The sequence below is a fragment of the Lissotriton vulgaris genome, unplaced genomic scaffold (assembly GCF_964263255.1).
Source record: "Lissotriton vulgaris unplaced genomic scaffold, aLisVul1.2 SCAFFOLD_3231, whole genome shotgun sequence".
NCBI classification, from domain to species: Eukaryota; Metazoa; Chordata; class Amphibia; order Caudata; family Salamandridae; genus Lissotriton; species Lissotriton vulgaris.
The window spans coordinates 96,586-240,764 of NW_028246287.1; the positions used below are offsets into that span (position 1 = coordinate 96,586).

The following is a 144,179-nucleotide window of genomic DNA, read 5'->3' on the forward strand; positions in this document are numbered from 1 at the left end:
TGCATACTTTTAAAAATAAAATGAGCGCGGTGTCCTAAAGTGGGCACATAAAATAAAAAAGTTGTCGGCTGTCGACATCTCTCTGGCCCACAGTATTTATATAGTACAGCTCATACCGGAGATGTTGGTGTGTTTCGAGGACGGGGCCAGCGCTGTGCATAATGATAATGTGAGGCCCTATGAAGTGGTGTGACGTGGCACTCTGACAGCGCTCCAGCGCTCCGAAGCAGCAGAAGCATTTGTGGTCTGCATTGGTGTGCCCTGGTCACCGGACCTGCATTTAACAAAGTAAATTTCACCCTGCAGCTGCGCGGTGGAAAATAAAAGAAAGGATGGGCCGCAATAATTTTTAAAAAGTGTGGCATCGGGAATGCCATGCTTGAAGTGCTCTGCACCAGTCTCTCTGTGAGCGCCTCCTGCCTGCAATAGCATTTGGCAAAGTGAAAGTCACCATGCGAGCCTGCCTTGGAGAGAGTTGTTTAACAATGGAAACTGTAGATTACAATGTCTTGGTGGGAAGACAGCCTCGCAGAGTGGGCAGGGCCTAAGGGAGACAGCAGGTCACAGCAACAAGCAGCCCTCTGAGAGCCCTTCCACTTGTCCAATAGTGAACTGAAGAGTGGGTCTAAAGGCCATATTTTATACCCCGGTGCTCTTCTTTCGGAAGGTAGGAGAAATTCTGGGAAAGGTTCACTGAAGTTTTTAGAATTTTATGACTCCCCTACCCTGGCTCCGAGCTGGCTGCAGTGACAATATAGGGTTGTTAGGCCTATTGTGAATAGATAGGGACACGGCCTCCTCAGGTGCAAGTGAGGCTGTGCTCAGCTCCGTTCTCAATCCTGCCAGTGATGGTCCATTAAGGCACAGCCAATACCTCTTTTGTGTGACTCTGGGAGGAATTCACCAATTCTAACTGTCAGCTACAACCAGTCATGTGACCCAAGACAGGCTGCAGGCAAAAAGAGATAAGGGAATGAAAATGACATCTTTCTAAAAGTGGTCTTTTCAAAATATTTACCATTAACAAGGGTCTATCATTACAATTACATAGGCACCAAGCATGATATATCCACCTGCTCTAAATCAGGAATTACAGCTTAATAAATGTAATAAGGAGTCCCTGATGCTTTCCTATGGGAGGGATAGGCCTCACTGTGGTGAAAAAGAAATGTAACCGTTTTCCGGTACCAAGACATGCAAAACTTATAAGCACATGTCCAACCTTTTAATTGAACACCACCCTGCCACTTTGACTACTTGGTGCTTACCGTAGGGATCGCTTATATGTTATAAAAGGGGATGTAAGGCTTGGCAAGGTGATTTAAATTCAAAGTCAACATGGCAGGCTGCAATGCCAGGTCTGGGACATATTTTAAGGTGCTACTTAAGTGGGTGGCACAATAAGTTCTTCAGGCGCACTGGTAGCATTTAATTTACAGGCCCCGGTTATATTGTATACCACTCTACAAGGGACTTACAAGTTGATTAAATATGCCAAATATGTATATGCCAATCAATCCATGTTTAGGGGAGCGAGCACAAGCACTTTAGCACTGGTCAGCAGCCGTAAAGTCCACAGAGTTCTAAGGCAAAAAAACGAATTGAGCAGAAATACGAGGAGCGAAAGCAAACATTTTTGGGCTTGAGCATACAGAGATGGCCAGGTCCAATACTTATCCTCACACTGGCAGTTTGAGCTGGGCTTCTGCATTGTTAGAAAGCTTCTGCATGAACAATCCAAAAGCCAGCATCTTCCAGTAGGCCTCCACAGCACAAAAATGGGAGCCATCATTACTGCATTGCTAGAGTTGATTTTAATTAATTAACATTTGCATTTGTTTTTTGAGTAGCGTCGCACACTATAGTAAGTAGTTTTTTAGCATCACTATACTAGTCCATAACTGAGCCTCAGCTCCATCTTGGATTTCAACATATGACTGTGGTTTATTTCTCCTTGTCCTCACACATTCGAAATCTATGCAAGTGAAACAGCTTTTTGTAACAAAATCTCATCTTTCTATTAAACTGCAACATTCAAGGACATTTCTGGTTCCTCAAAATGTGGCTATGTAAGCCTATTTATGATTGAGGTTTTCATTGTTTTGTGCATAGCTAAATTTCTACTGTCACATCTGTTGACCTGATGTCAAAAGTGCATTCAGTACTATAATATTTGGGGAGACAGTGCTGAGCAATGTTTAATTTTTTCTGCATTTTGATTGGCTAGTTCTGTAAAACTTGTTGCTTCTTTTGTGCTGACAATATGTTTTTGCTATGAATTTTCCTATAAAAGATGGTACATTTTGAAAGTGATCCAGCCGCTACTTTCCCTGACTCTAAAGATTGCACATCTGTTGGTTTCAATAACTTTGAGATTTTCCTTAGAGGCAGATCTCATGTCAGACCTCCTGCTGTACTTGACTGAGCTTTATGCTAATTCCCTATTATAATTTTGCCTTCAGTGAGGCTAACTATAATTTTGCCTTCTGTAATGTCTTCTTTGAATTTTAATAAACTGTCATGGTCTACAATTTGCTGCTGACCTCAGCGAGCTAATTATTTTAAAATGTTGATTATTTCTTATTAGTTTGGGTGCTATTGAGGGGGATATTGCCTCATGTACTATTGAGGCTAACACTGCCCCCGATGATGGTAGACACTTTGGCTCAGATTATTAAGGGTTTGGAATAAAGTTAAGTCACGTTTGTGGAACAGAACGGACACAAAATCCTTTTTTGTATTTACTAGGCCATGCAAAGCAACTTTGCATGGAATTGTGAAGTTTTGTATGTACTAAGTTAAGCAAGGCATCGCGTAGCGCTGCCTTGTGTTACTTTGCATAAGGAGGTGTTCCATGGGTGGAGCATGCGTTTTCCCATGCATTAAACTCATGGTTTTTGATGGACTTCCAGATTTACTAAGGTCAGTAAATTTGAGATTAGGCCAAAAAGCTACCCCTCGCTGGAGCAGGCATAACAAGGAAAAATATGATTATTTCTCCTTGTTAATATCTCTTTCTCAGCATACTGAATTCTGCAGCACACATAGAAAGAGGAATACTCCTCTAAGGATTGTTTTTGTGCAGGAAGTGTTTGTTCTAAATAAAAACAATATTTCCTGTCACGTTGTCATCCTTGCATCATAATGCAAAGGTACCTTCAATGGCGCTAGGCAGCAGACAGTGACCCAGTTGTAGGAGAAAGACAAAATTCACCATATCTTAGTATATATCTTCACTTTCATGCCATGCAGGGCAACAACTTTGCTTGCTTCCCTGCGTCAAGTGAAATATAAGAAAATATGCCCCTCTAACTCCTCTTTTATCTGAAATCAAAGACAGTGTCATTAGCCTTCTGCTCACACAGTGGACAAGAAGAAATCAAGACTCAGCACCACTCTCCTCCAGGCCTCATCCATCCTTCCTTCCTTCCTTCCTTCCTTCCTTCCTTCCTTCCTTCCTTCCTTCCTTCCTTCCTTCTTCCTTCCTTCCTTCCTTCCTTCCTTCCTTCCTTCCTTCCAGAATAGCAGACACCACCAACTACCTTAAGGCCAAATACACTCTCAAAGGGACCTCCAAGAGAAATGGTCAAGTGGGACCCCGCAACACTTCTCTCCCTTATATGATCATTAATATCCAGTTACTTTGGAATAGCTAAAGAAAAGAAACCCACATTTTCAAAAAAATAATAGGCCTTGAATCATGGAACAGAGCATTGCTGGCGAAAAGTAAATAAAACCTGAGTGAATTGTGAGTGGCTTCATATTTAATAGTTAATGTTTTCGATATAGAGGTCAAGAAAAAAAGTGGGAGAAGGTTCCTTGTTCTGAGTGTCTTCCCTGAGGTGGGGCCTCAATTTGCAAATAGTGAGGAATAGGACGAGGAATGTGACATAGGGCAAAGGACAGAGTTTGAACCTTGCAAAGTGTAGAGCAAATCGTCAGACTTTAGCTTTGATAAAAGGATGGATCTTTGACTTCAACATCAACAGTTCAATACATATCAATGCAAGTGAAGCACATTTTGCTCCCACACTATTGACAGAGTAGTGAATTTGCAAACCACAAAGGTTTTATTAGCTGATTAGTAAAGTTACAAACTCAAATCAATCAGTTTAGTAACAAATCAATATATATTTGATTTCAGCATAAACTATTATAATGTGACAAATGTGAAGTCAAGTTATGACAAAAGATTTGGATCCAGAGAAGGAAACTCCCTCATGCTAAACTAAAGTTTGGGGTAAATTCAGAGAAATTCATGCACAACAGTTGTCAGCAAATATAGCCTCAAAGACAGAACTAAGTGAAGGTTCCAATCAGGAAAAAAAGATATGTGCTTGCTTGATAAAGTAACTCTATGAGCAAACATAAAAGAAGAATAGGGTCTCAATAGTGTGAGTGGGATATTCAACTGAAAGGGTGGACAGAAGCAAGTAAACTAGAGTCACTGGTACACGCTTAAAACATGACATTAAAAGAATTAGATACTCAGCACAGTTTCAACAAATAATGAACCAATCAAAATTAAACATGAACAAAGCGCTCGGTGTTATTCATCCTCTCATGACATATTATTCCATTTCAGTCCCATGCCCTTCATAGATGACATACAAGGCAGGATTTTTTCTCCAAAGACTTCTCTCATGCGCAGGTGTTTTCAAGTATACAAAAGTGATGGAAGGAATGCTTGACTCAATCTCAGTCACCTGTGACGTTGGGTTACATCCCAATCCATTTTTATTTTGCACAACATAGGCTGTATTATAAGAAGTGCCCAGGGTACGCAACAGGCATTTGTGTCAGCTTTGTGTGCCCCCGGGGCACTCTGGTATTCCAGAAGGGGCCGCAGACACTTGTGCGTTGGCGCACATATAGCACCAGTCCTATCATCAGAGGGAGTTCCTCATTTGCATGGGGGATCTCTTTGCCTTTGCACCATATTATAGACATGGGCACAAAGGTGAAGAAGCTGTCAGGAGGCGTGCTGACAGTGTACCACCTAAAAGGTGGCACAATGTCAGTGCGCCCCTGATGGCAGTCCACTGGACGAGGTGACCTAGACATCCCCTTGCAGGTGGGTGCTATCACTCACTGCACCCGCCTGCAAAGGGATCTCTCACCACTCTTGAAAGTGATGGTGGGTAGCCGCCTGCACAGTGAAACATGGAGTGACTGCTTCAAAGCTGCTCTGTATTTCACTTGAATGCCCTGACCCCAGGGAAGCACAAGTTCAAGGCTGCCCTTGGAGCAGAGCAATCAGTCTAATACAGCGCACTCTCCTTCTTAGCCCCAAGTACACAGTTTGAAATGTGTGGCAAGCGCTCACAAGGAAAATGTACTGCATTGTATAACATGGCCTGTGTCACCTCAGTTTAGATCCAGCTCAATACAAATCATTCTTGACCCTGCTCCAATGGGAACAGTGCAGCCAAACTGCTAAAACAGGTCCTCCTTGACCCAAAAATTATCAAGCAACCCTGGTATGGTGTCGCCCTAGTTATGGGCTCATCAGCCAGGTACAGCTTGGTTCCAGTGACACAGTGTGCATGGGACCCACGTTTGCGAGATTTACTGTTCTGCTCATTAAAAAGATACTTAGGATGGCCTCCATGCAAAACTTAAAAATAACAATAAACTTTAACAAGTATGGGACTGAAACCTGGCTCCTGAAATGAGAGGATTGTGCGCAGCAAGCCAAACCACAGCATTTCATTTAATATCAAGCTTTTAAATTGAGGCCTACAATGACTACGGCTAACATAATGAGAACATGTTCTGGCTACGTGTAACTATTAATGTAAAAATCACTCATTATGGTCAATCCAAATATGAAATATATGTGAATACGTGTGAGCCATGATATTAACGCTAAAACAGAATAGTGACACTGCATCACCAAATGTTGACGAGGAAGGTGACTTGTTTTTGCCTTGATATACACTGCTTAGTGATGTTCTCGATTTGTGGAATCTGCCCACCAGTTGCATACAGTTACTGTTGCTTTTTGTGTATATGGTATGCCGTTTGTTATTTGGAAAAGGCAATTTTCACGTGGAGCACGATTCTGCCTGTTTAATTTACTCAATTGCATCCCCTATCGCCACCCTCCACCGCTGGGCACTCTGCTGAGTTGGGGTGGTGGGCAGTTTTGGGTCCGCGATGCAGGGAGGGGGTTGTGGGGTTGGGATTGTTTCAATGTTTTTATTTAAGTTTTCATTTTGTTCTATGCACGACGCTGGATTATGGAGTATTAGCACACACTGTAAAACACACGACTTAGATGCGAGATGCAGTCACACACATTGCAAGCCCTGTTGAACTTTGAAATGAACGGAAAAGCACAGCTGGAATCTGCCATGAGCTTGTTAACCCCGGTACCGTCCCTTTCCTTGCTTCCGTGGAATGTACGAGGCCTGGGGGATAAAATAAAGTGGGCTCTGGTCCTGCAATGTATTAAGATGGGCGCACCAGCGGTAGTGTTACTGCAAGAAACACACCTCACTGGCACCACGAGCAAGGTGATGGACAGATGGGGGTATACAATGGTGGCCCATTCAGAGTTCACTTCGGGTCCAGAGGGATTGGGATACTGATGCGCAAGCAATTCCTGTTAATAATACATACAGCCAAAACTGATGGGTCGGGGAGATTCGCAGCCATAATCACTCAATGGGAGGGGCCGTTTACATTCCCCCTGCATTACATACAGTGGCGCTTCCCGATCTCAGTAACTTCCTCCTTGCTCTACCGGAGGGAGACTGATCATTGGGGGGACCTTAATGCCATTATGGATGAAACAATAGACAGGCATCCACTGTGGGCAGGCAACTTATGGGTGTCACGCTTGAGGAGTTTCGTGGACGCATGGGGGCTCACGGATGTGTGGAGGCGACACCACCCAACGGAGCGCCAATTCACACTCCACTCAGGGGTACACAATAGCCTGACGAGAATAGATTATTTCCTGGGGTCGGCTGGCAGCCTCAAAAATATAGAAAGTATAGAGATCCGACCACAAGGCATCTCTGATCATTCCCCACTGTTTTTAAAATAAACACATTACCACCAGAAAAGACGCCGTGTCTACCCGATCCGTCTTGGCTATTTGCAAGTCCCCAAGATTAGGTGGGCACTCCAAAAAACAGCGAACCACTACTTTCAAGAAAATGAGGGATCGGTTGTCTCTCCTACCATCCTTTGGGAGGCGTTTAAGACAGTCCTCAGGGGCCAGGCTATTGCCTCCATTACGGCACATAAAAAGGACAGCTGGAGCTGCAGACTCTAGAGCTAGCATTACACGCCGCAGAGACCCAACATGCCAATGATCCGAACCCTGACACTTCCATGACTTACACCTCAAGCAACGTCAACATAAAGAACACCTTACAGAACTGACCAGGCAGCAGTTAGAGGTCACACGACACAAGATATACGACGTCGGTGATAAAGCCGGGAAGTTGCCGGCTTGGCTAGATAGAAGGGACAACGGTAGGAGATGGGTGGTGCGGCTTTGTTCGGAAGAGGGACAGGTAACGACCGACCCACGGGCGATATTGCGCACACTGGCGCGACACTTTCAGAAAGTCTACTCATCAGACTCTGAGATGTCAAAGGAGGAGGCGCTGACTTATGTGAAAGACCTTGCTATGCCCAAATTAACCCCAGAAGTGGCACAGGAACGAGAGGCAGATATCACGACAGATGAGCTGCAAATCGCAATCGGAGCGCTGCAGTCGGGTAAGACTGTGGGACCAAATGGCATACCTGTTGAACTCTACAAGAGGATTGCAGAGACCATCGCACCTCACTTACTAAATATGTTTACTGACAGTTTGAAGGCGGGCGAACTCCCATTGGACCAGCGCACGGCCACCATAGTGGCTATACTGAAGCCGGATAAACCAGCTGATAAATGCACTTCATATCGACCTATTTCTTTAATAAATGGAGAGGCCAAGATCCTCGCAAAACTACTGGCCAATAGGCTTACACCTCATTTATCGGCGCTCATACACCCAGACCAATCGGGTTTTATGCCAGGTAGAGGCACGGCTTTCAACCTGAGGAGGTTACATGGAGTGCTTGCTCGAGCGGCTTATCTCCAGGAACCGGCGGTGGTTCTGTCCTAAGATGCGCAAATGGCCTTTGACATGGTCAAATGGCCCTTTATGTTTGCAGTACTCCACCACTCGGGATGTGGGCCAAACTTCTGTGCATGGGTGCAACTTTTATATACTAAACCAATGGCCCATGTCACTGCTAATGGTCACATCTCTAACGACTTTCCCCTAGGGAGAGGCACGCGCCAAGGATGTCCCCTGTCGCCATGGCTTTTTGCGCTGGATACGATGGGAGCCTATGATACGGGGACTCAAATGGACAGACAGTTGGGAAGATCGTGTCTCCTTATATGCAGACGACATCCTACTCTATCTGACCTCTCCTAGACGCTCCATACTGAGCCTTCTAAAAATTTGCAAGACTTACGACAGGGCGTCTGGATACACCATAAACTGATCCAAATCCATATTATATGTGTTGCAGGGCCCCCCGCCACATCTTTCGGAGAACTGCTCACTCCAGATTGCGGAGAGTACATTTAAATATTTAGGCATCTACGTTACCGCTGACTCTGGGGAGTTTGCTATTGTTGTAAATCAACGGCGATTAGGTTAAGCATTAGCAGAAGACATGCTTTGTTTAACCATTATCGCAACAAATGTGCCGACTCCATCTTGAATTTGTAGCGGCCATTTTGTGTGCCATACATTGCCATGTGCTCGTCATGTGCTTGGTCCTACCTTCCTATTCATCGCGCCTGGAGTCTGCCCGGCAACAGGCTATTTTTAGTAGTCTCCGCTTCCAACATGTCCAGACATGAGCAGTAGGATCAGTGACCGTTACTTAATTGGTTCCAGACAGGAATGTGATTGAGACTGTTAACTCCGCCCACCTACCGATTGTGCCTTCCAAAATGTCCTTGTATGGTCATAAATCTGCTCTTGTCTTTCGTACCGCCTTTTCTTGAGCTTCAGTTCATTGTACTACTCAATACAATACTGAAGAGTGTTGTGTGGACTGTAGTACCACCTTTAAAGGTTTAATAAACTTTGCTCTTGTATTTTTCAGTGTCATTGCCAACTTCTTCCTTTGGTCCGAGGACTTTGTGCAGAGAAGGGCGAACCCTTGCACTAAGTAGGCCTAGCTGAGGTTTGCTTACAACAAATTGGCCCGACACGTGGGGCTCATCGGCGACTCGGATACCCGAAGGAGTGGTCGTGCGAAGGATTGGAATCTCGCTGCGGAAGCGTACGCATGCCAGACGAGACCCGAGTCTTGGCATCCAAGGCGTTTTTCCTCTCTTTCCGATCTGACCATCCAGGTGGTGCCGGTCCTCGACTGAGATCTCTTCTGTTGGCTTGCCGTGCAGTGGCCGTTTGGTCGAATTTAGAACTTGGCAGTGGGAATCTGGACACCCTTTGATTGGTAAGAATCCTTCTACAGTACTTACTGTGGGTTTTGGAAGCCTGGGATTGGCAAGGCAGTTTTAGGGCACGCTTGCTGTGGCAATTTTGGAATGACTAGTCAATGTGTATGTGTATGTGTAATATGTGTATTGCAATATATATAGGCAGGTAATGAGGAGATTTTTCTCTACAATGTGATTTTGATTTGAACGGCACAACGTATTACAGATACTTTAAGTGCTACTTTGATTATAATACTGCATATTTTGCACTATTTTTGGCATGCCTGCTCTTAGCGCACTTCGTAGGTTGTGTTGCTTTTGTGGAGATAACCAGGTAAGACTTGAGGAATCACAGCCGGCTCCACCAGAGGGGACGCCTCATAGAGAAATGTACTTGAAATATGGTCTTTCTTCTATAATCTACAGCACATTGTGGAGGAAATACACACGAAAGGATCCTGAGTTATGTTGGCCAAAGTATGGGTCGTTTGATATGCGAAAGATTGAGTATGTGGAACAGTGTATGTTTAAGCGAAAATCTAGGCAAGATATGTTTGAGAGTGTGCGAATATGGGTGAAAGAAGTACGTGAGCGCGAGAAACGTGAGCAAGCGTTGTTTGAAAAAGAACAACGAAAGAATGTGTATGAAAAAGCGCAAGAACTAAGAAAGAAAGAAGCGAAAGAGTTGGAAGAAAGACAGGAAAAGGAGCATAGATTACAGAAATCTGGCCAATATGCTGTTCGACAACCTCTTTATCCTGTCCTTAATAAACCGCAAGATGATTTTTCTTTGTTAGATCGCCCTCCGCCTCCGTATATCGTCCCGTCCGCCCCATCCGGCGACGATGTGGATTCTGATGTTGATCAAGCGAAACCGAGTACCCGCTCCATGATTTCGGTCGAACGGGCAGCTGAACTTAGGAACCTGGCTCGGAAGTCACTTAAGGATACGGTTACTGTTTTAGAGATTTTAGAGGGGTGGCATGATAAAGAGCAGTTGTATTTTACTGAGTATTTTGCAGATGAAGTCGTTGGACTGTTTCGAAAAGTGTCTAATGTTCTTGAACCTGATGATGTGGCAACTGATTTTAAGCAATTACGTAAAGGTTCTTTCCCTGCTTCCCAGGTGACTGATATCATCAGGTGACTTGTTAAACTCCGAAACAATGCGCTTCGGCGACGAGAGGAGCAACGGAAAGCTAAAGCAGACGAACGGATGGGATTGATCGACGGGAAACAATCATCTATTTTCGAAACAGATAAGAACGCGATAGTGCATGCAAAACCTATGCGAGAGGCCGTGCCTTTATACGTTCCTCCTAAAGGAGCGGGTACGAGTGACGATAAATATTCTGTAGATGCTAAAGGGTATTTCATTTACAATGTGATGGCACTCAAAACTGCATTGCCTGATCCGCGTAAAAATCCTGCCGCCTTCTACGAGGAAGTTGAGGGAGCTTTAAATTCTTGTACCATAACCTTAGCTGATATTGACTTATTTTTCGGGCTAATATTGCCGCCGGATATGTGGAGATCAGTGCGTAAAGTTGATGATCGCGCAGCGTATGGGGCGGTATAGGAAGACATAGAGAGGGAAGATGAGAATAGGGAGCCAGCGAAAAAGCCATGTCAGTTGATTTTAGATCTTCCCGGTGCGATATTAACAAAGCTAAAAACGATTATCCCCCCTAAAAAGATTGATTGGACTATTCTAGCATCTTGTAAGCAAAAACCAGATGAATCAGTTTCAGATTTTTTCACACGTTTTGAGGAAGCTTTTCATGATTTTAGTGGCCAGTCGCTAACGGACGATACGGGCCGACATTTGTTTGTAGATAAGTATGTTTCGAATTTATTACCAGGAGTGGCTAGTCGATTGAAAGCCAGCGAAAGCTCTTGGACTATGTCTTCTCCGGCATCCCTCCTGACCATGGCTCAATATTACGAGCGTCAGGAATTAGAAGCAAAGGGTAACGAGGATAAAAAGTCTAAAGAGTTAAAAATGAAGGTTATGTTATCTCAGATTTATGGTCCACCTCTTCGAGGTAACGATAAAGGTGGACAAGGATTTTATAGTTCCTCTTCTGATCGTTCTAATTTGGCTGTTGATCAATGTGCGTACTGTAGGAAATTTGGTCATTGGGTAGATGAGTGTCCATCGTTGCGCTCGCAGCGCTATGTTCATGGCCGTGGATCCGTGAGGAACCGCTCGGGGACCTCAGGACCCAGAGGTGCTATGAATGATTGTGCTAGGTCTGATTCTTATGTGGGGGTACGAAATGGGTTCAACACTTTTGATCGGCGTAACCAATACCAGATGTCTGATTATGTGCAACCTGAGTCGCACGATTCTGTTTATGCATAGGATTGCGTAGGATGGGGTAAGGAATCAGTTGAAGTTCCAGTAGATCAGAGGGGTCCTTATGTTACAGCACATGTTTTGGGTTCTACTGATCAGTTTCTGGTCGATACAGGAGCTACTCGTAGCGCTTTGTCTAAACAATTGGTTCCAAGGGCTCCCCTGTCTGGCTTAACGATTACATCGATAGGGTTCGATGGAACTCCTTCCCTTAGCCCATTGTCACAACCACTTGCGTTTCATGTTGATAGGTTTACTGCCCCATGCCCGTTTTTGCTTTCCCCAAATACCCCAGATAATATTGTGGGTCTTGACATGCTCAAGTATTTCAGAGCCACAATAAGATGTTCCCCTGAAGGAGTGCGTGTGATTTTGAATGACAATCCCCCAATAACAGACAGAGTTTGCATTGTTCAAGAGGATACTGCGTTAGCTTCCCTACCTAATACCCTGTGGGCCACTTCAGATACGGATGTGGGTCAGATGGTTATTCCACCAGTGCACATTAGTGTAAAGGAAGGAGCTGTGTTGCCACTCCTGCCTCAATATCGAATTTCACAGGAGGGTGAGGAAGCACTTACACGAATTGTACAAGATCTTATTCAAGTTGGGGTTGTTGAGGAAGTGCCATTTAACATTTGTAACAGTCTGATTATCCCAATTTTGAAGAAAGACACTGATACCAGGATCTATTGATTCATTATTGATTTACGGGAGGTAAATAAGATAGTGGTACTGCAATATCCTGTGGTTTCTGACATCACGACACTTCTTACCTTAGTTCCACCTACTGCAACTACGTTCTCTGTTATAGACTTGAAGAACGCTTTCTTTTCAATCCCTAATCATCCTGATAGCCGATACTTGTTCGGTTTCACTTTGAATAATAGATTGTATCGATTTTGTAGAGTTCCTCAAGGCTATACTGAGAGTCCTAGTATTTACAGCCAAGCTTTGAAAAGACAACTTGATTCTTTTGTTCTACCCGAGGGTGTGGCGCTCATTCAGTACGTTGATGATATTTTGTTAGCAGCCGATACCCCTGAACAATGTGCGAAATGCATGCTGTCTTTGCTTTCTTTCCTTGCTTCGCACCACCACAAAGCCTCCAGAAAGAAATTGCAATATTGTAGACCAAAGGTAACCTACTTAGGTCACCTTTTGTCTAAGGAGGGGCGTGCACTCACATCAGATCGCATTCAAGCAATTTTAGACACACCAGTACCTACTACACAGAAAGGGGTTTGAGAATTTTTGGGTCTTACTTCTTTTTGTAGGCAATGGATATTAGGATTTTGACATATCGCTAAACCTTTGCTAGCACTATTGACAAAAGATACTCCAGTACCCCTCCCCTGGACAGATGAATGTGAGGATGCTTTCCGACAGTTACGACAAGCCCTTTGTTCAGCGCCAGTGTTAGGTACTCCAGATCACACGAAGCTTTTTACATTGTATGTACACGAAAGGGAAGGATGTGCATTGTCAGTTTTAGTACAGACGCACGGCGATAAGCAACGTCCTTGTGCATATTTTTCAGCAGTACTTGACCCTGTTGCTCGAGCATTGCCTGGATGTTTTCGCTCAGTTGCAGCAACAGCTGTGTCAATACGCCAGAGTGAAGGGATAGTCATATCACATAAACTTTTGGTGTTGGTACCCCATGCTGTTGATGCCCTTCTGAATCAGACAAAGACGCAGCATTTAACTTGTGCTCGTTTGACAGGATATGAGCTGACGCTGTTAGCTCCTCACATTACACTGAGGAGATGTGCAACACTAAACCCAGCCACGTTGTTGCCATTTCCAACGACTCAGCCTGAGGCGCAAGAAACACATGATTGTATTTTTCTGACTGAGGAACAGACAAAGGGTCGTATTGATTTGCAGGATACGCCCCTTCCAGATGTGGATGGAGAATTGTGGGTTGATGGATCTTGTCTGAAGTTACCGGATGATACAACTTCAGCTGCATATGCAATCACTACGCTTCACACGATAGTGGAGACAGCTCGCATACCACAGAAGTCAGCTCAAGCAGCAGAACTGATAGCTTCGACACAAGCGTGTGAGCTTAGTAAAGGATTGTGTGTGAACATTTAAACAGATAGCCGCTATGCTTTTGGAGTGGCACATGATTTTGGCCTGCTCTGGAAGGAAAGAGGCTTTCTGACATCACACGGGATGCAGATAATGCACGGTGAACTAGTGCATAATCTTTTGACTGCATTAACATACCCAAAGAAGATAGCTATAGTGAAGTGTAGTGCGCATAAGAAAGTGACTGACAAGGTGGGACAGGGAAATGCTTTTGTAGATCGAGTGGCACGTGAAACTGCGATGCAGCCTGACACTACTTCCATGTATGTAGTGAAGTCACAAGCTGAGCGGTGGCATGATGCTAGGAAAGAAGTACTAGAGATGCAGAGGACCGCTTCTGACAAAGAACGAGAGCAATGGTCCATAGATGGAGAGTTGAATGATGATGGTTGTTGGAGAAACAAGCAGATGGACAGATGGAAGTTGCCTATAGTTTTTGTGCAACCTATGGTTCAGATGGCACATGGGCTAGCACATGTTGGAGCTTCAGCAATAGTGAAATTGCTTACGCAAGTTTGGGAGCATCCAGAGATTGCTAGCACAGCTAAGAGAGTAGTACAGTCCTGTATGATTTGCTTACGATTTAATCCTGGAAAAGGGACACGAACTCCAGCAGGAGGGTTTGTTACGCCGACTGCACCGTTTGAAGTTTTGCAGATGGATTATATTCAGCTTGAACGCTGCAATAATTTGAAGTATGTCTTGGTGGTGGTATGTGCCTTCAGTAAATGGATTTTGAGGCGTACCCCACAAAAGACAACACTGCAATTACTACAGCAAAGGTGCTTTTGAAGGAATTTTTCCCACGATATGGAGTTTGTAGATTTTTGTGGAGTGATAACGGACCTCATTTTGTAGGGGACGTTATAAAGTATGTCCTGAAAGGATTGGGGATTAAACAAAAGTTTCATGCAGTATTCCACCCACAATCAGCAGGTCTGGTGGAAAGATACAAAGCAACACTGAAACTGAAATTAGCTAAAATACAGGCTTCTACTTCTCTGACTTGGCCAGATGCGTTGCCACTGGCATTGTTGTCAATCAGATCCGTACCTCATTCTCGGACGGGCCTTACACCTTATGAGGTTCTTTTTGGCCGTCCCATGAATATATGGGGAATTCCTAAACCAAGTTCTGTGTATGATGTACCTTGTGTCTTAATGAATGACTATTTGGCACAATTAACCTATAACTTGGTCTATTCATCAACAGGTTCGAGAAGCACTTCCCGACAGATCCACAGGAGAAGGCCACAACCTCCGACCTGGTGATTTTGTTCTCCTGAAATCCTTTGAGAGGTCGAGCAGTTTGGAACCGAGGTGGCGTGGGCCGGAGCAGGTACTACTTGCTACAAGAACTGCGGTTCGAGTCACAAATCGGAAGAACTGGGTTCATGGGACCCATTGTCGCCGAGTACTCCCGACTTTGGTGGAGCCTGCTGTATTGACCGACCACCAAGAGGTTCTGACTGCGGAAAGAGGTCGTGCTGTGACGCCTGACGGATCTGAGGAGTTCTTCCCGGACCAGACAGTCCCTGGAGCAACCAGATATAATTTGAGGCAGAGAGAGAAATCTGCAGCATTGTGAAAGTTGTCGGAGCATTCCCTGGGTCAGTGAAACGGAGAGCCGATGTGGCAAGGGGGGGATCAGCCCTGCATTAGAGTAGTGACACCGGTCTTTGCCCGTGGTGAAGAAATCAACGGCTACCCAGGGGTAAGAGCTCTGACAACTACTTTAGTTTCAGGAAGATTTGTTTTGTACCGTGACTGAGAATGGAGAAGAAGAAGAAGATTTTTTGTGTTATAGGGTTTGTTGTTACCTTGATGATTGTGGCAGCAATAACATGGTCTGTTGAGGAAACGACTCCTGCTCGTGAGTTGTTCGTTGTTACTACGCCTGCACCAGAGGAGCATTATTTCTTTATGCTCCCATATCAAGAATTGAAGCATCGACAATCTTATTTGAATAATACTTTTGTTCAAATGTTGCATCACACCCACATCGCTACTAATGCGACAAACTGTTGGATTTGTGGGATGGTGCATGCACACCAAAAGAAAGGTGGTACACCGTTTATACCTCTCCCTTTTTCGCATAATGGCTCTTGTCGAGCCTGGTACACTTTGCTCTTTGCGACCAGGAAGCCTACAGTGGGCAGACTGCTTTTCCGGTTGAACAAAGAGTGCCATCAGGACAAAGATGGGTATCCTCAAGCGAATGGAACTATATGGGAGTGGGAAGAATATCGACCGGACAATGTTTCAACACCATATATCTTCACCAACATGAGAGACTCATTTGAGGCTGAACGTTTTGTTATTTCTGTTACCCAAACACAAGCAGAACTTTGTGTACAGAGCATTGGGCATATCCCTGTGGGGATAAGTGAATGTATTACTGTGTTAAATATAGATGGCTTAAATAATAGTACTTTTCTAGCTTCGCACAATATGTATTTTGTATGTGGAAATCGAGGATATTATCAATTGCCAGCCGGTTGGACTGGTATTTGTTATGTCTCTTTTCTGTTGCCCCCTGTGTTCTTAGCTCCTCCAATGTACCACTGAAATCTTAAATTGTTCAATAATATTACTGTAAACAGATATAAAATGACATTGACTACAGATGATGTTGATCAGACTGACACTAGCCTACAACAGTATGTAGATTTCAATTTAGGATTGTTCTTTTTTGTAGGTGCTGCATTAAATAGCAGGAAAATACGACGATTGACTAGAGTAGTGGAAGCTGTTACTGTTCAAACAGCTGCAGCCTTAGGAAACATTACTGAAGAGCTACAAATTGCTAGAACAGGATGGTGCTAGACGTAATGTTAGCAGATGGTGGTGCATGCCGTGTTATTGGTAGTAGCTGCTGCATGTTTATTCCTGACCATACCCCATCAGTGTATAAAGCGATTAATAAACTTCATAAAATCGCTGCAGACATCCACACAGAAAATGGTACATGGACTTTTACAGGATGGCTTTGGACTTTGATCTCTGCTTGGGGCTGCAAAGTATTAACAGTCCTATGTATAATTATTGTGATAACCTTTTCCTGTCGTGTCTGTATTCAATGTAGCCCAATGATTTGTTCTATGTGTGTCAATGCTTGTATACCAACGAAAAGTAATATTACGGAAGTCAAAATGCAGAATGATCTGAAAAAGGAAATAGCTAGTATGATGGCCATTGATATAAGAGATGAATATCTGGCCTTTCCTAGGAAATCTAATGTCTTCAGCTAATGCTGAAAGGGTCGTCTGTTGTAAATCAACAGCGATTAGGTTAAGCATTAGCAGAAGACATGCTTTGTTTAACCATTATCGCAACAAATGTGCCGACTCCATCTTGAATTTGTAGCGGCCATTTTGTGTGCCGTACATTGCCATGTGCTCGTCATGTGCTTGGTCCTACCTTCCTGTTCATCGCGCCTGGAGTCTGCCCGGCAACAGGCTATTTTTAGTAGTCTCCGCTTCCAACATGTCCAGACATGCGCAGTAGGATCAGTGACCGTTACTTAATTGGTTCCAGACAGGAATCTGATCGGAGACTGTTAACTCCGCCCACCTACCGATTGTGCCTTCCAAAATGTCCTTGTATGGTCATAAATGTGCTCTTGTCTTTCGTACCGCCTTTTCTTGAGCCCCCTCATTGTGTATAAAAGGGGCCATGTGCTTCAGTTCATTGTACTACTCAATACAATACTGAAGAGTGTTGTGTGGACTGTAGTACCACCTTTAAAGGTTTAATAAACTTTGCTCTTGTATTTTCCAGTGTCATTGCCAACTTCTTCCTATGGTCCGAGGACTCTGTGCAGAGAAGGGCGAAATCTTGCACTAAGTAGGCCTAGCTGAGGTTTGCTTACAACACTATCAGGGATTTGCAACCACCACTGGATCGTCTCAAAAGAAATGTACGTCATTGGGAGACACTGCCGCTGACCCTGTTGGGGAAAGCGGCGCTATTCAAAAATGATGGCCCTGTTCCTTTCTTATATATATTAGAGAACACGCCATGCCCGGTGTCTCCAACTTACTTTCAGGCTATCAAAACGCTGGTCTCCACCCTTCTGTAAGGTAACAAACCAGATCGCATTGCGCAATCCAAGCTGGTGCGCGGTTGGTGTGACAGGGGGATAGCGCTCCCAAATATACAACTTTATTATTGGGTGGCACAACTGAAGGTAATTAATCAATTGCTGCATGCCCCACAGTCGGCCCAGCATTTCAGGCAGACAGAGCAATATTGGGAACAAGAGGTATGCTCTCTCCCCTCTACGACACAACACTGACCTCAGCAATGATCGGCCCACTCTGACACACCATTGCCCTATGGCAAGCGGCTCAGGCCAAATTGGGATGGCGTGGGGTTCTGACCAAACTTACCCCACTGTGGGACACGAAGCGCCTAGGCAGACTTAGAAACAGTAAGGGCTTTGATAACTGGGACGACATTGGCATCTCAACGATAGGAGACTTGTGGCATGGTGGCGACATCGTTCCTTTTGAGAGGCTACAACAACAATATGACTTGGCGTCCTCCGAACTGTTTCGTAACACGCAGATCTGACACGCATTAATGACGGTGCTGCCGCCTGGTACCGAGGTCCCGGAGGCCTCACCATTGGAGGATAGGTTGTTGACTGAACACATGCCGAAGAAGGCCACCTCCCTCACATATCGAAAATTAGTCAATAATCTCCCCGACCTGTTGGTCCCCTTGCGAGATAAGTGGTACTGTGATGTGGGCGACTTTGATGAAACGGAATGGCGGGAGGCGATGGCTTCTCCAAGGGAGGTGGGCATACCTTCTCGCCTCAGGCTGTTACAGCTCCGCATCCTACACCGTTCTTACCACACCAGACACACCCTACACAAGATGGGAAAAATAGAGAACCCCTTCTGTCTGCGTGGATGTGGGGAGGTGGGCACCTTTTCCATACCATGTGGGACTGTCCTAAAATAATGGAGTATTGGGCGCAAGTGATGAGAACATTGTCACAGTCAGAGGAAACATCACTAATGCCGGAGCCTAGACGGTGTTTACTGAATATCTGGGAACCAAATGACCTCACTAGACCGGCTCAAAGCTGGCCCACACTAGGGATCATGATCGCAAAAAGGAACATTGCCCAGAAATGGGGAGGGGCGGAGATACCGTGGCTTGCTGCATGGGGAAGGGACATGGACGCGGCCATGATAGCCGGAAGAATAGTGTTCAGTACCCGGGGATGCCCCAAAAAGTGGAGTCGAATTTTGGGGGCCTGGAACAAATATAGGGGGGACATATGTGATCCACCACCTGACCGAAATGATGAAGATTCCGACTCTGCTGGGCAATGAAACTCAGAGGGTGTGTGGGAAAAGTCCAGCCTCTAATGATGCTAGAATGCAAAATTGTGACTTTGTAATGTTTTGTGTGCTCGACTGCAATGAAGTGTTGTGCGACATTGTGTCTCTCTTTATGAAGATGTTACACTGCATTGAAGGTATGAAAAATAAAAATCTTTATGAAAAAAATATATATTTACCATTAACAAGGGTTTATCATTACAATTCCATAGGTACCAAGAATGACATATCCACCTCCTCTAAATCAGGAATTACAGCTTATTAAATGTAATAAGGAGTCCCTGAACCTTTCCTATGGGAGGGATAGGCTTTACTGTGGTGAAAAAGAAATGTAGCCGTTTTCCGGTACCAAGGCATGCAAAACTTATAAGCACATGTCCAACCTTTTAATTGCACACCACTCTGCCACTTTGACTACTTGGTGCCTACCGTAGGGATGGCTTATATGTAATAAAAGGGGATGTAAGGCTTGGCAAGGGGATTTAAATGCAAAGTCAACATGGCAGGGTGACTCTGCATTCAGACTGCAATGCCAGGTCTGGGACCTGTTTTAAGGTGCTACTTAAGTGGCTGGCACAATAAGTGCTTCAGGCGCACTGGTAGCATTTAATTTACAGGCCCTGGTTATATGGTATACCACTCTACAAGGGACTTACAAGTAGATTAAATATGCCAAATATGTATATGCCAATCAATCCATGTTTAGGGGAGCGAGCACAAGCACTTTAGCACTGGTCAGCAGCCGTAAAGTCCACAGAGTTCTAAGGCAAAAAAACGAATTGAGCAGAAATACGAGGAGCGAAAGCAAACATTTTTGGGCTTGAGCATACAGAGATGGCCAGGTCCAATACTTATCCTCACACTGGCAGTTTGAGCTGGGCTTCTGCATTGTTAGAAAGCTTCTGCATGAACAATCCAAAAGCCAGCATCTTCCAGTAGGCCTCCACAGCACAAAAATGGGAGCCATCATTACTGCATTGCTAGAGTTGATTTTAATTAATTAACATTTGCATTTGTTTTTTGAGTAGCGTCGCACACTATAGTAAGTAGTTTTTTAGCATCACTATACTAGTCCATAACTGAGCCTCAGCTCCATCTTGGATTTCAACATATGACTGTGGTTTATTTCTCCTTGTCCTCACACATTCGAAATCTATGCAAGTGAAACAGCTTTTTGTAACAAAATCTCATCTTTCTATTAAACTGCAACATTCAAGGACATTTCTGGTTCCTCAAAATGTGGCTATGTAAGCCTATTTATGATTGAGGTTTTCATTGTTTTGTGCATAGCTAAATTTCTACTGTCACATCTGTTGACCTGATGTCAAAAGTGCATTCAGTGCTATATTATTTGGGGAGACAGTGCTGAGCAATGTTTAATTTTTTCTGCATTTTGATTGGCTAGTTCTGTAAAACTTGTTGCTTCTTTTGTGCTGACAATATGTTTTTGCTATGAATTTTCCTATAAAAGATGGTACATTTTGAAAGTGATCCAGCCGCTACTTTCCCTGACTCTAAAGATTGCACATCTGTTGGTTTCAATAACTTTGAGATTTTCCTTAGAGGCAGATCTCATGTCAGACCTCCTGCTGTACTTGACTGAGCTTTATGCTAATTCCCTATTATAATTTTGCCTTCAGTGAGGCTAACTATAATTTTGCCTTCTGTAATGTCTTCTTTGAATTTTAATAAACTGTCATGGTCTACAATTTGCTGCTGACCTCAGCGAGCTAATTATTTTAAAATGTTGATTATTTCTTATTAGTTTGGGTGCTATTGAGGGGGATATTGCCTCATGTACTATTGAGGCTAACACTGCCCCCGATGATGGTAGACACTTTGGCTCAGATTATTAAGGGTTTGGAATAAAGTTAAGTCACGTTTGTGGAACAGAACGGACACAAAATCCTTTTTTGTATTTACTAGGCCATGCAAAGCAACTTTGCATGGAATTGTGAAGTTTTGTATGTACTAAGTTAAGCAAGGCATCGCGTAGCGCTGCCTTGTGTTACTTTGCATAAGGAGGTGTTCCATGGGTGGAGCATGCGTTTTCCCATGCATTAAACTCATGGTTTTTGATGGACTTCCAGATTTACTAAGGTCAGTAAATTTGAGATTAGGCCAAAAAGCTACCCCTCGCTGGAGCAGGCATAACAAGGAAAAATATGATTATTTCTCCTTGTTAATATCTCTTTCTCAGCATACTGAATTCTGCAGCACACATAGAAAGAGGAATACTCCTCTAAGGATTGTTTTTGTGCAGGAAGTGTTTGTTCTAAATAAAAACAATATTTCCTGTCACGTTGTCATCCTTGCATCATAATGCAAAGGTACCTTCAATGGCGCTAGGCAGCAGACAGTGACCCAGTTGTAGGAGAAAGACAAAATTCACCATATCTTAGTATATATCTTCACTTTCATGCCATGCAGGGCAACAACTTTGCTTGCTTCCCTGCGTCAAGTGAAATATAAGAAAATATGCCCCTCTAACTCCTCTTTTATCTGAAATCAAAGACAGTGTCATTAGCCTTCTGCTCACACAGTGGACAAGAAGAAATCAAGACTCAGCACCACTCTCCTCCAGGCCTCATCCATCCTTCCTTCCTTCCTTCCTTCCTTCCTTCCTTCCTTCCTTCCTTCCTTCCTTCCTTCCTTCCTTCTTCCTTCCTTCCTTCCTTCCTTCCTTCCTTCCTTCCTTCCAGAATAGCAGACACCACCAACTACCTTAAGGCCAAATACACTCTCAAAGGGACCTCCAAGAGAAATGGTCAAGTGGGACCCCGCAACACTTCTCTCCCTTATATGATCATTAATATCCAGTTACTTTGGAATAGCTAAAGAAAAGAAACCCACATTTTCAAAAAAATAATAGGCCTTGAATCATGGAACAGAGCATTGCTGGCGAAAAGTAAATAAAACCTGAGTGAATTGTGAGTGGCTTCATATTTAATAGTTAATGTTTTCGATATAGAGGTCAAGAAAAAAAGTGGGAGAAGGTTCCTTGTTCTGAGTGTCTTCCCTGAGGTGGGGCCTCAATTTGCAAATAGTGAGGAATAGGACGAGGAATGTGACATAGGGCAAAGGACAGAGTTTGAACCTTGCAAAGTATAGAGCAAATCGTCAGACTTTAGCTTTGATAAAAGGATGGATCTTTGACTTCAACATCAACAGTTCAATACATATCAATGCAAGTGAAGCACATTTTGCTCCCACACTATTGACAGAGTAGTGAATTTGCAAACCACAAAGGTTTTATTAGCTGATTAGTAAAGTTACAAACTCAAATCAATCAGTTTAGTAACAAATCAATATATATTTGATTTCAGCATAAACTATTATAATGTGACAAATGTGAAGTCAAGTTATGACAAAAGATTTGGATCCAGAGAAGGAAACTCCCTCATGCTAAACTAAAGTTTGGGGTAAATTCAGAGAAATTCATGCACAACAGTTGTCAGCAAATATAGCCTCAAAGACAGAACTAAGTGAAGGTTCCAATCAGGAAAAAAAGATATGTGCTTGCTTGATAAAGTAACTCTATGAGCAAACATAAAAGAAGAATAGGGTCTCAATAGTGTGAGTGGGATATTCAACTGAAAGGGTGGACAGAAGCAAGTAAACTAGAGTCACTGGTACACGCTTAAAACATGACATTAAAAGAATTAGATACTCAGCACAGTTTCAACAAATAATGAACCAATCAAAATTAAACATGAACAAAGCGCTCGGTGTTATTCATCCTCTCATGACATATTATTCCATTTCAGTCCCATGCCCTTCATAGATGACATACAAGGCAGGATTTTTTCTCCAAAGACTTCTCTCATGCGCAGGTGTTTTCAAGTATACAAAAGTGATGGAAGGAATGCTTGACTCAATCTCAGTCACCTGTGACGTTGGGTTACATCCCAATCCATTTTTATTTTGCACAACATAGGCTGTATTATAAGAAGTGCCCAGGGTACGCAACAGGCATTTGTGTCAGCTTTGTGTGCCCCCGGGGCACTCTGGTATTCCAGAAGGGGCCGCAGACACTTGTGCGTTGGCGCACATATAGCACCAGTCCTATCATCAGAGGGAGTTCCTCATTTGCATGGGGGATCTCTTTGCCTTTGCACCATATTATAGACATGGGCACAAAGGTGAAGAAGCTGTCAGGAGGCGTGCTGACAGTGTACCACCTAAAAGGTGGCACAATGTCAGTGCGCCCCTGATGGCAGTCCACTGGACGAGGTGACCTAGACATCCCCTTGCAGGTGGGTGCTATCACTCACTGCACCCGCCTGCAAAGGGATCTCTCACCAATCTTGAAAGTGATGGTGGGTAGCCGCCTGCACAGTGAAACATGGAGTGACTGCTTCAAAGCTGCTCTGTATTTCACTTGAATGCCCTGACCCCAGGGAAGCACAAGTTCAAGGCTGCCCTTGGAGCAGAGCAATCAGTCTAATACAGCGCACTCTCCTTCTTAGCCCCAAGTACACAGTTTGAAATGTGTGGCAAGCGCTCACAAGGAAAATGTACTGCATTGTATAACATGGCCTGTGTCACCTCAGTTTAGATCCAGCTCAATACAAATCATTCTTGACCCTGCTCCAATGGGAACAGTGCAGCCAAACTGCTAAAACAGGTCCTCCTTGACCCAAAAATTATCAAGCAACCCTGGTATGGTGTCGCCCTAGTTATGGGCTCATCAGCCAGGTACAGCTTGGTTCCAGTGACACAGTGTGCATGGGACCCACGTTTGCGAGATTTACTGTTCTGCTCATTAAAAAGATACTTAGGATGGCCTCCATGCAAAACTTAAAAATAACAATAAACTTTAACAAGTATGGGACTGAAACCTGGCTCCTGAAATGAGAGGATTGTGCGCAGCAAGCCAAACCACAGCATTTCATTTAATATCAAGCTTTTAAATTGAGGCCTACAATGACTACGGCTAACATAATGAGAACATGTTCTGGCTACGTGTAACTATTAATGTAAAAATCACTCATTATGGTCAATCCAAATATGAAATATATGTGAATACGTGTGAGCCATGATATTAACGCTAAAACAGAATAGTGACACTGCATCACCAAATGTTGACGAGGAAGGTGACTTGTTTTTGCCTTGATATACACTGCTTAGTGATGTTCTCGATTTGTGGAATCTGCCCACCAGTTGCATACAGTTACTGTTGCTTTTTGTGTATATGGTATGCCGTTTGTTATTTGGAAAAGGCAATTTTCACGTGGAGCACGATTCTGCCTGTTTAATTTACTCAATTGCATCCCCTATCGCCACCCTCCACCGCTGGGCACTCTGCTGAGTTGGGGTGGTGGGCAGTTTTGGGTCCGCGATGCAGGGAGGGGGTTGTGGGGTTGGGATTGTTTCAATGTTTTTATTTAAGTTTTCATTTTGTTCTATGCACGACGCTGGATTATGGAGTATTAGCACACACTGTAAAACACACGACTTAGATGCGAGATGCAGTCACACACATTGCAAGCCCTGTTGAACTTTGAAATGAACGGAAAAGCACAGCTGGAATCTGCCATGAGCTTGTTAACCCCGGTACCGTCCCTTTCCTTGCTTCCGTGGAATGTACGAGGCCTGGGGGATAAAATAAAGTGGGCTCTGGTCCTGCAATGTATTAAGATGGGCGCACCAGCGGTAGTGTTACTGCAAGAAACACACCTCACTGGCACCACGAGCAAGGTGATGGACAGATGGGGGTATACAATGGTGGCCCATTCAGAGTTCACTTCGGGTCCAGAGGGATTGGGATACTGATGCGCAAGCAATTCCTGTTAATAATACATACAGCCAAAACTGATGGGTCGGGGAGATTCGCAGCCATAATCACTCAATGGGAGGGGCCGTTTACATTCCCCCTGCATTACATACAGTGGCGCTTCCCGATCTCAGTAACTTCCTCCTTGCTCTACCGGAGGGAGACTGATCATTGGGGGGACCTTAATGCCATTATGGATGAAACAATAGACAGGCATCCACTGTGGGCAGGCAACTTATGGGTGTCACGCTTGAGGAGTTTCGTGGACGCATGGGGGCTCACGGATGTGTGGAGGCGACACCACCCAACGGAGCGCCAATTCACACTCCACTCAGGGGTACACAATAGCCTGACGAGAATAGATTATTTCCTGGGGTCGGCTGGCAGCCTCAAAAATATAGAAAGTATAGAGATCCGACCACAAGGCATCTCTGATCATTCCCCACTGTTTTTAAAATAAACACATTACCACCAGAAAAGACGCCGTGTCTACCCGATCCGTCTTGGCTATTTGCAAGTCCCCAAGATTAGGTGGGCACTCCAAAAAACAGCGAACCACTACTTTCAAGAAAATGAGGGATCGGTTGTCTCTCCTACCATCCTTTGGGAGGCGTTTAAGACAGTCCTCAGGGGCCAGGCTATTGCCTCCATTACGGCACATAAAAAGGACAGCTGGAGCTGCAGACTCTAGAGCTAGCATTACACGCCGCAGAGACCCAACATGCCAATGATCCGAACCCTGACACTTCCATGACTTACACCTCAAGCAACGTCAACATAAAGAACACCTTACAGAACTGACCAGGCAGCAGTTAGAGGTCACACGACACAAGATATACGACGTCGGTGATAAAGCCGGGAAGTTGCCGGCTTGGCTAGATAGAAGGGACAACGGTAGGAGATGGGTGGTGCGGCTTTGTTCGGAAGAGGGACAGGTAACGACCGACCCACGGGCGATATTGCGCACACTGGCGCGACACTTTCAGAAAGTCTACTCATCAGACTCTGAGATGTCAAAGGAGGAGGCGCTGACTTATGTGAAAGACCTTGCTATGCCCAAATTAACCCCAGAAGTGGCACAGGAACGAGAGGCAGATATCACGACAGATGAGCTGCAAATCGCAATCGGAGCGCTGCAGTCGGGTAAGACTGTGGGACCAAATGGCATACCTGTTGAACTCTACAAGAGGATTGCAGAGACCATCGCACCTCACTTACTAAATATGTTTACTGACAGTTTGAAGGCGGGCGAACTCCCATTGGACCAGCGCACGGCCACCATAGTGGCTATACTGAAGCCGGATAAACCAGCTGATAAATGCACTTCATATCGACCTATTTCTTTAATAAATGGAGAGGCCAAGATCCTCGCAAAACTACTGGCCAATAGGCTTACACCTCATTTATCGGCGCTCATACACCCAGACCAATCGGGTTTTATGCCAGGTAGAGGCACGGCTTTCAACCTGAGGAGGTTACATGGAGTGCTTGCTCGAGCGGCTTATCTCCAGGAACCGGCGGTGGTTCTGTCCTAAGATGCGCAAATGGCCTTTGACATGGTCAAATGGCCCTTTATGTTTGCAGTACTCCACCACTCGGGATGTGGGCCAAACTTCTGTGCATGGGTGCAACTTTTATATACTAAACCAATGGCCCATGTCACTGCTAATGGTCACATCTCTAACGACTTTCCCCTAGGGAGAGGCACGCGCCAAGGATGTCCCCTGTCGCCATGGCTTTTTGCGCTGGATACGATGGGAGCCTATGATACGGGGACTCAAATGGACAGACAGTTGGGAAGATCGTGTCTCCTTATATGCAGACGACATCCTACTCTATCTGACCTCTCCTAGACGCTCCATACTGAGCCTTCTAAAAATTTGCAAGACTTACGACAGGGCGTCTGGATACACCATAAACTGATCCAAATCCATATTATATGTGTTGCAGGGCCCCCCGCCACATCTTTCGGAGAACTGCTCACTCCAGATTGCGGAGAGTACATTTAAATATTTAGGCATCTACGTTACCGCTGACTCTGGGGAGTTTGCTATTGTTGTAAATCAACGGCGATTAGGTTAAGCATTAGCAGAAGACATGCTTTGTTTAACCATTATCGCAACAAATGTGCCGACTCCATCTTGAATTTGTAGCGGCCATTTTGTGTGCCATACATTGCCATGTGCTCGTCATGTGCTTGGTCCTACCTTCCTATTCATCGCGCCTGGAGTCTGCCCGGCAACAGGCTATTTTTAGTAGTCTCCGCTTCCAACATGTCCAGACATGAGCAGTAGGATCAGTGACCGTTACTTAATTGGTTCCAGACAGGAATGTGATTGAGACTGTTAACTCCGCCCACCTACCGATTGTGCCTTCCAAAATGTCCTTGTATGGTCATAAATCTGCTCTTGTCTTTCGTACCGCCTTTTCTTGAGCTTCAGTTCATTGTACTACTCAATACAATACTGAAGAGTGTTGTGTGGACTGTAGTACCACCTTTAAAGGTTTAATAAACTTTGCTCTTGTATTTTTCAGTGTCATTGCCAACTTCTTCCTTTGGTCCGAGGACTTTGTGCAGAGAAGGGCGAACCCTTGCACTAAGTAGGCCTAGCTGAGGTTTGCTTACAACAAATTGGCCCGACACGTGGGGCTCATCGGCGACTCGGATACCCGAAGGAGTGGTCGTGCGAAGGATTGGAATCTCGCTGCGGAAGCGTACGCATGCCAGACGAGACCCGAGTCTTGGCATCCAAGGCGTTTTTCCTCTCTTTCCGATCTGACCATCCAGGTGGTGCCGGTCCTCGACTGAGATCTCTTCTGTTGGCTTGCCGTGCAGTGGCCGTTTGGTCGAATTTAGAACTTGGCAGTGGGAATCTGGACACCCTTTGATTGGTAAGAATCCTTCTACAGTACTTACTGTGGGTTTTGGAAGCCTGGGATTGGCAAGGCAGTTTTAGGGCACGCTTGCTGTGGCAATTTTGGAATGACTAGTCAATGTGTATGTGTATGTGTAATATGTGTATTGCAATATATATAGGCAGGTAATGAGGAGATTTTTCTCTACAATGTGATTTTGATTTGAACGGCACAACGTATTACAGATACTTTAAGTGCTACTTTGATTATAATACTGCATATTTTGCACTATTTTTGGCATGCCTGCTCTTAGCGCACTTCGTAGGTTGTGTTGCTTTTGTGGAGATAACCAGGTAAGACTTGAGGAATCACAGCCGGCTCCACCAGAGGGGACGCCTCATAGAGAAATGTACTTGAAATATGGTCTTTCTTCTATAATCTACAGCACATTGTGGAGGAAATACACACGAAAGGATCCTGAGTTATGTTGGCCAAAGTATGGGTCGTTTGATATGCGAAAGATTGAGTATGTGGAACAGTGTATGTTTAAGCGAAAATCTAGGCAAGATATGTTTGAGAGTGTGCGAATATGGGTGAAAGAAGTACGTGAGCGCGAGAAACGTGAGCAAGCGTTGTTTGAAAAAGAACAACGAAAGAATGTGTATGAAAAAGCGCAAGAACTAAGAAAGAAAGAAGCGAAAGAGTTGGAAGAAAGACAGGAAAAGGAGCATAGATTACAGAAATCTGGCCAATATGCTGTTCGACAACCTCTTTATCCTGTCCTTAATAAACCGCAAGATGATTTTTCTTTGTTAGATCGCCCTCCGCCTCCGTATATCGTCCCGTCCGCCCCATCCGGCGACGATGTGGATTCTGATGTTGATCAAGCGAAACCGAGTACCCGCTCCATGATTTCGGTCGAACGGGCAGCTGAACTTAGGAACCTGGCTCGGAAGTCACTTAAGGATACGGTTACTGTTTTAGAGATTTTAGAGGGGTGGCATGATAAAGAGCAGTTGTATTTTACTGAGTATTTTGCAGATGAAGTCGTTGGACTGTTTCGAAAAGTGTCTAATGTTCTTGAACCTGATGATGTGGCAACTGATTTTAAGCAATTACGTAAAGGTTCTTTCCCTGCTTCCCAGGTGACTGATATCATCAGGTGACTTGTTAAACTCCGAAACAATGCGCTTCGGCGACGAGAGGAGCAACGGAAAGCTAAAGCAGACGAACGGATGGGATTGATCGACGGGAAACAATCATCTATTTTCGAAACAGATAAGAACGCGATAGTGCATGCAAAACCTATGCGAGAGGCCGTGCCTTTATACGTTCCTCCTAAAGGAGCGGGTACGAGTGACGATAAATATTCTGTAGATGCTAAAGGGTATTTCATTTACAATGTGATGGCACTCAAAACTGCATTGCCTGATCCGCGTAAAAATCCTGCCGCCTTCTACGAGGAAGTTGAGGGAGCTTTAAATTCTTGTACCATAACCTTAGCTGATATTGACTTATTTTTCGGGCTAATATTGCCGCCGGATATGTGGAGATCAGTGCGTAAAGTTGATGATCGCGCAGCGTATGGGGCGGTATAGGAAGACATAGAGAGGGAAGATGAGAATAGGGAGCCAGCGAAAAAGCCATGTCAGTTGATTTTAGATCTTCCCGGTGCGATATTAACAAAGCTAAAAACGATTATCCCCCCTAAAAAGATTGATTGGACTATTCTAGCATCTTGTAAGCAAAAACCAGATGAATCAGTTTCAGATTTTTTCACACGTTTTGAGGAAGCTTTTCATGATTTTAGTGGCCAGTCGCTAACGGACGATACGGGCCGACATTTGTTTGTAGATAAGTATGTTTCGAATTTATTACCAGGAGTGGCTAGTCGATTGAAAGCCAGCGAAAGCTCTTGGACTATGTCTTCTCCGGCATCCCTCCTGACCATGGCTCAATATTACGAGCGTCAGGAATTAGAAGCAAAGGGTAACGAGGATAAAAAGTCTAAAGAGTTAAAAATGAAGGTTATGTTATCTCAGATTTATGGTCCACCTCTTCGAGGTAACGATAAAGGTGGACAAGGATTTTATAGTTCCTCTTCTGATCGTTCTAATTTGGCTGTTGATCAATGTGCGTACTGTAGGAAATTTGGTCATTGGGTAGATGAGTGTCCATCGTTGCGCTCGCAGCGCTATGTTCATGGCCGTGGATCCGTGAGGAACCGCTCGGGGACCTCAGGACCCAGAGGTGCTATGAATGATTGTGCTAGGTCTGATTCTTATGTGGGGGTACGAAATGGGTTCAACACTTTTGATCGGCGTAACCAATACCAGATGTCTGATTATGTGCAACCTGAGTCGCACGATTCTGTTTATGCATAGGATTGCGTAGGATGGGGTAAGGAATCAGTTGAAGTTCCAGTAGATCAGAGGGGTCCTTATGTTACAGCACATGTTTTGGGTTCTACTGATCAGTTTCTGGTCGATACAGGAGCTACTCGTAGCGCTTTGTCTAAACAATTGGTTCCAAGGGCTCCCCTGTCTGGCTTAACGATTACATCGATAGGGTTCGATGGAACTCCTTCCCTTAGCCCATTGTCACAACCACTTGCGTTTCATGTTGATAGGTTTACTGCCCCATGCCCGTTTTTGCTTTCCCCAAATACCCCAGATAATATTGTGGGTCTTGACATGCTCAAGTATTTCAGAGCCACAATAAGATGTTCCCCTGAAGGAGTGCGTGTGATTTTGAATGACAATCCCCCAATAACAGACAGAGTTTGCATTGTTCAAGAGGATACTGCGTTAGCTTCCCTACCTAATACCCTGTGGGCCACTTCAGATACGGATGTGGGTCAGATGGTTATTCCACCAGTGCACATTAGTGTAAAGGAAGGAGCTGTGTTGCCACTCCTGCCTCAATATCGAATTTCACAGGAGGGTGAGGAAGCACTTACACGAATTGTACAAGATCTTATTCAAGTTGGGGTTGTTGAGGAAGTGCCATTTAACATTTGTAACAGTCTGATTATCCCAATTTTGAAGAAAGACACTGATACCAGGATCTATTGATTCATTATTGATTTACGGGAGGTAAATAAGATAGTGGTACTGCAATATCCTGTGGTTTCTGACATCACGACACTTCTTACCTTAGTTCCACCTACTGCAACTACGTTCTCTGTTATAGACTTGAAGAACGCTTTCTTTTCAATCCCTAATCATCCTGATAGCCGATACTTGTTCGGTTTCACTTTGAATAATAGATTGTATCGATTTTGTAGAGTTCCTCAAGGCTATACTGAGAGTCCTAGTATTTACAGCCAAGCTTTGAAAAGACAACTTGATTCTTTTGTTCTACCCGAGGGTGTGGCGCTCATTCAGTACGTTGATGATATTTTGTTAGCAGCCGATACCCCTGAACAATGTGCGAAATGCATGCTGTCTTTGCTTTCTTTCCTTGCTTCGCACCACCACAAAGCCTCCAGAAAGAAATTGCAATATTGTAGACCAAAGGTAACCTACTTAGGTCACCTTTTGTCTAAGGAGGGGCGTGCACTCACATCAGATCGCATTCAAGCAATTTTAGACACACCAGTACCTACTACACAGAAAGGGGTTTGAGAATTTTTGGGTCTTACTTCTTTTTGTAGGCAATGGATATTAGGATTTTGACATATCGCTAAACCTTTGCTAGCACTATTGACAAAAGATACTCCAGTACCCCTCCCCTGGACAGATGAATGTGAGGATGCTTTCCGACAGTTACGACAAGCCCTTTGTTCAGCGCCAGTGTTAGGTACTCCAGATCACACGAAGCTTTTTACATTGTATGTACACGAAAGGGAAGGATGTGCATTGTCAGTTTTAGTACAGACGCACGGCGATAAGCAACGTCCTTGTGCATATTTTTCAGCAGTACTTGACCCTGTTGCTCGAGCATTGCCTGGATGTTTTCGCTCAGTTGCAGCAACAGCTGTGTCAATACGCCAGAGTGAAGGGATAGTCATATCACATAAACTTTTGGTGTTGGTACCCCATGCTGTTGATGCCCTTCTGAATCAGACAAAGACGCAGCATTTAACTTGTGCTCGTTTGACAGGATATGAGCTGACGCTGTTAGCTCCTCACATTACACTGAGGAGATGTGCAACACTAAACCCAGCCACGTTGTTGCCATTTCCAACGACTCAGCCTGAGGCGCAAGAAACACATGATTGTATTTTTCTGACTGAGGAACAGACAAAGGGTCGTATTGATTTGCAGGATACGCCCCTTCCAGATGTGGATGGAGAATTGTGGGTTGATGGATCTTGTCTGAAGTTACCGGATGATACAACTTCAGCTGCATATGCAATCACTACGCTTCACACGATAGTGGAGACAGCTCGCATACCACAGAAGTCAGCTCAAGCAGCAGAACTGATAGCTTCGACACAAGCGTGTGAGCTTAGTAAAGGATTGTGTGTGAACATTTAAACAGATAGCCGCTATGCTTTTGGAGTGGCACATGATTTTGGCCTGCTCTGGAAGGAAAGAGGCTTTCTGACATCACACGGGATGCAGATAATGCACGGTGAACTAGTGCATAATCTTTTGACTGCATTAACATACCCAAAGAAGATAGCTATAGTGAAGTGTAGTGCGCATAAGAAAGTGACTGACAAGGTGGGACAGGGAAATGCTTTTGTAGATCGAGTGGCACGTGAAACTGCGATGCAGCCTGACACTACTTCCATGTATGTAGTGAAGTCACAAGCTGAGCGGTGGCATGATGCTAGGAAAGAAGTACTAGAGATGCAGAGGACCGCTTCTGACAAAGAACGAGAGCAATGGTCCATAGATGGAGAGTTGAATGATGATGGTTGTTGGAGAAACAAGCAGATGGACAGATGGAAGTTGCCTATAGTTTTTGTGCAACCTATGGTTCAGATGGCACATGGGCTAGCACATGTTGGAGCTTCAGCAATAGTGAAATTGCTTACGCAAGTTTGGGAGCATCCAGAGATTGCTAGCACAGCTAAGAGAGTAGTACAGTCCTGTATGATTTGCTTACGATTTAATCCTGGAAAAGGGACACGAACTCCAGCAGGAGGGTTTGTTACGCCGACTGCACCGTTTGAAGTTTTGCAGATGGATTATATTCAGCTTGAACGCTGCAATAATTTGAAGTATGTCTTGGTGGTGGTATGTGCCTTCAGTAAATGGATTTTGAGGCGTACCCCACAAAAGACAACACTGCAATTACTACAGCAAAGGTGCTTTTGAAGGAATTTTTCCCACGATATGGAGTTTGTAGATTTTTGTGGAGTGATAACGGACCTCATTTTGTAGGGGACGTTATAAAGTATGTCCTGAAAGGATTGGGGATTAAACAAAAGTTTCATGCAGTATTCCACCCACAATCAGCAGGTCTGGTGGAAAGATACAAAGCAACACTGAAACTGAAATTAGCTAAAATACAGGCTTCTACTTCTCTGACTTGGCCAGATGCGTTGCCACTGGCATTGTTGTCAATCAGATCCGTACCTCATTCTCGGACGGGCCTTACACCTTATGAGGTTCTTTTTGGCCGTCCCATGAATATCTGGGGAATTCCTAAACCAAGTTCTGTGTATGATGTACCTTGTGTCTTAATGAATGACTATTTGGCACAATTAACCTATAACTTGGTCTATTCATCAACAGGTTCGAGAAGCACTTCCCGACAGATCCACAGGAGAAGGCCACAACCTCCGACCTGGTGATTTTGTTCTCCTGAAATCCTTTGAGAGGTCGAGCAGTTTGGAACCGAGGTGGCGTGGGCCGGAGCAGGTACTACTTGCTACAAGAACTGCGGTTCGAGTCACAAATCGGAAGAACTGGGTTCATGGGACCCATTGTCGCCGAGTACTCCCGACTTTGGTGGAGCCTGCTGTATTGACCGACCACCAAGAGGTTCTGACTGCGGAAAGAGGTCGTGCTGTGACGCCTGACGGATCTGAGGAGTTCTTCCCGGACCAGACAGTCCCTGGAGCAACCAGATATAATTTGAGGCAGAGAGAGAAATCTGCAGCATTGTGAAAGTTGTCGGAGCATTCCCTGGGTCAGTGAAACGGAGAGCCGATGTGGCAAGGGGGGGATCAGCCCTGCATTAGAGTAGTGACACCGGTCTTTGCCCGTGGTGAAGAAATCAACGGCTACCCAGGGGTAAGAGCTCTGACAACTACTTTAGTTTCAGGAAGATTTGTTTTGTACCGTGACTGAGAATGGAGAAGAAGAAGAAGATTTTTTGTGTTATAGGGTTTGTTGTTACCTTGATGATTGTGGCAGCAATAACATGGTCTGTTGAGGAAACGACTCCTGCTCGTGAGTTGTTCGTTGTTACTACGCCTGCACCAGAGGAGCATTATTTCTTTATGCTCCCATATCAAGAATTGAAGCATCGACAATCTTATTTGAATAATACTTTTGTTCAAATGTTGCATCACACCCACATCGCTACTAATGCGACAAACTGTTGGATTTGTGGGATGGTGCATGCACACCAAAAGAAAGGTGGTACACCGTTTATACCTCTCCCTTTTTCGCATAATGGCTCTTGTCGAGCCTGGTACACTTTGCTCTTTGCGACCAGGAAGCCTACAGTGGGCAGACTGCTTTTCCGGTTGAACAAAGAGTGCCATCAGGACAAAGATGGGTATCCTCAAGCGAATGGAACTATATGGGAGTGGGAAGAATATCGACCGGACAATGTTTCAACACCATATATCTTCACCAACATGAGAGACTCATTTGAGGCTGAACGTTTTGTTATTTCTGTTACCCAAACACAAGCAGAACTTTGTGTACAGAGCATTGGGCATATCCCTGTGGGGATAAGTGAATGTATTACTGTGTTAAATATAGATGGCTTAAATAATAGTACTTTTCTAGCTTCGCACAATATGTATTTTGTATGTGGAAATCGAGGATATTATCAATTGCCAGCCGGTTGGACTGGTATTTGTTATGTCTCTTTTCTGTTGCCCCCTGTGTTCTTAGCTCCTCCAATGTACCACTGAAATCTTAAATTGTTCAATAATATTACTGTAAACAGATATAAAATGACATTGACTACAGATGATGTTGATCAGACTGACACTAGCCTACAACAGTATGTAGATTTCAATTTAGGATTGTTCTTTTTTGTAGGTGCTGCATTAAATAGCAGGAAAATACGACGATTGACTAGAGTAGTGGAAGCTGTTACTGTTCAAACAGCTGCAGCCTTAGGAAACATTACTGAAGAGCTACAAATTGCTAGAACAGGATGGTGCTAGACGTAATGTTAGCAGATGGTGGTGCATGCCGTGTTATTGGTAGTAGCTGCTGCATGTTTATTCCTGACCATACCCCATCAGTGTATAAAGCGATTAATAAACTTCATAAAATCGCTGCAGACATCCACACAGAAAATGGTACATGGACTTTTACAGGATGGCTTTGGACTTTGATCTCTGCTTGGGGCTGCAAAGTATTAACAGTCCTATGTATAATTATTGTGATAACCTTTTCCTGTCGTGTCTGTATTCAATGTAGCCCAATGATTTGTTCTATGTGTGTCAATGCTTGTATACCAACGAAAAGTAATATTACGGAAGTCAAAATGCAGAATGATCTGAAAAAGGAAATAGCTAGTATGATGGCCATTGATATAAGAGATGAATATCTGGCCTTTCCTAGGAAATCTAATGTCTTCAGCTAATGCTGAAAGGGTCGTCTGTTGTAAATCAACAGCGATTAGGTTAAGCATTAGCAGAAGACATGCTTTGTTTAACCATTATCGCAACAAATGTGCCGACTCCATCTTGAATTTGTAGCGGCCATTTTGTGTGCCGTACATTGCCATGTGCTCGTCATGTGCTTGGTCCTACCTTCCTGTTCATCGCGCCTGGAGTCTGCCCGGCAACAGGCTATTTTTAGTAGTCTCCGCTTCCAACATGTCCAGACATGCGCAGTAGGATCAGTGACCGTTACTTAATTGGTTCCAGACAGGAATCTGATCGGAGACTGTTAACTCCGCCCACCTACCGATTGTGCCTTCCAAAATGTCCTTGTATGGTCATAAATGTGCTCTTGTCTTTCGTACCGCCTTTTCTTGAGCCCCCTCATTGTGTATAAAAGGGGCCATGTGCTTCAGTTCATTGTACTACTCAATACAATACTGAAGAGTGTTGTGTGGACTGTAGTACCACCTTTAAAGGTTTAATAAACTTTGCTCTTGTATTTTCCAGTGTCATTGCCAACTTCTTCCTATGGTCCGAGGACTCTGTGCAGAGAAGGGCGAAATCTTGCACTAAGTAGGCCTAGCTGAGGTTTGCTTACAACACTATCAGGGATTTGCAACCACCACTGGATCGTCTCAAAAGAAATGTACGTCATTGGGAGACACTGCCGCTGACCCTGTTGGGGAAAGCGGCGCTATTCAAAAATGATGGCCCTGTTCCTTTCTTATATATATTAGAGAACACGCCATGCCCGGTGTCTCCAACTTACTTTCAGGCTATCAAAACGCTGGTCTCCACCCTTCTGTAAGGTAACAAACCAGATCGCATTGCGCAATCCAAGCTGGTGCGCGGTTGGTGTGACAGGGGGATAGCGCTCCCAAATATACAACTTTATTATTGGGTGGCACAACTGAAGGTAATTAATCAATTGCTGCATGCCCCACAGTCGGCCCAGCATTTCAGGCAGACAGAGCAATATTGGGAACAAGAGGTATGCTCTCTCCCCTCTACGACACAACACTGACCTCAGCAATGATCGGCCCACTCTGACACACCATTGCCCTATGGCAAGCGGCTCAGGCCAAATTGGGATGGCGTGGGGTTCTGACCAAACTTACCCCACTGTGGGACACGAAGCGCCTAGGCAGACTTAGAAACAGTAAGGGCTTTGATAACTGGGACGACATTGGCATCTCAACGATAGGAGACTTGTGGCATGGTGGCGACATCGTTCCTTTTGAGAGGCTACAACAACAATATGACTTGGCGTCCTCCGAACTGTTTCGTAACACGCAGATCTGACACGCATTAATGACGGTGCTGCCGCCTGGTACCGAGGTCCCGGAGGCCTCACCATTGGAGGATAGGTTGTTGACTGAACACATGCCGAAGAAGGCCACCTCCCTCACATATCGAAAATTAGTCAATAATCTCCCCGACCTGTTGGTCCCCTTGCGAGATAAGTGGTACTGTGATGTGGGCGACTTTGATGAAACGGAATGGCGGGAGGCGATGGCTTCTCCAAGGGAGGTGGGCATACCTTCTCGCCTCAGGCTGTTACAGCTCCGCATCCTACACCGTTCTTACCACACCAGACACACCCTACACAAGATGGGAAAAATAGAGAACCCCTTCTGTCTGCGTGGATGTGGGGAGGTGGGCACCTTTTCCATACCATGTGGGACTGTCCTAAAATAATGGAGTATTGGGCGCAAGTGATGAGAACATTGTCACAGTCAGAGGAAACATCACTAATGCCGGAGCCTAGACGGTGTTTACTGAATATCTGGGAACCAAATGACCTCACTAGACCGGCTCAAAGCTGGCCCACACTAGGGATCATGATCGCAAAAAGGAACATTGCCCAGAAATGGGGAGGGGCGGAGATACCGTGGCTTGCTGCATGGGGAAGGGACATGGACGCGGCCATGATAGCCGGAAGAATAGTGTTCAGTACCCGGGGATGCCCCAAAAAGTGGAGTCGAATTTTGGGGGCCTGGAACAAATATAGGGGGGACATATGTGATCCACCACCTGACCGAAATGATGAAGATTCCGACTCTGCTGGGCAATGAAACTCAGAGGGTGTGTGGGAAAAGTCCAGCCTCTAATGATGCTAGAATGCAAAATTGTGACTTTGTAATGTTTTGTGTGCTCGACTGCAATGAAGTGTTGTGCGACATTGTGTCTCTCTTTATGAAGATGTTACACTGCATTGAAGGTATGAAAAATAAAAATCTTTATGAAAAAAATATATATTTACCATTAACAAGGGTTTATCATTACAATTCCATAGGTACCAAGAATGACATATCCACCTCCTCTAAATCAGGAATTACAGCTTATTAAATGTAATAAGGAGTCCCTGAACCTTTCCTATGGGAGGGATAGGCTTTACTGTGGTGAAAAAGAAATGTAGCCGTTTTCCGGTACCAAGGCATGCAAAACTTATAAGCACATGTCCAACCTTTTAATTGCACACCACTCTGCCACTTTGACTACTTGGTGCCTACCGTAGGGATGGCTTATATGTAATAAAAGGGGATGTAAGGCTTGGCAAGGGGATTTAAATGCAAAGTCAACATGGCAGGGTGACTCTGCATTCAGACTGCAATGCCAGGTCTGGGACCTGTTTTAAGGTGCTACTTAAGTGGCTGGCACAATAAGTGCTTCAGGCGCACTGGTAGCATTTAATTTACAGGCCCTGGTTATATGGTATACCACTCTACAAGGGACTTACAAGTAGATTAAATATGCCAATTATGTATATGCCAATCAATCCATGTTTAGGGGAGTGAGCACAAGCACTTTAGCACTGGTCAGCAGCCGTAAAGTCCACAGAGTTCCAAGGCAAAAAACCGAATTGAGCAGAAATACGAGGAGCGAAGGCAAACATTTTTGGGCATGAGCATACAGAGATGGCCAGGTCCAATACTTACCCTCACACTGGCAGTTTGAGCTGGGCTTCTGAATTGTTAGAAGGCTTCTGCATGAACAATCCAAAAGCCAGCATCTTCCAGTAAGGCCTCCACAGTACCAAAATGGGAGCCATCATTACTGCATTGCTAGAGTTGATTTGAATTCATTAACATTTGCATATGTTTTAGAGTAGTGTTGCACACTATAGCAAGTAGTTTTTTAGCTTCACTATACTAGTCCATAACTGAGCCTCAGTTCCTTCTTGGATTTCAACATATGACTCTGGTTTGTTTCTCCTTGTCCTCACACATTCGAAATCTATGCAAGTTAAACTGCTTTTTGTAACAAAATCTCATCTTTCTATTAAACTGTAACATTCAAGAACGTTTCTGGTTCCTCAAAATGTGGCTATGTAAACCTATTCATGATTGAGGTTTTCATTGTTTTGTGCATAGCCAAATGTGTACTGTCACATCTGTTGGCCTGATGTCAAATGTGCCTTCAGTACTATAATATTTGGGGAGACAGTGCTGAGCAATGTTTAATTTTTTCTGCATTTTGATTGGCTAGTTCTGTAAAGCTTGTTGCTTCTTTTGTGCTCACAATATGTTTTTGCTATGAATTTTCCTATAAAAGATGGTACATTTTGAAAGTTATCCAGCAGCTACTTTCCCTGACTCTAAAGGTTTCACATCTGTTAGTTTCAATAATTTTGAGATTTTCCTTAGAGGCAGATCTCATGTCAGACCTCTTGCTGTACTTGACTGAGCTTTATGCTAATTCCCTATTATAATTTTGCCTTCAGTGAGGCTAACTATAATTTTGCCTTCTGTAATGTCTTCTTTGAATTTTAATAAACTGTCATGGTCTGCAATTTGCTGATGACCTCAGCGAGCTAATTATTTTAAAATGTTGATTATTTCTTATTAGTTTGGGTGCTATTGAGGGGGATATTACCGCATGTACTATTGAGGCTAACACTGCCCCCAATGATGGTAGACACTTTGGCCCAGATTATTAAGGGGTTGGAATGGAGTTAAGTCACATTTGTTGAACAGCATGGACACAAAATCCTTTTTTGCATTTACTAAGCCATGCAAAGCAACTTTGCATGGAATTGTAAAGTTTTGTATGTACTAAGTTGAGCAAGGCATTGCGTAGCGCTGCCTTGTGTTACTTTGCATAAGGAGGTGTTCCATGGGTGGAGCATGCGTTTTCCCAGGCATTAAACCCATGGTTTTTGATAGAGTTCCAGATTTACTAAGGTCAGTAAATTTGAGATTAGGCTAAAAAGCTACCCCTCGCTGGAGCAGGCGTAACAAGGAAAAATATGATTATTTCTCCTTGTTAATACCTCTTTCTCAGCATTTTGAATTCTGCAGCACACATAGAAAGAGGAATACGCCTCTAAGGATAGTTTTTGAGTAGGAAGTGTTTGTTCTAAACAAAAACAATATTTCCTGTCACGTTGTCATCCTTGTATCATAATGCAAAGGTACCTTCATTGGCGCTTGGCAGCAGACAGTGACCCAGTTCTAGGAGAAAGCAGAAATTCACCATATCTTAGTATATATCTTCTTTGCAGTATCCCTCTCATGCCATGCAGGGCAACAACTTTGCTTGCTGCCCTACGTCAAGTGAAAAATTTGAAAATATGCCCCTCTAACTCCTCTTTTATTTGATATCAAAGACAGTGTCATTAGCCTTCTGCTCACACAGTGCACAAAGAGAAATCAAGACTCAGCACCATTCTCCTCCAGGCCTCATTCTTCCTTCCTTCCTTCCAGAATAGCAGACACCACCAACTACCTTAAGGCCAAATACACTCTCAAAGGAACCTCCAAGAGAAATGGTCAAGTGGGACCCCGCAACACTTCTCTCCCTTATATGATCATTAATATCCAGTTACTTTGGAATAGCTAAAGAAAAGAAACCCACATTTTCAAAAAAACAGTAGGCTTGCATCATGGAGCAGAGCATTGCTGGCAAAAAGTAAATAAAACCTGAGTGAATTGTGAGTAGCTTCATATTTAATAGTTAATGTTTTCGATATAGAGGTCAAGAAAAAAAGAGGGAGAGGGTTCCTTGTTCTGAGTGTCTTCCCTGAGGTGGGGCCTCAATGTGCAAATAGTGAGGAATAGGGCGAGGAATGTGACAGAGGGCAAAGGACAGAGTTTGAACCTTGCAAAGTATAGAGCAAATTGTCAGGCTTTAGCTTTGATAAGAGGATGGATCTTTGACTTGAACATCAACAGTTCAATAACATATCAAAGCAAGTGAAGCACATTTTGCTCCCACACTATTGACAGAGTAGTGAATTTGCAAACCACAAAGGTTTCATTAGCCAATGGGTAAAGTTACAAACTCAAATCAATCAGTTTAGTAACAAATCAATATATATTTCAAGTCAAGTCAAGTCAAGTCAAATAGGCTTTATTTCGACATAAAAAGTATCTTAAAAAGCATACATACATAGTAAATTCAATTTTTAAACATTGCTAGATAAAAAGCATAAAAACCCCTTACGTACTAGGAATCAGCGTTTTTTTTTTTTTCCTGCCATTTCTGATGGGGGAATTATATAAATTACCTAAAAGAGATAGGCCAATAACGGACCATAAATTTAAAATCATGATTAAACAATTTGCCTAAGTCTTTTTGACCGAATCCGCCATGCCCACCCAAGATATTTCGAGGTGGCGCATGCAAAAAATGTACGAGTGTCTGTAAGTAGTATTCTTAGTGCCACATTGCAATGTCTGGTGCCCAAGGTGAGACACATAGGTTTCATCCATTTCATACGAGGAACCTTGTAGGCAGGGCACTCGAATAACAAATGGGGGACAGATTCACGACGCTGAGGGCAAAAGGGGCACCATGGTGCAGTCTGATAAGGAACTTTCCAGTGGCATGTGAGCTCCATTACAGGGAGAAGACCTAATCTGAATTTAAAGTACAGTGATCTTTCCCATGGGGCGGAGATAATGTCCAAATACAATTCTCTGATAGGGACATCTTTGATCTCCAAAAAGTTTCTAGTCGATTTGCAGGTCGTTGCCGAAGAATTTCTTTTGTTTACCACCCACTGCCAATAAAGTTTTTTTAACGTCGATTTGGGCGGGGCTGACTGTTGATGCCACGCTTCTTCCAGCCCCAGGTTGGCAAGTAGGGCCTTGATGTCCCTTAGCCATTTTATTTTTGCCCAACCTGGGGATTTGATTATCTCCCGAAGGCCATCCGCATAACTTGAGAGCTCTGGTACTCTCCAGATGCGGGCCCACAGTAACAGGGGGCGTAACTTTGCTTGGTCTTCAATCGCCCGACAGCCCATATCCAGTTGCAGTGGTAGGATGGGGACAGATGGGCCGAGAGACATTAGACTTCTCAGGAAGGTATTCTCGGCTCGAATTAGCTCTTTCATATTTGACATCCCCCAGAGCTCTGCCCCGTAAAGTGCTGCACTTACTCCTCTAGCCGAATAAATGTCCATTACTGCCGCTATTGGTTTTGTGGAAGCTGCTCTCTGCTCTTTCAACAGGACCCCAGTCACTCTTTTCAGGCTCAATAACATTTTGGTCAAGTGACAGTCCCATTTCATGGAGTCCACCAACCGGATGCCCAGGTAGTCGAACATCTTGGTCCTTTCCAATGCAACGGACCCCAGTGTAGGAGGGGGGCCGAGTTTTTGCGGGGGGTTCAAAATGAGATACTTTGTTTTATCTGTATTGATACAGAGACCTCTTTGCTTGCAAAAATCGTCAAAACCAGAAAGAAGCTGCTGGAGGCCCATTGGGGATTTTGACAGTAGTAAAGTATCGTCAGCAAAGAGCAAGGTAGGGATTAGACGGCCTGCCAGACGGGGGGCATCTGCTGGTAACTTGGTTAGAAAGTCCACCACCCCATTCACATAGAGGGAGAATAGGGTCGGGGCCAGTACGCAGCCTTGCCGCACACCTCTATTCACCTCTATTCTTGGGGTCTTTTGACCATTTGGCCCCCAGCGTATTTGAGCATAGTTCTTTTCATGAAACCTCATGATCAAATGAAGCAGGTAGGGTGGCATGCCAAGGTCACTCAGTACCTTCCAAAGGTTGTTTCTGGGTACCAAATCAAAAGCCGTCCGGAGATCGATGAAGGCCAGGTATAAGGTACCCTTCCCAATCGTGACGGTCTTCCAGTGGATCATGAGAAGCCTTAGCGATTGTTCTATTGTTCCTGTGCCAGCTCTGAATCCAGCCTGGAAGTCCGAGAGTATCATATTTTCATCTGCCCATTGCTGAACTCTGGATAAGAGGACCTTGCCCGCTACTTTTTGAGAACAATCTATCAGGCTGATCGGCCTGTAATTAGCTGGATCGTCTCTTGAGCCTTTTTTGTGCAGGGGTACCACCTCGGCGGCCTTCCATGAAGCAGGGAGGGGGGCCCCTGCCATGGCAGCGTTTAGTGCAGATGTGATTAGTATACCCCAATCATCTGAGTCTGCGCGAAGAAGGTCGCCAGGAAGGCCATCAGGACCAGCTGCTTTACGAGGAACCAAAGATTTTATAGCAATTTCAGCTTCTTTCCTGGTGAACAGACTTTCCTCGTAACTCCCATCACCTCGAAGGATCTGTGGTAACGGGAAGTCCATTGCTTCTACTGCAGATGCTGTGTACAGTTTTGAAAAATGTGAAAGCCACTGATCTTCGGTTATATTGCATGTGATGACAGTATCTAGGGGTCTGTTTTTCTTTCGCAATAAGTCCCAGAAGCCTTTAGCATTTTTTTCTACACTGGCGACACGGAGTTCCTGCCAGAAGGCATCTTCCCAGTCTCTCCTTGCTGCCCTTAGCGCAGATTTGTAGCTCTTGCGTCTGTTAGCTATTAATGTTGGATCACCGCTCTTTACTGCCAGTATTAGGGCTCTCTTTCCAGCACGGCACTCCGACGAATACCAGCCTGATTTGCCCTGTCGCTTGTCAAGGTTTTTGTTCCCCTTTTTTGACTTGACCATGAACAAATCCCCGATCGACGTCGAAACCTCGCTGAACAAGGCTGCAATCTTGTGCGGACTGGGAGGCTGACTTTCCAGAAGTTACAAGGCTGCAGCAGTAACGGCTTTGATGCAGGATAATTTTTCTTCGTCGATAGCCACTTTGTCCCATTTTAGGCGTCTGAGGCAATTTGAGGGGACCACCCCCCCGATGACCTTTGCTCAGAAACGTCACGGTCTCCACAAAATGAGCCACTGTCCCTCCACCAGTATGATAGGGATAATGAGAGCGCATTATGATCACTATCCAGGGAAGGTAAAACTGTCATGTCCTTCGTGTGGGCCCACAAAGGGAAGTTTAAAAGAATGTAATCTATCCTGGATGAGTGACCCACCCTATTATACGTATGTGCCCCCGCTAGGTCTGAGCGTGTTCTCCCGTTGGCTGCTCTCAAGCCATACTCAAGTGTGAGGGAGTTTAATTGAACAATTCTAGGGGTCCATCTTTTGACGATAGGTAAATCAAGGGACGGGACGCCTCTCCTTGAATCTTCGTCGTACAGGTCCAAGGATTCATCGGTCAACAGGGGCTCAAATGTACAGTTGAAATCCCCCATAACCAGAATTAGGGAGTCTCTGTGGCACTCCCCTAAGGCTGCCTCCAAAGCCATGAGGGTTGGTGACGAAGCCCTCCCTGAAACCCCGCGTGTGTAGATGTTAAAAATCTCCAGCTTTACGGCTTTCCTTGGGCATTTTACAGTGAGCCGCATCAGGTCTGGAGATTTTTGGGGATGATGGTGTACCCTCCAACCTAAAGATATATCTACCCAGACTAGAAGGCCTCCAAATGGGCGCCCTCTTCCCGATGCTGGAATACCTGCCGGGACAGAGAAGGTAGCATAACCTACTCTATGCCTTGGTTCCACACACCACGTTTCTTGGAAAGCACAGACTGCGTGGGGCTCAGTGAGCGCCACCCAGTCCGGGGCATCCAACTTATTGTTTAAGCCTGCCACATTCCAACTAATGGTTTTCAGGGTAGGGCAATTTGGAGACTCAGCACGTCCAGCTTCCCCACCCTGTACACCCAAAGTTTGTACTCCATCCACGGACTCAGTGGACTCAGTCCAATAGCCTGGGGAAGAAGGGATAGGGGGGTTGGGCGTGGGTTGGGGCACAGAGATGTTGGCTGGTGACGGGGGGCCCTCCCGGCTATGCATGGTGTAATAACCCTTGGTGGGGGGGCGTTTATTACCACTTTGTCACCAAGTCACCAGCCCCAACCCTGCGGTGGGGCTGCTTGAGTCGGTGTCCATGCCCTTGCTCTAACGTCCAAAGTTGGGTAGTGCGGGAACCATGCGCCTCTGCCCTCATCCGGCAAGAGCTTCTTATGCCCCGATGAAGGGGGGGGGGGGGCGGTAAAAGTACCCCAAATCCTTAGTTTGAATGTCGCAAAAGTTATAATGCGACTGCTGGCTGCATATCATGCCTGCTGCTCTGGGATCGTTAAAATTGATCAGTACGCAGTCCCCAGTTAGGTCCTTACGTCTATTGCCGATCCACCCCACACGGCGAACATAGGCTATTCTGCCGTCAATGTGCCCTGGGAGGGGTCTATTTACTTTGAGCCAGGAGAGTGTCTTGTGTTTAAGATCAGAATATAGCTCACAAGAACCCTCTTCGAGCTCCGGAACACCCGTTAAAATTACCACATACGGTTTACAACCAGGGGGGAGGCTAGCATTGGGTGTGTGCCTTTTTACCCTATCTATTAGTGTTTTGGCCGGAGATTTAGCTAAGGGTTTGGCTAGGGGTTTAGGCGTAGCCTGATTGCCAGGAGTGGGAAAGGATGGAGTTATGTTTCCATTCGACGTGGCCGGCAAATTTCCTGCTGCTTTAGAGTTGGGGGCTATAGGCTTGGGATTGGGAGCAAAGTTAACCTTGGGGACCTTGGGCGCTTGGATACTGGGTTTTTTCTTTTGGCGGCCCAAGCTGGACTCAAGAGTGAGAGTTTGTGGGGCAGGGCTGGTTCCAGTATTGGGTTGATGTGACTGAGAGATCTCCCCCGGTGCAGGCGTTTTTTGGCGAGGCATTGACTCAGAGGGAACTAGGGTGACAGCACCACTCCTTGACCCACCATTTTCTTCACCCTGCACCTTAGCATGGAATTTGACCAGTGATTTCACAGCGTGAAAGTTATCCAGCATTGACTGCTCAAGGGCAGCTAATTTACGTGTGAGACTATCAATCTTATCTACAAGGGGCATCACCACAGACCTGATTAAGTTCTCGACATCTAAGTCGGTGTGCACAGCCTGGGGGAGTATGGTGGTACCTAGAGAAGCCAACGGGCCTGGTATGCCCTCAGGTACAATATCTCTAGTGTGGGAGGTAGAAGTATTTGGGTATGGGACATGATTTGTAGTAGAACCCCCTTTGGACGCATTTTGCCTACTTACTTTACTGTACGGCTTATGAGAGCCCCCCCTGCGAGGACTGGCAGGACGCTTTCTCTTTTTTTGTGCAACTTGTCCTAGAGCTAGTTTCCCAGTAGGGATAGTTTCTTGAGCCACTGCTGAGGAAGTGCTAGCTTCGATGGATACAACTGTGGGGGGAGGTTGTGGGGCTTCGTTAGGCAACGCTGAGGGGCTAAGGGCATTGTTGATCTCAGAATCAAGATCATAATTTTGGGCCCCCTGCGAAGGGTCAGTTTGATCAAGTGGATTTGGGTGTGTTGGGTCATGAGCAATGACTGGTGCAGTGGTAGTTACCCTTTCTAGGCTTGCCCTAATCCGACTTACTCTCTCATCAATGTCCGGAGAGTCAGTTACCACCAATGGTGTAGTAGGCACGTTTACGGGGCTGGGGGCTAGGGCAAGGGCGCCCAAGGATGAGCGCTTGTGAGATAGGCCCCTGGAGTCCCGGGATAATCTTCGTTCAGCAAGGATTATCTCCTTTTCTACAATGGAAACAGCCCGAGTAATAATTTGGTCCATTGTGCCTATAACAACGTCTCCCGCAGCTTTCCTTGATTTACTTGCTCTAGTGCCTGTGGCCATGTTCTTACAAATCGTCCTCCCTCTTAGCAAAGCCAAGAGATGTGGCCCGGCCGGGCCTCTTCTGGCCCCTGATGGCCACAGATGGTCCCGCCCTTGTCCCGGGCTTCTCCCGCGATACTCCCGCGTGCTCCCGCACAGCGGGATGAAGGCGTTCCTTTGTGGGGGCGTGAAGCGAGGGGTGGGAGGGGCAAGAGGTCTGCAGGTGTGCCGGGACGCAGGGACTCCTGGTTCTTTGAGTCCCTGCAGCGGCAGCGCTGGTGGGTAGAGCGTGACCCTGCTCCCTCGAGTGCTTGTTAAGGGCTGTGAGCAAACGTGCTCCCAACAGCCTCACGGACCAAAGCTGCGACGCGGCACCCGCGGAGCGTGTGCGGCTAGTTGTAGCGAAGGGCAGCAACAGCTACAGCGGTGTCCACAGCTATCATAGGGTAACGCCGGTAAGCCCTCGGCGTGCAAGTGTCCCGCTGGAATGGAGCGTTCTGCTTCTTTTTCACCCTCTGAGCGAGGGGTGGGAGGGGCAAGAGGTCTGCAGGTGTGCCGGGACGCAGGGACTCCTGGTTCTTTGAGTCCCTGCAGCGGCAGCGCTGGTGGGTAGAGCGTGACCCTGCTCCCTCGAGTGCTTGTTAAGGGCTGTGAGCAAACGTGCTCCCAACAGCCTCACGGACCAAAGCTGCGACGCGGCACCCGCGGAGCGGGTGCGGCTAGTTGTAGCGAAGGGCAGCAACAGCTACAGCGGTGTCCACAGCTATCATAGGGTAACGCCGGTAAGCCCTCGGCGTGCAAGTGTCCCAAATCAATATATATTTGATTTCAGCATAAACTATTATAACGTGACAAATGTGAAGTCAGGTTATGACAAAAGATTTGTTTCCAGTGAAGGAAACTCCCTCAGGCTAAACTAAAGTTTTGGGTAAATTCAGAGAAATGTATGCGCAGCAGTTGTCAGCAAATATAGCCTCAAAGACAGAAGTAAGTGAAGGTTCCAATCAGGAAAAAAAGATATGTGCTTGATGATAAACTAACTCTATGAGCAGACATAAAAGATTAGGGTCTCAATAGTGTGAGTGGGATGTTCAACTGCAAGGGTGGACAGAAGCAAGTAAACTAGAGTCACTGGTACACGCTTAAAACATGACATTAAAAAAAATAGATACTCAGCACATTTTCAACAAAGAATGAACCAATCAAAGTTAAACATTAACAAAGCGCTTGGTGTTTGCCCTCCTCTCATGACTCACATAATATTCCATTTCAGTCCCATGCCCTTCATAGATGTCATACAAGGCAGGATTTTTTCTCCACAGACTTCTCTCATGCGCAGGTGTTTTCAAGTATACAAAAGTGATGAAAGGAATGCTTGAAACAATCTCAGCCACTGGTAAAGCTGGGCTACATCCTAATCCATTTTTATTTTGCACAACATGGGCTGTATTATAAGAAGTGCCCCGGGGACGCAACAGGCATTTGTGTCAGCTTTGTGTGACAACGGGGCACTCTGTTATTACAGAAGGTTCAAGTTCAAGTTTATTTATTTGCATAGTTTGTTAAAACCATTGCAACACAGAAATATTTCATTACAGTCCATTTTATGTATATAAAAGCTCCTTAGTTATAAAGGGATAAAAAGTTTCTGTTAGATAACTGTACAATAAAATTCAAATATTAAAAATCACTTATTCAGGCACATTATAACCAGGAGTACATGTCCCGTTGTTTCCGCCACAATAATTCATGGGTATAGTACTTCGTTTGTAATTGCACAGATAAATTTAAAAGTTTAAAAGTTAGATTACAGCCAGTGATTTGTTATTACAGAAGGGGCCGCAGACGCTTGTGCGTTGGTGCACATATAGCACCAGTGCGCTCATCAGAGGGAGTTCCTCATTTGCATGGGGGATCTCTTTGCCTTTGCACCATATTATAGGCATTGGCACAAAGGTGAAGAAGCTGTCAGGAGGCGTGCTGACAGTGTACCACCTAAAAGGTAGCACGATGTCAGTGCGCCCCCTGATGGCAGCCGACTGGAGGAGGTGACCTAGACATCCCCTTGCAGGTGGGTGCAATCACTCACTGCACCCGCCTGCAAAGGGATCTCTCACCACTCTTGAAAGTGAAGGTTGTTTGCCGCCTGCACAGTGAAACATGGAGTGACTGCTTCAAAGCTGCTCTGTATTTCACTTGAATGCCCTGACCTAAGGGAAGCACACGTTCAAGGCTGCCCTTGGAGCAGCGCAATCAATCTAATACAGCGCACTCTCCTTCTTAGCACCAAAGTGCACCGTTTGAAAGGTGTGGCCAGTGCTAACAAGGAAAGTGTTGCATCGTATAACATTGCCTGTGTCACCTCAGTTTAGATCCAGCTCAATACAAATCATTCTTGACCCTGCTCCAATGGGAACAGTGCAGCCAAACTGCTAAAACAGGTCCTCCTTGACCCAAAAATCATCAAGCAACCCTGGTATGGTTTCGCCCTAGTTATGGGCTCATCAGCCAGGTACATCTTGGTTCCAGTGACACAGTGTGCAGGGGACCCACGTCTGGGAGATTTACTGTTCTGCTCATTAAAAAGATACTTAGGATGGCCTTCATGCAAAACTTAAAAACAACAATAAACTTTAATAAGTATGGGACTGAAACCTGGCTCCTGAAATGAGAGGATTGTGCACAGCAAGCCAAACCACAGCATTTCATTTAATATCAAACTTTTAAATTGAGACCTACGATGACTATGGCTAACACGATGAGAACATGTTCTGGGTATGTGTAACTATTAATGTAAAAATCACTCATTATGGTCAATCCAAATATGAAATATAAGTGAATACGTGTGAGCCATGATATTAACGATAACACAGAATAGTGACACTGCATCACCAAATGTTGACTGACGAGAAAGGTGACTTGTTTGTGCCTTGATATACATTGCTTTATGCTGTTCTCGATTCGTGGAATCTGCCCACCAGTTGCATACAGTTACTGTTGATTTTTGTGTATATGCTATGCTAGTTTGGTATATGGAAAAAAGGCAATTTAAACGTGGAGCACAATTCTGCTAGTTTAATTGCATCCCCTAGGTCCAGCCTCCACCGCTGGGCAGCTGCTGACATGGGAGTCGAATGCCCTCCACTCCCCCCCTCACACTCCTCCCCCCACCCACCTTCTAAACACATCCACCTCAGGAGATACTCCAACCACTGTGCTTTTTTAGAGCCTCCCAAAGGGGACAATTAGTCTAACTTCTGAACCTCCCCACTGGCCTGCAGCCTCCAGGCAGGAGGCCTATAAAGCAGCAGCTCTCTGAGCACCAGTGACCGACGTCAAACTTTGGTCCATGTGATAGTGTCACTAGCGTGGAAGAGGAGGCAGCTGGTTCTGAATCTTCAGGGCTCTGTTTGATGTGAGTGAAGAAAGCAAACGGTGTGATCTTTGCACTTTAGTGCAACTCCTTCCATCCAAAGATCTGACGTCGATTCTGAGCTTCTCAAAGTGTCTCCTTCTCCACTTGGACCTTTGACAGACCCTCTGACGCCTTGCTGTCTGGAGCCTTGTCAACCAGATGCTGCTGCGATGCGGTCTTACTCTCTGCTACCTGGCAGTGTGCGCTGCGCTCTCCGCGCCGCCGCCGCCGCGCGGCTGCCACCTTCATGCTCCTAAGGCGGCAGGATACTCAAGGTCTGGGGATCTCCTGATCGGAGCCACCTTCCCTGTCCATGTGCAGAAGGTGTATCCTGAAACCACCTTCCGGGAGCGCCCTGCGGCCATCGCCTGCCACACGTGAGAATAACTTTATTCAGAATACCTCAGTGTCCGACCCTGGATCTTGCAAACAAACTGCTGTTTTCAAGCAACTCTAGTAAATTAGTTTGTCATAACTTCTAAATTTCTCTCTCTTCTTCTTTCAATTTTATGTAAGTGATTAAAATGTAATATAAATAAAACTTTTATCATCCCCCGAAACAAAGATATATTTCAGGAGGTATGAGTCAGGGACATTATAATATGGCAATAGGTTTTCACTGGGAGTATTATGTGAAACCAAGTACGCCTTGCTGATTGGAGATGTGTTGACCAATCGCAGTACGGCTAATGCTGGGGAGATCTTGAGGCATTAGGAGCAGGAGCAACACAACTCAACATATGCATCCGGCTAAGAGCACAGTAGACTATGGCGGAGTGTGCAAAGATGCACACGTTGTGACATTCACAAACATTTACAAATGAAATGGCTTAAAACAAACCAAGCAAAACAAAAAAAAAACTGTTTTGTTTTGTAATGGAAGTACCTGGAAAACAAAGATCTGCTACACATTACGTCACCAAAATGTATTTACACGATTTTTTTGTCCGTATATGTATTTTTATGAGGGCATTTAAATGGGCAGGTTTGCGATCTTGTGTAGTTTGTCAGCTCCGCAAAATTTGATAAAGAAAACATAATTTTGCACAAGTCAACTTTATAAGCAATCCGAGCAAAAGTGTGGGCATGAACATATCTCTTCTATTTTGGCCTCCAAGCTACCTGTGTATGTCTTTTATTTGTGTTATTACTTGTGTGTAGCTTGTGTGTTTCTTACATGGGTATGTATTTGCACGTGTATTTATGTGCCTTTGTGCTTTGTACGACTGGATGTAAGTGCCTTTGCTACAAAGCAGGATATTACACAGTGACTGAGGACAGACACAAGGCAAGTCACTGGTGTTCACTGCACGTGATTAGACAGTGCGTGTGGACAGTGGATGACAATACACTAACAACCAAGCCTGTTGTGATGTGGTCGACGGAGGTACTTCAGCATTATTGGTTGTGTTCCGTTCTCTTGTTCAATACGGGTGCTCTAATCACTAATGGTGACACTGGTGAAACGATTGTGCACAGAAGAAGGGCTTGGTTACCAGTGGCCACTCTCAGCCTGCATAGCATACTTTCTCTAATTTGGCTGTACTAACACCCTGCTCTTGGGGCCCGTGACCACTGAATGAATTGAATATTTATTGCTTGATTAACAAAAATCATTGCAATCACAACTTTAAAAAACTAATCAGTATATGAAAGGCACTAACCCATTTCTTTTAAACAGTAAACTCCTATACAAAAGAACATGTCCATGATTGGATGCCATTTCGAAATTTGAAGCCTCTTGAAAACTTCTGATTCATACAGTAGCAATAATATAGCCTTATAGCCCGCCGTAGAGGGCTATACCAGCTATTAAAGGCCCTCTCCAGCGTTAAAGGCCCCGAGCCGAAGGCAAGGGCCTTTAACAAGGGAGAGGGACTTTAATAGCGGTATAGCCCATCTACGAAGGGCTATAAGGCTATTAGAACATTCTGTCACTAGAGGACAGAATGTTCTAACAAAAAAAAACAAAGCCTTTTGGAATCTTGAGAGGATTGGAATCCCCTCAGGTTCCCTGAAGCCCTTGTTCACAGCCAGAGCTGTGAACAAAGAAACATTGAAATGTTGGAGCTCCAGGCTTATACCAGCCATTATAAGCCCAGAGCACTCCATTGTTTTCAATGGAGCTCCCAACATTCCAATGTTCTAATAGTCAGTCAGTCAGTCAATCTTTATTCGGGTACCACAGTACCCATAAAAGAAAAATATAAAATACATTACATACATTCATGTTAAAATGTGGACAGTCAAATAGTCTAAATACATTCATTATACAGATCATAAATGACATAGTGCAAACTTTAAGGGTCATCACAGTACAAAGCTGTTTTCATTACTCTCAGTCCTCAACCATGGATCTGCGTGCCCTTACTGCCGTCTTTAAAAAAGTGCAAGTGCGGAAAATATGATCCTCATCATCTAGAGTTAACATGGAATCAAATGCTGCCTCTAAGCTAATTGGTCTTCTCCTAATAAAATATGAGCATACAAACAGTTTAAAATATTTGATATAAAATTTGCAGGAGAATATAAAGTGTTTTATAGTTTGCTCACTCCTCCCATCACACGGGCACGCGATCAAGTTTAGATTAGGACTATAACCAAGTGGGAAGGAGAATGCAGAACGGATTGTGCCAGCCCGTAAACGGAACAGTAGACTTGTCTCCCAGCGGGTCATCGGTAGTAACAAATAAATGTGGAGTGGATACCTATAATTTTCAATGGCCATATAGTTTAGCACAGTAGTGTTACTGACCTCTGCTGCCTCACGCTCGGTCTTATATCAGGAATACAGAGCATTCTGCATATCCTTTTTTGCGACTAAAGCAGCAAGTGAAGGGTCCCAAAAAATGCTTTCCATATTTATACTGTGCAAACTGCTCAGCACTCCACCCAACCACGAGATATCTAGAACCGTAGCACAACCTAAGCAATCCTTAATGACTGGGTCAGGGTAGCTGCTTCATTCTTCCGTACAGCAATCCACATAAGTGCTGGGCGAGCCCTAATAAAATCTTTGATAAAATTAATATTGAGCTCTTTGTGAGATATGTAATGAGAGGTTGAAATAGGGACGTTTAGTATTTTTCTACAGAATCTATTCTCCTCCTGCTGTATTCCAGAGCAGCTGATCGTCCCCCATATCTCAGCTCATAGGTCGCTACCGGGGTACACTGAAGTTTATAAATCCTTTGAACAGCTAATACTGCACACATCGTCTTGGGGTGAGGGATGCTTAGAATTGAGTTATTGGCCTTTGAGAACTTGCTCCTGGCGTGAGCTAAGTGCTCACTCTAGGAGCTGATTGCAGCAAAGGCCAAACCCAAATATACGAAGGATTTTACCACCATCATCTTATGGCCATCTATTGCAATCAGATGTATAGCCCGTTTGCCTGGACCACTGCTCATTAAAAAATACTTTTTTAAATTGACTTGTAAATCTAAATTGTTCATAAAAATATTAAAATCTTCGACAAGGAGGCGTAATGAATTTGATGTGCGCCCTATTAAAACTGCGTCATCGGCATAGAGCAACGCAGGGATAGGTACTTTGTTAATATATGGGACATCTTGGGTAGCCAGTTTCAGGGAGGCATTCAGGTCATTAATGTATATATTAAAAAGCAGGGGAGCCAAAACACAACCTTGTCTGACCCCCCTGCCAATATTAATGAGTCCTGAGACCTCGCCTCCTGCCCCCATTCTTACTTGGGCCTTAAGATCTCTGTGCAGATAAGCCAGAACATTGACCAGGGTTTTATCCAGACCCTTGGATAAAAGAATTGCCCACAGCTTGGACCTATTAACTAGGTCAAAAGCTGTGGACAGATCCATGAAGGCCATATAGACCGGGGTTTTCTTGGCAATGACATATTTACTAATAATTAAATTCAGGCATTGCTCCCTTGTTCCCACCTTACTCCTGAACCCCAGCTGACAAGGGTCCAAGAAGTTAGTTTCCTCTGCCCAATCTATAATTTTGTTATAAAGAACTCTACCTAAGATTTTAAGGGTGTTGTCTATTAGGGAGATAGGTCGATAGTTACACGGTAGTGATCTATCGCCTTTTTTGAAAATCGGTACTATTACACTTCTGGCCCATGTTTCTGGAATCTTTGCCAGGGTCAAATTGTTAAAAATATTCAGAAGTAAGGGGGCCCAAAACGCCGGGTTCCATTTAATTAGGTCTATTGGCAACCCATCAGGGCCAGGCGCTTTATTGCCTAGACTTTGGTTAATAGCTTCAATTACTTATAAAATTCCAATGTCTATAGGTATAGGATTACCAAAAATCGGGGTTGGTTCAGATGAAAGTGGGGCACAGTAAATAGTTGCAAAATGGTCCACCCAGGCCTCACTAGTTATATTGCAACTAATAGGCGTTAGTGACTGCCCCATGGAACGCACTTCCCTCACTGCCGCCCAAAAGATGTTAGCATTGTTCAAGTTGGCGGCGTCGGACAGCTTGTCCCAGCGCTCCTTTAAGACTTAATTTCTCCTATTTTTGGTTACTACCTTGTAATTGTTTCTGGCCTGCCTAACCATTCTAGGGCATCTCGGGATAGTAGTTAAGGCCCTACGAAGGTTTCTGTTTGCTTTACAGCAATCTTGATTAAACCAGCTAGGGACAGGTGCTACCTTTTTGGGTGGTTTGGATATGAGGCTTTTAACAGTCAGACATATTTTACTGAAGTCCTTAATTATCTGCTCAGGTGCTGAGACAAGAGAGAGGCAGGACTCGATCTGTGGCATGTTGTTTTTTGCCACTGCCTTAAAGACTTCTGCATTATCTGCCCCTTTCCAACATAATCTTCGATTATCTGTTGAGACTGAAAAATTTGCCGCTGCACAGTGGCTATGAGCGATAGTCCATCTGGTTGCATTTATTGTTACCTTAATGGGGTTATGATCCCCGAAATCAGATGGTGTGACCGCAGCAAAAGTCACCAGTTTTTCAATTAGGGGGCATACAAAGACATAGTCTAATGTAGAGCCGTTCCCCTTTCCTCTATATGTCGGAAGATTAATCATATGAGAACTTACAACTAAGTCCATAACATTAGATAGGTTGTGCGAGTTAATGAGACTTTTAAGTTCTCGACCTCTGGTATAGGAGGTTTGTGTGCAAAAAGCTATTTGTATATCAGTGCCATGGCTTTGAAATTTGGCATTAAAATCGCCACCTAGTAAGATGCCTAAAGTGTCTCCTTTTGCAGACTGGTTATCCAGCTCAGAGATAAAATCAAATAACTTTAAAAAACTTTTGTTAGGGACTGACTGAAAATCATTATAAAAATGTAATAGATATAATTGGATACCCCTTTTAAACAATACAGCTTGGAGATACAGGCTGTGCGTTGGGATTATTTCAAAGGTGCCTCCGACTGTCACCTTTAATCCTATGAACAAACCCCCTGATGGCCTTCCCTTCCTTGGTATTTGTGAAAGGACACTATAGCAATGAAAACCTTCAATGTATAAGTTTTCGGTAGCCCAAGTTTCTTGAACCATCAAGATATTCCCAAATTTAGCCATTCAATATTATTAATTTTTGATGGAAGACCTGCCACGTTCCAACTGAGTATACTCAGACTTGTCCCCTCATTCCGTGTTGCTGGGACTTTCTTCCCTTGGGGTGATGCCGTCAGTACTACTCTGGCGGGTGAAATACTAACAGCCTCAAAATTTGGGGGTATTGGTGGTCAGTCTTGTTGATCCAAACTTTGAAAAGCATGAAAGTTATTACACAGGGGTATAGGTGTTCCAGTGCAACTATTGAGGGCAGTACGGGGTTTGTAAAAATAGCCCAGAGGAAGGGCACTAATATCAGTATGAGGATTAAAGGTTGCATCATTAATAGACAAAAGATGGCGAACCTGCTGGGGCCTTCTAAAATTTAAGAGCACACAGTCCCCCTGGATATGTTTATGGGAGGTGCCTATCCACCCAACTCGTCTAGCCATAATTATATCGTTCCTTCTGTTAGGATTAAAACATTTTTGCTTACAAAGCCAGTCCACTGACTTTCTTTGCAGGTCGGGCCAAGACTCCCTCTGTCTCCTTTTTTAATTGGGGAACTCCACTTAGGACCAGTACATATGGTGCAGAGTCCGGTGGGATATGCAAGACATCCTGGTTATGACTAACACTTGACTCTCTAGTTACTTGGGTTACAACTTTACTGCCATTATTTGGCTCTAAGGGGGGCTTAGGGGGTATGCAGTTAGCTGCATTATCTTTACGTGGGCCCCCTCTCTCCCCACAATTATCACCCTGAGTTAATGGAGATGGTATCGTAACATCGGGTACTCTATGGGGATTGGGGGCCTTATCCCAATTTAATATGCCAATCAACGTGGGTTCCAGGGCAATTATGCCCTCTCCCACCCTTTTTGTAATTGCTGCAACATCATTAATTTTGTGCATTTCTTTCCACAGACCATCAAGTTCCATAGCAAACACCCCCATTAAATCGTCCAACCTAGTTTCAAAACCTTCCATCAAGGTGTCCAGAATTTCAATGCCCAAACCTGTTGTCTGGGAACTGCTGACGGGAGGAAAATCAGTTTGGGTGGAGATAGAGTTAGATGATCTAACATCGGGTAATTCAGTGTCTGCCCCGCCTTTGTTGTTCTTCATAATATCCATAGCTGGGTCTAATGATTTTCTTCTGTGTTCCTTCTGATTAGGATTTTTGCTGCCCGATACTGAAGCAGTCAATATCTGCCGTTTGATTGCCTCGCCTCGTGTATTACTGGCTGGTGCTTGTAAATCCTGAACAGACTGTGCCATAATCAAAGGGGTGTTTATTATCTGTATGTTCGGGCTTAATTGGACAGGTTTTGCTCCTAATTGAGAAGCAGGGAGCAACACGTTTACCCCCCAGTGGGCGGGCGAGATTGGGACGCTGCAATATGTAAAGATAGCCGTCTCTCCGTGGCTTGGATTTGATGGATGTGTACTGACTCAGCCCTTACAATAAAATCATCCAAGGTGCCAGCAGCGCCCTTTCGTTTGCTCAGTAGGGACATGGTAACCGGCTGCAATACTTGGGCTAAATATTACCTTGCTACAGTGTGTCTTTACTCTTTACTCGAGATGCCAAGGGGGGTTGCCCAGCCTGGCCTCTTCTGGCCCCTGAAGGCCACAGATGGCCCGCCCTTTGCCCGGGCTTCGCCCGGCTCGTCCAGCGACACAGAGGGCCTGTCAGGGCTATATGCGCCTCCTGCCTCCTGGCGCTGCTGCACTCGTCCTCAGAGCGCACCGCACCGCTGAGGCTGCTGGGAATTGTAGTCCTGGGGCGGCGACGGCGCTGTGGGTGGCGTCCGTAACTCTCAGCGGTGGCGGCAGGCAAGAGGTGAGTCCCCTCACTGCTGTTCTACTGTTCAGGTGTTAAATGGACTCTTGGCGGTGTCGGCGGGGGTAGCAGGCTCCCTCCTGCTCCAGACACAGGCCCATATCCGTAATAAATGACAGTTATATTCCGAAACATGCATTAAAACCAGCTACCTTAAACAACATTGTGCAATTAGACTGTGGAATACATATAAACATAAGCTAGATAATTACATTTCAGACTACAAATGTGTGGTAAGGTATCTCAATATATTTGTAAAACCTATTATCTAGGGCTGAATCATAATTCATAAAATTGACACGTAATGAATTCCATTGTACAGACATGCTATGAAAGTGCATCAGTGTTATCATAGTTTCTATTTCTATTAAATTACCATAGCAGCATAGTCAATAAACCTTTCATAATGACCGTAGTGTGTAAATAAGCTGTGTGTAAAAATCTGTATTTTCATAATTCTTCTCAGGACACATTGACATTGCAGCGTACGCATGAAATTGTGTAAATGTCAGCTACCGTAGCACAACCGTGTTGAATCATGATTCTTTAAAGTAACCATTAATTAGCCTTTATCAAGAGTTTTTCCGCTATAGCTAGAAACATTGTCAGCTGACATAGCAGTGGAATCGACTTGCCTGCTTAACATAGGATAAGAGCCTGACGAGTCGAACTTACCTGAGCATTAAGAAATAAGTGTTTCAACAGTATGCAGCATATTTTAAGCAGTTTAGGACACACACATACTATAGCCTTATAGCCCGCCGTAGAGAACTATACCGGCTATTAAAGGCCCTCTCTGTTGGCTCCCTCCACATTGCCCTCCCAGACATCACCCAAAAACTATGTCCATTGGTACAGCTTCAAAATCTATGACGACCCCTCCGTCTCGAAAATTCTTTCCTCCCTTAACCCGAACAATCACTTCAATGACCCTCTCCCCTCTAACTGCTTAGCTGCCGCCTCTCAGGCTATCATCGCTTCCTGGACTGCAATAATCAATGCCTCCCTCCTACAGGCAAAGGGCAGGCCATCTGTGGCCGTCAGGGGCCAGAAGAGGCCGGGCTGGGCAACACCCCTTGGCATCTCGAGTAAGGAGTAACGACACACCCTAGCAAGGTAATATTTAGCCCAAGTATTGCAGCCGGTTACCATGTCCCTACTAAGCAAACGAAAGGGGGCTTCTGGCACCTTGGATGATTTTATTGTAAGGGCTGAGTCAGTACACATCCATCAAATCCAAGCCACGGAGAGACTGCTATCTTTACATATTGCAGCGTCCCTGCTGGAGTTTAGGCTCACTTCCTCCTATATTCGATTCAGGTCCCTCCTGAAGACTCCCCTGTTCCGTAAGAGTTGTACCTAGGGTCCCCTTTGGTTTTCATTACTTTTTCCTCCCCGCTGCCCCTCTATCCATTTATCTTTTCTGCTCCTTATTTGCCGATTAGCGCCAAGAAACCGTTGGGTGTATGTGTGCTCTATAAGTCCTTTTACATAACATAACATAACATCAATACCGGACTCTCTCAAAGCTGGCCAAGTCACCCCTATTTTAAAAAAACCTACACTGGATCCCTCCTTCCTTGAAAACTATAGATCTATTTCCAACATCCCACTCCTAGCCAAAGTTCTTGAAAAATGTGTGCAACAGCAACTGAGCCTTCACATCACTAACTTCCACTTACTGGATGTCTACCAATCCGGATTCAGACCTGGACACAGCACCGAACCCACCCTCCTCCACATTGTGGATGATGCCCTTCAAGCCCTGGACCAAGGCAGTTCCTGTCTCCTTATCCTCCTAGATCTATCCTCTGCCTTCGATACGGTCAACCACGAAACACTCCTTGAACGCCTCAAACTCAGGATGGGTCTGGATGGCACCGTTCTTGAATGGTTTAGGTCCTTCCTCCAGAATCGCTCTCAGAGAATCCTAATTAATGGCAACCTGTCTGCCCCCTCCCCGATCACGGTGGGAGTCCCTCAAGGCTCAACCCTGTCCCCTACCCTTTTCAATCTTTACCTGAAACTTCTCGCAGAGGTGCTACGCACCGCCAATATTGCCTACCACATGTATCTTCTCCTAAGGACATTCTTGCCCTGTATGAGGCCTTGAAACTGACTGTCCACTGACTCACCTCTAACCAGCTCAAACTCAATGCAAAAAAAACGAGTTTCTTCTCATCTCCCCACCCAAAACCAATCCTGACATCCAAGAATGCATCAAGGCCATCACAGTGCTAAACTGCTCTCCTACCATTGTGGATTCTCCATAATCCCTGGGAATAACTCTAGATGGCAGTTTGAATGTGCGTTTCCACATCAATTTGATGGCTAAAGCTGCCAGATTTAATCTGAGTTACCTAAGAAACTTGAAACCCTTCCTCGACCCTCCCAACCTAAAGATGGCAACCCAGGCACTAGTCATCTCTAGACTTGAATACGGTTGCTCTACTCTTTCAGGTCGGCCTAAAAACTCTCTGGCCCCACTGAAAGCCTACCTCAACACTGCCATCAGACTCCTAACTGTTTCAAGGAAATTTGACCACATCTCTCCACACCTGAAAGCCCTAAATTGGCTCCCTCTCGAGGCCAGAATCCAACTTAAGATGGCCTGCATTACTTTCAAGGCTCTATACTCTAACGACCATGCCTTCCTTGCCCAGAAACACGTACTATCCGGTGGAGCCAGAAACTCCCGGTCTGGCAGAGACCTCCTGCTCCAACCAGCTCGTTTCCGGAAAAAGAAAACCTACAACCTGGGCTTCTCTGGGGCAGCTCCAAGAATATGCAACTCTCTACCGTCTACCATAAGAAGACTGTCTTCTTTTGCACGCTTCAAAAAGGAGACCAACATTTTCCTCATGAGAAAATTCCTTGCCTAACGACCACATTACAATCTCCTCTATGACCTTGTACCGCCCGCCATGATGGCTTTATCCTTGACTGTCCTGGATGATGCCTCCCTGCCTTCTGGGCTTCCCAACCGGGAGATGGGACCTCTTGTATATTAAATCTACCTGTTTTTTCCTACATAATGTACATAACCCTTGTATTGTATGTATGTATTGGCATTTATATAGCGCACTACTTACCCGTAGGGTCCCAAGGCGCTTCGACCGCTGCGAAACCCTTCCTGGCTTCCCTGAGAGATGGTCCCTTAATGGGTATCTCCAGGGTGAGACCAGGCATCCCCGGCGGTCTGGTGGGGCCGTTAGTGAAGATGAGGCAAGCTAATGCCCAGAGTTGCCGAGTGTGATCGCTGATCAGAGTGGGCACCGAGGCGAGAGAATTATCGAGTCCGCTGACCCTGGTCCAGAAACCTGCCGCGCCGGGAATCGAACCCTGGTCCCGGGCCGTCCTCTGCTATCGGGTCTGCCGCCTCTAACCAGTGAGCCACACTACTTCACCCTAACCAGTGAGCCACACCAGTGAGCCACACTACTTCTTGTTTCCCTTGATATCCTCCCTTCCTATGCCCTTTGTATTTCACCCCCCCAATCATGTAAAGCGCTTTGATACCCTCACAGGTCTGGTTTGCGCTATATAAAACCATAAAATAAAATAAAATAAAATAAAAATAAAATAAATAAATATTTGTATACCTGGAATGCTTAAAGTTACATATATATATATATATATATATATATAGAGAGAGAGAGGAAATTTGCACTGTTTAAGGAAACCCAGGACCCTGCAGAGCGTTGTTGACAAATATGTAGTGGGATCATACCGTCACTTGAACTTCAAAGGAAGACACAGTGCACACCTGGATTCCAAGAACAGCAGGCGCTTTATTTAAAAGGTTTCAAAAAAAGTAGCGGCTGATTATCTGATGCGTTTCAGTTTTCATCTGCCTTGATCACCGGTGAGCAGTCTTTCTGTATGATGTGAGATGCAATATTACACTGTTCAAATGTGTTCGCTGGAAGTGGCATGGTATGCAAAGGTATGCACAAGTACCGTAACGAGTCACAGCAGTGCTTTTGAACATGGACTGTGATTTGGTATTGCCCTGCAGTCCAACATAATCCTGTGCCTGTTTTCCAATGTGCAACATGAGCAGGTGATAAAGACAAGCCCAGGAGTTAACAATTTGCCCTGCAAAAGCATGTGATTCTTACGCCATACAGAGACATCTCACCTGTGATCAAGGTGGATGATAGTGATCCGCATCTTTTTTGTTACCTTTTAAACAGACCGCCAGATTATTGCAGCATAGATTTGCAAATCTTGCCGCACAAAAATGGAAATTTAGCGGCATTATTGCAGCACTTTATTTTACCCACAATCATTCTTTTTCAGCCATAAATCAATGGAGACTGTTTTAGTTGAGTATTCCACCATGAAACAGGCATGTTTAAAGTGCCTGCAACTCTATGGAAGTACAGCTCTACTACTAACCTCGTGAAAGGGGGCCGTATTTCTCCCTGGAATGTTTTAACACCCACGTACGCACCCCTTCCAGGGCACCTCTGCCTCCTGGACCCATGAGGCATGACACCTCTTCATCAGGTGCCATAGGGTGCAGGATGGTAGTTGGTGGAGGTGCACTTCCAAGGATTGGTTGGGCTCAGCAATGCCAGGAAGATGGCAGCTGTCCTTGGGGCTGTTTACTAACAATGTTTCCTAGGTTCTCATTATGAGTTTTTCAAATCATGCCTATTACTTTTCAGAAAAACCCAATTATTCAAAACTGAATAAAGTACTGAGTATATAAAACAATGCCAAAATGCCCACTTTGTCTTACTTAAATGTTATACCAAGTCTCTAGTACCACCATCATGAAGTACAACTTAGAATAAAAGAACAATTAAAAAAAAAATCTGGATTGAGGTACCATTTCACGTTACAATTTTTTAACCTTATGCAACTTGCGCTTTCAGCTTCAGATATGTTTAGCTACAAATATTTATCACGGTATTTAGTTCAAAGGTCAAAAGTCATTTGGACTTGATGATAACTTAAGATTGAACAGTTATCATCATTCTAATATATTATAAATTGCAATATAACCTATAAATAAAAAAAGTAAAAATCCCTCCTCCTCCTCCTCCCAAGGCGTAATGCCCATTCAGAGCCAGCAGGACCCCTCTCCTTCGCCTGCAGAGATGAGACAAGTGTAAAAAACATCAGAAAAGTAGTCTAAGCAAAAAATTGAAAAAAACACAGCAACAATGAACCGGACAGAAAGTAATAAAAGGACAGAAGACAGGAAAATGGGGAAAGCTAAAGTAAAATGGAAGTGATGGTAGTCAGCAGGCAGGACCAAACATGACTGGTGCCTGGCCATTGCCCTAAAATGACTGATTACATGCTGATCTCAAGAAACTTTATGAGTGGGAATTGTGTCCCTTCTTCTACAACTTTTTGCATAGTTACACGCATTCTTGTGTAGTAATCATCATATATGTATAGCAAAAACCACTGATTGGACAAACTGTTGATTATTGTGTGAGTTTAGGAAAACAGTAAAAAATAAATAGTGCACAGAATATTAAATGAGCTGGACATAAACCAAAAGAAGTTTTGTTGCTGTCGCGAAAATGTTAAATGCTTCACCTCTCTTACACCTGTCACTTGAACTTTGCCTTATGATGATGACAGCAGACTTAGTCCCGCCCTTAACAAAAAGGACTGAAACTAAGATTTTGAAATTGATGAAAAAAAAAACTTAAAGTCTTTAAGACAGCAATATTTCAATAGATGCATGTTCATGTCGCAGTCGTATGGTTGTTTTTTTAAAAAGGGTTTTTCCTGATTTTGCTGGTGAAAACCATACACCATTCAGATGGAGAAATTCCAAGATGCCGGCTTAAATAGTGCAGTGACAATATTTCCAGTTTGTTGCGATACAACATGTGTGGATGTTTTTTATCAGTCTCTAAACTAAACATAGTGTTACACTATGAGCAGAGTCCATGCTAAAGTCAGGTAGATTGCTCGTAGGGGTATCAGTTCCATGGGATCAATAACTCAGAAGAAAAGAAGACGATTTGCCTGGCTTCAACATGGCCATCGCTCAGGACATAGTCCCGGGTTTGGTGGTTAAAGCATGCACAGTCTAGTAGTTTAAGTGATTTGGAAAGCAGAAACATTTACTGTAGTATTGAAGGGATCAGACAATTATGTCTTCAAGCAAGAAAAAGATTAAAGCACTGGTTGCAGTTGCTGAGACCGCGTGGAGCCAGGCAGTGTAATTCTCCCTGTTTTATTTTCACTTTGTCAGCCAAATTGATCATATTTTACAAATTTCGCGGGTAGTTTTGTAAAAATCGCAGCATTTTTGCAAAACTGCAGAGTTCACAATTTTTTTGCAAATCGCTAAATCCTGGAGGGTCTGTTCAAATAAAGTGCATGATGTTCTTGGAATCCTGGTGACCGACGATTCTTCCTTCCTTTTCCTTTTCAATCTATCTATCTGGATCAGAATCGAGGTGTATTGACAAAGCCATCAGTGAGTCTCATTGCTCAAATTAAACATGTAGATCAGCATAAGTAAGCTGCATTGCAAAGCTGTGATCATAGGTCATAGGATCATAGGTCCCAGCACAGGCAGTGCTCTTGTTCAATATTCTAGTGCATTTAAAAAGCTGAAGCTGGGTCTCAGTAGAGGCATCCCAAGTACTTAGTTATACTTTAAAGATACTTTTAGAATCCTAGTATCTTGCACAGGACCCATCTGCCCTCTCCTCTGACGTGTATGGTATTTTTATTGCCTAGGTTTGGGTTGCTGGATTATCAGTGGCTCCAGGGCTTCACTTTTGCCATCAAGGAGATCAACGTCGACCCCTCCCTCCTGCCCAATACCACCCTAGGCTTCTGGATTTATGACTCCTGCAGGGCGCAGCAGAGGGCACTTCAAGGCACACTGTGGATGCTGACAGGGCAAGAAGAGACCATAGCAAATTACAGGTGCCAGGAGAATCCGCCACTGGTGGGTGTTGTGGGTGACTCTGGGTCCACAAACTCAATACTAATGGCTCGAGTTTTGGGGCTGTACCGGATACCACTGGTGAGTATCTGATTGCACAGTGATAAAGAGACCTTCGGTAATGAGATGAATCTCTTTCCAAGGACATGGCTGCACATGTACCTCAGAAAAGATATCACCCCATACTTCTGAAGAATCTCATGGTCTGCAGTTGAAGTTCATGTTGTTTTTGTTGTTTTCACTATGAATTATTTGCATCTGATGCCTATCCATGGAGCGTGAGGATGCCTATGTGGGGAAGGGCTGGTGGACAAAGGAGTCAAAAGAGAACAAAAATGAGTAATGAGAAGTGAGACTGTGCAATGTAAATTGAATTGAGTAAGAAATGTACTTATGGAGTGGTTCTACTTTTAACATTTTCCCACATTCCCTTTTGAGCAGGAATGCCAATGCTGTAGTCCCACTTTTGAAATTACAGATACCCCAGATGATGCAGGAAAACCATGATCTTTCATATTGTCCCCTGGGGGAACTACCATGTGACTCAGGATCAATTTCTACATATTCCCAAGGGTAATGTCCCATATTCAGCTTCTTTTCCAACAAGAGATGTTACCAGGATTTGCAGGATTACATGTCCTGCCAGGGGGCAGGGTATGGGGATGCCCTACTTTTTGGCTAGGTTTGTGCTATAGAAATACCATATACATATATATTATATTGGGAATGCTGGGATTCGAATTTTCATTTTATTTCCAAGCTGCAATGACTAGCATTCGAACACTGGCCAAGAGATCTATTACAGGGACATACTTCACTTGCAGATACAGCATACTATGATGTTTCCCATGATCTGGCTACAAAGACACAAGGAATGAGTAGTTGGAGCATTGAAGATGATATTGATATATTGCTACTCTCAAACCTTGGATGTCATGATTGTGAATAAAGGAGGGTGCTATCTAGGTTGAGCTCTTGAGCTTGATTGGAACACTTGTTCTTATTAACAAAACATGTACTGAATATTCTATATCCATTTTCATGTGCGTTGAATCGGTAGAGTCCGCAATGAGGAGTGATAATGAATTACGGATGTTGATCTGCTTCAGTCGTAAACACTGGTGGAAATTCAGGGAATGTAATGCGGAAAACATTGAAATAAGGAACAATTAGGATTTGCTACTTAATGATCAGACAATTTGGTATCCAGTTGCTCCAACTGTTTATCCATGTTTTGGATAATTAGAAATCTCTTGACATGTAACATTTATTTTCTTACACAGATCAGCTATTTCTCCACAAATCCTCTCCTAAGTGATCGGAACCAGTTCCCATCCTTTTTCCGTACTATCCCTAGTGATGACGTGCAATCTCAAGGGCTGGCCCAGCTGGTAATGTACTTTGGGTGGACTTGGGTGGGTCTACTGGCTGAAGACACTGCTTATGGTCAACAAGGGATCCAAATAGTGAAGCAAGAGATACTGAGAGCTGGTGCATGTGTTGACTTTTCTGAGAACATAATTTTGAGCAAAACTGACAGGAATGCCTTTCACATCACCCAGGTGATTAAAGGCTCCAGCGCTAATGCTATAGTGGTCTTTTGCCTTGATGCAGACTTTGCACCTGTTCTGGATGAGATGGTGAGGCAAAATGTAACTGGGAAGGTTTTGATCGCCAGTGAGGCCTGGTCGACATCTACCCTCCTGTCAGTACAGAAGTACTCAGACATCCTGGCCGGCACAATTGGATTTGCCATTCATAGTGGAGAAATGCCAGGATTTGAAGAGTATCTCAGCAGTGTCAACCCTTCAAAATATCCAGAGCACATGTTCACTCGAGAGTTCTGGGAAGAAGCTTTTGACTGTGCATGGCCAAACCCGCAGAATCAATTTAACATGACCATTGAACCATGCCTAGGAACTGAGAAAATAAAAAACCTGCCCAATTTCTACGACGACAGTAACCTGAGAGTCACCTTCAACACTTACATGGCGGTATACGCCATTGCCATGGCCTTACAAGATCTGATTTCCTGTGAACAGGGTAAAGGGCCTTTCATTCATGAGACCTGTGCAGATTTAGTGGATTTCAAATCTTGGCAAGTAAGAAAATGTACCAAAACAAAATAAAAAAAAGGCTACTAGATCTTAGTACACAATTTTAAGTTTAACGTTATGGTCCAGTTTCAAGAGTTGCATTGCTATTCCAAACTCAAGGGTGGGCATTGAACAAACTAAAGTAAGTCTGTACCCAAAGTAGGCAACCCCTTTGCTTGCCATCATATCAACATTTTCTTAGTACTTTGATGTGTTGAACATACAGGTCATTTTTAAGCATTAAAGAAGTGGCCTCTCAATATTTGGATATACTTATAAAAATGGGAGCTAGAATGTTCATTCTATTTAGACATGTAACTAACAGGGGCTCAGCTTAGTCAGTAAGACTCTGGTTGTAAATCTCAAATTTCACAACTAAAAAAGCAGTGGGCCTCAGAGTGAATGGGTGAGATGACCAAGGTTTGGGGTGCACGGTTCCCATGTGAGCATGGGCAATACAGATGTGCAGGAAGGCCTCGGTCTAGAATGCTACAGTGGCCACAAAATAATGGGTTGGCATGTTATTTCAAGAGATTGTCAGAGGTTAGAGTGCAAGGATTTGTCCCATCCACTTTTGGGAGTTTGATTGTCAGTAATATGCCTATAAACCCTACTACTGCCAATGTTAATGAGTTCCAAAAATAAGTAAATCTGCATCCATTCAAGGAGTACATATACGGGTGAAGATTTACTATTTTTAGGTGAAATGTTCACTAAATATATTTTAGTTCCCATTCCCATATATATTAAGAAGTTGAAACCTTTTAGTGAATTGAAGACAATGAAAAAAAACAACAAGAACATAGCGGGCCCGACTCAGGCCTCTCAGACCCAACAACCCAGCTAAGTATGCATTTATTTGGGGTATGTCTCACCACAGCCACCTCCCTGTAGCAATGCCCATTTTCCAATTACACAACATAGTTGAAGTCTGCCTGAGGAGTAGTCCTGCTTTACAGATTTTCTAAGCACTAATCTCTTTTTTGTGTCTCTCTCGGAAATGGACATTTGCACTGCTTAGTTTGTTTGTATGCAGAACCAATAGTTGGGGCACATTTATCTTGTGTGTGAGACGTATAGGTTGTAGTCATGATCCATATTGTAAGCATCAAAACTGAAGGGTGATAGAAATAGTAGGGGTGCAGGAGGGGCTATTGTTATACAGCTAAATAGGTGCAGCCAACTTCCTTATCAACAACTGTCCACAAAAAGAAGAAAAATGCTTTGTTCTGCTCCCAACAGAAATCCTGTTATGGCAAAATGACCTGAGAGAGTTTGCAGCCGCCACTTACAAGCAGTGTCTCCTGCTCAATTCTGTGCAGATACGCTGACGGTTCTACATATTTAGTGTGTTATGGTGGTACATTGTGATTTCAATTCATCCCACTAATGGTTGCTTAAATATGCAGAGAAAAACGCAAATAACAGCAATTTCAAGTGATTATTTCAGTATGCATGTTTTACTTCATATTAGCAAATTGGTGAAACAGAGTGTTACACCTGTCAGCCTTGGGGTGGTGTTCCCCCAAACATTTTACCTGTTTACCCCTTCTTTTTGCTGATTCTTTTTGCTTGCCTTAGGGCTTTGAGCATTGTACCACTGCTGACCAGTGCTAAAGTGTATGTCCTTCTCCCCTTAACAATTGAACTATTTTATTTACATATAAGTCCCTTGTAAAGTGGTATACTGTATACCCAGGGCCTGTAAATTAAATGCTACTATTGGGCCTACAGCCCTGATTCTGTCACCCACACAAGTGCCTTTTGAATCCTGTTTCACACCTGCCACTGCAGTGCCTGTCATTGCAGTTTACTGCTACCTAACCTTGACATTTAAAACCCTTTGTCAAGCCGTAAATTCCCCTTTTATTACACATGTCATCTCCATGGTTGGTCCTAGGTAGCCCATTGGCTGGTATGCTGCATGAGAAAAAGGTAGGACTAGTACTTTTTGGTTTAGCATGTCCTGGTAGTTACAAATGACCAAATTCATTTTTTTCTACTGTGAGGCCTGTTCTAGGCCTGGGTGGTAATTTACGTTCCTCTCACGGAATTTACGGAATTTGGGTAATTTTGTGTACCGCAGAGAACGCTGATTTGCCAAAATTCCGCTATATGCAGCTTCATGGAATTTGTTGCTTGTTTGCACTTTCAAAAAGAGCTTTTGCGAGATTTTTCTCCCCTTGCACACAAACCGTGTTCGCAAACAGGAAAAAAGCATCACGAACGGGCGGAACAAGCAATTCTGCGTGTTCGCAGAACTTTTGCGTGCTCGCAGACATTTTTTACCGTTTCGCAGAGCTTTGCGTAGCATGACTATGCAAATTCCGCCCACCCCTAGCCTGTTCTTCTCATAGGTTAACACCGGGATCTCCTTAATACACTTAAGTGACTTTCTCATGTTTTATGTCTTTGGAATGGTAACAACAAATCTTCTTTACTGGTAGAATTGGATTTAACATTACTACTTGAGAAGTGCCACTTTGTGGACATTTCTCAGCTTTTACTACTTGGTGTGCCTGCAGTCTGACTCCAATACAAGTCTGAGGTGGGTGACAGCTTCACTTTGTGCATTCCCTCTAGACAGCCACAAACACTGGAAGATTATGTGTGCATGAGCACTCGTCTCCATTCTGATATCTATTCCTGGGCAGGAAGTAAGGGAGGAGCTGACCCTTGTTCCTGACCATACAAAGTACTCATTACCCCCTATTGATAGTCTGTAGCCAGAGCAAGGAAGAAAGGGCATTTGTGCACTTCAAAGACCCTTCTTTGAAGTCACCCCCACTTCAAAGGCACTGCTGGGTATGAGTTCTGCTGCTCTGACCCCACCAAATCAGACACTTCTGGACCTACAATTGGACTCTGTCAGAAGAACTGCTTTGCTACAGCGAGGTCTGAAACTCTGTTGAATTTCTGACATGGAAAGCCTGCTTTTCTCTTGTGCTGCCCTTCTGGTGCTACTCTCTGACCCTGCTTAGAAGAGCTTGTACCATAGTCAACTCCAAGGGCTCGTTGACTTCCCGCCTTTTGCTTGAGACTAAGGGCTATCAACATCTCTGCACAGGCTCCTGTGCCTGGTTCACTGTAAGTAGACCCCGATATTTGCACCACAGAAACAGATGTAGATCCAGTCTCTGTTTAGCAGAACCACGCATCAACCCTGTTGGGAGAGTAGAATTGGTGCATTGCACTTAGAACTGCAGCATCGCATCTGAAACCTCTGCTTCGTAACCAATGCATTTCTGCAACTGCGTTAAGAAGATTGATGCATCACCCCTCCAGCATGGGTTAACCCAGTGCATAGTGTTTGGCACCACTGCACTCGGAATCAGCACTTAACTCAACAGATCACTCATCTGCACCCCGCATCTCACTTTTGTTTCCAGGATCAAGATACTCTGCTCAATGGGCCTGCATGGCTCATGTTTCCAGCAAGCGTTGCATCGTGGTCAGCTTAAACTGTTGACTTTGCCCCGGTCCAGCCCCCAGAAAACCCCATATGTTCTTTTTGCTTCTAGCACTAGAACTCTCTTAATTCTTTAGAAATTCATAACTCAACTTCTTCTTATGGAATTTTTGCCAATTTGGTCTTGATTTAATTATAAAATCAATGTCTATTTTCTAAACGATTATGTAGTCTTTTGTGGTGTTTTAATTGTGTTCCTGCATGTGTGTGTTGCGCAAATGCTTTACACATTGCCTGTTTAAATAAACCTAACTGCTCTGTGCTAACCTACCAGAGGGTGAGTGCAGGTTATCTTTCAATGTGTATCTAGGGAATTCTTCGCCCTTGCCTGCCACGTCTGGATTGCGAGTTACTCTACTCTTCCAGGCAACTCCTCGCGGAACCCGCTGCGCGGGTCCCGCTTCGTGTGGGGCGGCTACTGAGAACCCTGTTGGAAGACCACGTTCTTTTGTTTGTGACTTTGTAGGGTTGCTGCTGAAGTCAGGGCTGCAGGGCTGCGAGCGAGGGTGGGCGCAGGACTACAAGTCCCAGGAGCGCCCGCCCGTCTCCATTGACAGCACCTGGACGCTCTCCTTGCAGGCTCCTCCCCTTTTTCGCGTCACATGAAAAGTGCTTCAAACTCCTTCATCGGTGGAATTCTTCGCCCTTGCCTGCCACGTCTGGATTGCGAGTTACTCTACTCTTCCAGGCAACTCCTCGCGGAACCCGCTGCGCGGGTCCCGCTTCGTGTGGGGCGGCTGCTGAGAACCCTGTTGGAAGACCACGTTTGTTTGTTTGTGACTTTGTAGGGTTGCTGCTGAAGTCAGGGCTGCAGGGCTGAGAGCGAGGGTGGGCGCAGGACTACAAGTCCCAGGAGCGCGCGCCCGTCTCCATTGACAGCACCTGGACGCTCTCCCTGCAGGCTCCTCCCCTTTTTCGCGTCACATGAAAAGTGCTTCAAACTCCTTCATCAGTGGAATTCTTCGCCCTTGCCTGCCACGTCTGGATTGCGAGTTACTCTGCTCTTCCAGGCAACTCCTCGCGGAACCCGCTGCGCGGGTCCCGCTTCGTGTGGGGCGGCTGCTGAGAACCCTGTTGGAAGACCACGTTCGTTTGCTTGTGACTTTGTAGGGTTGCTGCTGAAGTCAGGGCTGCAGGGCTGCAGGGCTGCGAGCGTGGGTGGGCGCAGGACTACAAGTCCCAGGAGCGCCCGCCCGTCTCCATTGACAGCACCTGGGCGCTCTCCCTGCAGGCTCCTCCCCTTTTTCGTGTCACATGAAAAGTGCTTCAAACTCCTTCATCGGTGGAATTCTTCGCCCTTGCCTGCCACATCTGGATTGCGAGTTACTCTACTCTTCCAGGCAACTCCTCGCGGAACCCGCTGCGCGGGTCCCGCTTCATGTGGGGCGGCTGCTGAGAACCCTGTTGGAAGACCACGTTCGTTTGTTTGTGACTTTGTAGGGTTGCTGCTGAAGTCAGGGCTGCAGGGCTGCAAGCGAGGGTGGGCGCAGGACTACAAGTCCCAGGAGCGCCCGCCCATCTCCATTGACAGCACCTGGACGCTCTCCCTGCAGGCTCCTCCCCTTTTTCGTGTCACATGAAAAGTGCCTCAAACTCCTTCATCAGCGAAATTTTTCGCCCTTGCCTGCCACGTCTGGATTGCGAGTTACTCTACTCTTCCAGGCAACTCCTCGCGGAACCCGCTGCGCGGGTCCCGCTTCGTGTCGGGCGGCTGCTGAGAACCCTGTTGGAAGACCACGTTCGTTTGTTTGTGACTTTGTAGGGTTGCTGCTGAAGTCAGGGCTGCAGGGCTGCGAGCTAGGGTGGGCGCAGGACTACAAGTCCCAGGAGCGCCCGCCCGTCTCCATTGACAGCACCTGGACGCTCTCCCTGCAGGCTCCTCCCCTTTTTCGTGTCACATGAAAAGTGCTTCAAACTCCTTCATCGGTGGAATTCTTCGCCCTTGCCTGCCACGTCTGGATTGCGAGTTACTCTACTCTTCCAGGCAACTCCTCGCAGAACCCGCTGCACGGGTCCCGCTTCGTGTGGGGCGGCTGCTGAGAACCCTGTTCGAAGACCACGTTTGTTTGTTTGTGACTTTGTAGGGTTGCTGCTGAAGTCAGGGCTGCAGGGCTGCGAGCGAGGGTGGGCGCAGGACTACAAGTCCCAGGAGCGCCCGCCCGTCTCCATTGACAGCACCTGGACGCTCTCCCTGCAGGCTCCTCCCCTTTTTCGTGTCACATGAAAAGTGCTTCAAACTCCTTCATCGGTGGAATTCTTCGCCCTTGCCTGCCACGTCTGGATTGCGAGTTACTCTACTCTTCCAGGCAACTCCTCGCGGAACCCGCTGCGCGGGTCCCGCTTCGTGTGGGGCGGCTGCTGAGAACCCTTTTGGAAGATCACGTTCGTTTGTTTGTGACTTTGTAGGGTTGCTGCTGAAGTCAGGGCTGCAGGGCTGCGAGCGAGGGTGGGCGCAGGACTACAAGTACCAGGAGCGCCCGCCCATCTCCATTGACAGCACCTGGACGCTCTCCCTGCAGGCTCCTCCCCTCATCCAGAACAGATAAATGCAACAGCCTGGCGCGCGGGAGAAGCCCGGGACAAGGGCGGGACCGTCTGTGGCCGTCAGGGGCAGTAAGAGGCTGGGCTGGGCCACCCCCCTGATATTTGGAAAGCGGGACTGTGGTACTGTTACTATACTTTGACTTAGATTTTAGCTCCATACCTTTTTTCTTTTTTTTTACTTTACTTGTAGTATTGATTGTCATGTCCTACATGATCCACTGTGTTTAACCGGGTTTTTTATTAACTGCATCCTTAGGTTTCTCATACATAGCTCCTTTGAACTTTACTTTTATGTCCAATATGTCTTCACTAGTAGCGAATCCCTTATCTGGCACGGCAGGGGTTCCTATTTTAGGTCCATTGGACAAATTCTTTTCTAAAGTGAAGAGCGAAGTCGATAGAGAGATTACGCTCGCAGAGAAGCGAGCTGGGCGTCGTCTATCTATTGAGCTCCTAAAACAAAGACCATTACTTCCTACCCAGAGGGTGGATACATGTACTGCATCAGATTCAATTATCCATAAAGAATCTGATGCCGAGCTATTTAGTACAGACGATATTCCGCTCATATTTCAGAATAATCATCTTGCCCAAGACGATACTATAGTCATTCCTGACCATAATTTTTCTGAGCCAAATCAAAGTCAGCCAATCGATTTAAGTACTCCTTTACCAAATGATGTAGCACCTCTTCACGATATAAATGTACCTTCCCCTGTATTTACACCCTTAGGATTTGATGATCACCCGACTATTGTATCTGACAAAAAATTTTAAAAACCTCCTACTAAGGAATTTAACAGTGTTTCTCGTTCACCACAGAGAAAAAGAAAAAGGAAGGGCGGAATCAAAAAGGGGAATAGACTATCCACTAGTAATATGTACTCCCCGCACAAGCTAACTAAGGAAGAAGGGAATGTGGAATCCATAGGGCATTTGACTGCCAACTCGATACTTGCCCCAAGCTATGAAGGGCTAATAAAGGATATTGATTGCCTTATTAAGGCTTTGATCCTCCCACTTACCGAAAGGGTCAAAAGGTTAGGAGAGAAAATGGATTAGATCTTGCAAGAGCAAAAGATAGTAGATTGTCATAAACCTAGTGACCAAAGTAAAACACACCCGGTAGTTAAACAGCCTCTTAGCAATCTACCCAAGCAACAAACTGCTACCCCTATATTAAACAAAAAGCCTGCCGTCGTAAAATCTAATGTGCTGACGGGTACTAAACCTCTTGCAGCTATTGAGAATACAAATAAGGAAAAACCACAAAAAGGCACACCAAGAGGCCATACCACAAATGAACCCCCAAGCAAGCTTATTCAAACAAATAGAACAAAAACTAGAAATGTTGCTGATCTGCCCCCGGAATCCTCAAATCATGTCATCGTTCTTACAGGAGTCCCGGTCATGCCAGCTGGAAGTATAGAACATAACTCCAGTCTTAAAAATAAAGTCAGTTATTGGCTGCGTAAAAATAGACCACTCCCCATGCACCTAAATGGAGACATAGTTTCAGTTAGGCGATGTAATTGGGTGGGACTTAGACCTAAGGACATCGAAGGTGATGTTATCATCGTCATTTTTAAAGATCATAGACTGGTCACATATATCAGTGACTGGTTCCCAGGGAGATGTGAGGGAGGTATCTCTACGCGTAACTTGAGCTACTTCTATCCGGAAGCTCTAATGATGCCCCCAAATAACAATAACCCACCAACGACGAACACAAATCATTTTCCTTTAACTAAACGGAGATTTGATGGTTTATACAGATCAAATTCAATCTTGAACCCAGCTCACAGACATTACAATGGTAATGATTACCCTTTTCTACAACCCATGCCTACTTCCTATCCTCCTAAAATGTATAGACCCCATGCACCATACAGATCGAATTCAATTATGAATCCGGTTGTACGTAGCTTTCATAACAGGAACAATATTCCTTGTTTTTCGCCAATGTACCCAAATCAACCACTGTTTAACAACAACAACCTTTATACCAGTAATTCCAGGGACAATTTCCATACCTACAATCCCAGGGATAATTGGGTCAGTAATCCCAGGGACATTTTCCATACCTATAATCCCAGGGATAATTGGGACATACCATTGTCAAATTTATTCCACCCTTTCTCTGGACTGGATGAGAATGAATGACTCAATGTAACATGCTTGAGGAAAAACTGTCTGATGGGCACATGATGTGCAGTAACGGTAATAGTGATGATATTGGCCAAGCTGACCCTGTCAGCATTCTTGAGGAGCAAAGGGCAAATGAAAACTACCATGAAACTGATAAAGGTAATGAAATCGTGGGGATGGGTCTCCCGGAAATAACTAAAGACAGTGAGCGATGTGCTAGTGGTGGATTAGATGAAAACTCCCGGAAAAAATGGTCCATAACATTTTGGAACATAGCCGGCCTTCGGGCTAAGTTAGAGAATCCTGCTTGGAGGCTTTTTACTGAAAATTGTGACATCATATGCCTCCAAGAAACATGGGCAGAGGGGGAACATCATTTGAGTGGCTTCATAACAGCTTCTATTCCCGCTGTAGCATCAGCACATGGAAGAGCGAAAGGGGGTTTATGTATGTATATCTCAAATTGCCTAAACTTAAAAAAATTAGAGCTCTATTTTCACACATCTTACTTTCACATTGTTGGGGTTCATTTTACTAGTTCTGTATCTTCCTTAATAGTTAATTTTTATAATAACATTCCTTCTGTAACTATATTGTCGGTACTTAAAACCCTGAATAGCAAGTTAAACAGTATCATCAATGGTTCTAAAAGGCTATTTAATGTAATATGGGGCGGGGATTTTAACTGTTCCTTATGTTCCAGAGGTGGAACTGGAAATTGTGGACTATCAATAGAAAGGGATATCAATATATCCCATTTTGAGCACTCGACACTGGGGAATGCATTGAATGAAATTCTGTTTACCTACAATTTAGGGTTTGCAAATGAATTGTGCTATAACAGAGTGCCATTTACTGCAACTTTTAATGGCAGAGGAATAATGTCGACTATAGACTATATCCTCATTTCTACTAGCTACCATGATTGTATTGCTAATTATAAAGTCTTGAATGTCCCTCTTAGCGATCATTTTCCGATAAGACTAGAACGGATGGATTCATGTCTAAATGTGCATAAGGCGGTAGAGGTTCTTTCTGTTGATGTGGATATAAAGAGACAAAATGGGTATGTCCTTAAATGGACTAGGGTGGTACCTGAGGTATTTCTTAGTAAACTTGTGAAAGCATGTAGTATAAACTTCGATGCATGCCTAGACTCGGAAACAAAGGACTCCGAAATTATAATCAATTTCAGAGAGATTATTGCCAATATAAAAAAAGGTCTATGGGTTGATGTTAAGACTAATAAGTGTAAAACTAGAAGCAATGTGTGGTTTACTCCGGAATGTAGCAAAGCTCACAAATTGCTAAAAATGGCTTTGCAGAAGCAAGTGAGAGATCAATCCCTGATAAGGGTTCTACGTAAGGAGTATAAAACAGCACTCAAAACCCAAAAGGAGTTTTTAAAAAATAAAGCATGGTCTGCCATTATGGAGGCCTCAGAACTAAAGGACATGACTGCTTTTTGGAAAGCAGTCAATGCACCTTTTTTCAAGGACAGTTCAAAGGCCCGTATGGAGATAGCCGTAAGTGAGGAAGATTGGGTGAAGCATTTTGAAACTTTATATAAAACATCCGTATCCACCACTGACCTTATAAAGGAACCTATGGCTAAGGAGAAATATGTGGGAGGCCACCAACTAAACTTCCAACTTGAAGAGGTAATAAAGGGTATCAAGTCCAGTCTTGGGGGCAAGGCACCAGGGCCCGACGGTGTCCCAGTAGATATCTTTAAAAAGAATATCGATCTCTGGGCTCCGATACTTACCAGGATCTTCAATGCCACTTGCTCTAAAGGTTTACTCGATACATGGTACAAATCGATAATTATCCCGATATTTAAAAAAGGAGATAGATCCAGCTGTGCCTGCTATCGGCCCATTTCATTACTTGACTCCACCATAAAAATTATCCGGAGAGTCATCTTAGATAGACTTCAGAAATGGGCAGAGGAACACCATATCATAAGTGATCTCCAATATGGGTTCCGAGAAGGAGTTGGCACCATGGAACAAGTACTTAATCTATCAATCTTGATTGAGAAATACACCACGGCGAAGGGAGGTAGATTCTATTTAACATTCTTAGACCTCACTTCAGCATTTGATTTCGTAAATCCTGGCAAATTATGGACAATCTTAACTAGCATGGGTGTAGAAGCTAATATCATCAGCTTTTTAAGAGAACTATATAATGGAGCTGGTGCAATGGTCAGATTTGGCTTGAAGGGTGAGTGTACAAGGGAATTCAGAGTGGGGAGGGGCGTAAGGCAGGGGTGCGTCCTTGCCCCATTCCTATTCTCTATCTACATTAACAATTTAGAGGACTCACTCCTAAATGAATGTAACGATATCCCAAGTGCCATGACTCGCCGGTTACCTGCACTTATTTATGCAGATGATACGGTGCTTATGGCCAGAACCCCATTAGCTATGCAGGCCATGATTTCGTCTTTTAGTGGTTTTATGGATAAACTCGAACTTCAAATCAATTGTACCAAGACATATGTGATGAACTGTGGGGGAAATGTCCGACAAAAGAAGAAAACAATGTTTATTGGGTCAACACCACTACAGCATACCCCAACTTTTTCGTATCTGGGGATTCTTTTTGGCCATACTGGGAACTGGAACAGGGCAATACAGGCCAGGAATTTACTTTTTTCCAAATCCATAATGGCCCTTAAGTCTTTTAGCAAAAAGATGGGCAAAAAACCAGTCAAAGAGTTGCTATATATTTATAAAAGCAGCTGCGTCTCAGTAGCGTTATATGGGGCTGGCATCTGGGGAAATTTAAATGTTAATAGTTTGCAAATAAGTGAAAATAATTTCTTACGATTTCTATTGTCACTTCCATCGAGTATGTCAAACTATAACTGTCACACAGAAGTGGGTATTTATTTCCTGGAAGACCTAATTAAAATTCAACCGTTGCTGCTTTGGCATCGGGTATGGACTACTGAGAGATGTCATTTAAACCGCCTCATCTTGGGAGATGTGCTAAAGTTGGATGGCGCCAAAAGGATAAAATGGTTACACTATATAAAAACTGTTTTTAACAACATCAGACACCCGGCGTATTTTGACGAGCCAGAAACTATGTTCAATATTACTAGGAAGACTCTTAAACAATTGTGCCTAGATTTTATGGTGAACCAAAGAGAATCTGCTGAAATGGTAAAAAAGACTGTGACTTCCCATCAAATGATTACCAAAGGAGGTACTTTTCAGCCTTATTAAAACCTACAAATGAGTGAATTTGAAAGGTTTTTATTGATAAGATTCAGATTTGGTATATTGTTTAGATTATTGAGCTTCCCAATTATAAATAACTGGTCCACGGTTATATGTTCATGCCCTTGTGACAACGTCTCTGATCAATCGGATATTCATATTTTATTTTTTTGTAGATTTTATGTGACACCAAGAAAGAGATGGATTATGCCAATTTTAAAATATATGAATTTGAGACAGTGTCGCCCTGCATTTCTGGCTATACAGAGCTTTGAAGAGATTTTTTCCATCTCTTCCGTGGCGGCGTTTCTTAAAAATGTATTTTATCTGCGTAAGACGCTGATAATATGATTTTCTTGCTTGTGCATAAATTACTTTGTATAGTCTGTTACCATTTTTCCAAAATTGATTGCTAATTGAGGTTTGATGATGCAAAAATTTTAATGTAATTTTATGTACTTTTATGGTTATGAAATATAACCAAATAAAGTTTTCTGAATGAATGTGTATCTAGCTTACCCTGACTAGAGTGGCGGTCCCTACTTGGGCAGGGTGCATACCTCTGCCAACTAGATACCCCTTTTCTAATGCAGGGCTAGGCTGCAGGATTCTTATTAAGAAGAATTCAACAACATGCTGGACTTGTCTTTTAGGTTCAATGTATTGACTCCTAAAGTACCTCGATGTGATGCAGTTGTATAATAAAAATAAAAATTCCTCTACTATATCAAAGGTCTTTTTTCTCAAAGGAAAGAGATGCTTGCTTGTGGTAAGTACAGAAGACCTGAAAAATACAGACACGTTTTATAAAGTTACTGGGTTGCTCTGTATAAGAAGTTTGGTCTTCCATTTGAAGCGGACGCCATGCAAGTATACTGAAGGAGCAAATGTTCGCCAAACTTTGACACAGGATAAACAACTTGTAAAATTCATTGGATTCAGATGGACTAATGATGCTTATAAATGAACTGAGCACTGAAAAAGTCCCTGTCAGACAAAACAAGTTGGCTATTGTTCGATTGATGTGATTTAAAAGAAAAAAGACGAATAAAGATGTACTTAAAGAACAAATTATCTTCACATTTGTTTATTGACATTAAATGATAACAGAAATGAATATTAACCCTTTCCTTGCTGCTGTCGGCCATTGGCTGATGGCAGCACTACCTCCCCAGTGCTGCCGTCGGCCAATGGCCGACGTGGCCCCGCCCGCGCACGAAAATGCCCGCACCGCGACGGAATTACCGCCGCGGTTAACGGGTTAATTGAAGTTACAAATTATGTACAATAGACATATGTCTCGTTACGTCCTCTTAACAAGTTTCGCAATTGAGAACTTAACCACTATCTTGTCTGTATAAGAAGTTTGCACATGGGTGCTTCTTTTCTGCAGATTGTGAAATTGTATCTTTTGCAGAATCCATATTTTGTATAGAAAGAACAGATTGCATGAATAAGAAGATGGGTTTCCAAAGGACTTTCGGTATATAAATGTCCCTTTGAAAAATATGAACACATTCACATTATTTCATACATTTGATCTTAATTTCATTTGAAATCTATAGGGGGTGACTTAATTGTAAAATAAAGGCATTGGCAAAACCAATAAATGTGGTGTTCGCTGCCATCATTTTAGATTTGTTATCCCCTTTGCTAGTAGGCCTCCCCCCCCCATGCTAAGCCTGTGTTTTGGCTATTTGGGGTAGTGCGCGCTTAGGCCCCTGTAACTTTTTGACCACGTAAGGTATCCATGCCAAATTTGTGTCCTTTTCTTCCAATATCATGGGGATTCTAAAGGCAACCAGGGTTTGTGGATTTCCTTGGATGGGTCCCAGAAATTAGCCAAAATACAGCAACATTTTGGGGCTTTTTGGAAAATTGTGAAAAACGGGCTACTAATGAAAGCGTGTGCGTTTTTGCCTAGCTGTCATTTCTGAACCCTAGCTCTGCCGGCACCTAGGGAAACCTAGCAAACATATACATTTTTTAACACTAGACACCCAGGGAAATCCATGATTGGGTGATTTGACTGCTTCAAACCAGGTTCTGTTACCCAGAATCCCTTGCAAACCTAAAGAATTGACCAAAAAACACATTTTCCCCATATTTCTGTGGTGGAAAGTTCAGGAATCTGTGTGGATCCACAAATTTCCACATACCCCTCATTCCCCAAAGTCTTACGAGAAAAATGGTTCCTCACTTGTGTGGGTGGTCCTAGTGCCTGCGACAGGAAACGGCGCAAAACGCAACGTGGTCACCCCTCAATTTCGCAGTGAAAAATGACCCTTTCCTGGCAAAGTACCGAGCTGTCGTTTTTTAACCCTAGCTCTGCCGGCACCTAGGGAAACCTAGCACACCTATACATTTTTTAAAACTAGACACCCAGGGAAATCTAGCATCGGGTGACTTGACTGCCTCACACCAGGTTCTGTTACCCAGAATCCCTTGCAAACCTAAACAATTTCCCTTGCAAATCTTAAAAGTTGTCAAAAAACACATTTTCCGCATATTTCTGTGATGGAAAGTTCTGGAATCTGCATGGATTCAACAATTTCCATCCACCCCGCTTTACCCAAAGTCTTATGAGAAAAATGGCACCTCACTTGTGTGGTTCGGCCTACTGCCCGCGACAGGAAACGGGTGCAAAACGCACCAATGTCATACCTCAATTTTGCAGTAAAAAATGACCTTTTTTTGGCATAGGGCCTAGCTGTAGTTTGTGAACCCTAGCTCTGCCGGATAGGGAAACCTAGCAAACCTATACATTTTTAGAAACTAGATAGCAAGGGGAATCCAGGATGAGGTAACTTGACTGACTCCCACTAGGTTCCTTTACCCAGAATCCCTTGCAAACCTAAAAAATTGTGCAAAAAAATAAATTTTCCCGAAATTTCTGTGATGGAAAGTTCTGGAAACTGTGTGGAGCCAAACATTTCTGCCCACGCTGCGTTCCCCAAGGTCTTATGAGAAAAATGGTACCTTACTTGTATGAGTGGGCCTAGTGCCTGCGACAGGAAACAGCGCAAAACACAACATGGTCACACCTCAATTTCGCATTGAAAAAAGACCCTTTTTCTGCAAAGTGCCTAGCTGTAGTTTTTGAACCCTAGCTCTGCTGGCACCTAGGGAAACCTAGCAAACCTATACATTTTTTAAAACCAGACACCCTGGAGAATCCAGGATGGGGTGACTTGACTGCCTCCCACCAGTTTCTGTTACCCAGAATCTCTTGCAAACCTCCAAAATTGTCCAAAAAAACACATTTTCCCCACATTTCTGTGGTGGAAAGATCTGGAATCTGCGTGGATCCACAAATTTCCACACACCCCACGTTTCCCAAAGTCTTCCAAGAAAAATGGTACCTCACTTCTGTGGGTCGGCCTAGTGCTCGTGCCAGGAAACGGCGCAAAACGCAAAGTGGTCACACCTCAATTTTGCAGTGAAAAAGGATTCCTTTTTTGGCAAAGTGCCTAGCTGTAGTTTTTGAACACCAACTCTGCCGACACCTAGGGAAACCTAGCAAAACTATACATTTCTGAAAACTAGACACCCAGGGGAATCCAGGATGGGGTGACTTGACTGCCTCCCACCAGGTTATGTTATCCAGAATCCCTTGCAAATCCTAAAAGTTGTCAAAAAACACATTTTCTGTATATTTCTGCGGTGGAAAGTTCTGGAATTTGTGTGGATTCACCAATTTCCTCCCACCTCGCGTTCCCCAAACTCTTACGATAGAAATGATACCTCACTTGTGTGGTTTGGCCTACTACCCGCAACAGGAAACAGTGCAAAACGCAACATGGTCATACCTCAATTTTGTAGTGAAAAATGACCCATTTTTGGCAAAGTGCCTAGCTGTAGTTTGTGAACCCTAGCTCTGCCGGCACCTAGGGAAAATACCAAAACCCCACATTTCTGAAAACTAGACACCCGGGGGTTCCAAGGAGGTATGGCTTGCGTGGATCCCCCAACGATTCCTTACCCAGAATCCCTTGCAAACCTCAATTTTAGCTGAAAAAAAATCACTTTTTTTAACAAATTTGTATGTGGGAAAGTGTGGCATCACCGGGCTCATATCACGGCAAGAGTGTTGATTTCCTTTGGAGGAAATAATAATTACTCCACTGCATCCTTCGCTGGTACTTGGGTATTAGTAGTCCAAAGTCTTATCCAAAACATGAGTACCTTCAGGACAGCAAATTGGTAAATGGACTTTAAACTGAGATTGAGGCGTAATGGTAGTATGGGTGTGTTCTTTGGTAGATTGAAAAGAGCTCTTAAAAATGTCTTTTCAGCAACTTCTAGTTGGTTAAGATGCTCCAGTACCCACAATTCAGCCCCATAGAGAGCCCCGCCCAATCCTTTGGTCTGTGTATTTCATGTGTAGGAGAGATTGAGTGAAAAGCTGAGCATTTGACTCTTTTTACAATTGCACAATCCACATGCTGAAGGGTTAGGACACTTTTCTGAATGTGGGGAGTCCAGGCTAAGTTGTCACTAATTCTGACAACCAAATAGTCAAAGTCCTTGACCTGTTCTAATAATTGAGCTTCAAGCCTCGCTTTCCCCTTAGTGGATGTGTAAGGATTAAAAACCATAAACTACGTTTTCGACCGATTGATTTTAAGACCTCGAGCTGTACAAGCTGTCACAAATTTGGTTAACACATTCTGAATGCCCATTGGGTTTTTGATATGAGTAACATATCGATGGCAGATAAAAGTGATGGTATTAACTTGCCTTCCAATTTAGGCGGTTCACTTCTAGAGTCGTACAACTCTCTTATAAGCTCGTTTGTGTATAAGGTAAATATAGTTGGGGCCAACACACACCCCTGGCACACTCCTTTCATAAGCAGTATATTGTCGGTCAAACTCCCCTCCGGGTTCCATCTGACTCTAACATAATTATCAGGATGCAAACTAATTAAAAGTTGGAGTAGGTCAGGGGGGAGTCCCAGGTCCCTCAAAACAGTCCAGAGCCTGGTGTGATCAAAGGAATCAAATGCCGTTTTGAGATCAACAAACACTACATAAAGATGACCTTTATTAAGCTTGACCTCTTTCCATATGAGCTGAAGAAAATGAAACACCTGATCTAGGGTGCTTGTGGAGGCTCTAAACCCTGCCTGCAAGTGCAAGAGTATGCTATTGTTCTCTATACAATTTGGAGGTGTGATAAAATCATTTTTCTAAAAACTTTCTGGGACTCATCTATAAGGCTGATAGGCCTATAATTTGCAAGGTCCCCTTTTCCCCCTTTTATGAATATTGTTATTATTTCGGCACCCTTCCAAGTTGCCGGAATATCTCCTCCATGTGTGATGGCATTAAAGACTAGGTGGAGCAGAGGGCCCCATATTTTAGGTTCAGATTTATATAGATCTCCCGGTAGTCTATCGAGCCCAGGTGCTTTTACGGCTTGAAATTAGCTATTTGCATTCATAGTCTCCGTTAAGGAGAAGCTCACTACCTCATTTGCATCAATCACTTCATTGCTGACCCAGTAAGCTCCACTGCATCCCCACAAGCTCACAATCCTTCTCAGAGTATAATGTCTGAAAGTACTCTTCCCAGATGCGTGGCTTTATGTAAAAATCTTCATCGCTAACCTGATGAGTTACCCCTTTAAAATGATTCCAGAATATCCAACAATCCTTTTGCCTTGATGCCTGAATTAGGATGCACCAATTTTCTATTTCCCAGCTCCGTTTGGCCTTTACTTGTATACTCTTATATAACCTCCTTTTGATGTTTATGTCAGGCCTTGTCCCTACTTTTACTGCCACCATTAGTTCTGCTCTTGAAAGAAACCTTCTCTGACTGCTAAAATAGGACGTAGTTGTTATTCGACAAATCTTGAGAGCTGGCCGGAATAATATCATCATTTCTGTTGGCATTACTCATGTTCACTAAAGTCTGGGCTACCTCTTTATAGACTTTGGGGAGAAGACTGCCATTAGTGACTACATTTGCCCACTTGACTCTCCTGTGGTTGTTGGTCGTTACCACAGGTGCCTTCGATAGAGTAACCTGGGGCTGAAACCGGGAGACCAGTGAGACTTAAGAGCAATGATTTATGATCGCTGTCCTCACGATTGAGGATGGTCATATCACTAACTTGTGTCCAAAGATCGAGGTCTACCATAATAAAATCAATTCTGCTTTTAACGTTCCCCCACTTAAAGGTATAATCTGCATTACCATCTCAGTGTGTCCTCCTGTTACATGCTCGCAGCCCATAAGCAAGAGTAATAGAACTTGCTGCCCAACACTGGTGGATCTTTTAAGGGTTGGAATCTGAAGCCTTTTAATGCCTCTTGCTTCTTTTTCCTCTTGGACTATTTCCTGAACATACTCTTCAGACTCGTATCTTGTGTTAAAGTCATCAGCTATAATAAGGTGGTACTCATTTTTAGCAGTTTCAAGGAAGTTAGTAAGCATTGTCATAGTGTCAGAGGGCTTATGAGGGCTTTTGAACTGGTTATATATATTAATAATCCTAAAATGGATATTCGCTTTGAACGAGACCAAATCAATGCCAAGGATATCCTGAGAGTCTATGCGCTTAATTTTACAAGCTAGTGTCGACTTGACCCAAAAGAACATCCCACCCGCAGGTCTGCCAGATGATGACTGTCTTGCTTCTAAACTAAATGTGGAAAAACCCACCCTGTGACTCTTGTTCGGTAGACAATATTTCTAGGAACAGACAGATGTGGCAGTTATCCACTAATTTACCCCACTCCAGATTGCTGAGCATAGAACGTAACCCTGCAATATTCCAGAAAATGATATCTAGATGCAAATCAGGAATAGGACTTCCCTGTGGTGGGTGTCTTATTTGGGAGCTATCTCTTGTTGTGTCTATGGTGGAAGCCTTATTCTCAGGTGGGCTAGTCAGGATGTAATTTACTACTTCCTTAGGGCTGAGTTGTATTTGTTTCTCCACAGAATTGTCAGCCTGAGGAGTACCCTGGGCCATCATAAGAACAACATTACTAGACTTTAGTCAATCTAATTTATCCATTTCTGTTAGTGCCTTGTATCTATTGCTAGTTACAAAAGGCGATTGCTCCTTCCTTCCTGGCTTTTTGTGAATTAGCTGGGCCGCAGGGTTTTAGATGTCTATAGAAGAAACCCAGCTGCATTATGCCTATCACATGATCTGGGCCCCATCTGGATTGGTTTCTCACACTCCTGATTAAAGACCCTGCGAGGTCTGGGTTTTGGCAATTTATCACAATGCAATCTCCAGAGGGGACTTACATAAGGGACCAAACTGGTTTATTCTTCTGACCATCAGAATGTCATGATAACTGGAATTTTCGTACTCTGTATTTTGGGGAAGCCAATGACATATTGTATTTTTCAGTTGGCCTGTGGTTTTTCCTAAACTGCCCTGAAGCGGAGGGACATTGATTAGGATTGCACCATATGGACAGCATTTGGGCGGTAGATCCAGATCAGCCTCATTTGATGGTTTGTAAGAATAATCCACAACATTTGACTGGCAGAAAGGCACCTCGTTGGTCCATTACCCTTTGAATTTGTTTTAGGGCTCTGGGTTTTATACCTAGATCTACCGCCAGCAGGCTCGCTTCCACCTGTTTGATTAGTTTGCTTCAGTGCTCCATTTTTAGATTGATCTTTCCCCCAAAAAATCCCAGCAACCCCTACAGGAGCTAATTGTGGGCTTTTGTTATTTTAGTTTCCCATCCTACTGTGAGGAACTGCAAGAGCATGTGTTCCCACGTGGTGGAGCAGACCAAGTGTAATGCTCTATCGTTTCCTGCCCCTTCCAGAAGACATGTGATGGATTTCATTACATTTCCCACATTAGCCTCAAGCTTACCAAGTCTGTACAAAATTGGTGAAAGGTTTTTAGTTAATATTTCTTTGAACCAGTTTAATAAAGAGTCAGTGTCTTGTGAAGGCGGGGCTAGGGTGACTGCCGTAGCAGGTTGAAGTTCTTGCACAATAGCTGGTACAGAATGAGTGCTATTAATCCCTTGTGATGGTTTCTGCAGCTTGTTCTTAGACCTAGTCTTTGCACCCACTAAGGGCTCTATGTGTTTCAGCTTTTTCTTCCTTTTGACAAATGGACCAGATGACGGAGAGACAGGAATGGTTTCACGGGGGTAGTGGTGGTTCAACTGGAGGTATAACTGGTAATTGTGTGCTTTCAGAATTGCTGTAGTCAATGTCCTCAAACACCCCACTGTGCACTAGGTCTTGATTCAGAGTGATAAGGGAGCTACCCCCTATGGATAACCATTGTTCAACAATCCAAAGCAAGTTTGCTTCGCTCTGTCATAGGAAACAGCAGTGTCCCAGGGTTGGGCACCCCGGGACACTGCAGGAGCCGGCCCTGGAGGGTGCCAGTCCCCAGGGCCATGGAGGGCTCCAAGAGGGGGGGCCGCGTGGCCCCCTCCCTATGTAATTAAAGCCCAGGGAGGTGATGGTTTGCGGGCATGTGGGAGGGCTCGAGCCCCCACAGAGATTTATTTATTTTTAAAAAAGTCCCAGAGGTGGCGGACCCCGGGGCAGTGGGGAGGCCATGTGCCCCCATGAATAATTAAGAAAAGCCTTGGGGTGGGGGTCCCCGGGGCTTGGGGGGCCTTGGAGGCCCCCCACACATTAATAAAAAGGAAATCCAGGAGTGGCAGTCCCCAGGGCCGTGGAAGGGCTGAGTGCCCTCCCACACATTACTTAAAGTAAGCCCTGGGGGTAGTGGTCCCTGGGGCTGCAGGGGCCCACGCTGGCTGCCGCATGTATTTGTTAGCAATGCCTCCGGGTCCTGGCCCATTCGGGGGCCTCATTTAAATGTAGCGCAGGACCTTTTGGCCAGATTTGCAACCCCAGTACACATTTTTTTTTACTGAAATATTTAAAAAAAAAAAAATTCTGGCTCTGGGGGTCCTTTTGGGTCCCCCTGAGCAGGCCTAGGGGGTCAGGGTATTTCTACCCTGCCCCCTTTTCTTTTTTTCATCTTTATAATAGTATTTTCTTGTGATTCGGTTCTACTGAGTCACACGATGGATGCCAGCACTTCCTGGATGGGAGTGTTGACAGCCAATTAGAATAAAGCTCATGGTCGGGAGGGGTCGCAACTCCACGGCGACCACAGATATCAAAACTTTTATTCTTTTAATTTCTTAGTAACTACGGAACGGATTTACACCATTAAAAAAAAAGGTCACTTTCTGAACCAAGCAGTACCTTTTTTCTAAATTTAGGGTAATTTCTTTCAGCAGTTTCGGCTGTAGCTTTGTGTAAGGTTTCCTATGGGAAATTGATTTTTTTACTCTTATTTTTTTAATTTCTCAGCAACTACTTACCAGATTTTCACCATTTAAAAAAATGGTCGCTTTCTAAACCAAGTACTACCTTTTTGCCAAATTTTGGGTAATTCGTTCTGCAGTTCGGGCTGTAGCCTGTCTGCAAATTTCCTATGGAAATTAACATGGGGAAAAGATATTTTGGGACCCCCTTTTTTCTCAGCCCCCGTGTGACGAATCACTCCCAAACATTCAGGATAGGAGCTGAGCTGGATAGACTTTTGTTTGGAGAATTTCGCAAAGATTCGTGAAATGACGCCAAAGTTATCAGCAAATCAAAAAATGCTTTTCCTACGGAAATTAGGTTCTAACTATAACTACCTAGCATCCATTCCGAGCTGAAAAACATGGAAAGCACTCTGGTCTCCGATTTCAAAAGTGTTTATTGCAGGCCCCCTGCCCCTCCAACAGACGCGTTTTGCCTTACGGCTTCATCAGTGTTGAAAAAAAAAAATATATATATATATATATATATATATATATATATACAGAAAACGCCATTCACCATATCTCCTACTCCCGCAGAGACAGAATAACCTAGAGAGAAACCATCATTTCGTGCTAGATCCTTAGTGTTTTATTTGTGCAAAATCGTGCCAGCAATCCGCCATGACGCGTTTCGCCTCCAAGGAGGCTTGATCACATGATGTGCCATAAACACAAACAAGGGCATTTATAGTCAAAGTCAGTGCATTGTAACGGCTGTTTACAATTAAGCCATGAACAGAGAAAAAATACTGCACGTGTATTTTGGCAGTAAACATTTAATATAGGGCATAGTGCCCGATTAACAATGTAAACATATTTCTCCCAAATGTTTAAGAAAAAATATATATATGCATAAATAGAAAATGTTAAAAATATTTTTACGATATAAAACCAACTTTACATGTTTATATACAAGGATAAATCCATATTTTTTATACATCCATATATTTACATTGGTTTTATGATTATTCCATATTGGAGTATTTGAGAGAGTGGATGATTATGACATTGCAACATCCTACCTCACAATCTTCATACCCCAACAATAACGTGCACATCTTTGCAATTCTGTTCATATAACCCATGTGTGTAATAAAATGTTACAAAAAAGTCTGCTGTATTGAGAGATAAAAATGCCCATATAGGGGTGCTGAGATAAATTAATGTGCTTAACTAAAGTGCAAGTGCAATTTAAAAAACATTATCTTTATTATAATGTGGAAGATAACGAATCTGTATCCAGTATGAATCATATTTCTCAAATCATTCAAATATTGCAATGCCTGATCCCAGGTTCCTAAAATTCATCCCGGCAAATTGGTATATAAATTGGTTTTCTAAAAAACTTAAACTTGAACTCATCACAGGCAAGTGTACATATCCTCACTGGCATTGAGGCCTCCCAGATTCCTACTGTTAAATTCCAGGATGTACCTTGTTTCCAGCAAACATAGCTTGGCCTCCCTGTTGCCACCCCTTTTCAGGGGTAAGATTGTGTCAACCAGATAATATTGAAGACCCTCAGGGTCACTATTGTGAGTTGATTCGAAATGCCGTGCTACGGGATATGTTCGGTCTTTTCCCGATATGGCTCTTAGGTGCTGCAGTATCCGTTTGTGGTTGGGCAAACGTGTGCTGCCCACATATCGGAGCCCACACGGACACTGCAGCACATAGATCACATATTCGGTTTTGCATGTGACTCTTTTATTAATTGCAATTGATTTGTCATGAAAAGGGATGGAATAGTGGGTTTTGTTCACTCTGTGACGGCACGCTTTGCAAAATAGACACTTCTTAAACCCCTTACTCAGAGCCATCCAGGTTTCTGAGATTGGTGTGTCCAGACTATTGCTTACTAAAGCGTTAGCCATTGTAGGTGATCTACAGAATGTAAGTTCTGGTTTATTTCCCACAAATGTACCTATGACCGGATCCCCTCCCACTAAGTTCCAGTTTTTACTGAAGATTTTCCTAATCTCCGCATGTTGCATACTGTAAGTTGCAATGGCCCTTGATTGTATGGTCTCGTAATTGGTTTCTGTGATTTTAGTTTTGGGTATCAGAGCTTGTTCTCTTGGGACTTTTTTAAGTACGTTCAATCGCCATATTTATTATGCTCTCGCTATACCCTCTCTCCAAGAAACGCATCTTGCTCTCTCTCTGGGCCCTCTCACAGTCAAAATCAGTACTGCAAATACGCCTCAGCCTCAGCATCTCCCCATAGGGGATGCGGCGGATGAGGTGTCGCGGGTGCTGACTAGTTGCATGTAGCAATGTGCTCCCCGCGGTTGCCTTCCTGTGCAGTTTTGTTTCCAACTTGTTATCCTTAATGTATACTTCGACGTCCAGAAAGTTTAGTCTCTCTCTATGGATCTCTGATGTAAATCGTAAATTATAAGTATTAACGTTCAGTTTCTCTATGAAATTGGTAGCCTCCTCCTAGGATCCCCTCCAAATCATAAAAAGGTCATCTATGTACCTTAAATACAACACCACATTGTTGGTCATTGTGGCCTTGTGGTGGCCCATGAGGACCTGCTCCTCCCACAGCCCCATGTGTAAACACGCAAAGCTGGGGGAAAAGCAGGCCCCCATGGCCACCCCTCTCATCTGTTGATATACTTGGCCATTGAATATAAAAAAGTTCTGTTCTAGACATAATCTCAACATTCCAACAATCATTCTATTATGATGTATATAGTTCATAGGACGCTTATCCAGGTAGTATTCCACTGCCTTTACACCATCAGCATGTCTAATCGAAGTATACAATGAATTGACATCCAAAGTCATTAGTAAAAAATCTTCATTCCAAACAATCCCCTTCAATTGGCAAATAAAATCGGTAGTGTCTTTCACGTATGAATTCAGTTTTATTACCCATTCCTGCAGGAAATAGTCGATATATCTAGAGATATTTTCCGTTGAGCTGTCAATGGCTGAAATAATCGGCCTCCCAGGCGGTATTGAGACATCCTTATGAACCTTAGGTAATAGGTAAAAAGTTGGAATAACAGGATGTTCTTTTTTCAAAAACTGAAATTCATCATTGGATATGAAGCCACTGCAATTCTACATACTGTTATGAGCAAACCCAGCCACTTGTACCTTTTTATTAATTTGCTGTGCATTCTCTACAATTGCACAGCGCATGACGAGCTGGCTTTGTCACATAACGCGGGATTTTTAAAAATCCAGCGCACAGCGGGAAAACGCGGTAGCGCGGAAGAGGTTAAGTAGAGAGAAGGCACAAAATACAGAGAAGAGAGATAGGAGAGATGGCAAACGTGATGAAGCAGGAATAACCCAAGGAGAAGTGAGCAAGAGAGAGAGAGAGAGAGAGATTGAGAGAGAGCGAGAGAGAGAGAGAGAGCAACTAGAAGAGGAGCAAAGTAGGAGCCTCAAGGTGCTGGAGCTGGGACCCAAATGTTCTTTCTTGGATTGAGGTCTGGGCACAGGTAAGTCCTCAGACGGTAAAATTGGTACTTGTATAATGGTTGATCCATTCAACAGTCATCATTAAGTTGATCTTGAGAGAGACGGTGTCCCAGAGGGGGCAGTGTATTGTACCACCTATCCACAAGTGCCATTCAATGCCTCATCATGAGTATGAACTGTTGTGTAAAAGCATCTATTTTATAATTCAGTACATTGAAACTGTAAAAAGAATGTGCTTATTCTCCTTAATATCTGCACATATTTATTCTATACATATGTGTATCTTCTGTTATGTATGTTTCTATTGTTTTTCTGCAACAGATTCTCCACTACGTAAAGAATGTTAATTTCCAGTCTAAAGCTGCTAGTAAATTGAATTTTGACAATGGTGGCAATCCTCAAGCTCATTATGATATTGTAAACTGGCAAGAAAGCTCTATTGGCATCATCACTCATGTGAAGGTGGGGAGCTATGAGTCATCTTTCCATTCAGGAGAATCCCTCACCATTAATGCCAGTGCAATCCAGTGGGTTGCTGGAAACACTCAGGTACAATTGTGTTAAAATGATCTGCGACAATTAAAAATGGCATTTTGAGTAGCATGACTTGAATCAGAAGGGCGCTGTCATACTTTAAATTGATTTAAATGGAACTGCTTATCTAGATAGATACAAATTATATAGTGTATTGTGTTGCCTGATTTGCATTGGTTTGAGGTAGGTTAGTCTCTGCAGTCTCTGTTCCACACTATATTTCATGTATTTGTTTTGTGGAGAATATTATGCATTAGCATCACTTAAAATCCAAATCAATTACATCCAGTCTGATAAAGTGTGCACAGGTGGAAATATTCACAAGAATTGCATGGCAACGCCACAAGACTTCTTGCTGTGCTGCCCTACTCCAATTCATAAGGACAGAAATGCATTAAATTTACAAGATACAGTGCATTTATGTCCTCACAGCCGGGCTGGCGCATATTTTGCAGCCTTATCCCAGTACAGGCACCCTTGCACCATGGTACAACTTGATGTTTGGGAGTGTGGGTTTCCAAAAGAGAATTCAGGGAAATTTGACCACAAATGTTATCTGTGCCTCATGTATGGGCACATGAAGGGAAATGCTAAATGCTCCAATTGGGTGCAGCCCCCTACTTGTGGGCAGACACCTGGGTTGGGCTAGTATAGCGCTTGTGGATTAGGTTGTCCCAATAAGCACGTGGGGTAGAGATTAACTAAGTGCCCCTGGGTAACAAGGAGATGGTGCCCAAAGCCCACATGCCTTTTAAAACTTTTAAGTACAGGCAGTGGGCCTCCATTAATGGGCAAAGTGGGGAGGCTCTGATGGACACAGGAGCCAGCATGACTACTGTCAATAGTGTTCTGGTGTTCGCAAAGCATGTAATCCCCTAAACATTACACCAGGTCGTGGCAGAAGACAACCTTGAGGGTCATTACCCTGTGGATCTGGTTCCCTTTGAGTGGGGTGGGGGGGGGTTGTGGTTCCTTTATTATAGCTGTCAGTCATGCCATATCTATAGATTGTCTGCTTGGAAATGACTTGGAGCACACCGTCTGAATGAGGTAGAGCTCCAATCCCACCTGAAGATGTTAGGGTTGTCTGAGTGGGTGTGCCGACCACAAGGCCCATGGCCACCTAAGAGGGTAGTCAAAGAGGCCTGGAGCCTAGGAAAATGGTGCAGGTAGCTCAAAAAGTGGAAAAAGGGCAGAATGTGTGGGAAACCTGTCCCTGAAACTCCCAAGGGTCTCAGAACTTATAGGAGGAGGACATTGATGCCCTGAGGGACTTACCTGACTCAGAAGGGATGTACTACCTTTGAGGATTTCATGCTGCAGGCCAAAGCCCAGGAAATTGGTGGCATGTCTGGAGATTACCTGATTTATTGGGAGAACGATCTCCTGTATAGTGAGCCTAAGGTTCCTGGGACCTTGTTTGTTGGATATGCCTCACTACTAAGGAGCCTTCTTACGGGGTTTTGCTTATGACATACCCTTAGCATGAAACCGGTGGCATGATAAGTCCTGTGCTGGGCTTGTAACCCACTTCTACTGGCCCAAGATTAAGGTGACTTCAGAAGCAATCTGCAGGTGATTCCGTACCTGCCAGGCCAGTGGGCAGTCAGGGAGAAAGTTAAAAGCTACCCTGGTTCCCTTACCTGTCATTGGTACCCCCTTTCAAATGATGGGTATCAACATTGTTGGGTCCCGGGTCCTCAAGACTGCCCTGGACACCAGGTTTACCCTGTAGTTATGGACCATACCACTAGATACCCAAAGGCCATACCTCTGAGGACTTTGACTGTTCTTGCTGTGGCAAGGGCAGTGATGGGGATTGTTATCTGAGTGGTGTTCCCCAAAGAAGTAGTATCTGAAAGTGGTACAAACTTCGGACTACATGAGGTCAATGTGGGATGAGAGTGGAGTAACCTACAAGTTCTCCACACCCTATCATCCCCCAGATCAATGGGTTTGTTGAGAGGTTCAACAAGACCCTCAAAGACAGAGGTAGGATGCCCTCTTACTATACCTTCTTTCTTCCTACAGGGAGATGCCACAGAAAGGAGTTGGGTTCCGTCCTTTAGAGCTTCTGTACTACCAAACTGTGGGGCCGATCAGGATGGCGGACGGAAATGGGTACTGTCCGCCATGGTGGGGGAAATTTTACTCCCGGCTGCGCCGCGGAGAAACCGCGTTTGGGATTAGGATATTCATGTGACGAAACTCCGACCGCGGCGGACGGTTCACAACCAACACCGTCCGCGGCGGTCGGAACACAACCAAGTCCGTCCGCGGCGGACGGAGTTCACTGAACAACCACTGCCGCGGACGGAAATGACCGCGGAAAATAAAACATGTACCGCCATACCTGAGAATACTCCGTGGCCGCAATTAGGATAAATCCGGCCGTACCACGGAACGCACAGCCATCCACGTCCGCGGCGGAAAGAATGCCACGAGAACCACAGCATCACCGCGGAAGGGCAACACGCACAACATCCCTAGCGCCGAACAAAAGTCAGAAACTGCACCGCAAGTCCTAAGCAAACATACGAACATTGACAAGCCCCCCCCCCCCAACACCAATCACAAGCCACCATGACAAGTCCCAATCATCCAATAATGCACACACGTCAACACGCCCACCTACCACCTGACTCGCAACAACCATTGAGACACGACTACAAAATGACACCCACACACAACCACAATCCTTTGCACCACAGCATTGCTGCCAGCAAGAGGGCTAATCGAGAAACTGCCAACTCACATAAAATCACATAGAAGACACCCACCCACCACCCTACCACACCCACCACACAAACACCCACCACACAAATCCGACACATCACACACCACACACCTGCACCTCCCAACTCACACAACTCACACACTGAGCACCACACACCATGGCACCCAAAAAAAATCCCAAATTCTCAGAGACAGAGTTGAGGGTAATGGTTGACGAAATAATCCGTGTCGAGCCCCACATCTTCGGGGCCCAAGTCCAGCAGACGAGCGTGGCGCAAAAGAACCACATGTGGGACAGGATCGTCACTCGGGTGAATGCGTCGGGGACTGTGCCGAGGACGAAGCATGACATTCAGAGGCGGTGGCATGACCTGAAGACCAGGGTCAAGGGCATCCGAGCGAAAAACGTCACTAGAGCCAATCATACTGGCGGTGGCACACCCCCGGAGCCATTACCCTACACAGATTGGGAGGAGAAGGTGCTGGGGACACTGCACCGAGAGAGCCTAGACGGACTTGACGAAGGAGAAGAGACTGGTGAGTACAAACCAACACCACGATCAGCACGACATGGTCAGGCTCACACAACTGAGAAGAAACATCCCCTACGCCCCAAACCATGCACGTTCGACACCAACTCACTAACATGTCCATGGCTCCCAACAGGCCCCCATGTTCACGGGGAGGGTGGAGGTGGTGGTGGTGGTGGTGGAGGGTGGGGTGTGTGAGAGGCCCAAACTACAACTCCCAACAGGCCCCCATGTTCACGGGGAGGGTGGAGGTGGTGGAGGGTGGGGTGTGTGAGAGGCCCAAACTACAACTCCCAACAGGCCCCCATGTTCACGGGGAGGGTGGAGGTGGTGGAGGGTGGGGTGTGTGAGAGGCCCAAACTACAACTCCCAACAGGCCCCCATGTTCACGGGGAGGGTGGAGGTGGTGGTGGTGGTGGTGGAGGGTGGGGTGTGTGAGAGGCCCAAACTACAATTCCCAACAGGCCCCCATGTTCACGGGGAGGGTGGAGGTGGTGGAGGGTGGGGTGTGTGAGAGGCCCAAACTACAACTCCCAACAGGCCCCCATGTTCACGGGGAGGGTGGAGGTGGTGGAGGGTGGGGTGTGTGAGAGGCCCAAACTACAACTCCCAACAGGCCCCCATGTTCACGGGGAGGGTGGAGGTGGTGGAGGGTGGGGTGTGTGAGAGGCCCAAACTACAACTCCCAACAGGCCCCCATGTTCACGGGGAGGGTGGAGGTGGTGGTGGTGGTGGTGGAGGGTGGGGTGTGTGAGAGGCCCAAACTACAATTCCCAACAGGCCCCCATGTTCACGGGGAGGGTGGAGGTGGTGGAGGGTGGGGTGTGTGAGAGGCCCAAACTACAACTCCCAACAGGCCCCCATGTTCACGGGGAGGGTGGAGGTGGTGGAGGGTGGGGTGTGTGAGAGGCCCAAACTACAACTCCCAACAGGCCCCCATGTTCACGGGGAGGGTGGAGGTGGTGGTGGTGGTGGTGGAGGGTGGGGTGTGTGAGAGGCCCAAACTACAACTCCCAACAGGCCCCCATGTTCACGGGGAGGGTGGAGGTGGTGGAGGGTGGGGTGTGTGAGAGGCCCAAACTACAACTCCCAACAGGCCCCCATGTTCACGGGGAGGGTGGAGGTGGTGGTGGTGGTGGTGGAGGGTGGGGTGTGTGAGAGGCCCAAACTACAATTCCCAACAGGCCCCCATGTTCACGGGGAGGGTGGTGGTGGTGGTGGAGGGTGGGGTGTGTTCGACAGGAAACCGAAATGGCTACAAATCCATATACCCATGTAATGTCCAAATTACTGACCAGCTCGATCTTCTCCCTCAGGTGATCCTCAACTGCCTGCGGAAACCAGTACCCGGCCGCCAGCCTCGCCTCTCACATCTACAGGACTCTCTGGTGACGAGGACACAGTCAGCTCCGGGGCGGAGGATGGAGCGGGACCAAGCACGCAGCCAGGGCCATCTGGCTCACAGGGACTCCCTGGACAGACCAACGTCGCATGTGTGACTCCAGCGGCACCTGTCTCTGTGATCTGCACAGTCCCCACCACCACCAGTACCACCAGTACCACCAGTACCACCAGTACCACCAGCACCACGACTCCTGCCGCTGCCACCCAGCAGAACCCACCGCGCAACGCTGGTCCAACGGCCCCACACACAAGCAGGGTGAGTGGGCCACAAACACAGGCAACGGGACAACATCCAATCAGGCGAGCCACACACCGCCGTGCAGAGGAGGAACACCTACCCCAGCCAGTGGCACAGTCCCTACAAGCTCTTGCCAGGTGCCAGGCGTCATACGACCGGTCCCAGGCAAACGCTGATCGTGCACACCAGGACTCAGTGGACAACACCAACACCCAGCGCCAAATCGCTGGCATCCTTGGCCAGATGTTGCTGATCATGGGGCAGCAGGCAACGATGTGGAGTGAATGGGTTGACCGGAACAACCCCCCCCCCCCTCCACCAAGTGTGGTAGCGCCACCGCCACCTCCGCCTCCCCCGCCACCTCCGCCTCCCCCGCCACCTCCGCCTCCGCCGCCACCTCCGCCTCCGCCTCCACCGCCGCCACCACCACCTGAGCCCCTGGCGACGGATGTGGCCCATCAACAACCTGCCCTCCCAGCTGAATCTGTTCCAGGTCAGAGACGGAGGGGCCGTCCGAGTAAGAAAGAGGCTGAGAGCAGTGTTGGAGCGCCAGGCACACGTTCCAAGAGGGGACGACCATGACAATGTCACTGCCTGTGCCAGACATTCACCCAGCTAAGTAGCCTGTCCCACAGACAATCATTCCCACTGGTCTGCTGGTCTACCCTGACACCCCCCAATGTGGCGTCAGCACGGACATTTCATCAGCCAATACCTTCAACTCCAACTCCCTCCACCCCACTGACTTGTAAATATTCACCAGCACAGAAGCACAACCTGTAAATAAAGAGCATTAATTCACACAATGATGTTTTGCCTCCATGTTTATTCACATGATTGCCATCTGATACAGACGTAAACAGGTACAGGGATCATAGTCGTACATGATCATGGCGCTGCGGGAGTGACCTAGAGAAAACCAGAGACAGCAAACACACGTCAGTAAAGAGATTCACACACATCACAACACAATGCACAGCTACATTACACAAACGACAACCATCACACAAGCATGGGATGAGAGCACACACATCATGGACACTTCCATGTCCAAAGACATGAAGACACACATGTGCAACCATCACAAACAACACCCAGCTGATTAACCCCATACCCACACAACACCAGCAAACATACATGAGGCATTGTCAACCGCCACTACAGGTAGATACTCACATTCAAGGGAAGTAGCGATCTATGAGCTGGCGCCTCTGGTCCACACCTTCCTCCTCACCACTATCCTCATCAGTGGACATGGGTGGGATGGGAGGCCGAGGCACTCCTTCGTCTTCAGGGTCCAACAGCAGTTCAATGCCATTGCGTACTGCAATGTTGTGGAGCATGCAGCAGGCTATCACGATCTTGCATACTTTTCCTGGTGTGTAAGGCAGGGCCCCTCCGGTCTTATCGAGGCACCGAAACCTGGACTTTAGCAGTCCAAAGGTACGTTCGATGACTCTCCGTGTCCTGCCATGTGCCTCATTGTACCGCATGTCACCCGCCGTCCTCGGATTGCGTAGGGGACTGAGGAGCCAGGGCCGGTTTGGGTAAGCCGAGTCGCCTATGTAGGGGGATGACAGAGACAAACATCAGAAATACATATGGTGGGTACCCCATGCAACACAGAGATCACAAGAGTACCCACTGCACACTCACCAACAAGCCACGCTTGACCGGGTCGCAGATTTGCCATGAGTCGTGGGACATTGCTGCTCCGCATGATGTGGGCGTCATGTGCGGATCCTGGAAATCTGGCACACACATGGGAGATGATGTTGTTCGCCAGGCACACCACCTGCACGTTCAGCGAATGAAAGTGTTTGCGATTCCTGAACACTTGTTCGCGTGCCCGTGGTGGAATCAGAGCGATGTGTGTGCCATCAATTGAGCCCACAACGTGAGGCATGTGGCCCAGTGCATAGAAAGCAGCTTTGACAGCTGGCAACTCTTCCGGTCGTGGAAAATGGATGTACTCATCCTTGTAGAGCATCATAGCTCTCAACACATCCCGAAGAACCGTGCTAAACATGGCCTGCGACATCCCCCCGGAAACTGCAACAGTGAACTGAAAAGTGCCAGTAGCGAAGAAATGTAGTACCGCCATGACCTTTGCAGTGGGTGTAATCGACCCAGGATACGTTCTACGTGGCTGCAGATGAGGAGACAATAGTGCCACAAGGTCCATCAACCGACGTCGATCCAGCCTGAATTTCCGAATGATGTCCTCGTCTACCATATCCTCCAGCACTGTGTATGGCCGAAGCACATTTGGAGCCCTCCTGTGTGGGACAGAGATGTAACTTTGGTCAACTTGCAAACGACGCATACGTGTAGAACTCCATCACATGTGTACCTTACTGACAAAACTTCTGGCATCACCCTAATGTTTCGTAGACACATCACAGACACTCATGCTACTGCATGCACACAAACGATAAGTGTACACACGCCATGTCATCAAGCACAAATGCCACCACCAATAATGATGTGCATACGGAAATGACATGCATGGTGACACAACGTACAAAACACATACACGGAATGCATGTGTACCACCACCACTGTAGTCACCTCGACACAACAAGAAACTGACAACAGATGCATTCATTGGCCACACAGCCATGATGTACTGTGTAGTTGTGAAGATGTAACAACGTCTGTAGGGTCACACCCGACGTCAACAAGTAGAAATGCACATCTTTTGCCCATAATGTGCCGACCGATTGCCATTGTATGGACACACATGCTATATTGTATGACATATGACCTTTCCCAATCACGCTCACATCCCTCATGACACAACTGCACACAACACATCACGGTGCAGCGTCTGACAAGATCACATAATTGGCGCCGCCATGGCGGTGCTCAACTTCCGCTACTTCCCAAAGGCCATATGCGGCCAGCGTCCCTCTCCCCATTGGCTGCATGTGCATGGACCGTCACGGGCAGACATCGGCGACCGCACGTGCAAGCCTCAGGCACGGATGCTTCCGTTGCAACAATGTACTATTACTGGCGCCTCCATGGCGGTGCACGTACTCAGCGGGGGAGGTGCAGGCCCATACACCCTGTAGATGTAGTCAATGGACATGCCATTTCATGACCCCCCTTACAGTCACCTTGCATCATCCACCGTACACCGGCCGGAGCGGCCGGGCCTAGGACGACCGCCGTGCCCGGCCATGTTGAACCGCCGTGCCCGGCCATGAACAACCGCCGTGCCCGGCCATGAACAACCGCCGTGCCCGGCCATGAACAACCGCCGTGCCCGGCCATGAACAACCGCCGTGCCCGGCCATGAACAACCGCCGTGCCCGGCCATGAACAACCGCCGTGCCCGGCCATGAACAACCGCCGTGCCCGGCCATGAACAACCGCCGTGCCCGGCCATGAACAACCGCCGTGCCCGGCCATGTTGAACCGCCGTGCCCGGCCATGAACAACCGCCGTGCCCGGCCATGAACAACCGCCGTGCCCGGCCATGAACAACCGCCGTGCCCGGCCATGAACAACCGCCGTGCCCGGCCATGAACAACCGCCGTGCCCGGCCATGAACAACCGCCGTGCCCGGCCATGAACAACCGCCGTGCCCGGCCATGAACAACCGCCGTGCCCGGCCATGAACAACCGCCGTGCCCGGCCATGAACAACCGCCGTGCCCGGCCATGAACAACCGCCGTGCCCGGCCATGAACAACCGCCGTGCCCGGCCATGTTGAACCGCCGTGCCCGGCCATGAACAACCGCCGTGCCCGGCCATGAACAACCGCCGTGCCCGGCCATGAACAACCGCCGTGCCCGGCCATGAACAACCGCCGTGCCCGGCCATGTTGAACCGCCGTGCCCGGCCATGAACAACCGCCGTGCCCGGCCATGAACAACCGCCGTGCCCGGCCATGTTGAACCGCCGTGCCCGGCCATGAACAACCGCCGTGCCCGGCCATGGCGCTTGTGTTCATGGCCGGGCACGGCGGTCGTCCTAGGCCCGGCCGCTCCGGCCGGTGTACGGTGGATGATGCAAGGTGACTGTAAGGGGGGTCATGAAATGGCATGTCCATTGACTACATCTACAGGGTGTATGGGCCTGCACCTCCCCCGCTGAGTACGTGCACCGCCATGGAGGCGCCAGTGATAGTACATTGTTGCAACGGAAGCATCCGTGCCTGAGGCTTGCACGTGCGGTCGCCGATGTCTGCCCGTGACGGTCCATGCACATGCAGCCAATGGGGAGAGGGACGCTGGCCGCATATGGCCAATCGCAAGTAGCGTAAGGTGTGCACCGCAACTATGGGCCAGTCATTGGCCCATTTCACGATCACGCTTCCAGGGCTGACCAATTGCTGGCGACGTATGCCACTGACACGTGCAGAGGGCCCTATATATGTGTGTTGGCCAAAACGACGCTACCTACCCTGGGGACCAGTGCTGCCTGTGACCATCACCTCGACCTACTGCTGCTGCTGAGCTGACCACCGACTGCTGCCTGTGACCATCACCTCGACCTACTGCTGCTGCTGAGCTGACCACCGACTGCTGCCTGTGACCATCACCTCGACCTACTGCTGCTGCTGAGCTGACCACCGACTGCTGCCTGTGACCATCACCTCGACCTACTGCTGCTGCTGAGCTGACCACCGACTGCTGCTCTAGTGCCATACTCCGTGATCTTGCCATGTCGAGAGGCAATGAGATCCGGTCTCGACCCTTCACCGCCGCGGAGCTTGATGTGCTCGTGGACGGTGTACTCCGCAACTATGGACGCCTCTACGGCGCACCAGGACGGGTGGTAAGTGCAGTGTGGGACATGTTGGTGTGCATGAGGGGGCTAAATGATCTTGCCAATTTCTATCTTAGCTGTGTAGTGTGGGCTACACATATGTTCCCGATTGTGCATGGCTGCTGACAGTTACGTCTTGCCCCTATGTGTGTCACAGGCCACCTGTCCACTGACTAAAACCCTTTTCTCTTTCATCATGGTAGGTCAAGCTGCACCTTCGCAAGGACCTGTGGAGGGGCATAGCACGGGAAGTTCGGGCATTGGGGGTGTGCAACAGACGACATACACACTGCCACAAACGCTGGGACGACATTTCCAGGCTGAGCAAGAATGTAGCTGAAGTAACACTGGGCCTGATTCCAAGGACGCCCCGTCTGGCCCGACGCTCCATGACCCCTCTCATGCACCGTATAATTGCAGTGACGCATCCTGAACTGGCCGAACGTCTGAGTGCCGATCAACAGCAAACTAGCGGTGAGCATACTGTCTGTGTAGGAAACTTGTGAGTGCTATGCATGTATTGGTGCCCAGACAGTCCGGCTCAGACATCGCACACACGCAGACTGACACGGAGGAGGCCAGCGCCGGAGAGGGGGACAGGACCGTCCCTGAGGACTCGCATGTGGAGACACCATCGTCCTCCTCGTCGGACTCTCTTGGTGAGCCTGCACTGTTGTCACAGACTGGGAGTGGGCACTCATCACCTTCTGTCGGAAGACAGCACACAGGGCCCACACTTCCACCAACTGCACCATGTACTGTTCGTGGCCGGAGGAGTAGGGGGAGCAGAGTGGCGTTCGGTGCAGGCACCGCTGCCCCTGCCACGGTGAGCCAAAATGCACTGTGTGCTGAGGCAGTTGATCTGCTGCGACAGCTGTGTGTGGGGCAGACCAATATGACGAATGCATTCCAGGACCATGATAGGAAGTTGGGGCAGGTGGTGGCATTCATGGAAGGGATGCATGGCGATCTTTCAGGTCTACACAGGACAGTGCAGTCATTGGCAAGCAGTGTGTCGTCTGCAATAGTTCAGTCGAATGCACAGGGTCATACTTCTGTTTCCCCATCTACACCGCTGGATGTCTCAGGGGGTAGTGATTATTGTGAGCAAGACTCAAATAAAGGTTATTGCACTCGAAGCAGCGTCAGACAGCACGTCAGGGCACGCAGGGCACAGACCACATCCCCTAGATCACCTACATCTGTTCACGTACACGACGTCAGATGCACTGGAGTACACACACAGGATCCACAAGTGTTGTTGGAGGACATGCCTTCAGGAGCTACACGGGCATTCAACACAAAAGGTACTCCCAAGGCATGGGATACTCACATGTCCATGGACTGTTCCTTGGACAAGGCCAGTGAGAAGACTAAGGCACCTACTAAGAGCAGGGAGACTCCCAAGAGCAGGCCCACAGCGGTCGATAGGAACAATCCCAAGGACAGTGAGAAGACTAAGGCACCTACTAAGAGCAGGGAGACTCCCAAGAGCAGGCCCACAGCAGAGGTAAGGGACACTCCCAAGGACAGTGAGAAGACTAAGGCACCTACTAAGAGCAGGGAGACTCCCAAGAGCAGGCCCACAGCAGAGGTAAGGGACACTCCCAAGGCCAGTGAGAAGACTAAGGCACCTACTAAGAGCAGGGAGACTCCCAAGAGCAGGCCCACAGCAGAGGTAAGGGACAATCCCAAGGACAGTGAGAAGACTAAGGCACCTACTAAGAGCAGGGAGACTCCCAAGAGCAGGCCCACAGCAGAGGTAAGGGACACTCCCAAGGGCATGGACACACACAGAGAGCAGGTGTCTACTGGAGACAGGTGCACCACAGACGACAAGTCTGCTGGCAGGAACAGGGCGGCGAGCAGGGCACAGGCTACATCCAGAGACAACACTCCACCTAAGGATAAGGCACCTCCTACGGACAAGTCATCTGGCATGGACATTGGCGCAATCAAGGACAGGCATACTCCACCCCTGGCTGCACTGAGGCTGATGTTTACTACTGGACGCAAAACTAATGTCTCCGCGGCGGAGTCCCCCCATACCTCCACTCCCATCCAGGCCAGTCAGAAGCAGAGGTGGGTGTCCCCTGTTGTAGCATCCCCCATTACACATCATTCCGAGTCCAGGCGGCAGGCACAGAGCAAACGACAAGCAGGCTCCAGCACGTCCCCAGAAACCAGGTCCCCGGCAGCAGTTGCTCCACCTATGCTGGGTGGTGATTCTTTGGAGTCCCCGCCACTTGGCAGTCCAGTCCTGTCCAGGGTGCACTCACACCTCCATAAGAAACGCAGACACACACCATTGACACCTGCCACACCCGATTTGGCTCTAGATGACCTATCACCAGCTCCCAGGCCCACCCTGCCTCCTGGCCCATACAGCCCTGTGGCTCATCATTTCAGTTGTCCCAGTGGCGCTGGTGCAGTTGACTCTCATGTATCAGATGGTGGCACAGTGTCAGTTGTGCCCTCTCCTGTTGCACGTCCTGGCAGTGTATCTGGGTCTATGGCTCACGTGTCAGTTAGGAGATCTGTGGCTGTGTTGCACACTCCTGTTTCTGGTGCTGCCAGTGTGTCTGGGTCAGTGGCTCACGTGTCAGTGACTACATCTGTGGCTGTGTCTCACACTCCTGTTGCTGGTGCTGCCAGTGTGTCTGGGTCCGTGGCCCATGTGTGTGTGACTCGGGCTGTGGCTGTGTCTCACACTCCTGTTGCTGGTGCTGCCAGTGTGTCTGGGTCCGTGGCCCATGTGTGTGTGACTCGGGCTGTGACTGTGTCTCACACTCCTGTTGCTGGTGCTGCCAGTGTGTCCGAGGCAGGTGGGTCACGCAGTCCCCCTGAGTCTGTGATGTGAGGTGCTGTACACTTCACTGAAAATTTACTTCACATGGTGTGTCCATTGGGAACTGCGTGGCACTCTTGTGGTTCCTGTGACGGGTTGGTAGGGACACGTAGTTGTGCAGCCTCTGTTGTACCTGCTGTGTACTGCACAATGCCCTGTTGATGCTCTGATACTGCATACTGCCCTCTCGTTACCTGCTATGATGTACCTGCTGTGTACTGCACTGTGCCCTGTTGATGCTCTGATACTGCATACTGCCCCTCTCATGTGCTGCCTCTGATGGACCTGTTCTGTGCAATGGACTGTTCATGCACTTGGCCCCTCTCATGTGCTGCCTCTGATGGACCTGTTCTGTGCAATGGACTGTTGATTCTCTGTGCCCCTCTCATGTGCTGCCTCTGATGGACCTGTTCTGTGCAATGGACTGTTCATGCACTTGGCCCCTCTCATGTGCTGCCTCTGATGGACCTGTTCTGTGCAATGGACTGTTGATTCTCTGTGCCCCTCTCATGTGCTGCCTCTGATGGACCTGTTCTGTGCAATGGACTGTTCATGCACTTGGCCCCTCTCATGTGCTGCCTCTGATGGACCTGTTCTGTGCAATGGACTGTTCATGCACTTGGCCCCTCTCATGTGCTGCCTCTGATGGAACTGTTCTGTGCAATGGACTGTTGATTCTCTGTGCCCCTCTCATGTGCTGCCTCTGATGGACCTGTTCTGTGCAATGGACTGTTCATGCACTTGGCCCCTCTCATGTGCTGCCTCTGATGGACCTGTTCTGTGCAATGGACTGTTGATTCTCTGTGCCCCTCTCATGTGCTGCCTCTGATGGACCTGTTCTTTGCAATGCCCTATTGATGCTCTGTTACTGCATACTGCCCTCTCGTTACCTGCTATGATGTACCTGCTGTGTACTGCACTGTGCCCTGTTGATGCTCTGATACTGCATACTGCCCTCACGTTACCTGCTATGATGTGCCTGCTGTGTACTGCACTGTGCCCTGTTGATGCTCTGATACTGCATACTGCCCTCTCGTTGCCTGCTATGATGTACCTGCTGTGTACTGCACTGTGCCCTGTTGATGCTCTGATACTGCATACTGCCCTCTCGTTGCCTGCTATGATGTACCTGCTGTGTACTGCACTGTGCCCTGTTGATGCTCTGATACTGCATACTGCCCTCTCGTTACCTGCTATGATGTACCTGCTGTGTACTGCACTGTGCCCTGTTGATGCTCTGATACTGCATACTGCCCTCACGTTACCTGCTATGATGTGCCTGCTGTGTACTGCACTGTGCCCTGTTGATGCTCTGATACTGCATACTGCCCTCTCGTTGCCTGCTATGATGTACCTGCTGTGTACTGCACTGTGCCCTGTTGATGCTCTGATACTGCATACTGCCCTCTCGTTGCCTGCTATGATGTACCTGCTGTGTACTGCACTGTGCCCTGTTGATGCTCTGATACTGCATACTGCCCTCTCGTTACCTGCTATGATGTACCTGCTGTGTACTGCACTGTGCCCTGTTGATGCTCTGATACTGCATACTGCCCTCACGTTACCTGCTATGATGTGCCTGCTGTGTACTGCACTGTGCCCTGTTGATGCTCTGATACTGCATACTGCCCTCTCGTTGCCTGCTATGATGTACCTGCTGTGTACTGCACTGTGCCCTGTTGATGCTCTGATACTGCATACTGCCCTCTCGTTGCCTGCTATGATGTACCTGCTGTGTACTGCACTGTGCCCTGTTGATGCTCTGATACTGCATACTGCCCTCTCGTTACCTGCTATGATGTACCTGCTGTGTACTGCACTGTGCCCTGTTGATGCTCTGATACTGCATACTGCCCTCACGTTACCTGCTATGATGTGCCTGCTGTGTACTGCACTGTGCCCTGTTGATGCTCTGATACTGCATACTGCCCTCTCGTTGCCTGCTATGATGTACCTGCTGTGTACTGCACTGTGCCCTGTTGATGCTCTGATACTGCTTACTGCCCCTCTCATGTGCTGCCTCTGATGGACCTGTTCTGTGCAATGGACTGTTCATGCACTTGGCCCCTCTCATGTGCTGCCTCTGATGGACCTGTTCTGTGCAATGGACTGTTGATTCTCTGTGCCCCTCTCATGTGCTGCCTCTGATGGACCTGTTCTTTGCAATGCCCTATTGATGCTCTGTTACTGCATACTGCCCTCTCGTTACCTGCTATGATGTACCTGCTGTGTACTGCACTGTGCCCTGTTGATGCTCTGATACTGCATACTGCCCTCTCGTTACCTGCTATGATGTACCTGCTGTGTACTGCACTGTGCCCTGTTGATGCTCTGATACTGCATACTGCCCTCCCGTTACCTGCTATGATGTGCCTGCTCTGGTGCCCACTTTGCCCATGCTCACGCATCCACTGTGATTGGACCCCTATTTTGTGAAATAAAGGTGGTCTATCAAATCTCGTGGTTTTTCGTTGTCATTCCTGCTTGCGTACTACAATTGTGTATTCGTATTTGCTTCTCATCAGTGATTACGGTGACATGACACTCCCCCTCCCTACGTCACGTCCCTTGCTGGTATTCACCCCCAGACAGCCAATGGTTTGTGCCTTACCTGCGTCGTCCATAGTAGGCCATGACTAGGACGTGGTGGATCGCGAAGAGCATCGGGAAGGCGTGTAGCGCAGGGTCCATGGTGGTGGTCAGCTTGCGGTGGGTATCTCGGCTATGTCACCTGTGTTCGCTGTGGGGATTCCGACGTGTTCAGACAGGTTGTTTTTCCGCTGCGGTTTTATGTGTGTTTTCCGCCATCTTGATTGGGGGGACGGTCTTCGTCGTCAGTACGTACGGCGGTGCGTCCGGATCTGTTACGTCCGCCGCGTGGTCGTGTGTAGTTGGCCGGCGGAGCGTGCTTTTCCGTCGCGGACGGAAATTTGACAAGTTTTCCTATCCTGATATGGCGGACGGAGTATCCGCGGCAGGCGGACACGGAAAAGGCTTTTTCCACCTACTCATGGGCCGCGGTGGCTCTTCCGTCCGCCATCCTGATCGACCCCTATATGTGGACCTCTCAGTCTTATGAAGGAGGGGAGGGCAAAACCTCCCAATAGGCTCTCCTTGGATGTATTTATTAAGATGTTACCACACAGGACTCAGATGCAGTGCTTCTGGAATAAGGCCTTTGAGAACCTGGAATCCAGCCAGGAGGTGATGAAGCGCTTGTATAATCAGAAGGCCACTCTGGTCAAGCTTCAGCCTGGCCAAAAGATGTGGATGATGGAGCCCACAGCACTACAAGATCACTGGGCAGGGCCTTACAAGGTGAATGAGGGTAATGGAGAATTAACCTACCTAGTTGACCTCAAGACCCTGATGAACCCTTAAGCGTCCTGCATTATAATCTCCTCAAGCCCCACTAAGAGAGGTTCGAGGTCATCTGTCACTGGTGACAGATGATGGGTTGGAGGAGGAGAGTTAACCTTTCCCAATCTTCTATCTTCTAAGGAGCAAGATGTGTTAGTGGAACATGTAACCCATACCCTAATTTGACCATAAATCAGATGAGGGATTGTACCAACTTTCCAGGAGTTGTTTGCCTATTTATTCTCACTGGCCCCAGGCTCACACATCTGTGTACTCATGAAATTGATATTGAGGACAGCATGTATTTGGAAAATAAAAGTTATAGGTTGTCTGACAAGGTGAGAGTCAGTATCAAAATCAACGTGTCCAAGATGCTGGAGTTAGGGGTGATTGAGCACTCCAATAAACCATAGTCCAGCCCAGTGATGCTGGCACCCACATCTGCCCCATTGAGAGCTGCCAGAGAATGGGAAACATCCTTTACAACGCAACTAAAACAATGCACTACCATTACAACAAAACTTTTATAACTCAGGATCCATTACAACGCATGCCATTGCAACGCATGCCATTACAACGCAGCCGCTATTACAACGCATGCCATTACAATGTAAATATGGGTGAGTGTTTAATTTAATTTTAACCCCTACACCATCCAACACTTACCCTACAATTACGCCCCCCTGGAGTTAGAATATTAATTTTAACCCCTACACTATCCAACACTTACCCTACAATTACGCCCCCCTGGAGTTAGAATATTAATTTTAACCCCTACACTATCCAACACTTACCCTACTATTAGGCCCCCCTGGAGTTAGAATAGTAATTTTAACCCCTACATTATCCAACACTTACACTACTATTACATTCTCATTAATTAAATGAAAATAATACTTACCCATACTGACGTTGTAATGGCATGCGTTGTAATAGCAACTACGTTGTAATGGTATGCGTTATAATGGCATGCGTTGTAATGGATCCTGCGTTGTAAAAGTTTTGTTGTAATGGTATGCGTTGTGAAAGTATGCGTTGTAGCGTCATACATCCCCCCAGAACTCAGGTTCTGTGTGCACTATACAGGGCTCAGCTCAGTTACAAAGACTGAGGATCACTCCATCCCTCAAACTGATGAGCTCACAGATCAGTTTGGGGCTGTCAAGTTCCTGGTACCTTTGATTGAGCATCAGGGCATACTGGTAAATTGACTTAGCAGATGGGGCTAAAAAGTGGTCTGCATTTGTCACTCCATAGAGCCACTGCTAATTCAGAGTGATAACCTTTGGGTTAAAGAATGCCCCTGCTTCTTTACAGAGGTTGAATAACAGAGTCCTGGCTGCGATGGATGTTTTCAGTGGCGATTACCTGGATGATATTTTAGTCTTCGGTTCCAACTGTAAGGACCACCAGTTTCATCTCCACCTAGTGTTTCAGGCCCTGCACAGGCAGAGCTGACTATGAAGGTCAGCAAGCGCCATATAGGACAGGAATAAGTGATGTATCAAGGACATCTTGTGGGTGTGGGCAAGGTTCAGCCCCTACAACCAAGTTTATGACTAATATTGCATGTGAACCACCCAAAACTCTGACTTAAGTGAGGGCCTTCCTAGGCCTTACTAAACTTTACAGGGGGCTCATTAAGGAGCAGACCAAGAATTTTATCTGGACAGTGGCCTATCAGAAAACCTTTGATACTCTGAAGTACCAATAGTCAGGCCATTGAATTCTCCAAGAAGTTTGCAGTCCAGACAGATGCTTAAGACCATGGCGTATGAATGTTTCTCTCACAGCCGAAGGAAGAGGGCTCAGACCAACCTATAGCCTTCATCAGGAGAAGATTAATGCCCAGTAAATATAGGTGGTGTGCTATTGACAGTGAAGATGATTCTGTATTCTGGACACTGATGAAGCAGAGCTCATTCTTGTTTGAAACTCAGTTCCAGGGTCACACAGACCACAGGCCCCTCAGATGGAAAATGCAAATGTGAGGTGAGAAGCCCAAATTGTTGAGGTGGTCAACCTCCCTACAGGGATTGGAATTTATAGTGGAACTCCATCCTGGGATTGGCCACTCTAATGAGGATGGCCTTTCCAGCCTCTTCCGTCTTAGTGATGAGAACCTCAATGAGGATGCGGAGTTCTCCCTACTTTCACCTGGGGGGACACATGTTAGACATGACATCCTTGGTGTGGTCTTCCATCAAACTATTTCCCTTCGCTCCTCTTTTATTCTGAACTTTGGTTTTGTTGGCATTAGGACTCTGTGCATTCTACCACTGCCAGCCAGTACTAAAGTGCTTGTGCTCTCTCCCTAAAAACATGGTACATTTGGCTTAAACCTGATTGAAATATTTGACTTACTTATTAGTCCCTAATATATGATACTACATGTACCCAGTGCCCATAAATGAAATGCTACCAGTGGGCCTTCAGCACTCGTTGTGCCACCTGCTAATGTAACATCTTAAAATGTGTCTTAGGCCTGCCACTGCAGCTGGTAGTGCAGTTTTACAGCTGCCAATTTAATCTTGCAAAAGCGACCATTTGGCATACTTAAACATTCCTTTTTAAAACACATAAGACATCCCTAAGGTAGACCATAAGCACCCATAGGGCAGGGTGCCTTGTATTTAAAATGTTGTAAATGTGCCTTTAAGTTTTGTATGTTCTCGTAGTGAACAACCTATGAATTAATGTTTCACTAATAAATGCCTTTTTCTCCTATTGTATAACATTGGGTTACCATATGACATTTAATAAGTGCTAACCTTTGATTGGAAACAAATAGGAATGCCAAGATTGGAATCAAATTAATTGAAATGTAAAACTCTCTTTAATGGTAAAGTCAGGATTTAGTCACAATTCTGAAAATGCTCCTGGCATTTTCTTGTCCTAATCATTTTGTGTCTACTGCTTGCATAATTGGTCTCCTGACTATGAATATCTTGGCAACAAGGGGTGGTGAGGGACAGAGTCTCTGAATTAAGCAGAAAGCTCTCACCCAGTCAAGAGATCAGGGCTAGATCCAACACCGTTTTTTAGCTCACTGCACCATCCCAGTTTCAGAACCTGGCTGTATGCAAATTAGTCTGTTCCTGTCCCAGTGCATGATGGGAACAGGGCAAACCAAACTACAAAAGCCAATTCTTACACTGGGAAGGAAACAAGCTCCCGGGGACCGGTTTCTGGCATTACAGCCGTCTTCGGCCCGGTTTGCTTGAATCCTGATGGTGCAATGAGCAAGGGTCTCACATCTGAGAATACCCTTCCACGCTTAGGGTGGACAAAAATATTTACAACAAGGGGTGGTGAGGGACAGAGTCTCTGAATTAAGCAGAAAGCTCTCACCCAGTCAAGAGATCAGGGCTAGATCCAACACCGTTTTTTAGCTCACTGCACCATCCCAGTTTCAGAACCTGGCTGTATGCAAATTAGTCTGTTCCTGTCCCAGTGCATGATGGGAACAGGGCAAACCAAACTACAAAAGCCAATTCTTACACTGGGAAGGAAACAAGCTCCCGGGGACCGGTTTCTGGCATTACAGCCGTCTTCGGCCCGGTTTGCTTGAATCCTGATGGTGCAATGAGCAAGGGTCTCACATCTGAGAATACCCTTCCACGCTTAGGGTGGACAAAAATATTTACAACAAGGGGTGGTGAGGGACAGAGTCTCTGAATTAAGCAGAAAGCTCTCACCCAGTCAAGAGATCAGGGCTAGATCCAACACCGTTTTTTAGCTCACTGCACCATCCCAGTTTCAGAACCTGGCTGTATGCAAATTAGTCTGTTCCTGTCCCAGTGCATGATGGGAACAGGGCAAACCAAACTACAAAAGCCAATTCTTACACTGGGAAGGAAACAAGCTCCCGGGGACCGGTTTCTGGCATTACAGCCGTCTTCGGCCCGGTTTGCTTGAATCCTGATGGTGCAATGAGCAAGGGTCTCACATCTGAGAATACCCTTCCACGCTTAGGGTGGACAAAAATATTTACAACAAGGGGTGGTGAGGGACAGAGTCTCTGAATTAAGCAGAAAGCTCTCACCCAGTCAAGAGATCAGGGCTAGATCCAACACCGTTTTTTAGCTCACTGCACCATCCCAGTTTCAGAACCTGGCTGTATGCAAATTAGTCTGTTCCTGTCCCAGTGCATGATGGGAACAGGGCAAACCAAACTACAAAAGCCAATTCTTACACTGGGAAGGAAACAAGCTCCCGGGGACCGGTTTCTGGCATTACAGCCGTCTTCGGCCCGGTTTGCTTGAATCCTGATGGTGCAATGAGCAAGGGTCTCACATCTGAGAATACCCTTCCACGCTTAGGGTGGACAAAAATATTTACAACAAGGGGTGGTGAGGGACAGAGTCTCTGAATTAAGCAGAAAGCTCTCACCCAGTCAAGAGATCAGGGCTAGATCCAACACCGTTTTTTAGCTCACTGCACCATCCCAGTTTCAGAACCTGGCTGTATGCAAATTAGTCTGTTCCTGTCCCAGTGCATGATGGGAACAGGGCAAACCAAACTACAAAAGCCAATTCTTACACTGGGAAGGAAACAAGCTCCCGGGGACCGGTTTCTGGCATTACAGCCGTCTTCGGCCCGGTTTGTTTGAATCCTGATGGTGCAATGAGCAAGGGTCTCACATCTGAGAATACCCTTCCACGCTTAGGGTGGACAAAAATATTTACAACAAGGGGTGGTGAGGGACAGAGTCTCTGAATTAAGCAGAAAGCTCTCACCCAGTCAAGAGATCAGGGCTAGATCCAACACCGTTTTTTAGCTCACTGCATCATCCCAGTTTCAGAACCTGGCTGTATGCAAATTAGTCTGTTCCTGTCCCAGTGCATGATGGGAACAGGGCAAACCAAACTACAAAAGCCAATTCTTACACTGGGAAGGAAACAAGCTCCCGGGGACCGGTTTCTGGCATTACAGCCGTCTTCGGCCCGGTTTGCTTGAATCCTGATGGTGCAATGAGCAAGGGTCTCACATCTGAGAATACCCTTCCACGCTTAGGGTGGACAAAAATATTTACAACAAGGGGTGGTGAGGGACAGAGTCTCTGAATTAAGCAGAAAGCTCTCACCCAGTCAAGAGATCAGGGCTAGATCCAACACCGTTTTTTAGCTCACTGCACCATCCCAGTTTCAGAACCTGGCTGTATGCAAATTAGTCTGTTCCTGTCCCAGTGCATGATGGGAACAGGGCAAACCAAACTACAAAAGCCAATTCTTACACTGGGAAGGAAACAAGCTCCCGGGGACCGGTTTCTGGCATTACAGCCGTCTTCGGCCCGGTTTGCTTGAATCCTGATGTTGCAATGAGCAAGGGTCTCACATCTGAGAATACCCTTCCACGCTTAGGGTGGACAAAAATATTTACAACAAGGGGTGGTGAGGGACAGAGTCTCTGAATTAAGCAGAAAGCTCTCACCCAGTCAAGAGATCAGGGCTAGATCCAACACCGTTTTTTAGCTCACTGCACCATCCCAGTTTCAGAACCTGGCTGTATGCAAATTAGTCTGTTCCTGTCCCAGTGCATGATGGGAACAGGGCAAACCAAACTACAAAAGCCAATTCTTACACTGGGAAGGAAACAAGCTCCCCCTTTTCTAAATCGTTTTTGGCCACTATAGGTGTGGCAGGGTATACTCAGACATGAGTCCCTTTCTCACTGCTCCATCAGGATTCAAGCAAGCCGGGCTGAAGACGGCTGAAATGCCAGAAACCGGTCCCCGGTAGCTTGTCTCCTTTCTGGTGAAGAATTGGCTTGGTAGTTTAGTCTGCCCTGTTCCCATGATGCACTGGGCCAGGGACAGACTGATTTGCATATAGCCAGGTTCTGAGCCGGGGTGGGGCAGTGAGATAAATAACGGTGATGGATCAAGCCCTGATCTTTGGACTGGGTAAGAGTGGTCTGCTCAATTCAGACACTCTGTTCATCACCACCCCCTTTTCTAAATCGTTTTTGGCCACTATAGGTGTGGCAGGGTATACTCAGACATGAGTCCCTTTCTCACTGCTCCATCAGGATTCAAGCAAGCCGGGCTGAAGACGGCTGAAATGCCAGAAACCGGTCCCCGGTAGCTTGTCTCCTTTCTGGTGAAGAATTGGCTTGGTAGTTTAGTCTGCCCTGTTCCCATGATGCACTGGGCCAGGGACAGACTGATTTGCATATAGCCAGGTTCTGAGCCGGGGTGGGGCAGTGAGATAAATAACGGTGATGGATCAAGCCCTGATCTTTGGACTGGGTAAGAGTGGTCTGCTCAATTCAGACACTCTGTTCATCACCACCCCCTTTTCTAAATCGTTTTTGGCCACTATAGGTGTGGCAGGGTATACTCAGACATGAGTCCCTTTCTCACTGCTCCATCAGGATTCAAGCAAGCCGGGCTGAAGACGGCTGAAATGCCAGAAACCGGTCCCCGGTAGCTTGTCTCCTTTCTGGTGAAGAATTGGCTTGGTAGTTTAGTCTGCCCTGTTCCCATGATGCACTGGGCCAGGGACAGACTGATTTGCTTATAGCCAGGTTCTGAGCCGGGGTGGGGCAGTGAGATAAATAACGGTGATGGATCAAGCCCTGATCTTTGGACTGGGTAAGAGTGGTCTGCTCAATTCAGACACTCTGTTCATCACCACCCCCTTTTCTAAATCGTTAATTATGAATATCTTGGCAGCCGGTCTTTGTGTATCCCTCCCAGACAGTGAGATATAGGGGTGCTAAGCGTTAGGCTATCATGCCAGGATGGGTGCGGTGGAGCTGTTCCCTGCCCTTCATAGATTTCAAAGGACTGTGTCAATCAAACCAAGAGATCTGAAACCAGTCTTTTGTCACCCCAGTATATTTGGAGCTTTGGCAGGGGAAGGGAAGAAATATCTGTTGTTCTATTGATTGGATTGTTATTGTTCTGGTATCAATTTTGTTCATGTACTAAATAGGCCTGGGTGGAGTTCACGAAGTTCTACTCCGTGGAACTCCGCAAAGTGACAGAAAAACTCTGCTGCAACCCGCGGATTTCTACCAGCAGTGGAGCAGGTTAAATCATGCTTGAGTAGACATTCTACTTGAGTGGCAGGTTCTTCAACGCGAGCGGCAGTTTTTTCAACTCGAGTAGTTGTAAACACCTGTGACTATCCATATTGAGATATCTCGCCAAGAGGACTTGCACATAATTTTTCTCTCATGAGAGCTCACCATTTTACCATTTTCAAGCCGCATGAGAGAAAAAATTCTGCCCGCATCACTTCGTGTAGTTTTGCGGAACTCCGCGTGGGGCACCCCTAGTGTTAAAATGTACTATTTGGTTCTAAATCGGTTTGGGTTCTTGCTTGTGCTGTGTTCTCACTTTCTTACTGTTTGAGTGTTGTTTGAGTGCTGCACAATTGCTAAACACAGAGCATGTAATATAAGACTGTCTGCATTTCTGCCAAGCTATCAGAGGTTTAAGCACAAGTTAATTTATTGACTTTTGTGGTTCACCCTGTCAAGCATTTGGGTTGTTGCCTTAGAAGGAGCCCCCTCTCTTAACCAGTAACCCAATACCATACAATTGTGTGCCTTTAAATTTTGTTTTTTACCTTTAGGTCCCTCTTTCTATTTGCACTAACAGTTGCTTACCTGGATTTCGGAAAGTTACCAAGCAGGGAGAGCCTGTCTGCTGTTTCCTTTGTGTGCCATGTTCTGCCGGGGAGATTTCCAACCAAACAGGTATAATAAATGCATCTAAAAATACAGATGACATTCCTTCAGTAGCAATATTTGATCATTTGAAATCAACGATTAATTTATTCTTGTTCTTTCAGATTCCATTGAATGTATTAAATGCCCATCAGAGTTTTGGCCTGATGCGACGAATCAACATTGCATTCTAAAGACCATTGAGTTCCTTTCCTCTGAGGACAATTTAGGGATCATACTGTCAGTGAATGGCATTGTATTCTCATTGATACCTTCTGCCATTTTGGGACTCTTCCTTCATTACCGCAATACGCCCGTTGTCAAAGCCAACAACAGAACCATCAGCTACCTACTACTCTTATCCCTTTCCTTGTGCTTTCTCACATCATTGACATTCATTGGTTACCCTGTACGTTTGAAGTGCCTCCTTCGACAGGTGGCCTTTGGCATCATATTTGCTTTGTGTGTCTCTTGCATCTTGGCCAAAACTATGATGGTCCTTATCGCTTTTAGTGCAACCAAACCCAACAGTGCCTTACAGAAATTTTCTGGACCCAGATTGTCTTACATGATCATCACTGTCTGTACACTCATTCAGGTTCTGCTATGTGTCTTTTGGTTAGCTCTTGCTCCCCCTTTCACAGAACGCAACAATTACTCCCAGCTTGGAACAATAATAATTGAATGTAATGAGGGATCACCTGTTGCATTTTGGTGCATGCTAGCATATCTTGGACTACTGGCAAGTATCAGTTTATTAGTGGCATTCCTGGCTCGAAAACTGCCTGACAGCTTCAACGAGGCCAAGTTCATCACCTTCAGTATGGTTGCTTTTCTCAGCGTCTGGCTCTCTTTTATTCCTGCCTATCTCAGCACCCGGGGTCAGTACATGGTGGCCATGGAGATTTTCGCAATCCAGTCCTCTACTTCTGCTCTGCTTTTGTGCATATTTTTTCCAAAGTGTTACATCATCCTTATAAGACCTGAGATGAACACAAAACAAAATTTAATGGGGAGAGCTGTAGACAAATAGAGCCACCTTAATTGGGTTTGAGTCATTTTCCAATCATGATAAACCTGTAATTTCCCAAATTCCCTTGGGTGTACATGTGTTTTACAAATGCACATGTTATGTTATATTATGTTGTATTTATTTAGGATTCTCTGTCGCATTGACCAGTCACAAAGGCTGAGAAATGCTTCATTTTGATTACGCTCACGACTAAAATTATGAGATACGCGCAAGGGACTAAAGTCACCAAGAAAAGTCACAAGCAGAGTCTATTTCTATCACTTCTAAACTGCTGAGGTAGTTCTCTCACACAAAGGAGGCCTTCTTCAGCCTTTATTGCTTTGAGACTAAAAGAAGGCCAGCTAAGTGGCCCTTGGAGAACTTCCTACGCCCAGGTACAGCTGAAAAGAAAGTCTCACCTCAGTTCTCTTCACCCTTCTGTCAGACTCAGTTTATCCTTCCTACTGGAAGGAATTGGAAGACACAGTCTCCTTTCTGTTTGAAAGTACAGAACATGTCCAAGTCTGTGTTTGGAGCAGATGGTGAAGAGGGGGAGGGCAAGAGGGATATGATGGAAGAAACACAACAGACATTGTTGGTTTGTTGTCACTCATCTCTTCTCATCATATGGAGGTCCTTCTTGATTTTCTGAGGTCGTTCATGAGAGTAACCTGTTTTTAATATAAATAACACATGTTTCCTGTCACTCTCTACTCTTACATCCGTTCATTTACATGGATGTCACATAAATGGTAACATTATATAGGAATTGAGATATGCATTATTTACTATAGTAACTGATGGTCTGGTAAATATTTAACATATCTACACTGTGGTAAATATTCAACATATCTTTCTAGAGCCAAAAGAATTGCTGTGACACTAGTCTTGTTCAGATGTACTATAGCAGTTGTTATTGTGCCACACTTTGAGACACCGAGCAGAAACACACATTTCACCACTGCAGAGGCCCAAAAGACAGATTAAGCAGCACAATGTTGAGTGCATGGGAGAAACCCTTAACTTAGTGCAGGGTACAGTACAAGGGCTTGACAGGAGTTTGGCAATTCAAACAAGTAATATCTAAGCGCTGCAAGCAGAAACATTCTGTGAAGATGCTCTCCGCATTTGGCTTTAACATGATCTTGAGTAGATAGCCAGTAACACAAGTGTAAACTGATTCTGAGCAAAGGCTTCCTTGCATCAAAAGTGAGGAAAGCCAAGCACCTGCCCCCGGTGTGCATTTTATGGACAGCGAGATGCTTGGACCCCGCTGTATAATTTCAAACCACAGAATCCTCAAATCTTGCAACTCATCCTCAAATCCTGAGATCCACAAATGATGCTTTAGATCCTCACATCTAGCTGTAGCCTGACATTAAATTAGGACATGCAGACACATCTTTCGGTTTGCCCTCATGGGGACAGATTTTACTGTGCTGGTAATGAAGGGGCACAACTGGGCAGCACACATGTGATAGGTACAATACTGGTTGACATGACTCATGACACACAGTGCAAATGATATGCTGGATGGCAATGCCCCAAGCAAGTGGTGGTATGGGCAGTCAATACCTCGGTGCAAAGTAGATGGGTGATGGGCGGGCAATTGTGACAAGCCATAACAACATTTATTAATTGTTTTGTATTATTTCTATCACACAGATGAACTAAACTTCTTTTGACTTCTTTACATAGAATATATGAGGACATATGTGCACACAAGCAACAATGAAGAAGGGGTGGAAGACCACAGCAATGTTGTTAAAGCTAACAGGAAAGTAGATCAAGGCTGGGAAACAGGGAATTTGGGGGTCAGTGAAAAAAAACTTGTCCTGATTTAGTACTTAACCACTAGCAGTGATTTAGTGTGAGGGGTAGCAATAGCAAAACACACTGGGTGGGGGGCAACTCTCTCACATGACAGTACATATTGCGTTGAATTACTCCTCTAAGATACATTTTGAAAAGATCCCTTACAGCTTTTTGGAACAATAGCATGTTAGAGAATGTCCTTTTCAGGGTCAGAAGGGTTTTCCAGGTAGTCACAGCTTCTCTAGAAAAAGATTTCCTTAATGCCTTTGTTCGAATTTCATATGGTCCAGCTGGATAGAGGCCCTGCTCTTGGATTCTCTTCTTTCACAATTCATTACTGAGAAATCAGAGCAAAACAATATAAAAAAGGAAGGGAATGGGAATGTACCCTTTATATTAACCATCTTGAACCAGCCTTAGCCGGAGCTGCTAAGGAAATTCCTCATGTAAGGAACCGACTGATTCCAGCATTGCTCTACGCAGATGATGCAGCATTATTAGCACGTACAGCCTTGGGGCTGTAGCACTTGTTGACCGTCTTTACAAATGTCATGGGCTCATTAGACTTAAATGTTAACCTGTAAAAGTCACATATCATGAGCCTGGGAGGAAAGCCAAAGGTAGGCAAAACTTTTTACTGTGGCGGGACTGAACTAACTAGAGTCCACACATTCCCTACCTGGGCGTCCTATTTGATGATAGGTGTTCATGGGTTGCGCAAAGGATCGCAAAGAGAATTGCAATCGCTAGATCAACAGGGGCGGTTCTTGACTTCACCCCGAGGTTGGGTGCCAAGCCCATGCAGGCGTTGTTGAATATTTATAAGGCCAAGAGCATTGATATAGTGAAGTATGGCTCTGACATGTGGGGCTATAATAACCTCACAGAGCTCCAAATTGTTGAAAATAAGTTTCTAAGAAACCTGCTCTCCGTCCCTCAATCCACTTCCTCGTATATAATGATCAAGAGGTGGGTCTCGGCTATGTTTCTGATCTGATTAGAATGTCTCCCATTCTCAAATGGATCTCGATCTGGTGTTATCCTGATTTGGTGTTAAATAAAGAGATCACATGAGATTGCATGGCTCTAGATGGGGCACGTAGTATACCATGGTTGAGACATTTGAAAAGCACAGCGGAGTGGCTAGGTCGGCCAAAAAAGATCTTGTGTGATCCAAGCCCTCACTTCAGCGCATAGCAACATCAGAAAGAGAGGCCTTGGAATTATTGAAACCCACTGTCCGTGCCAACCAGCTCCTAAAAACGTCCTATTTTATGGAGCCTTACTTGGATACTGTTACCAAGTCACAACATAGTTTTCTTTTTGACTCGATTTAAGTTGAACTATTTACATTTTTTTCTGGCTGATCCTTTAGGCTGGGCCAAGATAGAAGACCTGGGTCCTTGCTCATGCGATTGTTTTTCAAGGCAAAATACTATGCATTTTATCTTATTCTGCAACTTTTCTTTACCTATTCGCAGGTGTTATATCCTGACGGTTCAAAAAAAATAAAGTTTTTTTGCAGGTGAGACCAGCTTTTTAGTATCAGCAGTTAGCGCAAGGAAAAAAAGGAAGTAGCAACTGAAACAGGTTTATGTATCTAGATCCTGTTATGTATTTTTTTCCCTATTGCACAAGAAATGTTTTTATATTGTTTGTATTGTATAGTGATATTTGCATATTAGGAATTATGGCAATGTTATATTTATGGATGATTTTATGTAATCATTCTTTTTAATCTTGTAATGTTGATGAGTATTTTTTAAAATACTTTAATGGTTTTTAATAATAACTGAATAAAGTAATTTTGACTGACTGATTGGGAAGCATGAGATGCTATTTGTGAGACAATATTACAACTCAAAATAATATAATAAAAAATGAAACAAAATACTGGCCATTTGATAGGCTGAGTACCTATGGAACAGGGACCCCTGAAGGGTGAAGAAGGGTAACATGAAGAAGAGCTTATGGATCCTCAATTTCATACAAAATAATCAATGGGATATGGGGGGTCGAAAGGAAGATAATATCATGACATAGGAGAATGAAGGGGGGAAGCAGGGAGTCCATACTTGCATCTACACCCACATGTTCTGGAAGAATGGTATGGGGAGGGAAAATAACAGGAGTGATAGGGTAGTGAGACAGAGGAAGCAAAAAGGATGGATATGGAAAAAGACAGGAAACAAGAAGAAAGAGAACATTGCAGAAGGCAGAAATAATAGGGGAAAAAAGAGCAAGTGTTAGAGGAATGCATCTGCACAGGGCAGGACCAGGTGGGATCCCAAGAGCGATGTCAATGTGGGACAATTTAGCACCCAGCAAATCCATTAGGGATGAGTATGCATGCAGTTAATGCATGTTGGATTCTCTTGAGCTACCTGAAATTGCGAGGAGGACTACTAGGTAGCTCAATCTACCTGTGTGTGTAGTTCTTCAAATGTCAAGCGTCTGATTTTTAATTTAATCTGAGATTCTAAAGAGGGCCAGTGAAGAGCAGTCAGATTTAGGGAGATGTGATCGTATTACTTTTTCTCAAGTTCAAAATTAAGTTAATAGTTGCTGTAATTTTTGTTCATTGTATTCTACATTTAAAATAAATATATACAAATCATTTACCTTGATTTACCTTAATTTTTTAAAAATATTTTTCAAGTTTGTCATATGGAGATTACCATCCTCGTTACTTGACTTGCTTTTTACTCAGTTCAGGAAGGAAAAATACTCCTGACTTGTTAAAAACAAAAACAAGATGCCTTGCTCCATTACGGTATACCTGGATAGGTGTGTATTTTTCTGTCTACTTAGATTGGAGGGCTCGAAGATTCATCACCCATATCAAACACTTCCGCAGGTAAAATCCTCGTAATACAAATTACATCAGCAACACATACTTCAGCCAGAGGAAGATTGACTCTCCAAAAACCACTGCCATTAGCAGAGTAACCTCATGATAAAAGGGCTAACAATATCCATTACAACCGAAAGCAGAGGCCAAAAAATGTGTAAATGTATACACTACAGAAAATATGTATTCAAAAGCATGACAGTACTATCACAGACTAATGATACCTGCAGTTACTTACTATATGAAATTTACTCTCCTATATCTTGGTAGCAACCTCCGCTTCACAAACTATCTGTAAGTCCATGGACCTCTTTGAGATCTTTGTCCAGCACAAGTTAAAGATTAAGCTCAATGAAAATGTGCGACAACAGTGTACGTAACAAGAGAATTCTGTTAAAATGTGCAAGTTCCTTCAAATGAAGGAGTGCTCAAATTTGTGTCAGTGCTTTGGGTATCTGTCTTTCTCTTTTCACAGGTTCTGCACTATGTTGAAAATGTACATTTTAAGACTAAAGTTGGTGCTTCCATGCATTTCGTCCGAAATGGTAACCCCCATGCTCAGTTCAATATTATCACCTGGCAAAGAAACTCTGGTGAGTTTGCTAACCAGGTGAAAGAGGGGAGCCACGATTCCACTGCTCCTGCAGGTGAAACTCCTGTCATCAACACCAGTGGGATGCTGTGGGCTGCCGGGAGCAGTCAGGCACAATTGGACAGAACTGATTGTCTCAACAGGATGGGACCAAAACCAGTATTATTAGCCATATGAGCCACCACTGCTTGCCAGGGGTGATGGCACTTATGCATGATTAGCCAAATAGGTTGGTGTAAAGTAAGGTAATTTATTTCATTGTTTGTAAGCTGGATATGAAACAGTTTATATGCCTGTAACTGAGAGGTGGTGATTAAACTGGTTATAAGGTAAGTAGATGTTACATGGGAAACATATAGGAAAGCATATGTGATTTCCATATTAGAAGGATATTACCAGTCATCAGGAACCTCTGTGCTATATTAATCACAAAATCTCCAACATCATACTTGAATATAGGCAATTAATTCCAAGGTGACCTTTAAGATCTCTTAAACATACTTGATGTAGGGTAAGGTTTTCCTTGCAAAACCAAAATGATTGTTTCATCTACCTTCACACACTTAGTAGAAGACTTGTCATTAATACAGTGTTCTTTTAGTGTTTTTGGAACAAGCAGCAGTATGTAATTTAAAGTTCAGAACAGAGAAAGGTTTCAGCTTTGTTGTTTTTTGTTTTGTGTTATTGCCAATTTAGCCCACGGTATGTATGTGTTTCGGTTCTTGCTAGCTGGGTACACATGAGTTGAAGTTGTGGATTTCACTACCAGTTGAGACCAATATGTAGGGCTCTGTAACTGAATTAAATATTTAATTATTTTGGCCCACTATTCATTATCAGAGGATGGCATATCACTTTCAAGGTCAACTTTTGCGTCTCTGCCATGGTGGCATTGAGAGTCAGGTTGAAGTCCAGTGTGAATTCAAGTGGAGTGCAATAAATTAGAGTTTAAATTCCATTAAGGTTCATGCCATTAAGCCAAAGTGTGAGCTAGGTATTGCTTAGTGTTCTTAACATTCAGTAAAAATGTTGTTTTGGTGAAGTTGAGCTTAGGATACGTGTTGGACATCCAGGTCTGAATGAGATATGAATACTGAAATGCTGGATGTCTGGAGTGAATTAGACTTTCAAGTGGAATTGTGCATGGTGGACATATTCATAAATTATGATTCTTTTATCTTATGGCTCTGTGCATTTTACCCTGGCTAAATTGTGCTAAAGTGCTTGTGTTATCTTTGTTAAACCTTGTACTTTGTATTGGCATTTATATATATATATAATTGGCTTACACCCAATTGACAAATTCAGTTTACTTGTAAGTCTCTGGCAAAGTGCTACTACAGGTAGACAGGGTGCATACAAAAAATACTACTAGTTGGCCTGCAGCACTTATTGTGCCACCCACTTAAGTAGCCTTTTAAACATGTGTTAGGTCTGCCATTGCAGACTGTATGTGCAGTTTTAAACTGTTATTTTGACCGGGCAAAGTAAACCGTTAACCAGACCCAAACCTTCCTTTTTTAATACATATGCCCGTGTGGTAGGCACTAAACAGTCCATATGGCAGAGTGCAGCGTATTTAAAAATTTAATTGTACTTGTAGTGAAAAACTCGTACATTCATTTTTCACCACTGTAAGGCCTGCCTCTCTCATAGGATAACAGTAGGTTACCTTATTACATTTAATAAGTGATAATTTTCAGTTGGGAGCATCACGGCATGTTGTAATTGCAATTTAAAACCTTTTTTGGGGGGAAAGTTGGATTTTAACTCACATTTCAGAAAATTACACTTTTAGAAATTTGGCATTTTCCTATCCCACTAATTCATGCCTGAAGACTGTATCCTGTGTCACATGACCAGGATTAGCTGGCATTTGGTCTGTGTGTTGCTCCCAGACAGTGATACAAAGGAGGAATATGTTTGGCAGGATGGGCCATCACTGACTTGTTAGGGGATAGTGCAGTTACCTACCACGATCTGGTATCAGTACATTCACAAAGGGTTTCACACTAGTCTTTTTGCCCCGGAAAGGCTTGGAACAGGGCAGGGAGGCAAGACATTCCTAACACCTTTGGTGGTAGAAACCTCCAGGACTCTCCTACTTCAAAGCTGGCACAAAGTAAAAATAGTGGATCCTCAGACACAACTTTACAGTACACATCTGGACCTGTGGAAGATCCAGAAGAAGGACTGCTGGGCTACTCTGCTGCAAGAAGGACTTCTATCTGAGTGAAAAGGATAGGACCTTCATTTTGAACCCAGGACTACCAGAGTGACTCCAAGGGCTAGTTGGCTGGCCTGCTGATCAGAGCAACAGGGGCAGAAACATCTCCAGCCAACTTGAACCCAGTAACTGGACTCTGCCTGCTGTGAGTCTTGCCCACCAAGCGCTGTCACCCCAGTCCTGGTTTCTTGGAGTAGGCCTGAAGCTGATCTGTCAGCCCAGTTATCTTCTTTTGGGCAGAACTGACACATCTCCTTGCATCTCCACATTGAAACCACCAGAGAACTGATGCTTCATGATGTATCCTCGATGCAGCACCTTGATTCGCAGCCCCATAGCTTCCCAGATTAACCGCTGCGTGGCACATCCTTGATGCAGGACCTCACATTGCAGTCCACAGCCCATCAGCTCTGTAGCTGCATGGATCATCCTCAGTGATGGATGTCACAATGATCTGCGACAAGGATTTGAGGTATTTAGTTCAGTGGGCTTAACTTGGCCCTTGTATCCGGCATGCATTCCATTGTGGTTGGCCTGAACTAGTGACTTTGATAAGGCCTGGCGTGACCAGATAGCCATAGTTGATGTTTTAAGCTTTTAGCACAATTTTTTTACTTAAGTCTTGAAAATTGCATATCTCTGGTTCTACTGATTGGATTTGTGTTGTTTTGATCTTAAACAATGTGTTACATTTGACTCTATTTTTCTAAATTGGTATGCAGTTTTGCTGTATTACCAATATGTTACTGTTTGAAATGCTGCATAAATAATTTACACATTGCCTCCAAGTTCAGCCTGACTGCATTTGTGGCGATCTACCATAGGGTTAGGCCCAGGATAATTCTGGGGTTTGCTTGGGTTTCACCCAGACAAGAATTGCAGTCGCTGCTCGAGTAGGGTTTCACCTCCCTCAACCATTAACCCAATTCCTTACAGCAAGGTCTTGACAATACTCAAGACCACTGGAATTATGCAGCAGGGGAGCACCAAATGATGTGACAGTATTGACGAAATTATACAGAAAAGGCAAATTATGCAGCATAATGCATCACATTTAGATACCATTACTTCATTCGGCCCTTAATAATAAATGTTGGAGGGACCGGGGAGTGGTTTGAAAAAGGGGCATACTTGCTACTGCATGGGAGGGATTTAGGAAGGAATGAAGAGTGGCTAAAAGAAGGCTAGGGAAGGGCATTCACCCTTACACAAAAAATCCACTCTCATTTACAAGCTGCATTACTGAAGTTACTGCAGACAAAAAGGAACCATAAGTAACTTTTATCTAGCTTTGGGCCCGATTCCGATCTTGCTAGGAAAACCCTCCGTACAACTCAGATCCAGAGGGCTTTCCAAGCGAATCGTGCGCCTGGAGTCCAGACGAGTGAGTACGATGCTGACGTAGGCTTACAGACTCGGTTCGCTCGGACTCCCATTGAACTCTATGGGAGCTCATGTAAAGACACTTACACAGGCTCCCATAGAGGAAAAGGGGTGGGTGGAGAAAAAGTCAACTGTGTGGCGGGCACCCCATGGTGCTCATCACACTGTGTATGCCTATATTAGGGAGACTCATGAGGGTCCCAGTTGAAGGGGGGCCTGCTACGGCCCCTCGAAGTACGCTTTCCACAGCTGGTTCATCTACCTGAGATCGAGGGGAAGCAGCTGTCCGAATCATGCATTGTACTTGCTCGGTCAGAATTCGTCTCGATTGCATGGCATGATTTGGCTACGAATGAGACATATGGAGCGGTTCTGTCTGGAAACGATTTGATCGGCACTTACGTGATCTTCACATCGTACTTGGTCTTTTGGACCTGTGTACGATTTGGTCGGAAATAAGGGTAACAACTCGGATCCGGCAAACCCTATTCCGATTCGGAGGCCTTCCGAACGACATCGGGATCGGGGCCCTTAGTGTTGGAGTACACCCAGCACAACACACATGGTCAACTACTGATACTGCAATGCCTTTCCTTAGAAAATAATGGAGGTAACAACTTAAAACAAACCCCATTGGTAATGTTAATGAATTCAATTCAATGTATAAATATATAAATATCTAATTTAATGTTAAGGCAAGTATCAACAAATAAATTATATTTATCGTTTTATTGTTAAATATTTGAAGAAACTTAAATAAATGTAAATTAATGTTACACAATTGTTTAATAAAACATAATAAACATTCTCTCAATTAATTCCATATAACACTTTTAATACTTTTTAATTTACTGTTGGGGTCAGACGGGGTGCATGGTGGACCCATTCCTCTCCTTAATCTATATTAATGGGCTGGGTGAGAATTTGTGCGAGTAAACCAAATACCAGTTCTGCTACATGCGAACGATGCTGTTCTCATAGAGAGAACAGCAAATTGACTTCAATCCCTCCTTGATAATTTTCATTTATTTTGGATTGATTAATGGCTATACACCAATTGGACTAAATGATTTGTTATGAAGTTTGGCCTCAAAAAAGCGAAGATGAGGAAGTTCATGTTAGAAGGGGAAGAAATCAGGGGAAAAATACTTTTTTTATTTGGGTGTGCCGTTAGATATGGATTTTAATTGGTAGTTTTTAGTGAGCAATGCAATTTCAAAGGTTGATAGAAAGTGTAGGTAGATTTTCTAAAAGAATAGGGCATAAGCCAACTAAGGAAATAATTTATGTGTTTAAAAGTAAATGTCTGTTGTTTCTTTTGGTGCTGGTGTCTGGGGATATATAAACTGCAAATCGCTGTGAATAATAGAAAGCAAATGTGTTAGGAGATTGCTGGCAGTGCTGCAAAGGACTTTTGTGTCTTTTAGTCATAAGGACCTTGGGCTGGGTTATTTAGAAGAAGATATAAAACTGCAACCCTTGCTATTGTGGGCAATGATTTGATTGTATAAATTTAGAAAACCGCCTAGAGATTGCTTGGCATGGCTTAGATATATAAAATCTAGTTTTCTAAAGATAGGCACTCCTGAGTATTTCTCAAACCAAGATACCCGTATTAATCTTTCAAAAATTAAAACACTTTTGTATCATTATTCTCAGACACTCCATCCTGGGGGTACCCCTTTTGACAGGATAGAGTTATACCTTCAACCCCAAGCACAGGCTGCACATTATTTACAATTAAGTCTAAACAACAGGTGACGCCTTTGAACATTACATTTTCTGGTAGCGTTCCTATCCAAGGCACCCGGTTCTCCTTACTCCCTCTGTGTCCCAGTGATGGTTTTATATATCAAAGCACTAAGCACTTTATTCTATTTTTTACACTCTGTACTTCCCAGAGAAGGCAATTCCTGCGTCCATTATTATTAGCACAGAGGCTAGGAGACATGAGACAGCTCTGACTTATTTATATCCTTAGATAACACAGATATTATATAAGTTGTTTTAAATTACATTTAAACAGTATTTGGGCTATATAGTAATTACTTAGGGGCCGATTAGGATTGTGGTGATTCCGCATCCTTCGGGCCAGCGGAAGCCACCGCCGGCCCGGAGGATGCGGAATCACCGCAGCAGTGCCTTCAAAGACCCCCCCACCAGATTAGGATGGCTGGGGGGTCATTGGCGGACGGGTAAACCGTCCGCCGCTTTTCCGCCGCGGTTGCCTTCCGACCGTGGCGGAAAAGCTCTAATATGGTGGTCTATCAGACACCGCCAGCCATATTAGGATGGGGCAGGAAACATGCCCGCCGTGGAAAAGCATGTGGTCTTTTGAGTTTGAGGGCCCGTTGCGGGCCCCCAGGGTGTCAGGGGGTGGGGGGTGCACATGAGGGGTACCTATGGTAACCCCCTGCATTTACATGAACAAAGGGCAAGCACCGCACGTGCCTTTCGCTTTGTGCATGTAAATGCAATACATGCATTTTTAACCCTGCGGCAGGTGCTGCTTCAAGCAGCACCCGCCGCAAGGTTAATGATACGGGATGTGACCGCCAGGGTGGCGGTCACATCCTAATTCAAACGGAGGGACCGCCGCTGCCCCTGCGGACGGTCCTTCCACCTCGGGGGTGGCGGATGGACTGAGGTCCGTCCGCCATCCTAATGGGCTCCTAAGTTTGTACCATGTTCTTTTCTTATGAAAGCAATATGTATTTATGATTTTGTATCTAAATGTATTGGATTTTGTGCAAAGTTTTATGGCTCAAATAGAATATATATTTATTTTACTTTAGGAGGGATTCTTTGTTTAATGTTGTTCAGGAAGTCTAAGGTAAAAATAATGTAATATATTCAAAATAATAGCATTTTGCATTTCAAAATGAAGCTATTTTTACTGTAGCATTTTTTATTGTTCGACATTTAAAAGAAATTTAAACAATTAATTTGCATCAATATTAAACATAAACATAATTTCCATTATTTTTCTAGATCAATAAGCTTTTTGCTTTACCCCATACTTTATCATAGGTGATTTCTGCCACCATTGTTAAGATTTCCCCTATGGTAAAGTATAGGGAAACGTTTATTAAAGTTGAAATAAACAGTAAATATATTGTATGATAAATATTAATGTAAATGTTGTATATATTTATTTCAAATATAGAATATTTAAAAAAATGCTGCAGCACAATTTACCTAATTTGAAACCAATATGTATTTTAATTCAGTTAAATGAAATTAACTTTTGTGTAAAATGTATTAATAAATATCACTTAAAGTAAAAGAATTTTTATTAAGTATTAAAAAATACAAAAACGTTAGGTACATAATTTATTTAAAATAAATTAACAATTTTTGTTACCAATAATGTTACAATTAGTTTTCAGAATCAAAAATGATCTTAAAATATTTTATATATATGGGGTTCTACTTAAAGTACCTGCCTTTCATAATTTCAATGGGAGGGTATTGCACCATCAGGGTTTGGCCATTGAGCCACTGAATTTACTTCTGCTCTTTTTTGGCAGTAGGAACATGTACTTTAATTAGCTGTACCCCCTTTTTCAGGGTGTGGAGAGATGTAAGTCTAGACAGTTGACTACACTTTATTTAGTCATAAATGCTGAATGGGCAAAAGTAGTAATGCTATTCAAAATTCTATGTGCCTGAATATGTTCTCATAGGACGTCTTACTCCATCATGACAGTAATGGATATCCTTTCCTCCGAAATCTTAAGCCCATTATATCCTATGGTATTCAGATTTCTGCAGATGGGATCACCATTGTGACAGAGTAACCCATCCACGAGATCATAATCAGGCCCTCAGACTAAATGTACACATTTAACTTACTCAGAAGTGTGACTTCCCTTTGCGAATAGTTCTGTAAATTTTTAAGGCATTACATTAGAATTCAGCTATTTTTTGAATTTTTGCTGGAGATAAACTAGTTTCCTTTTTTAAGTGCACTTTGAAATAGGAGGCAAACCAATTTGAAGAAATGGGGAAACAACGGGGGAAGCCGGCCACCGCTGAGAGGATCTACAATCCTGTCAAAGGGGCGGTCTGAATAGTTTTCCTTGATTGGCGGCAGTGCCGAGGCAGGCACTGCTGCCAGGATTAAGATGTCCCTTTCCGACAGAATTTTCACAGCGGTCTGACCGCCATGAAAAAGCTGTCAGAAAGGGACTTTGTAACTCCAAACAAGGCCCCCGTTCCTAGTGGGTAACTGCAAAGTAGTGTTTGGGCACCTGTAGTGCCCCATCTCACATCCATGCACCATGTGCCATGCACCACGTGGTGCATGGCACACGGTGTATGGATGTGCACTTAGTGCTCCTTAACATGGCATCTTGTGCTATAGCCTTTTTCCTGGGGCTGCAGCACAAGCCACAGTGTAAAGGAGCACTTTCCGACAGCCACCACAGCAGTCATATTGTAATTGGGAGGTCGGGCCACCGACCGCTGCAACAGCGGATATCGGTCTGACCACTTGATAACATAATCGGGCCCTAAATGTTTTACACATGATGGTAGAATATCTATTATTTTTTTTGCTGAGGGAGGTCCCCTCGGTTCCATTGTTGAGTGCACTTTGAAAACAGCAAGCTTAAATATGCTCCCAAGCTACAAAAACCTATTTGAAGTGATGGTGGACGTGGACACTGTGAGTATGATTGATTGTCCTTTACATTTACATACCTTTCTGAAAAATTTAATTTTTTAAAGGTTTAAGCGTTGTGTGACATCATGATGTTGGCATTTCAACTTGCAAGAATCGTCAAAGAGGAATTGAGATGAACATTTTATAAGGTCTGTTTCATGCCCTCCATCCGTGAAACACCTAATCAATTAGTATATAGTTCCATAAAAAGGCACATAGCTACTTTTGTTCCAACAATAAACAATTCCTATTTTTAGAATGCAAAAAGCCTCACCCACTTGTTGAATCATCACCAGGTTCTGCTGCCTTTTGGGTAAATCATGGAGCTTAGTAATCCCATTGGGCTTCTACATTTGAGACTGCTTAGTGAAGATCTTTTTATTGGAGGAAGTCCCTGAGAATTGCTGAAGAATATTCAATTAATAGAGTGGGGTTCTCAAGAAAATAAGAATACAGGTGAACAGCAGACCTATTTATTAGTATTGCCTTTGGTAATATTCATTTATATGATTCAATATAAATCTTAACATGTGGTCAACATGCTTCTGCCATCAATTGCCTATGTAGTTCAGCAACGTTCATCATGCCTAGAAAACCTAAACTTAATACCCTAATCTAACCCACAATTAGCTCTGAATATGAGGTATTTATGCAAAGAATTCAACAGAAAATTTACAAACAAAAATGTTATACTAACCCACCATATTTTCCTATTCCTATTATTAATATTTTTATACATGTTTTGTAAAGTGCATGGCTACCTAGAAGAAGGTTTCCCACTGCTGCACTCAATATGGAAAATGGGACAAGCCCGAAGGATCTCAGAAACATTAGGACGATTAAGAGCGGTCAGAGGATGAGAACAACCATGTTTTTAGCAGTTTGAGAAACAGGGAGATTGAATTACATTCTCTTAGTGTCAGAGACAGATCATTCCAAAGCTACATTCCCAAAAAGAAAAATACATGACCTTCCTGTCGAGATATCCTAATTTTAGGCATTACATCCCAACTGAGATGGCTGGAACGCTGTGAAGGTCCAGGTTTGTTCCAAGACACCAAAGGTATAAAGTAACTAGGTCCACTGTTAATCAGGCATTTGTGCATATACCACAGCCCCTTGAATTGTACCCACTGTTCAATGGGCAGACAGTGTAGGTTCCTAAGCATGCTGGCAGTGGAAGGGAACCTAGGTGAGTGAAGCGAGAGGCGGACAGCAATGTTTTTTACAATTTGGAGGCATTTAAGAAGAGTTTTAGCTGAGCCCATGTACAGAATATTTCCACAGTTCAGCCTAGAGATAACCAGGGCTTGGACTATGGTTCTCGGGGCAAAGAAAGGAAGGCAGTGGAGGATCTTCCTAAGCCATTTCAGGATCCCAAAACATGTAGCTGCCACCTTATTGTTCTGTTTGCTCACATGAGTTAATCATTCGACCAGACTCTTTAGTTCTTCATAGCGGGCACCAGGCTAGGGAGAGGACCAATAATTGTGGGCCACGTGTGTGATCCCCAAGGATTGGGAAGAGGGCCCACTAACAAGACCTCCGTCTTGCCTCCGTTCAGTTTTAATGAGTTCACACCCATCCATAGTGAGAGACAAGTGTTAAGGACCTCTACATTCTGTCTGTCATTCGATGACAGAGATACTACAATTTGGGTATCGTCCTTATATGAAAAGAGGGTGCGGCCACATGCTTCTACTATCTCAGGCAGTGAACGTACATAGAGACTGAAGAGCAGAAGGCTAAGAAAATCCCTGTGGTACACCTGACACGAAGGGGTGGGTTTCTGACCTGTGTTGGTTGGTGTGCACCTGGTAAGTACGGTTAAGAAAAAAAGATTTTAACCAGGGCAAGGCTCTTTCTTGGATTCCCAGACCATCTAGTCTCTAGAGAAGCATAGTATGGTTTACAGTACAAAATACTGCACTGAGGTTTAACAGAATCTTTACCATTATCCAGTTGGTACCTCAGAAACACCAAGAAGTGCAAATTTGCTGCTATGACGTGCTCGAAACCCATATTGTGAAGGGTGGAGCAGGCCAATAAATTCTGTGTGCGCTATAAGTTGTTGGTTCACGTGCTTCTTCAATACTATTGCGTGGTCCGAAAGCAGAGAAATCAGAATGTAACTGGACCCAGTAAAATGGTTCAAGTTTGAATCTTTCAACAAAAAAGTGACCAGGGCCTTTTTCTGTTCTTTAGGAACAATGCTCTCTGAAAATGATGAGTTCAGTAATTGAGTCAGCTGTTTCAAAACATGGTGGGGGAGCATACCAAGTACCTACAGAGGGCAGGGATCTAATGAAGAAACTCATTTATTAGATGCCAAGGTAGCCCTGAAGGGAGACACAGCCAAGGGCTGAAATCTCTTCAGTAGATTACTGACATTAAAGGGGTGCTCGTACATCCACGTAAATGTGGCCTGTATATCAGCCACTGTTTGAACAAAAATGTCAGCCATTAAGTGCACTGAGATTGTGAATGGGGGTGGCTGGTAAGATACTGGTACGGTCAGAGAGGGTTTTAACACCATTAAAAGATTTTTAGGGCAATTTATGGTGCTTCAATTGTACTCATGTACAATATCACTCTAGCCTCACAACAGGATTTTTGGTATTACTGTAAGGCAGTTTTATAGTATTCCTTATCCTTCCTACTAAAGGATTTTCACCACTCTCTCTCTAGCTATTTGTATGGCTTTTTCTTGCTGTACAAAGAATCGTTATACCATGGAGCGGGAGAAAGCTGTCTATGATGGTTTTTATTGGAGATAGGAATTAGGCTACGGAGTTTAGCCCTAACCTAGGAATCTGCCACTATTGAATTTTGCAATACCAGACATTTGCTTTCAAAGTGGTATTCCACAGAGGGGCATCCATTTTTTCCCAAATTCTGCCAGAGAATACCACTTGCTTATTGTAACTCTGCAACCTGTTTCCTAAAGAGAGTGAGAAAGGAACTGCAAAATGGTCAGACCATAGAATAGGCAGAGGTGGGCCAGATGGCAGATTCCTCAAATTAGTAAAAACTGGATTCAGCAGGTGACAAGCGTTGTGTAGAAGCACTAATGCACAGCTGTATATCTAGAGGCTGGTGATCCTCAGTCTCATCCTCCAGATGGATATTAAAATCGCTCAAGATGATAAAATAGGGATATTTAAGAATCTTATAACTAGAAAATAGTATAGAAGACCTTGTCATATAACTTCTCCTGTATTAAATACAAAATATGTTTTAAATACTATTAAATTAAATAAAATCCTCCTTAGCCATTGCACCCATGTAAGTGTTCAGTGCACACATACTATCTCACTATGCATATGAATAAAAGCCATTATTTTATTTTATAATGCATGGACTGCTACTGTTATGGATTTTTGCCAATATATCTGCCCATGCTTGACATTCTAGACAAATCTGAAGTGTCTTTTCAGTGTTCAGCCCAAGTCATCCATTGGTACTATATTTTGGGATTTGTGTTCTGGTCGGTTTCTAAGACAACATAGTACAGCCTATACCATACATGGTAGGAATATAGGTTTGTATGATAACGTATACCTACAGATCAAGGTTGGGTGGCAATGTCTTGTTCATTGAGCTGAAAGGGTAATATTCATTGGTGCATAGATGAGCCCGAGAGATTTAGTGTTTGTCTAAACATCAATTATCACTAAATCAAAGGAGAGAGGGAGGACTAGGTAAGCTAGTCTGAATCCCCGCTTTTATATATCAAAAATCAAGAAAGACTAGCTAAGTTTATGCAGGTAAGACTCAATGGAGTACGTATGTCAAGGAAAACCAGTAGGTTTTATTAGAAAGCCCTCACCCACCAACCTAGTTGGTGGCATGCTTCATCATCGGGCCCACCACAGTGGCACCTAACGTGCCCCGGGTGTGCTTCGACGCCAGATTACTGCGGAGCTGGTATAATTACTGAGTGTGCAGTGTGGTGAGTATGAAGGTGAAGATTAAAAAGCCATACAAAAGTCCCAGCACCCGAGGGTAAAAACTATTTTAATAAAACTGGGTATCTGTTGGCACGTTAAAAAGGCAAACGGACACGGTGGAGTATGGATTATGACCTCCAGTGTCCTGTGTGGTCTACATGTTTCAGCCTGGCCTTTCTTAATTTGAAACAGGCTTTCCTCAGGACCAAGTGAGTATGTGTGGGTTTATAAAAATAATTTACAGTGAGTGTTTTTTGGATTTTATGTGTAGCACGCACTAAGGTGCTATATGGGTGAGAAGGGGATTCCCTCTCGCTTTGACAGTATTTAGCTGTTCAAAGCCTCCTTGGGTCGCCTGGCAGAGAAAAAGACCGAAACTGTCGATCTGGTTCCTCCTTGGACCTGTAATCCTTCTGCGGCGCCCGGTTGTGAGAAGGATTACAGGTCCAAGGAGGAACCAGATCGACAGTTTCGGTCTTTTTCTCTGCCAGGCGACCCAAGGAGGCTTTGAACAGCTAAATACTGTCAAAGCGAGAGGGAATCCCCTTCTCACCCATATAGCACCTTAGTGCGTGCTACACATAAAATCCAAAAAACACTCACTGTAAATTATTTTTATAAACCCACACATACTCACTTGGTCCTGAGGAAAGCCTGTTTCAAATTAAGAAAGGCCAGGCTGAAACATGTAGACCACACAGGACACTGGAGGTCATAATCCATACTCCACCGTGTCCGTTTGCCTTTTTAACGTGCCAACAGATACCCAGTTTTATTAAAATAGTTTTTACCCTCGGGTGCTGGGACTTTTGTATGGCTTTTTAATCTTCACCTTCATACTCACCACACTGCACACTCAGTAATTATACCAGCTCCGCAGTAATCTGGCGTCGAAGCACACCCGGGGCACGTTAGGTGCCACTGTGGTGGGCCCGATGATGAAGCATGCCACCAACTAGGTTGGTGGGTGAGGGCTTTCTAATAAAACCTACTGGTTTTCCTTGACATACGTACTCCATTGAGTCTTACCTGCATAAACTTAGCTAGTCTTTCTTGATTTTTGATAAACATCAATTATATCATCGCATAACTAATTTTGCTCTCAAAATTACTCATGCTGCATGATTGGAGGGTGAATGCAAATGTGTCATTCCTGAACACATAACAAGAGGGCCTCAGTGAATAGTTTTGCTGGGAAAGGTATGGCACAGATGTACTGTTTGAGATGTGTGTGAGATATTCTATATACTTTTCCGAAGATCAATTGTGCATTGTGTGTCTTAGTGGTTACTGTTTAGAGCTATGAGATGGCTGGCCATAAGTTACATCTGTGCTGTATTAGATCTGTATTGGATATTCTGCTTGATGTGATGTTGTGGGTGCTGGACTATCATGTGGGAATCAAGCAACAATGCTAACTTTGCATTGATTGTATAGGCTAGCTACTTTTTAGTTATAGCAAAAACTGAAGTATCCACTCAGTAAAGAATACACTGGTTTATGGTGGTAACTGAGAATTATCCAGAATACTCCTTAGTGCATAGGTTAGATAAAAGAAGTAGTGTTTATAGTGGTAATTATAGTTGCAACTTACGTAGAACCCATAGTTACTGTGTAGGGTTTGGTGTGACAGACTAATGGCGCTCAAACAGGTAGCTAATAAGGGTAACTAGGTAAAGGATGACGTATAAGGTATGGTGCTGCCAGGATAGGGGAAAACCAAAAACCCCTAAAACAATCAGGAGCAAGGCCCTGATCTATACAAAGAGAAACAAAACCTGGGCACGCATATGATTATTGACAGTACATAAGGTCAGAAGTAAATGTAGTCGACACCGGATGTATATCTTGCAGATTTTATATACGTGTGGATGATCTTAACTTGGACAAACGCCAGCTGACACGTGTTCCGTCAAAGGTCAATGCCTATGACTCTTCAGGGCTTATAGGGCGTCATACTGGTATCGGAGGTGCGGTGATAATTCCAACCCGGAAACTGGTAAAATCTATGTAGAAGGCTGGGTGAGGGAAGTGGTTTGAAGGGCGGGTGCGTCCAGGACCACGGAGGATCTGTAAAAGCAGAACTCCTCCTGTAAACGTCTTGTCGGTAAGGGTAAAGCCAAGAACCCATATCCACAGAGAGATAGGTTGATTTGTGTTTATAAGTAAAGATGGGCAAGTACATGGCATCACATTATGGAAAACACAACCATTTACAGGTACTTATTAAATTGTATTCAGATTATGCCCAGGGCCAAACAGAGCTGATCCTGATGTCATTGCTGGAGGGGAGGACATGCTATATATTACATGTACTAAAACAGAGGACACCAATGCAAGAAGGAAATATGGGTATGAAGTGCCTAGGTTCTATTTGGAGAGTCTGACATTAGTGGATATTTTCGTCAAATCACTACAAGCTATTTACTAGCATATTAGATATATTTCTAAGATTGTTATTATCTGTATTTATCTCCAGATAGATTTTATTGGTTTTAATTCACTGACAATTTATACGTGGAGACTGAAATTGATTATAGTACTTTGAGAAATGTTTGACTCACTCAGTTCCTATGGCTTGAGTTTAATGGATTGTGTACAAGTAGGTGATGACTGCAATACAAAGGTTTAGTAACCCAGTCAAGAGTATTCCTTGAAAACCAAGTGGCCTTAGTATACCAAAGTGTGAAGTCAAAAACAGTCAGGATAATGGTGCTACATCCAATTAGGAAAGCCAGAAGAAGGCAGTCATGTAATGAAGACGCATTTGATTCCCGTAAATAACATCAATGCCACAATATATACAGAAAAGCATACATTCCAGTTCACATGGCTCTTTGTCTTTTTGTTTGTAGACATGTCATCCTCTTTCTATGAGATGGCTTTTGCTGTTCAACTCTGGTCTCAAAAGGATGATGTAACACTTAGGGAAAAATATACAAGAAATCAATGACAAACTGGAGGTCGATATGGCAAATATCTCCATTGCCACCATGTACTTGCCCTTGGTGCTCAGGTAGGCTGGAATAAATGAGACCCACACACTGAGGAATGCAAGAATGCTGAATGTGATAAATTTGGCTTCGTTAAAAGTGTCAGGCAGTTTCCTCGCTAAGAAGGCAACTATGAAACTGATAGAGGCCAGAAGCCCAAGATATCCCAGCATGCACCAGAAAGCAAAGGGAGAACCCTCATTACATTCAACTATGATCATCCCTGGCTGGGAATGGATGTTGTTTTGTAAGAAAGGAGGGGAGATTATTAACCAGGAGATGCACAAAATTACTTGAATGACACTACAGACAGCAATGATTATGTAAGACAATTTGGGTCCAACCCATCTTCTCAATTTACTGTTGGGCTTAGTGGCATTGAAGGCAATTACGACCATAATGGTTTTGGCTAAGATGCAAGACACACATATAGTAAAGGTGATGCCAAAGGTAGCCTGGCGGAGGACACACTTCTCTGGAGTGGGATAACCAATGAAAATCAGTGAGCAGAGGAAGCACACCGTGAGTGCCATTAGCAGGAGGTAGCTGACTGAGCGGTTATTTGCTTTGACAATTGGGGTGTTCCTGTGATGTATGAAAAGTCCAAGGATGGAAACAGGTACAATGGAGAATAAAATGTTGGTGCTTGCCAAGATGATGCCCAAATGGTCATTGTAAGTGAGAAATTCCACATTCTTTGGGATGCATCCATTGTGAATGTCATTGGGCCAGTGGTCCCAAGGGCATGAAGTACATTCCACTGAGTCTGAAAAAACAAGCACACAATAATTTCAGAACTTGCTCATGTTGTTTTGATAATACATATAGCTTGTTTTTTTTAATCTCATTTGATCTCCACTTACCAGTAACATTGGATATTTCCCCTGGAGGACATGGAACACACTGGAAGCAGCAAATTGGTTTTCCTTCTACAGCAGCTTTCCTGAAGCCAGGGAGGCAGCTAGGACTGCACACTGAGACAGGAACCTCAGCATAGTGAAAAGTTATTGCAGTTATTACAAAAACACAGAAGTGATAATGTGTTAGAGTTGTCCCTACAGAGGTTAGAAATGCTGAATAAAAGGTGTGCTCCAACAGTGCAAATTGTGACTCTACTTCTTAGTTAATTTATTTTATTTCACACACTCTTATGATTACCCAAATAAAACATACACTTGTTGCAAAAGAGTAACGTATTTAATAATTTAAAGTGCCTTTAATATGGGCTAATAAGCTAAGCATCATGTGAGGATAACACTGTCTCACAAACAGGCACTGTATTATCAATCTTAAGTAAAGGTTTAATGAGTTTCCTTCATTGTTCATTTCAAAACATGAATGATATGTTGTACATCTTTCAGACATACATTGCATTCCATAGGTCTTTGGTAATTCTCTGCCACACACCTTTTTCCCAGGTTGAAGAAAGAACCTTAATTTGAAATTCAAGAAACAGCTTCAAAGATCAAGTTTTAAGGTAGGTCAAAAATAAAACTGTATGTACTCCATTATTAATTTCATGGACATAATTAGCTTCAAACTTGTCTTGGCTTATTGCTTTCTTAAATAACCTTTAGGGATATTCAGAGTTGAAAAGTCATCCATATTATTTTCCAACATTCACATGGTTCATTGCTACATCAATAAATGTATTTGCAATTTTTTGTTGCAATTATAAATTATAAAATATTGTTATATTTTGGACTTAACCGTTGAACATAATTCCGCCAATACCCGAATTTCAGCAAATGTCTTCAAAAGACAAACTCATTATGCACAACCTCTGTTTCATCTAATTTACACAGCCAGAAACCATCCTGCACTCAAGTGCATTCGTCTTTTATCTCACTTCACTTTTCAACTATTGCCTCACATGCAATTATCCTCATGTTACAAAAATGGTATACTTTTAGTAAAGAAAACATTCAGGGGCACATTATCAAGAAGCTCATTAAAATTATTGCCGTTTTAGTGTCAGGAAACTGCTGCTAAAGCGGCGCTAATGGGCTTGCTAATATGTGTGATAGAATTCCAATAGAAGCCCAGGTTAGATGTCCTGAACATCTAACCTGGGCTTCTATTGGAATTCTATAGCGCATATTATTAAGCCCATTATCGCCGCTTTAGCTGCAGTTTCCAGCGGTAAAACTGCGATACTTTTAACGAGCTTCTTGATAATATGGCCTCAAGTCATTTCCCTTCTTCATCCAAATGCAGTCTAGTGTCTCACCTACTTGTTTCCTCCCAAAAATGTGAACGCTTACTCTTCAGTCATCTCAAACTTTACCGTCTATTAACCTCCTAATTCCCCATTAGTCAAGCTTTCTTAACCTTGACACAAGAGCTGCACCTCTTACAACAGCTGATCCTAATTACCTTTGTTACACCTCATACCCTTAGGCCTGTCCACTGCCTTCAACATTGAAACTGATCCTACTGATCGATTCTCTCCACACTCTCTAAACTATACTTTCTAAACTTACTAAACATCACTGTCCTAACACACAGTAGCTAGTCCCATACCTTTCTGTCTATTCTTTCTCAGTCAATTGAAACGTCCAAACTTCTCCACCCTCTTCCCATGGGAGCCCATCAGACCTTTGTCCTTAGCCCTTTTCTTCTCATTTTATCAGTCTGCACCAGCTTTCTTGGGGATAGCATCTCCTACTTTGGGTTCTCATGCCACATTTATGCTGATGCACTAAATATATTTTTACTATTTTTCCTATTGGCCCCACTACAATCATGGATTTCTAATTGCTTTCCTGCCTACAATTTAGTCAGCTATTATGTATTTGTAAGAATTGTACCAATAAAGCTGACTACTTCAAATAAGCAAACATTCTCAAAAATAAACTTATAGCAAGAGGTTACCCTAATAATTTGCTAATGCTGTCTCTAAAAAAGGCATGGTATTATAATTGTGATTGCCTTATAAAAATGAAAGAAAAAACCCACAATCTTGACCTTGCAAGCATTGTTACCTTTGGAACTAAATCCCATAGAATGCAATCCTAAAGAATTGGCATTAACTACAATCTGAGACCTTCCAACTTAACAAACCATTACTCTTATTTAAAAGGTGCTCAGTATTAGTAATCGAGTATTGAAGACCTACCAGGACCCCCCTAAACCCACCTTCATCAGCATGTAGGGCCTAAAACTAGTGACAGGACATTATAAATGTTGCAATTGTCTGGCATGTAACTATACTTCTTACATGAATCTCTGCACTCTAAATGGGCGTTAATGGGAATTAAGGCATCCCTCTAACTGTTCTACTAAGAAATTTATATATTACATTAATTCCCTTATTGATGAATTTTTTGCCGCAGGGCAGAGCAACAGGCCTTGCTGTTGCGCTGGCCTACGGCAAAAGGAAAGGGCAGAACTGTGTCGCATCTATCAGATATGGTTAATTCCTGTCCCTTTCCCCTGCGTCGGCACACAATGGGCTGCCGTGCGCCAATGCAGGCACCTTTGCACAATGGTGCAATGGTGCCTGCATTGCGGGGATGATTATTTTAGTGCAGGACGGGAAGTCTTATTAACAAAATAATCACAAGAGGCGTTTTCCTCTTTCTATGCGTGCTGCACAATGCAGCACACATAGAAAGAAGGAAAACGAGGAGAAATAAATATATTTCTTCTCGTTGTGCCTCCCTTACGCCTACCCTGAGGAGGCGCACGTTTTTCACACTGCCTCAGACTTATGATTTCTTATAAATCTGGGGCAATGTCAAAAAGACATGGATGTTGCAGGAAACACACTAAGCAACACCCATGGAACGTCCCTTTCACACAGTTTTCTGCGTGAAAGGGGCATATATTTTTATGGCCATGAAAATACAGGTAACGTGGCTTTACGTGGCCTTATAAATATGCCAGTGACACATTGCACCACTGCAGCGTCAAAAAAATTGGCATTACGGCAGCGCAAAAGTGCCGGTAGGGCCTGAGTGTCCTGGTGGATATTGGAAAGATAACTCAGGAAATTTGTCACGGGATTCTGCAGCATCAATCAAGAATTTACTGCAAAATGGAGAACACACAATTGGTTGAACATTCTATTTTGAGCACTCACAGTAAGATGTAATGGTGGGTTCTTGAAATTGTGGAATTCTTTGATAAATTACTCACTCTGAAAGAAAACACATGGATCTGGTATGCTAATACGAACACTAAAGGACTTCATTAAACCGCGGAATGGTTCTCTTTAACTAATGCATTCTCTCCCTTTTCTTAAAAATTATTTTCAAAGGATATTGAATTCCTTTTTTCATTATTAACATAATTCCCTTTTGGAATGTTGTCCACTTTTTTGTCCTTGTTTTTGTCATTTATTTGCTTCCTTTAAACAAATATGTATGCATCATTACGGATATATGTTTCATTCGAAATTACTTAATTTACAATTTAATTAATTTCTACTATTGTAAGATGAAGCTTATTTTAAACTTTACCGTTTTTTCACCCCTCTAATACGTCGCTAATTTATAAATACGCTAATTCTATTTTAACTGCTTCTCTGGATAGTGACAGCTTTCTTCCTAATTAAATTGTTGTTTTTATCTACTCGCCTCTAAAATCATGTTTTATTATTTTAAGATAGCTCTCTTTTTAAGCTCAATCCCATTTTTTCACAATTCTTCTTTCGCCACTCTAACATGGCGCACATTTTCAAACAAGATCGGAATCACTATTCGGGATCACTGTACCTGAGAAAGCTCTAAATTGTTCACTATTTTAGGCACTTTTTTAGACAATGACAGCATCATTTAAAAAGTTTTTAAAAAATCGGTCAAAAAGAAGAAATCCAGTGGTATTAAATGAGTTAAACCCATCAGCTACAATTACTCAATAACAGGGATTGCACGTTCCAAGTATAGGCTAGCAGGAGAAATTTCCCTCAAAATGTTGTGCAAGAATTTTCCACCAAATATTTTTTGCAAATCATTTTTACAACGCAAAAGTAAGTTATGCAATGCATTTTAACCCACATCACATTTTTTGCAGTACTCACATATTTACAAAGAACATTTGATGGAACTTGATGTTCATGCAGCTGGTTGGATCTTTGTTGATTTAAACATAGGACCTTTCCAATTGTGCTGCCAATACAGTAGTTGGCATTACTGTAATGACTCTCGACCGAAGAAGATGCATTGTTTTTCCAAAAGATACCTCTTTCTACAGTCCATCACTGCATCCCCAACCATCTTCACATGGAATCCATGCTCACAGTGGTCCCTTTACAGATAGATAGGCATATATTTTTTTGCAAGGGCTTGGTCATCTTAACGTTTAGATGTGTCTGCTGTTGTTATTGACATAATGAATGTTATATTATACTCCTTAACCTAAAATCCATTAAAAAAAATGGGGCCTGATGCAAGTTTTTTCATGCCAAAAAGCATGTCTTCACATGTTCGTCACACACAAGTCTGGTGATAGACATTTCAGCTCTCATAAAAAGCTTTGTGAATCAAATTCATAGCTACCAAATAGTTGCTAATGTGGTGGTGCTCTGTATGTATAAGTGTTGTTCATATTTCTTCACAGTCCCCAAAAAATAATATGAGAGATCTGAGTTCAAATAGATAATATAAAATGTAAATGTTATGAAAATCAAGTATGTGGAGTTGTGCTTCTTTCTGCCCATAATATATTACATTGTTTTTTAGAGCCTGAGCTGATTTGCAAATTAGGTGGCAAGTGATATGTATCACCGCGGTAACATCACAACATTTGTATCATGTTAATCTTAATATAGTGTCTGCAATGAAAAATAAATAATGTTAAACGTGTTTCAGCAAATCAGTGCTTGCATTCTACTTTTCATTTTGGTATGTTCATTGGTGCTCCATGCTCAGCGTTTGTAGGGCATTCTTTGTGAGTGGAAATCAAGCTACATATCACATCCATCATTTTAAGTCGCCTGCATCTTGGATGGCATATTTCTGAGATGAACACGGAAAATGTTCGACACCGAGCTATTGGCACAGATGTATGACGTTAGCACGCACACTTTTACCACGCATACCATTACCACGCATTTTTTACAACGCGATACCTTTACAACGCATAGTGCTTTGGGTGCTGGATAGTGAATAGTTTAATTTATTATTCCAACACCAGTCCCCGTGGACACTAGGGAAGGTTATTGGATAGTAAATTAACCTATTCACTATCCATTCCCTATATCAGATCGCCCCAAAGCGCTATGCGTTGTAATGGCATGCGTTGTAAAAGATGCGTGGTAATGGTAGTGCGTTGTAAAAAATGCGTGCTAAAGGTTGTATAACTATTGGCACCAATGGGATGCACTGCAGAGTTGCTGCTGAGAAAGAAGATCATGTTCTATTGTCTAAGACAAATATGTATTATTACATGTAATATTACCTTCATTCTAAGGTCGATGCTTTCAAAATAGAGCTATTGAATACTTCCAAAGGATGAATGTCAGGTAACAGAAATTATGACCTCTATCTTTGTATTTTTCTATTCACACTTAGGGGCTCATTAGGATGGTGGACGGACCTGCATCCGTCCGCCACCCTCGAGGTGGAGGGACCATCCGCAGGGGCAGCGGCGATCACTCTGTAGGAATTAGGATGTGACCGCCACCCTGACGGTCGCATCCCGTATCATTAACCTTGCAGCTGGTGCTGCTTGAAGCAGCACCCGCCGCAAGGTTAAAAATGCATGTATTGCATTTACATTCACAAAGGGGCAGGCACCGCGCGATGCCTGCCGCTTTGTGCATATAAATGCAGAGGGGTACCATAGGTACCCCCCATGTGCACCCCCAACCCTCTGACATCCTGGGGGCCCGCAACGGGCCCCCAAACTCAAAAGACCACATGCTTTTCCACGGCAGAAAAGCCGCCATGGAAAAGCATGTTTCCTGCCCCATCCTAATATGGCTGGCGGTGTCTGATAGACTCCGCCACCATATTAGTGCTTTTACGCCACAGTCAGAAGGCGACCGCAGCAGAAAAGGGACAGACGGTTTTCCCGTCCACCGATGACCCCCCAGCCTTCCTAATCTGGCGGGGGGTCTTTGATGGCAGAGCTGCGGTAATTCCGCATCCTCCGGACCGGCGGTGGATTCCGCCGGTCTGGAGGATGCGGAATCACTGCAATCCTAATCGGCCCCTAAGTGAGAAATATCTCCCTTACTGGCATTGTCTCATTGCCTTTACATCCACATTAGGGCTGCTGGTGTCTTGTGTACTGGCCAATTAAAAAAGAGTGGCGTAAGTGACTGGCCCTTAATTGTAATAGGTTCAAACTTCTGAAACTTATGTTATGTTATTATGTTATATTATGTTTTCTCTCGTCCTAGGTTTTGTCTACCATTACCCAATATATTTCCCAACTATTTGAGATCCTTATGTTTTCCTTGACCCTTCAGGCTCTGTCTTTCATATCTTTATTAACTGACAATGGCTTGAGCTAAATGAATAGGTTGTGGCTTTACTTTAGTAAGTTTGGATGGAAAAGAGTCTTGGGTGCCAAAAGGGACGAGAGTGTTACTAATTTTGTGGGTGCTGACCACAGGTTCACTGTGGTTCTGGTTTTACAGCGTCTGTTGCACTTCAGTCATTCCTTACCTGTCCGCTCTTTGTGGGCCAAACGATAGCCCCAGCATTCAAGAGCAAATACTCCCCTTTAGGAGCACTGGAATCATAACTCCCCACTTTCACATGAGTTATGGTGCCTTCGTCATTCATCTGCCAGTTGACAATATCATACTGAGCAAGAGGATTGCCACTCTTGTCGAAATGCACCAGATCCCCTGAGGCTGTCTTAAAATGCACATGTTGTACATAGCTGAGAACCTAATGGAGGGAAAAATGAAGTATCATTCATGGCTCAAGAATATGAAAGTCCCAAAAAAACTGACAATGGAATATGGTCTCAGTGGTACTATTATGTGCCATTTTCTTTGAATGGGAAGGTAAGCATACCTGTGGAGAGCTGTATAGAGTATTACCATAATCCATAGTTTATGGTTTTATG

The 144,179-nt window shown here is 44.7% G+C and overlaps 2 protein-coding genes across 2 annotated transcripts in view; one reads left to right on the plus strand and one right to left on the minus strand.

The window, feature by feature from the left end:
* The first annotated feature begins 26,070 nt into the window (after positions 1 to 26,070).
* Positions 26,071 to 115,698, plus strand: LOC147666001 (extracellular calcium-sensing receptor-like). The gene is made up of 7 exons (XM_086949336.1): positions 26,071 to 26,506; positions 28,733 to 29,078; positions 64,090 to 64,381; positions 65,584 to 66,402; positions 90,881 to 91,108; positions 114,572 to 114,695; positions 114,791 to 115,698. The coding sequence occupies exons 1-7, from the start codon at positions 26,071 to 26,073 to the stop codon at positions 115,696 to 115,698; spliced, it is 3,153 nt and encodes a 1,050-aa protein (XP_086805462.1).
* Positions 115,699 to 135,984: 20,286 nt separating this feature from the next.
* LOC147666002 (extracellular calcium-sensing receptor-like) overlaps positions 135,985 to 144,179 on the minus strand; it is a 13,057-nt gene continuing 4,862 nt past the window's right edge. Inside the window, exons 3-5 of the mRNA XM_086949335.1 lie at positions 143,771 to 143,998; positions 137,018 to 137,141; positions 135,985 to 136,920 (exon numbers count right to left, since the gene is read on the minus strand). Of these exons, the coding sequence (XP_086805461.1) occupies positions 136,022 to 136,920; positions 137,018 to 137,141; positions 143,771 to 143,998 (1,251 nt within the window). The 3' untranslated portion in view covers positions 135,985 to 136,021. The remainder of the gene's footprint in view (positions 136,921 to 137,017; positions 137,142 to 143,770; positions 143,999 to 144,179) is intronic.

Bases quoted from the DNA above. Each gene is read 5' to 3' on its own strand.
- LOC147666001 (XM_086949336.1), top strand. From the start codon at position 26,071: ATGTCAAAGGAGGAGGCGCTGACTTATGTGAAAGACCTTGCTATGCCC. The intron at 64,382-65,583 runs GTGAGTATCTGA...TTTCTTACACAG, and splicing joins GGCTGTACCGGATACCACTG to ATCAGCTATTTCTCCACAAA. The intron at 66,403-90,880 runs GTAAGAAAATGT...TTTCTGCAACAG, and splicing joins TGGATTTCAAATCTTGGCAA to ATTCTCCACTACGTAAAGAA.